Here is a 125130-nt window from a genome sequence, read left to right as displayed (position 1 = left end):
CACCAATGCGTTACGCATACAGTACAACGCGATATAATTTCGGCATGGTGTGTCATCGGTAATTTAACACATCAAGCCCCATAAGCTCACCGGTGAGCGAGACGCGATAGAATAACAATATATTTCCAAGAATCCACGATCGAAGGATTAAAATAAATTGCAGGCGTAATCATGCCCAACTTCGGCCGCGTATTTTCGGCCTAGTGTGTTTGGACACTTACGCTTCATACTGTCGACCCTCCCCACACCCCCACTCCCTTTAGTCATAAGCTGGCGACGCCCTAGTGACATTGGATAGTATTTTGGTAAAGTATTTTATATTAGGCACAAAAGTTTTTCGGTTGTAAATGAGCTACGAATTGGGCTCAAAAAATCTTCCAAATTCAGTATTATTTTTAGTGTTTGACTGTGTTTTGTTGTGTGTGTTTTGATCTTTGACAGTTATGAAGACCTAGTCATTATTTTGGGAAGTGTGAACTTTGCCAACTTTTAGGAAATGTTTATGCTATTTTAAAAATTGAATAGGTTAGGTATCCACTTACTGCACTCATTCTAGTGATATGGTGTACTTAAACAAATGTACTATATTTTTTAATAATTTTCTCACGAATAAAAAATCTGTAAATAAGATGGACGATATTATGATATTAAAAATAACGATATTATAATGGATACATAAACATGGTTCTGCGGCGCGATCATGGGTCCGGCTAGTCTCGTATGTTTGTTGAAAACTGCGGCACCGTGTGAAAAGGGCCCATAGAAATAGAAGGATGAGTATGCAGCGGCGCCGCTGCCGCTGCCGCTGCGACGCGTGTGTAAACACGCTAACCACAGAAATAAATCAAGATAGAACGGCGACGTGCGTGCGTTGCTAAGGAATCGATCGTGTCGTGTAGTTAGAACAAATAACTTACCCGTGGAAAGAAATACCTCATTTCGACTGATTCACTTTCGTACTTCTGTTTTTAAACACGCTAACCACAGAAATAAATCAAGATAGAACGGCGACGTGCGTGCGTTGCTAAGGAATCGATCGTGTCGTGTGTAGTTAGAACAAATAACTTACCCGTGGAAAGAAATACCTCCTTTTGGCTGATTCACTTTCGTACTTCTGTTTTTACAATTAGACACTGCACAGTGAGGCATTTTTGCACAAACGCTCCGGTGTAATCAAGTCGTGACGTGCGCGCTGACTAAATGAACGTTCAACAAATCTTGCTCACTTGTGCAAGATTGAAACACGCGTACTCCACCCGCTTAGCCGTTCTATCTTGATTTATTTCTGTGACGCTAACACTCACGAAATAAAGCCGTTGACATTGACTGTCACTTCTATATTTACTCAAAATTGTGTACCGAATACATGCATAAAGTATGCATGTATTCTGGTCACATTTTGTAGACTCGTGGACAAATTTTTTGACATAGTTATTCTTCCTTAGTTTTTATTATTCGTAGAACGTATTGAACAAGGAAAAGACAGTTTGCTTATACAATGTTGATTTTCAAGGTTGTAAGGGGGTTAACAAGTTAGTGAATTAGTAGTATTGAAGTGAAAACAACATATAAATAAAAAATATAATGACTGCACTCTTATGATATTTCAAATTATAATATTGGTAGTGATTGGCAATATTAAAATATCTTTTAAATATCATTTCTATTTACGAATTAGTAGTTTGCGATTGATTAACTGAATACATAATAAAAAACAAAACTCCAAATTTGCAATATTTTTAATATTAATTATAATATTTTTATAGGTTTAAATTAAATATTAGATGGTACAACAAAAACTATTAAAGTTTGTACGTTAGATCAACGTGCCTATTCTATTTTTGGTAGTGAATAAATTGACATTTAGATTTAATTCTGAACTGTTTCATGCGTGAAAATGATTCATGTAACTTCAGAATAACATAATTTAAATATTATGTTGGTGTGTTTTACAAGATGATGGAATCATAAGTATAAATCTGGTTTTTTATGATAAAAACGTATTTAACCGACTTCCAAAAACGAGAAGGTTTCACAATGCGACTGTATATTATGTTCTTTTTTTAATATTGATTAAGAGTGATTACAATACTTGTCTGTAAGCACAGACATAGATCATGATAGATACCGCATATGTATGTACTTCGCGCCATATCGCGCTCCCAAACGACGAGCAATGCTCGTCTTTCGAAAGTCTGTTCTGTAGTCCGCTATCGGAATCGGACGTAAATCGGAATTTTAAAAATGCTTAAATGACTAAAAGTGCCTATTTAGCTATAGAAATTCAAATAGAAACGTTAGCCTAGATAATGAGCACTTTTCGTATCATCGGTACGACACAGTATCTATAAAAAAGTGGCACGCTCGTTTTCATACAAATGGAGTGACATGCGGTATCTATCTTGATGTACCTGTAAGTTAAAACATGGCAATGAATTTTATTAATACGTACATATGTTTCTATGTACGTGCTACAAATCATTATTCGCTAGTCGCTACATTTTGTAGCACTCTAAAATAAAATACAAATATTAATACTAAATCGCATATTACATTAGAAGTACTTGTTTAATTTATTTGTCTATGTTTTTTGTTGGTACTCGCAATAGAGCAAAATTAATGGGATCACTATTAATGTATGTTTTTGTGTGAAAAACAATTATAATTCTATATTCAACTAAACTTAATATTATTACAATGTTACGTTTAGTGGGATTTAGTTTTTTGCGCCATGATTTGTTACGAAATATTGAAATGCAAGTTTTTTGTATTGCTGTATTGTATAATATGATATTGAATGTACTGTAACTTCTTGATGAAAATTAAGGGGGCGACTAACCCAAAATTTACGATTTTACAATTCATTTTTACACTTGAAAATAAGCCCCGAATTGTTTCATTTCCTAAAATTTGGATACTTACTAAATTGTATTTCCAAGAATTTGATCTGAGCAAAAACACGATATCTTAAAAATTTCTCGATAGAAAAAAATCACAAAGATGAAATTTTCACGATGAAGAAATTTTCACGAATGTTTCATTTATTGCCATAACCGTGCATTGAACTAATTTAATATTTTAACACATTGTATAAAATTCTATAATTGAGAATCCGACCTAGCGTTATTGAGAAAAAACATAATTTGGCGATGAATCCTTTCCTTTTTCACCTGGCATATGAAAGACGGGCGTGAGTGTGAAGAGAGAAGGACGATGTTTGATTTTTTGGGTTAGTCGCCCTCTTAATGCTTTACAGCAATAATTATTCACTTTTCTTGCACTTATTCCACTTAATTTATACATTATACAATTTTTACTGCTTATATTTTTTATTACTTATGTTTTTTTTGTTTTGACAGTGAATAGTGCATATTTGTATTGAATCTAGGCTAGTACACTCTAAAAGAGTTTATGACAGGTATTAAGAAATGTAAACTTTACTTTAAACTCACAGGTAGATTTTGCACGAAAGTAACTTTGCCATATTACATTGCCAAATTATTATAACTGTAGCAATTTTAGTATCCTTTTACAAAATACATAATAGTAATTTAACTATTTTGAACATTTCGATGGAGATCAGGAGATCTCTAAATTATTTTTTAATTGTTATCGAACTTCATTCGCTACACAAAACGACACGTTTTGTTATCATTCGCCTCGATCCTGCAACGAAACTTGTATCTTAAAATGCAGTAAATACGGTTAAATTTTTCGATAACTGTCTCAGTGCCGCGTCGCGTTTCGTTTGGTCTGATCCTCAAGTTGCTTATATACACTCGTATCATTAGTCGTTTCCTCGAGATTTTCTCAACTTGACTCAACTTCAATCCTCAAAAATTATGACGTTTTGTTGAACAAATAACGTAATTTTTGAGCATTGAGGTTGAGTCAAGTGATGGAAATCTCGAGGAAACGACTGATGATACGGGCTTTAGTGATTTATACGGTTCATGTTTTTTTTTTATAATTCCACCCCCCTAACCATTGAGGTACTATAGACTGGAGAGAGACTTATATCGGTGTATAAGCGTCAAAAGCGTGTAATGTTATGTCCTACTTACTAGGACATAACAAAGGAGTCGGTCTGCACATTTCATGTAATAAAAGTGTTAATAAAGATTTTTAGTGAACATTTAATGCTAGATATTGTTGAGTTTTGTGGTTCCGCAAAGTAATAAACCATAAGGATGGTCAAAGAATGCCTCACACACGTGAATTTAACATTAAATACGTAAGTTTTGAACGACGTTTTTTGGGCTTTACAATCGGTATTTTTGTAAGCTAAAAAGATAATTTATAAGTTTATTAATCCCTTATTCATGCTATATAAGGCATTAGTGCTAAAAATGTCACATCAATTAATAATTTGGCTATAAAAATTGCATAGCTTTTAACGTGTGTTTACGGATTCTCATCACTTGAACTATAGTTAATCGATATCATGAACTAATTGACTTTCTTCCCTGTATCATAATGTGCTTCGAAATAATCGACAAATAGAAGTATGAAAATAAGCACAAAATGACCACGCGATGACGGGCTAAGACTACATCTATACTATAATACTTTATCTGTGCCCCTAACATTTATTAGGGCTTGTTATTATTCTTTTATTTATTTCTTTTTTCTTTTCCTTCTATTTCTTTTCTTTTTATTTCTTTTAGTCTGTTTTACTGATTTCTTACATAGCTATTACATTAAAATATCATTTCGTGATTCTTGTCACTCTTATACAATTTCCTTTTTCTTTTCGATTTTTCATATTATAGCCTATGTAAAATTATCCTTCATACAATATGGTTCCAATAATCAGTTTCTTACAATTTTCCATATGTGGTACAGCAATTTTGTATGTTCAACGAAGGTTCAACGGTTCATGTTACTATAATACCGATAGCGGTCATAGTCCATCCGTTTCCGTGTTAAGAATTCAGTGAGTCATCACATGAGAGCGAATGTCTTGGCTAACCTACTTTAGTTAGAAAATATGATTAATACTCCAAAAACGTAAAGATCTATAATTGTATCAATGATGACTTACTGATAATTAATTCGACAAAATTGCATTGCATAGCTCTTATTGACGGCTTCGAGCGCGGCGACCGAATCTAGAAATTCCGTAACGAAAAACACCTAAGACACCCCCCACTCCGATCGGCACAGCGGTGCGTCGTTGCCAGACTTTGGCACGGTGTTTGTGCGCGTGCGACTAGACATGGGAATTATAATTGCATAAGTTTATAAAAAATGCGATGCAATAGCTTTACCGCGCGCGCGCGGCAGTCACCGAGTGCCACACGTGTATTCAATTTATTTTACTTTTTAAAAAGCCATTCTGGACTAATATCCAAAATTTGCCGTGCTAAGTCGTAGGTTTTCTTATTTACAAATTGGAATAACTTATTTATAACATTATTATTTTTAGAAGTTACTATGTTAAATAATAATTACTAAAAAAACACAATTTACGTCTCAATAATAATTATTACTTGGATAAGTAAACATTAAAATTATGTTTCTTGTAATAAATAAAAACAACATATTTGCAGCGTGCACCGATTTATCATAAAATAATTGTAACACATTTTAACAATAATAAGGAAAGACTTATGAGTATTTCACAATAACATTTGCACAATATCTACCTAATTAAAATGAAATCTGTATAAAAAAATTAAAGTAAATATTACAGAATTCATTTGTAAGCAAATAAAATTTTCGGAATTATTTTGTTAACGTTGAAAATATTACGACATAAGAGTTATGCCCGGTTTTGGAAGTTTTTCGACAGTAGTTTATCTATTACCTCTGTGGCTCAATAATAATTAGCGCGTGGTAGCTCTAGCAGGGGGTCGTGAGTTCGAATCACGCCGACGGAACAAAGTTTTCTGTGTTCCCGGGCCATGGATGTGTATTAAATGTGTATAGTATAGTATTAAATATATATCTATTATCTGGTCCTTTGGGTGCCACGGGGTCAGACTGACGTGATGTAAGACGTCCATAGATATTATTAGCAATAGCGTTCTTGATTGGTTAATATTTTAATGTAAGCCAATCAAAATCGCCAGACGAAATTGCTGAACCTGGCCATAAAAAAGTATGATTTATGTCTGGTCGGAGAATAGAGAGAAATTTTGAAGGTCTCTTGCGATTTTTCTCTTTTACTCTTCACCTGTGGAAACAAGTGAAGTAAGTGTGGCTAAGGGCTTGATTACTAACCTAACCTACCGAGTAGTGGCGAGACAGTCCTCTCGGCCAATCTCTGAGGGCACTTGCTATTCTACTCGGTAGGTGTAACAAGGCACTAAATTTGTATGCGAGTGGAATAAATAAACGGCGTTGGGCCATTTTAATTTTTTTACTTTTACTGGACTATTATAATACGGTGTACATTATGTTTCTTTAGCTAAGTACATAAAATATATGATATTAGCTTTTATATCTCTCGGAGTCATTTTTAAAAGTTTTTCGTCTATATCTAGTTTCTGATACACCCTAAAAATAGTATATTCAGGCACTAAAAAGGCACTATTTTACAATATTTGCAATATATTTTATATTTACGAGGACATCTACCCAAATTCTTCCATCTTAACGCAGCAGTTAAATTGCACTCTCATAAATTGTCAAACCAACGTCAATCGCGTTTCGATTGGTCAAAGTCAAAAAATCGATCGTTTGACGTTTGTATGTAAATGAGAATAGGAAATGTGGTAATATTTCCTATTCTCGTTCTCTACAAAGATCGGAGCAGTGGGCGTTAGGTACTAGCACATACAGCAAATAATCCAACATGTTGCGCACACCATAACAGAAAATTGGCAGATGTGATGTCGAACGTCGGACAAAACTTTTTGCTTTATGTCTGCTGGTGCTGCCCCTAGCGTGAAAACATTGCAATATTACATCCTATTGAAAATTTTCTCTATAATAGGAACGGAATTAAAGCTGTAATAATTTAGAATTAAAATGGCTGAATTGGGGTACAGGTGTTCTGATTTATATGAACGTACTAATTCTACCGTTGGATCTTACTTCTTAGTCCATGTGTGTTTGTTTGTGTGATGTTATCTAACGAACTCGTCAATTGTTTTAGTGACGTTACACGTTTGTTTTTGGATGTGTGGGGTTTTAGATAAGTAGATAGGTATTAAATAATTATGACACGTAGGTACAACAATGAAAGTTTTCAAAGAAAAGTTTAGAAGGGCACGACAAGTTTCGAAATTAGAAATATTTTGTGTGTTGAGTGCGAGGTTTTGTCACCGTAAAGAGTCGGCTGGTTGTAAAGATTTGTATTGCAATTTGTCCAAAATTATTATTTAATAAAACAAAGTTATAATATTTGTATATAGTGCACTGTAAAAGTAGCAGCGCTGAATGAATTACTTTAAACTTTTGTATAGGCGAAGTCATCGCAGGACGCTGGGGCGCGGGCAAACAAAAAAGAAAAAAAAGTAAGGGCCTGTTTCACCACTTTCTGATAAAGTGCCGAATAGGCTATTCAGAACTTTAATTTTAGTGGTGGATAGCCTATTCGGCACTTATCAGGAAGTGGTGAAACAGGCCCCTTTCCAGCACTTTTACTTTTACAGTGAACTCTATGCAGGGGACTTATACACACCCTAATTATTATTATTAGGTAATATTATGTATTTTGTTTTGTTCACCCTGTATACGGTATACCTTATTTACAAAATGTTTTATTGTCAAATATGTAAGTAATCAACGAAATTGTACCATGCTGTAGACATTTTTCTTTCTCATTTTAATTAAACAATATTTGTATTTGTGATCAAAACGACCAATTGAGGCAAAAGGGTTAGATCTTTTAATATCAAAATAATTCATATATTTACAATAAATCATTGATCAGAAAATTGTTTTTTTTTAAGCTTCCCTACATCTTAGAGACCCTTAAATAGTAATACAGACGAATCGGATGGCACGTCTCATCGACGCGTGAGTGCCGTCGACAAGGGCCGTTCGTCTGTTAGAGCTCTAAACTGTATTGTTGGGCTACGATACCAAGGATTGCTAATTAGTAGCAATATAGCGCAGTAGCGCAGATTTCCATAAGAAGTACTTTACATTATGTATTGTAGATTAATTAAGTATGATTGCCGCACTCAGAGACGAATATTTTAATGGGTTATGTTTAATTTACCACCAGATATAGTAACATTTATGATTTAACAGACAAAAACAGTAAACAATCACCAGAATACACACCCGCATTTTAATGTTAAATGATAGATAACCCAAGATTCAAGAAATAACGTCTCGTTATCCTATACAGGCTGTAACGAAAATAAGTGATAATACTTTAGGGTGTGTACGTGTTCCTCGTAGAGAGGTCACTGTGAAAGTCGCAGCGCTGAAAGATAATTTTTTTTCACTTTTGTATGGGAAAACTCGTGACGCTTGGGCCCTTGCCCAAAAAGTGAAAATAAAAATGATCTTTCAGCGCTGCGACTGTCACAGTGAACTCTCTACAAGGAACATGTACACACCCTAAAGTATTATCATTTAGTTTTGTTACACACTGTATAATGACTCCAAATAAAGTATTGGTAAACAAAAAGTAGGAAATGATCACCAAAATTATAACAGCATTTTAATGAAAAATTATAACCATAAGTATATCTGACTGTACGTTCATAGATGTTATAATTTTAATTACTGTGTCTAATTTAAATTGCATATTTTAATAGTTCGTACATTCGTAGATGGACTTGCAACTCAATTTCCTCTGCACTCGAGTTTCATTTCCTTTGCCAATATTTATAATCTATTTTGCCAATATGTTTTAATTAATCACTAAAATGATTTCCTTTGACAAATTGAAAACTACGTAGGGGTCTCTCATACCTTACGCCACAGGCATGGGCGTACCCAGGTTCTGGGCCAGGGGGGGGCAAATTACCCAGGTTCTGGTGCCGGGGGGGGGGGGGAGCAAATTACCCAGGTTCTGGGCCAGGGGGGGGGGGGGGGCAAATCAGATTTTTCATAAGCTAGGTGTTTAAAAAGAATTAAAAAAATAATAATTTTTAGTTATAAAAATAGTGATCGAAGTGTATTGCAAACAAAAGGCAAAAATTCGTTTTCTTAATTTTTAATTTTTATAGATAAAAGTACTAGATAATATACTTAGTAGGGACGTCAACATGACCCAGGGGGGGGGCAGCTGCCCCCCCCTCGGTACGCCCATGGCCACAGGATTTAGTTTTACACAAAATAAGGGGGCAAGCGAGCAAACGGGTCACCTGATGAAAAGCAACTACCGTCGCCCACCTGCAACATCAGAAAAGTCGCAAAAGTCGTATTGCCGGCATTTTCAACCCGATCAAGTCACGTAATTTATCTGAAGTCCGTGAATTTGCATCGAAACGAGATGTGGCAGTTGTCAAAGCTGTACTTCGATTCCATTATATTATTGCAATGGTAGTGCAGCAGCAGCTTCGTTCCTTGTCCGATACTCTTTGGTTTAAACATACCAACGTTAAACGTTGGAACGTTGACCAATAAGAATACTTTTGTCGTCAGTCGTTAAACGACTAACTCACTGACGACCTCTATAATACACTGGACAGGCGATCGCTATCAATAAAATTTTCCTATTTGAAAGTCGCCATATTGGCGCTGATTGCTATGTAAAAGCAGTAGTGACTGTACTTGGAACTACTATTTTGCAAATGGCGGTTGTCATTTTCTATGTAATTAGTTCACAGTAGGTACGCTCACCGCGGCGCTTCAAATCGGCACAAAAAATAGCTGTCATTTTGTACGGCATAGCCTGTCCAAGTTAGTCCACTGACCTCTATAATACACTATTATAGAGGTCAGTGGACTAACTTGGAGTTTTGACCAATAAAGCTATTGATTGATGTTGGTTTGATATTTCATGAGGATAAAGGCAAGAGCGCACTACGCTGTCACGTCGCGACACTTTGCGCTCCATAGAACTGACGTTATACAAACGTGAATCTGACGTTTAACAAACGTCAGTTCCATGAAACATGCAGTTTCGCATCGTGTCATGTCACTTTCTCGTTTTAAGATATAGGGTCAATTCAGACCGCAACGCGACGCGTAGATTTGTATTTCTAAATTTGTATGAATTTGACAAATTTGCACGATGTCTCACGCATTTGAAATTGACAGATTTCAAATGTGTGAGACATCGTGCGACACCATACAAAATTAGAAATGCATGCGTGAGACACCATACAAAATTAGAAATGCATCTACGCGTCGCGTTGTAGTCTGAATTGACCCTAATTGTAGATTGATAGAAAGCAGACTTCATCAAACAAGGAACGAAGATTTATTATTACATTAAAATCGAAGAATCAGGGTACTGACCGCAAATAAAATTCCACAATCGGACCAATCGCGCCTAATCTTCCAAAAGTAATTTAATCTGCCCGATGTCACAAAGAACAGACAGCGGATCGAAGTAAGTAATTATTTCTGAATTTTATTTTTATATGAAAAAGGTTTTTAATTTCTGCCAGACTCCTGAGGTCTGGTCCTGGGTTTTATTTTTATAAAAATGAAAAAGGTTATTAATTTCGCGTCTGTTTTTTTATTAACCGACTTCAAGTAAGAGGATTCTCAATTCGACCGTATAAGTGTTTTTATAATAATTATGTTTGTTCGCGGTTGCCTTTGCCGTTTGTGAACCGATTTTGATGATAATGTTTATAATGCAAAGAGCATAATATTAAGTCACAGGTTGTTCCATGATGAGAAAACACTGTTTGAAAGGGGTTCGAACTTTTTTGTATGAAGCCTAGCCATACAAAATAGCCGCCGGCCATTTTTTTTTTTTTTTCAAAATTTCCGAGCACGATTAAAGTGGTATATTTGGATAGAGGACACTTTGGATGTCGTTTGTTCTTTATTTTTATAATTTTGACATAATGTATCCTAAATTAACATTTGCACGTCGAGAAAATTGACAAAATATGTGAAGCACTGTTAGAATAGTAACACCTTTTTGTACTAAGTAAGTACCATATTTATGCAAATAAAGAATATTATTATTATTATACAAACAAAAAATTTCTTATAACATGGTATCGTAAAGTGTCACGTTTCCGAGATATTTAGAAGTAAAGACCACTTTTATTGTGCGCGGAAATTTAAAAAAAAACATCAAGATGGCCTATGCCACAAAGGTTAGTACCCCTTTGTTTCGTTTTGTTAAAATCATAGACTTATTATAGCATTATATTATGTCTATGGTTAAAATCATTATTTCGATAGGGTTTGACTTTTGATTGACACGTCTTGTTTGAGGCCAGGTACCTACCTATACGAAATTTTGCAGTTGTTAATTACAATTTTTTGCTACCTACTTGTTAATATTTAGACTTGAATATTCATAATACCTACTTAAATACAACAAGACGATAAATGATGATCGCAAAGTTTTGTCTTGTTTATTCCCTTTTTTTCACCATCATTCATCATCATTCAAAGCATACGAAGCGATCTGCTTTTTATATCGAAAATCTTTAGGACGAGATTCGTGCGAAAAATATACTATGAGAGAAGTTGATTCGTATGAGATAGCGGACCTACGTAATTTGGTCGCATAATGTCAAACCCAGCCCGCTGCCGAGAGATCACGTTTAATTGACATAAGTCATAACCTGGTTAAATTGAATGAATCAATTTCTTACATAGGTCCATTTGAATTAAATTTACATACTTACACAGATATTTGCTAAACAAGTTACGCACAGCTTGAAAAAGTGCAATTATTATTATTTACACAAGATACAATATTATTATATTATCTAGTCATAAGTATTATGTATGTACTTAATTCTAAAAAAAAACTAGCCAAGAGCGCATCGGATCGAATAAAATATAATAGTTCAATAAACAGGATGTAACAAATCTAAGTGATAATTCTTTAGGGTGTGTACGTGTTCCCTGTGAAAGTAGCAGCGCTGAAAGACCGATTTTCTTTTCACTTTTGTATGGGCGAGGGCCCGAGCGTAACGACTCACGAGTTTCCCTATACAAAAGTGATTTTTTTGTCTGTCAGCGCTGCTAATTTCACAGTGAACTATCTACAAGGATACGTACGCACCCTAAAGTATTATCACTTAGTTTTGTTACACCCTGTAGTGTAGATCATGTAGGTAGTTACTACGTCTTCATCTACATTGAACTACCTACTTAACTGGGCTATGAGGGTACGTAATTACTCTCATAGCCCAGTGGAATGGATAAACCGACACGACTAGTAAGAAATTAGGCGCTACTCCAAGAATAACTTTTTCATACACATAAGATATATTTTTTAAGACAATCAGTCTGCAATAATAAATAAAAATTTTTTTTAAACGCAAGATTCTAAATGAGATACAAGTTCAAATCACTAGATCAAAGAATACGTTTAGATCTGCTAATTAGGTATGGACTAGAAATACTATAGTAATGGTGGGTTGCACCAACTTACTTTAGCTATAACTGTAATTATAACTTTAACTATAACTACAATGCAAAATGTCAAATCTTTGGTTAATGTCAAAAATGACGCCATAATTATTTAACCATACCCTTGAGCTCGACAAGGCTTTGAATGAACGTGGCGAAAAAAGGAACTAACTCAGTCATCATACAAAAACGCCATTTTTGACAGTTCTCCTTTACCAGCACCGCCTCCGCCCACGTTCATTTAAAGCCTTGTCGGACCAGCTGTCATCTGCCAAATTCAGTGGTTAAAGTTAAGGTTAAAGTAAGCCTTAACTATAACCATAACTTTGACTATAACTGTAACTATAACCACGCCTCTAGTGCAACCCACCCTAAGGGCCAACCCACACGTACCACAACCACACGACAAACACACGACGTGGTCGGGCGTATATTTCTTATTGTAAATGAACTAGACCATTCACACGTACCACATTTTGCAGTCGTTGTCGACCACTTGTAAAATACCGACCTCATCGCAACCACGTCGCAACCACGTCGCAACCACATCGCAACCACAAGGTTGCGTCGATGCAACGGCACGCCGCCCGCGCTCTTCCAAAGCAAATGTTGGTACTGAGTAACGGGTACGCCATCTAGTACGAAACGTTACTCACGAATGCATTTCGTTACTCGCATTTTTCGTTGCCGTTTATTTTTTTATTTAATGTTTTTTTAAATATAATATTATTATTATTATTATTATTATTATTATTATTATTATGTTTTTTAGGGTTTCGTACCCAAGGGGTAAAAATAAGACCCTATTACTAAGACTTCGATGTCTGTCTGTCTGTCAGTCTGTCTCCAGGCTGTATCTCAAGAACCGCTACAGCTAGACTTCTGAAATTCAGACGTCATTGCCAGACATTCAAGAGGAGGTATGCTTTTTCTCATGACCGTGTCTTTTTTTGTAAATCACTATTCAGTTCCTTTAACAAGTAGGCAAATGTGTTTGTGCTCATTCTAAATTTTTTGAAAAACTATACCTTGAACCTTCGCAGTGTGAGATAATCAGTACGAAATTGGCTTTGACTTTTGTTTACCAATAAAGGATGTACCCAATAAATTCTATTTCGGCGATTACGCTGACATCGCCGTCGTCTTCTTCTTATCAATAATACATATAGCAAGGATAGCAACAATAAAGTGCCCTCTTCGAAATCCATGACTTTGGGCAAGACATGTTTCCGCTATAAAAGCCGGAGTCGAACTACAATAGTTCAACTTGCACATGACGCAACCACCTCGCAACCACATCGCAACCACGTTGCGACCACATCGCAACGTCATTTTGTCGGTACCACAACGCAACCACAAAGTGCTGCAGCGACACCATTCACACGTAACCACAGCTCGACGACATTTTGTCGTTGCGATGTCGTGTGGTTGTGCTACGTGTGGGTTGGCACTAAGTCTCTTTAGTCCGGTTGAAGTTTCATTTTAACTTATCTCTGACTGTTGCTAAGTAGCAATTACACCCCTTTGAGTAAGACACTCATTAAAGTTATCAATAGGTAGAACTTCCTTTGATTAAATCAAAAGTGGGACACGATTCTTTTTAAATCTCGGGCCGCTCTTGCCTACGAAGAGTGAGCTTGTGTTAGTTGAGACTAGAATAATTTATTTCTTTTCCTCACTTTTCTGTGACATGTGTTTCATTTGTAGGATTATCTATCCCCGCGTTCCTTTTAGCGCTAAAAACGATCAAAACGCGCAAAATAGGAGGCATTTTGAGCGTTTTGATTGTTTTTAACGCTAAATGTAACGCGGGGTATTTTTCATATTTGGATTAAATATGATATCTTTAGTCTATAATATATTATAGTAATTTAGGTACTATAACAGAACTTAACTTGGTAATGTACTAGGTAGCAGAAAAATTGATTTGTAAGCAGACCACGGACCTATGTTATTTAGTCAAGTTATATCCAGTCAATGTTGAGTCAATCCGTCATAAAATTATTTTGCCTTAGTTGAAGGGTTATAATAATATATTAATATATCTGGATGAAAAAAGTATTGTAAAAAAATTATAAGTAAGTAATAGTTTAATTATAATTATAATAAAACAATATTTTTATTTTTAAAACTTATATTTTCATAAGGATCCCTAAAATTATAATAAGCAAAATAGGTGCTTACATGCTTACATCAAACATCAATTTGAGCTGAATTAATATTATATAAAGCGGAAAATTATAATAACATCTTCAAAGAAAATCAGTAGTGCATATCAGCATTTAGCCGCAGGATGTCTTCCTTAAATGCTTTGTTTTTAATTACACATTTAAGTGGTGAGTTATTATATTAACTAAGTATAATAATATAGTAATAAATCTAGATTTACCATTATTAGGTAATTTTAATTTGAATTGGTCTTCTCAACATTTTTATTAAACTTGGTCGGAAGAACTTTTTACAGGAGTAGCAAAACAGCTATTATTAACTAAATATATTGTGATTTCCTTACAGTTTAATTGTCATTTGGGATTACATAAATACTTATATATTATCTTTTTAAACATCGGTAATCTCCATACTTTAGATGGTTTAAGTGGTACCTAAGGTTTGAGAGCATAAAAAGTACCTAAGGGCTTTGGTCCTTAGTGTGCTGCTTCTGCTACTGCTATTAGAAATGCCACAAACCTATCATTTTAACTAGACTAAGGAGTAAAGACCCATAACATAAAATAGCTCATGCCGACGATAATTCGCTCTATCATCTAATAGGTACCATTGCAGAATTTGATTCATAGGCTGTTGCCGGACCTACGTCGCGTCGTTGGGTTGGTTTATCTCAATTCGAATTTGGTAACCTGTCAGATGGCTTTGATATAACACGACCGAATTACGTAGGTCCGCCATGTGTATATGACTCAACTTCTCTGACAGTACCCGTTTTCCATCTAAACTGTTCTTTCAGCTCTAATATCCAAATGCAGCATCTACGACATCCCCTGCCTGTCCAGTCTCACGCAGATCTACGCGACCACCGTCATCCCGGGCGGGACTGGATACGGGATTGAGTCTCTGGACCCCATGATCATTGATATCATAAGCGGAGAACAAGACGGCTTGACGTATGAGCTATCTGATATCGAGATTGGAGGCTTTAAACATACGCTAGTTGATAAAGTGCAGTAAGTCAAGAATTAAGATTTTCTATAAAATAAGTAGCAAATTCTAGACTTAATCACGATAAAAACTATACCATCCCCTGTCGAGAGATTTAAAGTCTTCATACAAATTTAAGTATTTTCAGTGGCTTATGTTTAGGAAGTAATAGATACAAAGGGACAGACAGACTGATAGACAATCAAAAGAATATTAAGGATGGATTAAAGTGTTTCAAACTGTGAATTATATACCTGGCTACACATAACATCCACAGTTTTTTTTTAATTAAAACATATTCCGGCCCTAAAGCCTCCGTTTATGCAAAAAAATACTGTTACTTACCTGCTTCTTCCACTCGTGTCTTCAATCATGATGACTGCAGCTGACCATTTACAGATTCAGCAAAGATCAGAGGAAGTCCAACTTTAAGGTTCGCATACCCAACCTCACAATATTCTCCAACTACACCGCCAAAGGCTTTTTAAGCAGTGTGCCTTTTAATGGAGATGGCAAATTGATTTTTGAATTATGTGAGTACCTATCTGATATCCTTTACCATGCTAAAAGATGTAAAATCTAAGGATGCTGGATAAGAACATTGTCTTAAGTTCATAACAAATATTTAAATACATTAAATTAATTACCGCGAAACATGCCAACTTTGCCAGCTTTTTTCGAATAATTTTAATTCTTGTAAAAAAATTGTATAGAAGTGTAAGTTTTTTTTTGCCCTCTGCAACAACATGTGCAGGTGTAGGAATGTCGAAAACATTACTTATGTTCATATAATTCAATTTATGATTGATTTTCATGCCGGGTAAAGTTACCTGGACTTGTAGCCAACATTGCCCACCTTGATTTTTCACGCAAATATGAACTTTGCGCAGGTGGCATCAAAATCTAGTAAAATAATTTTGGAAAAGATAGTGTTTACTATACAGGGTGTAACAAAAATAAGTGATAATACTTTAGGGTATGTACGTGTTCCTTGTAGAGAGTTTACTGTGAAAGTAGCAGCGCTGAAAGACGAAATTTTTTTTGCACTTTTGTATGGGCAAGGGCCCGAGTGTCACGAGTTTCCCCATACAAAAGTGAAAATTTTTTTTGGTCTTTCAGCGCTGCTACTTTCACAGTAAACTCTCTATAAGGAACACATACACACCCTAAAGTATTATCACTTATTTTTGTTATACGTTGTAGACATTTAAACGATATCGCGAATAATATCCTACTAAATTGACTGGGCAATGTTACCCTTACATTTTTTTCCTTTTCCATACAATTTGCATTTTGGTCTGTAAAACTACTAGGGCTGCCACATATCTATAAAATTACTTAATTATCTTTTTATTTATTTATTCATATAAGAAACACGGAAAACTTACAGCTAAGTAATATCGGTGACAATTTTATGTGTGAATCACAAGTTTTCACCTCTAAGTAACAGAATTTTATTATTATTAAGAATTATATTATATTATTATTTAGTAATTAGATATAGGGATGTTTTTAAGTAAGATATATAACAAAAACAAGAAAAGCAAAAAGTTTAAACTTTAAATCCTTTAAACAAAAGTTTGAACAAAAACCAAAAAGAAGAACATGCTAACTACATCGTACAATTTACCATAGTATTGTGGTTTGAACAGATACAAATTTAGGAAATCAAGTTGTCAAAAAATTTACAGCTCAAGCTTTTTTACTCGTAGTAATGAATACATCAAGATCGTAATCTCGGCATAGCTTGTTGAAGTTGTGACTCGCTCTCACATAGGTACGACATACGAGTTTTGACTGCAGTTAGTGGAGGCTATTGGTAGGTACAGATGTTGCCATTTAACTTTTTTTTAAAAGTTAGCATTTAACAATACAAGAAGTAATGTTTCTATTTAAATAAATAAATGGTATGTTTTTGTTGCTTTATTAGTTATTACTGAGCAAGTCATACAGTAATAAAAAATAACATCGATTTTCAGTAAATTACTAAAAGTATTTAAAATGTCCAATTTGACAACCCTAAGGATTTTTTGATCCCGGGCAATGTTGTCAATCGATGATCGGAATACTGGTGGGTTAGTTTGCCCACCATCATAAGTTTTATTTTATAATTCCCTGATTAATTATAGACCAGGGTAGAAGCCTTTAAAAATAATGAAATGTGAAAAAAAATTATAATAGAATGAAACCCATTAGAAAAGGAGGGAAATATGATAAAAATTAAAGGAAAAATAATTTACGGGCGATCTGAGGTTGGGAAGGGGATGGGGGTGAGTTTTTAAGGGTAAAAAACGGATTTTCTCGATTTCCGGCAAAACTAAAAGTCCTATCGAAAAAAGTCAAATGGAAAAGTTGTAGATAATAAAAAGATCTAAAACTTTTGTATTTACACTTTTTTCACATAACCTCAAAATTTATGTGAAAAATTCAAAAAACCAAGTTTTTGGTTTTTTATTGTTATCTTTTACAAAAATTATTTTTTTATAACGAAATTTTGTGAAAACTTACCTTTTTATGTCCCAAATACACTGTAATTTATTTAATTAAAAATATTTATTTTTTCACCTTATTTTGAATTAATATCGAAAAAACACCCTAATTTTCAATCGAAAATTCACCCGTCAAAATATCAGCTTTTTTCAAAAAGTTGGTGTGGTTTCTGTTCGTTGAAATCTCTACTTTCCGATGGTGAAAAAAAAAAAATATATGTTATTATGGTAAATCTTCTCAGAAAACGCAAAAATTAAAAAAAACTTGAATTTGAAAAACTTTTTTTAGTTATTATAAATAATTTTGAGCTATTTATTAAAATTTAGACTTTAATTACTCGAAAAACGTTAGATTACATGTGACGTTGATAACAAAAAAATTGCAAATAAAAATATACTACTATAATTAACAAACAAATAAGTTAATTAAATTAATATTTAATAAGACATCTACAATATTTGGAGAAAGTTGTCTAATTTTCTTTAAATTATATGCGTAGATGCTTATTTATAACTATTTTGAGATAAATTATATATATACCTGAGTGACCTACGAAAAATTGTAGCCCATCAAAAGGTATTTCGTGGAGAAGTGGGGAAGGGGCTAGGCGGGTCTGGGTCTTACTACATACATACCTACTATTATATACTATATATTTCGTAGCAGCTGTTACATTAAATGATATTTTAGTACAAGATAAAAAAATAATTATCTCCTTAATTTTGCACAAACAAATTTAGTTAATCCCATGAAAAAAAATATATTTCAAAATCTATAAAAAATATATTTAAAATCTATAAAAATATATAAAATATATATCGTAAATATATTTCTAATAAAACAAACTTTTGGCCGATTTTCATATATATTTTATACTTTTTTATAGATTTATAATATATTATTTATACATTTTGACATTGATTTCTTTAATTTTTTTTTCATGGGAGTTTATTCACGATTAAATAGTGAAGACATTATTAATTCGATTTTGTCTTTTCAGATTATCAGTATGGATGAATCTGTTTGTATCATTTGCAATAAGGCAGATGATAAGCAAGTGTATGCAATAAAAAAAGCAGCTTTGAATCGTTTAGTGGTATCCAGCAAAAAAAGAATCGACAATAAATACAAAAAATTTGAGACTTTGACATCAGCTTTTATTCATCGAAGTTGTCAAAGTCAATATAATGACGAGACCGCAATAGCTACATTTTGTAGTTCAAGACAAAAAAAAGCAAAGGAAGGAAAAGAAGTAATTAAAGATGCTCTTGGATTTAATTTTGAATCTCATTGCTTTATCTGCGGTGGATTTTTCGGTAATAAATCAAAAGAAAAAATTTCATGTGTTCAAAGCAGCGATACAAGAAATAATGTATTACAGTATATTAAAAAACAGAACACATTAAATGATTTTGATAAATGTAATTAGAATTAAATAAATCAACTTTTTAATTGAAACAAATTGCAGCAATCACATTCTTTAGATGAAATTATTTATAATAATAAAAAAAAATTTTTCGAATTCAAGTTTTTTTTTAATTTTTGCATTTTCTGAGAAGATTTACCATAGTAACATATATATTTTTTTTTACCATCGGAAAGTAGAGATTCCAACGAACAGAAACCACACCAACTTTTTGAAAAAAGCTGATATTTTGACGGGTGAATTTTCGATTGAAAATTAGGGTGTTTTTTCGATATTAATTCAAAATAAGGTGAAAAAATAAATATTTTTAATTAAATAAATTACAGTGTATTTGGGACATAAAAAGGTAAGTTTTCACAAAATTTCGTTATAAAAAAATAATTTTTGTAAAAGATAACAATAAAAAACCAAAAACTTGGTTTTTTGAATTTTTCACATAAATTTTGAGGTTATGTGAAAAAAGTGTAAATACAAAAGTTTTAGATCTTTTTATTATCTACAACTTTTCCATTTGACTTTTTTCGATAGGACTTTTAGTTTTGCCGGAAATCGAGAAAAACCGTTTTTTACCCTTAAAAACTCACCCCCATCCCCTTCCCAACCTCAGATCGCCCGTAAATTATTTTTCCTTTAATTTTTATCATATTTCCCTCCTTTTCTAATGGGTTTCATCCTATTATGATTTTTTTTGGTTTTAAAAATTATCGACCCTGGACTATTATATTATCACTATAATACTCTATAGATATTATTTTATAATATATCAAAAGCAAACTAACCTGTGGTTTCACCATCACGCACAATTCACTTACAAATCTGCACCACAATTTGCCCGCAAAAATACGTACCGTTTTTCACAAGTTCCAAAAAGTTACTGAATAAAGTTAGCAATACGGGGTATTCTCTTTGTTACCAGTCATATAATCTATTTTCTGCCAAATTAAACAAATGTTGACATAATATTAAAATAACTCTGTACATGATTTGCTTAAGAATGGATCTTTGGGCAAAGTTATTCTATGTGGCAAAGTTGGCATGTTTCGCGGTATGCGTAAAGGCAACGAATTTCACCGTCCTTTAATACCAGTTTTGATGTTTTTGAAAAAAGTTTTGCAAATTAATGATTAGGAAAAAAATAAAGTTGTATACACCTCTAAAGGTTCCAAATTAGACCGAATTTAATATTTTAGTTGACTTGGAGTTCGATATCACTATGAACTATGACATCGTCAAGGGAAAGGACGGCAAGGAGCACATCAAGTATTTGAAGGAGTTCATATATTTTTACGACATGAGATACGCTGAGTCGTTCATCGAAAATGTTAACAAGGACGATCCTGCTCGAGGTATGTTTGGTATCTTATAGTTCAGTTGAGTGCCTGAAAGAGAAAACTGTCCCGTGAACCTTGGGGTAACCCTAAAGTACGTCTGATAGCCACCAACGCGATACAAAAATTATCGAGAGTTGTAACTAACCACGACCTGCCTGAGGGACACAGTAATACTGTCTTTAGACCTGCAACTCGATTCATCCGAATATAATAGCAGCGTAGGCGGAATTCTTGGAATTTTTTGGGCAAGTTCTTGGAGATTGTACCAATTAGACAGTACTTATCAGATTCTAATTTGTACCACTAGATCCATACTTATATTATTATAAATGCGAAAGTGTGTGTTTTTGTTACCTCTTAACGCGCAAACCGCTGAACCGATTTTGCTGAAATTCGGTTTGTAGAGAACTCTTAATCCCGAGAAAGGATATTATAATAATCCCGAAAAAAATATACGGTTCCCTCGCGATTAATTAATTTATGGCAATCGCCGGGCGTCATCACTACATAATATTATAAAAGAAAGTCGCTCTAGTAGAAAATAATCTCTATTTACGTGTTTTTAGCATCCGAAGCCCAAGGCGTACTCAAACACGAAATTAGAACTCTGTTCCAGCAGTTTGGCAGACGACTGTTTGATAGAGTCATCGAGAGAATCGTGGAGACGGTCAGGAAAGTGTTGCTCATTATACCTGCTGACCATATTCTGACGGATTATAATTAGGTTTTGTTGTTGTAAGACGTAGGTTACACGCTCAGTTTCTCATCAGTTCAGTCCATTAATCTTTTGATTAATTCTTTAAAAAATCGGAAAATGGTCACTCTGCTTGCAATTCATGTCTAGTAATTCGTAATAATTAGACATTCGTCAGTTTCACAGTTTAGACAATTCATTTTCTGAATTAATTTAAGCGGAATTGCAAAATGTGACCATTTTAGGTCCGCTCGTAAGATTGACGCGAAACTGAACATCCAACCAGTTGATTGACGGTCTGATCATTTCTTTATTATGTACTTTTTAGTCATCAACCTAATCAAACTGAACGACGTATAACCTAAGTCCCCATTTGCAAAGAAATGCAGGCAGTGACAACAAAAATCTGTAATGATCTCTTAAGATATTGTTTACATTTTAGTGCGTGTAATTATATTGTAATTGTACAGTTCAGTTTTCTATAACTGTTAATAAATTCAAAATAAAATTATAATTTTGTTTTATTCTGTATCTTACTTACTTATTAAATTCAGTATATATTTATTTTATACAGGAGACAGAAAACATGAAGCATATTAATTTATCTTCATACTATAATATTATAAATGTCAATTTGCTTGTTACCTTTTCACGCCTAAACCACCGATGCGATTTTGCTGAAATTTAGTATGGCTACGAGTATACTTTGAGTCCTGGTCAAGGACATACGATACTTTTTATCTTGAAAAATTCCCGCACCACCTAGTTCTTCAATGATTTCAACTTTTGAGATAAAGGCAAGTAAGTAGATCACAGGCCATCCGAACAATATACATAATATTATAGACACTACTTATCGAGTAGCAGGGCCCCCGTAAGGGCTACTGGCGCCTGTGTTCAAAAAAAGGATTTTGGCCTCCCTTTAGGCAAATTTTTTTGTCCTTGGTCTTGGCGCTCCTAAAGATGGTGATTTGGCGCCCTTAGAGAATGGCACCCGTGTGCATTGCACACATTCAAAACGATCTCGGTTTCATACTTTGATCACAAAACTCTATAAAGATCACAAAATATGTGTTATTATCGTCAAAATCTAAATTATATATGAACAAAATAAAAATTCTTTACCACTTGTACTGAGAAACTTGAAAGTGGTCCCAACCTTGACATTCACGAAAGGTTTGCGAACGACACCAATTACGGCGATCTGTTTACATCATAAATAATATTTCAGAGAATACATAATATCCGCAATTCATTAAAATAATATAAGCAAGCAACATCATCATAAATAATTATTATGAATTAGAATTTGCTTATTATAATAAACACGTCTTATAAACTGTTTTAATGAATAATAATTATTTATAACTATCGATTTAAGTGTCTATTGTAACTTTTTAGATTTTTCAATTGACCTGTACTTATTCTATAATCAATTTATCGAGGCACATAATTTCATACAATTATTGAATTGAAGAGGTAATATGAAATTAAGCGCCTTATGAATCGCCGTTAGGAGGAGAAATTAAAAAGCAATACACAGGAGCACTATATTTATAGTGCCCAAGTGTGTGCGCAATATACAGGGGCACTATATTTCAATGAAACCAGGCCAGTTACGAATATTTATTATAGAGTATTAACTATATATGTTACCATAGTCACAGAATAGCATGACCACAGCAATGGCGAAATGGCAGCAGCGAAAACCAAGATTAGTAAAACTGTCTATTCAATTTTAACCTCAAATTAGTAAAAACAGCAGCTGATTAATATATTAACTAATTAAAAATATAAGTTAAAAACAGGAAGGACTTTTAAAAATTGGGTTTTTTTCTTACCGCGGCCGGTTTTATATAAAACGCAAATGACTGGACATAGCCATCAGAAAGTTGGCAGGCATCGAGAAGGACATTTTGTAAATATGGGCTTCAATCCGGTGTTTTATTTAACGCAGTTCGCGCAGATAGCAAGTAAGTGAATTATTTTGAAATTACGTAATAGTTTAAGATGAATGAAATCAATTGAGTTTAAAACTAGATAATTGTTACCTATTAACTTTAAAGCTAGTAACTACTAACTTTTTAAGAATAACTAAAAATTCATTTATTTATATTTACTATGCAGCATTTAAACTAGGTATTAAATCCCAGCTTCCGCATCTTTACCGTAAAATTTGCCGTGATTTAAAATAAGTAATGAAAGGAGCAAAATAATGAAATTGCCATGTAGAGTTTAGCAATTTAGTCTTATATAACTTCTGAAGATATCTTCTATAGACGGATTCTTATTATTAATTATAATAATAATAATATCTATGGACGCTTCACACCACGTCAGTCTGGCCCCATGCTAAGTACCTAAAGGACTTGTGTTACAGGTACCAGACAACGGAAATATATTTAATACTTTAATAGGTACTATACATATATTTAAGATTTTTATTATATCATACACATATTTAATATACATCCAGACCCGGGAACATTGAAAACTTTTTTGTTCCGTCGGCGGGATTCGAACCCGCGACCCCCGGCTTGAGCTACCAACGCGCTCACCACTGAGCCACAGAGGTAGTCAAATTACCAGTATAAATCCCCCAATTATATAGGGGGGCTATTCTGTAAATACATGATGTGATACCTTTCATTTATTCTATTCATATATTTTATCCATACTTAGGGTCTGTTTCACCACTTTCTGATAAAGTGCCTAATAGGCTATTCATAACTTTTTTGACAGATTCTCAATCTCCATACTTGATCTGTCAAGTTAATTGGTGGATAGCCTTATCAGGAAGTGGTGAAACAGGCCCTTAATATTATAAATACAAAAGTGTGTCTGTCTGTCTGTTACTTCTTCACGCTCAAAGCGTTGAACCAATTTTGCTGACATATGGCATGGAGATACTGTGAGTCCCGGGAAAGGACATAGGATACTTTTTATCCCGGAAAAATGTACGGTTCCCGCGCGATAAACGAGTTTTGGTGCAACGGTTGCGGGAGTCATCTAGTTTGATTATAATAATCAATACTTTTCAGATATCATCTCGAAATGTAGCGTGTGGGACACAGCCTGCGTGACCAGCCTGGCCCAGACCTACAGCACCCAGATCATTCGGAATGGAGTCGATTCAGAAACCGGTTCCTTGGACCCCATGTCCCTCGGAAGAATTGAAGTCGATGATGGCAGTTTGAGGTTCACCTGGTCTGATATGAAAATATTGGGACTCAGCGATTCCATCGTTGAGACAGTACAGTAAGTATTTTATAAAAATAGCGATTATAAAAGTAACGGGTGTAAAATTGGATAATATTTTTTATAAATAACTTTTTAAGTTTGTAAGTGATAAGCTCCTTTGGATTTAGATTAGCAATCATGGCAATCACACTCGACGCCTAGTTTTTGTTACGTATTTAATTTTACCAAAAGCGCATTTGAAATATTGAAAAACAATAATCGCAAAACGAGATACGCACAGGACTCGACATTTTAACGTGCTCTTATCTCTTAAATCCTGAAGTAGACTTATAAAGTTACCACCAAAGCGCCTATTTAATTAATTAAAATATACTTAATCACTCATCGTCGTACAAACTGTTTCAGATTTAATACACAAGACAGAACCTTCCGCATGAGAAGTCGAGTACCCTACCTGACGATGTTGGGTAACTATACTTCAGCTGGCTTCGTGGAGGACGTCCCATACTTCGGCAAAGGAAAAGTTTTAGCCGTACACAGTGAGTACATGTTTACTTTCGAAACCCCGCACGGTATGGGGCTTAAGGTAATCCGCGTGTGAAATTAAGTTCAAACAAAAGTCTCATCCCATTGAGCTTATGCAAAATGAAGTTTGCAATGCCGGAGGATGAAAACATAAACGACATTTTTTGTGAACGCGAGTTTGTCTCTGGTTATTGTACAGTAAAACAATGTTATTAATGACTTCATAATCTTCTTTGTATTAATATCAATCAGTGCCGTAAATATATGGCGGTGCCACCGGTGCCCAGGCACAGGGCGTAGACTCTTTGGGGGCGCAAGAATGGCCAGACCAGGCAGACTCTTATTCTTTCGAATTTCTCCCGATAAGCACTTCCCGCTGCGCCCCAGAGATGTTTTCCAATGTAGAAAAAAATATCCACAGCCGAACATATACCTTTCTCCACTTTGGAATTCAGTTAAACAACAAGGGTGCAGTTATATAAGCTCGCACAGGGCGCAAAAAAGGCTATTTACGGCACTGATATCAATAAAAATTTGTTAGCTAAGATGGAAAAATATTTTCATATTTCGATTGCGCTGGCATCAAATCGTACGCAAACAAGCGAATCTAGCTTGCTTTTATGTCTAATCTACTATGTATGTTATTTTTCAGATAATTTCATAAATGAATTGATAATAAAGTACAATGTTTTTGCGGGAAAAGATGGCAAGAACTACTTTGATTTGGAAAATTATACCTATTGGTTCGAAACACCGAATAGCAGCATCGATTTTGATGGAATTAACAAAGACGACGCTTTCAAAGGTAAATGATTATTCACCGCTTTGATAGTTAGGAACTAGGACTTCTTCTTTCTTTTACTCAAATCTTGTCCGTTGGCACCATTTTTGTGCCAACGCCAATGGGGGTATGCCAATGGGGGTGGATATAATGGGGTGTTATCAGATACTGAATAAAAACATGACGTTGGCATTGAATTTTCTAAAACGATTGTCATGATACAGATTTTATACATATAATGTCTTTTAGAAAATCACAGCTTTAGGAAAATGCAAAATCTGGGTCACGCGATTTTTTTCTATAGCGCGAGCCGCAATATGAACTACTATGTATCCAACTAAACCCGTTAAACGTCAGGAATAAAGAAATACACTTTCGTACCTATACTATTGTACTTAAATTATTATTTTTTCAGCTTACCGTGCCCGAGAGCATTCAAACGTAAGGTACACAAAACTGTGGCAGCAGTTCGGCAGAAACATTTTCGATAAATTTAACCAGAGGATATTCGAAGCCCTACAGAAGTTCTTCCAGACTAAACCTGTAGATGATATTCTAAGTGACTATTAAAATATGATGACGTAATGAGACTTTTATTGCCCTTTGTATTCAAGTATGAAGTAACCAACTTGCTTACTTAAGGGGGCGACTTACCCTAAAGTGTCGATTTTATAATTCATTTTTATACTTGAAAATAAGCCCCGATTTGTTTCAATTTCTAAAATTAGATACTACACGATATCTTAAAATTTTCTCGGAAAAAAATCACAAAGATGCATCTAATTTTCACGAATTTTGCATTTATTGCCATAACCGTGCATTGAACTAAGTTCATATTTTAACACATTGTAAAAAATTCTATCATTGAGAGATCGACCTAGCGGATTTTTAAAATTTTATATATTTATCGAGTTATTGAGAAAAAACTAATTTGGCGATGAATCCGCGTCATCCTTTTTCACCTGGCATATGAAAGACGGGCGTGAGTGTGAAGAGAGAAGGAAGATGTTTGATTTTTGAGGTTAGTCGCCCTCTTAATAGGAGGTTAACGCCAAGGTTTCTTTCTACGAGAGAATAGCGTAAGAGATTGACAAATTCGTCTTTTTTATTCCTAAAAATGTCTATGCGCGTTTATAATTGCAATACTATGTTGCATACATAACAATATCCCGTAACATTATAGTATCTTTATGTAATTAGTTACTAGGTACATACAATAAGGTTTAAAATATTTTGTACTGAATACGTGTATTATTCTGCTGGAATACTGACACAATTTATTGTCTGTTTAATAAATTAAAAGCTGAATTCTTTAATTCTCAACGTTAAGGTGCGCTCAGTAAACGAGGAACATTCTAATACAAAAGTAAATTATGTTCTATGCTGAAACATTTAAATTGTGAACAAAGTGTTTTCTTCAAACAAGTGTATTATAACGAAACTAGACGTTCCACGCGGATTCGCCCGCGTAAATTAGATAATTCACAGACAAATTAGTGCACAAAAAATAATCTAGGAGCCTTCATGTGGTCTACTTCTTATATTATGTGCCAAATTCCAGAAAAATTGCTCCAGTAGGTAGTTCGTGTCCTTTCAAATAATTTCCCCCGTTTTTTCCACATTTTCCTCTATTTCTTCGCTCGTATTAGTCTTAGCGTGATAAAATATAGCTTATAGCCTTCCTTGATAAATGGGCTATCTAACAATGGAAGAATTTTTCAAATCGGACCAGTAGTTCCTGAGACTAGCACGTTCAAACAAACAAACAAACTCTTCCGCTTCATAATATTAAGTATAGATAAAACGTTATTTAAAAATAAATATGAATCGTTTTCGACGTTTTGGATAACATTTGGATAGTAATAAATGTTAATGTGAAATGAAAAGCTATTAAATATAGCAAAAAAATTATGAAAGAAGTTGCAAGTAAGCTTGAAACTTCTCGATTCAGTTATTATGATTCAAACTAAAATACATAAGTATTCAGTTTTAGTAAACTAGGTCATTAAAAATAACCCCCTATATTTCTAATTATAACGCCATTATAAAATTGTTGCGTAAATATAATATGAAGCAGAAGAAGGCTTTTACGACATGTAAAGGTAGGTACTCTAATATTTGAAGTGTTAACTAAATACTTTTAGTTATAATACAAATCCTATGTATCTTTTTCTATGTTATAAAATATGTCACCCATGTTAAAACTAGCGTAGTTTATCTATCAATATTAATAAAGTTTATCAGTTTCTTTCTGCAACTTACTGTCAATACCTCAATATTGTTTACCAGCCTTGGGACCATTAATTTTTTTCTACGAAGCCGTCGTGAATTCCCTGTAGACGGTCTATATCTACAGGAAACTACTCCCTGAAAGTAAGTTTTCCGCTTTTCCTATTTTTACGCCCTGATACCGTAGTCCGTACCTAGTACCTTATGTATAAAAGTTACTTTTTGATAAATAAATACCTAATAGATTCCACAGTAATAATATACACTTTTCGTGCAAATCATCACACCTGATGATGATTTTATCGAAACCGGTCATGTAAAACATAATTGTAATAAAATAAATTAATAAAAGTGGAACAAGTGCATGAAAAGCGTATATTATTACTCTGAAACATGAATTTCCACCAAGAAGTTACGGTACATTCAATATCATATACGGTACCTAATAGATTTATCAAAATTATTATAATGTTAATGATATTAATGGGCCGAACAAAATTGAAGCGCTAAAGTAATTTAAAACGTGTCCAAATAGTAGGAGGCAAGATAAGAGCCATGGATAAAACTAATATTATAGTTTAATTTAAGTTTAACATCTATACTTATAGTTCTATTAATATCTATACTTAGAAACTACGCAATTTTAAATTACAAGCTGACCTTAAACAATGTTTTGCCAGAAATGTAATACTCGCTAATTATATCCATATTATTAAGTATTATAAATGCGAAAGTGTGTATGTCGCTCTGTTACCTTTTTACGCTCAAACTTTGGCTACTTTCAGTTCCGGGAAAGGACATAGGTATGATACTTTTTATAAAAAAAAATGAGTTGCGGGCGGCATCCAGTAGGACGTATTGTAATATTATATATTTTTTTATGAAATATGGGGGCAAACGAGCAAACGGATCACCTGATAGAAAGCAACGTCCGTCGCCGGAAGAGCTGCAGGTGCGTTGCCGGCCTTTTAAGAGGGAATAGAGTAAAAGGGGAGGGTAGGGAAGGAAATAGGAGAGGGTAGAGAAGGGAAAAGGGTAGGGGATTGGGCCTCCGGTAAACTCAAACACTCGGCGAAACACAGCGCAAGGGCTGTTTCACGCCGGTTTTCTGATGAGCCCGTGGTATTTCTCCGGTCAAGCCGGCCAATTCGTGCCGAAGCATGGCTTTCCCCCTTCAAAATAATATAGTATTGTGTATATGAATAGATGGTGGGAACGACCCACCGCGACAAGATCATCCACACACCTTTGAAACTAATATAAATACTTAAAGGCACATTAGTCCCATATTAAAATATTATTTAATTTTTTTTTCACATGTACTTTTATATATTTTTTTCCTTAAAATAGGGTATTTTAAGAATATAAATTAAATAATTTTGAAATTCATTGGCTAGTTTTTTCTCAATAAATTTTTAAAGTTTCGCTCTGACGTCATTATCGGCCGCCAATGGGCATTGTCCAAAAAAAATCACATGTACTTTTTATATCTTTTTTCGTTAAAATAGGGTATTTTAAGAATATAAATTAAATAATTTTGAAATTCATTGCCTAGTTTTTTCTCAATAAATTTTTAAAGTTTCGCTCTGACGTCATCATCGGCGGCCAATAATTGACCTCTGCAGTATGTTTTAAATTTCCTTTCAATCTTATTTATAATGGCTGGTTCGTCAAATGCAAGTTCTCATTATGTGAAAGCTGATACGAGAAGCGAAAAGTTCGAAACGTAATGTTGGTCGAATATATTGCTAATTTAACGCCATTGAAGGTCAAACTAAGGTTAAACATATTTGTTCAAAAATATAAGTAACTAATGGGTATTTTTTTCGTTTATATACAGAAAAACGATCACTGACCTTATTCCTCGAAATGTTTTTGTAATGAGCAAAATTAAAAAAAAATGGACAATCCCCATTGACCTCTGCAGTATGTTTTAAATTTCCTTTCAATCTTATTTATAATGGCTGGTTCGTCAAATGCAAGTTCTCATTATGTGAAAGCTGATACGAGAAGCTTACCAAAAGTTCGAAACGTAATGTTGGTCGAATTTATTGCTAATTTAACGCCATTGAAGGTCAAACAAAGGTTAAACATATTTGTTCAAAAATATAAATAACTAATGGGTATTTTTTTCGTTTATATACAGAAAAACGATCACCGACCTTATTCCTCGAAAAGTTTTTGTAATGAGAAAAATTAAAAAAAAAATGGACAATCCCCATTTCCGTACAGGGTTGTCCCATTCGGAATACCAATGGCGAGACATTGATTAATAGGGCTGCCCCAGTTAACATCAGCTCGCAATTATCCTAAGATAACACTAATTTATCTTATATCTCCTGGAAATCTATGCGTATCCGAATTTACTGCATGCTATAACTTTTGTTAACGAGCTTATTGCAAATAATAATGCCGGCGTATGCTGAATATAATGTATGGTTGTATGGTTGTTGAATTATTACTACTAGATGACGCACGCGTTGCACTGAAATCAGTTTGAGTTTGAGAATGAAAAGTATCATAATATTATTATTATGTCCTTTCCCGGGATTCAAAGTATACGTATTTTTTTTTATGAAATAAGGGGGCAAACGAGCAAACGGGTCACCTGATGGAAAGCAACTTCCGTCGCCCATGGACACTCGCAGCATCAGAAGAGCTGCAAGTGCGTTGCCGGCCTTTTAAGAGGGAATAGGGTAATAGGGGAGGGTAGGGAAGGAAGGGGAGGGAATAGTTGAGGGTAGGGAAGGGAATAGGGTAGGGGTTAGGGGATTGGGCCTCCGGTAAACTCACTCACTCGGCGAAACACAGCGCAAGCGCTGTTTCACGCCGAATTTCAGAAAAATCGGTTTAGCGTGATGCCGGGTTAAAGTAAAAAACCGTGTTGGATATGTTTTAGATTGCTTGTTTTCTATGAGAGGCAAAATTAAAATTTCAGCGGTTTAGTAGTAAAAATTAGTATATCGCGCGAGTAGGTAGCGATAGCGTCGCGTAGTATAACTGTCCTATGTCCTTTTCCGGGTCTTAAAAAATCTTTATGCACAACGTCATATCACTTCAGCAGCTTTGGCGTCAAATTGTTACAGAATTATTAAGGAAATTTTATTACTACTGGACACATCTACAAAATATAATCTTCTACCCATAAAGTATCTCTAACATATTATAGCTAAAAGCCGAGCTTTGTGAGGGCTCGCGTCGTTTTTCTGCGTGGTAATAATCTTTAAGGCTTTTTTAATAGTAACCAAACCTTGACTGACCGATGATAACACATCCACATAATCTATACATATAAATAAAATTGGAGTGTCTGTTTGTAATATTAAAATAACCGTTTTTTACTACATGCATATGAATATTTAGACGGTACTTACACCAAAATAACAATTTTTAGAATTTTTGTCTGTCTGTATGTCTGTCTGTTTGTTCCGGGTAATCTCCGTAATGGCTGGACCGATTTAGACGGTACTTTTATAGCAGATAGCCGATGTTATAAGGAGTAACTTAGGCTACTTTTTAACCGACTTCCAAAAAGGAGGAGGATATATTTTTACTTTTTTATTTTTTACCTATGTATTTTATATTTTGTTGACGCGGACGAAGTCGCGGGTAACAGCTAGTTATTATAATATACTGCGTGTTAATGGTTGTTATCCCGCAGTAAAATGATTCTATCGTAGTATAGATTTGTAAAGTGTTTTTATTCAAATCATAAATAAAATTCGGCCGGGTTACCACGTACGTCATATAAAATATTTTTTATTTTCAAAAAATAGCTTGTAAGATTCGATAGTACTACTATAGGTAAATCGTTCTACTGCAAGAAAAGAACCACTAAAATGTCACGTTGTATAATATAATTATTACTGATATAAAAAGTACCTACTATGTTAAAGCACAAATCAATAGGCGTGATAGTTTTTCCGTAAAGTGTACCACAAAAGTGCTCAAGATTATGGGATATACGAGTACTAGATTATAACATACGTAACTAGTTACTAGTGCCCAAGTGGGGCCTCTGTCGGCCTGCGGGGCGAGAAGCGCCCCCAAATGTGTGTGGTCTGACAAAGGTCGGACGGCCACTGACGGAGTTGCAATGGGTGTGTCGTGCCCGTGGCTTCGTCTTGGGTGGCGAGAGGAGCGTCGCAGAGTTTTAGTGGGTAGGGTCGCGGCACATACCATCTTCGCCGCGATGAGCCCCACAGCGGGAGTCCCCATCCCCTGCGTCGAATGTGTTAATGCATTTCTCTGCGTGAAAAAAAAATTTACTAGATAGGTACTAATGCTTCGTTAAAACTAAATAAAGAAAAGTATATTTTTATTTAACAGTTTCCACAGTAAGGTTTCAGTTTGATGGTCCAAAGCGAACAACACTAAGATAAACATGAACGAGAAAAGTTAGTTGACTGAATAATTTTTGATTTATTCAAGCAATATTGAATATTGATGTAATTTTGAAATAACAATCAAAACCTTAACTCAATAAGTGTTGATCAAAAATGTATATTAGCTCGATTTTACGAAGAAAGTTAGGGACCAGCCTTGTTTAATGTTTATTACGTGGTTTAATAAAATTTGTATTTTGATTTTCAGAGATTGATATGAAATACAAATTATTAGTTTGTTTTTCTTTTTCGCTTGCTTTAACTTACAGGGCCCAGCATTGAAATATTTTATACTAGACGACGCACGCAACTCCGTTGCGCCAGAATTCGTTTATCGCGCGGGTACCGTACATTTTTCCGGTAAAAACTATCCTATGTCCTTTCTCGGGACTCAAAATATCTCCATGCCGAATTTCAGCAAAATTGGTTCAGCGCGGCGGTTTAATCGAGAAGAGATAACAGACAGACAGACAGACAGACAGACGGACAAACGGACAGACGGACAGACAGACAGACAGATAGATAGACAGACGGACAGATGGACAGACATACAGACAGACAGACAGACATAAAGACAGAAAGCCAGAAAGACAGAAAGACAGAAAGACAGAAAGACAGAAAGACAGACAGACAGACAGACATACAGTCGAACAGACAGACAGACACCCTATTTTATTTTTATTTATGTATTATATTATTTATGGCTCTCTTTAGACTCTAGAGCAGTTTGTCACATTTGAGCTTGAAAATTATAAGGCGTCCATTATACGATCATACAAACAACAGTCAATTCCGTCAATCATTAATTATGTTTGACTGATGTGACTGATGGACTGATGAATGGTATTAGACGGCCACTCAATTCTCTTCAGTTTTATGTCAGTCAAAGCCAAAATTTTCAAAGGTAAGTATCCGTTTTTAATTTTTTCCTATTTTGTCAGATGTGACAACACTCATTTAAAATACGTAACTTATGGTTGCATGAAGCAAAAATCAAGATATCCAGATTTTCGTCAATCAACTTCATGCAACCATCAGTCACTGCATTACACGACAGGTCATCAGTCACAGTCCTAACTGTGGTAAAACTGACAGCAAAACCTACCGTGTAATGTTTGCCGTATAAGTCTTGCCCGAAAAGCAATCAGATTTTTAATAAAACATGCTTGGAACCTAAAAACAATAATATTTTCCGTAAGTTTTTGCATCAGTCCATTATACCTGTTTCAGATTACATCCGATCGAGGAGATCATCCAGGATTATCCACGGACTCCATTAAGTTGATAACTTTCTCATCATTGTTAGTCTGAAATGAATATTGATATTCGTGAGAAATATTTAGAAGGTCAAGAGATTAATAACAACGAATATTTTTATCCGTCTGCGCCAGGAGGGATATAAGGCTAATCAGGGTAAGTTCGGACACAGGGTGAGTCCGGATAATTCAACTTATCACTAAATTAGTCAGTGTTTTTCTTTGCCTGCCGCTACAGACATATACGCCATATAGTAGCTCTACCATGAGTTTAAAGTTATAGTATTTATCGATACTCGATACCGACTACGTAAATATTTAATATGGCGATTTTAGTTCCGTAAGTAACCGGTAGAGGCGCTGTAAAATTTGTCATAATAAAAATTTACGGTAGTCGGTATCGAGTATCGAAAAATACTACAGCTTTAAACTCATGGTAGACCTACTGCGCTGCAACCGCAAAATGTAGTACCATACTGTAACTGTAGTTTAATTTAGCCTAAACTTGAATTATCCGGACCTATCCTGTATCCGAATTTACCCTGATTAACTATATTTTTCTAATTTAAAAAATATATACTTATAGGTATCCCTCGTCACCTCACCTCACCCTCAAGGATACCGGAGGCCCAATCCCCTACCCTATTCCCTTCCCTACCCTCCCCTATAATTCCCTTCCCTTCCCATCCCTACCCTCCCCTATTACCATATTCCCTCTTAGAAGGCCGGCAACACACCTGCAGCTCTTCTGATGCTGCGAGTGTCCATGGGCGACGGAGGTTGCTTTCCATCAGGTGACCCGTTTGCTCGTTTGCCCCCCTATTTCATAAAAAAAGGATATATTTTGTATTCTTATGTTATGGTGAGAGGTCATGAGCTTGTATTCCTCTAATCCGGCTGGATAAGGGGAATACAAGCTAATACAAGCTCATGACCTCTCACCATAACATGACAATACAAAATATGCTAGTGGTAATCAACCTTTTTTTATATACGGGCTCTTATTTTTTTTTACTTTAACTTCACGAGGGTTACTGACAAAGCCCAGGTGGGCCGCAGCTTAAATATAGCTGCCCTAATTAAATACGTTAATGGTTTCTTGAACCCCTTTTCACGAGAGTTAATAATAATTTTCTCCATTTACAAGGTTAACTTTTGAAACAAAGAAAAAAAATTGAATAACTATTTAACTATTGAATATTGTCATTCCGCCGATTTTCACTCATGATAGGAAGGAATCAACATCACAGAAACCATTAAGCCTTTCTTTTTATTTCTATTATCTTGTTCACCTTATGTTATCGTTAAGGAAACAAAAGGTGTGTAACAAAGCGAGACCCGGATTCTAACCGAGATCAAAATATGACAACATGTTACATCCTTTTAGGCTCTAATTAATATTGTCTTTAAAATTACCTGGAAAATGTAGATGGCTTCCTAAATAACGCTTTATTATTCTAAAATACCTGCCGACATATTGTATTATTTTATATGTATTAGAGAAAGAAAGAAATAAGCAAGAAAGAAACTTTATTTGGACATATTAATTTCCTTTCTCAGAGGTGAACGAGCATAGCGGATAATACTAGCATCAACTAATAGCTTTGTCCACACTGTGCCTTTTTTTGTTCGTCAAGGGCATGCGTTATAGCGCAGTCAACAGCAAACGTGAGGCATGCCCACGACGCATGCCCTCTGACCGTACCCAACAAACAAAAATGACAATGTTGGTGTTGCGTTCGTTGGCGCATTCAATTATTGAATACGCCAAAACGAAAGTTGAATGAAAGAAGATGACGAAAATTGAAAACATAGCTATTGGGTATCATTTATGTATTTACAAAGAGTGTAATAAACTATTATGACAAGTCATTTCAATAACATTAAATAAGTAGAGCCTTTTTGCATTATGTTGCCATGAATATTCGCTCAATTTAACTTTAAAACGGTTTAGCAAACAATAAAAATTAATAATGAAAAAACAATCTGAAATTCACGGCCAACTTTACACATTATTCATGACAGTACCATGTTTAAAACCATAAAACCACAAAAAACGTTTCTCGAAAATAAAGACCCGCGTTTGTTTTGGGAGTAATTTGAATAAATTTTGGGAGAATATAAATTATTGTAAAACCGTATTGCACTTAGCTTTGTAATTGAGACAGCTTAGGGGATGATCAGAATAATTTATACAAATAAAGAGCTGCCTCGGCGTTGGCTCGTGATGGACTTATAATTTTTTTTGTCCGCTTAACGCGCATTTGTCGCGCGCGAAACTTACTTTTGCGGGATAATTAGTAGGTACCATATTATGTCTTTTACCGGGACTCTACACCAAATTTCAGCAAAATCAGTTCAACGGTTTAAGCATGAGGAGGTAACAGACAGACAGACACACTTTGGCATTTATAATGTTAATATGGATATAGCTTTTTTTATGAAATGAGGGGGCAAACGAGCAAACGGGTCACCTGATGGAAAGCAACTACCGTTGCCCATGGACACTCGCAGCATCGGAAGAGCTGCAGGTGCGTAGCCGGCCTTTTAAGAGGGAATAGGGTAATAGGGGACGGTAGGGAAGGGAAGGGAAGGGAATAGGAGAGGGTGGGGAAGGGAATAGGCCTCCGGTAAACACACTTACACTCAGCTGCCTCAGCGTTAGCTCCTGATGAACAAATACAAGATTATAGAGGCATATTTGTTTATGATTGCCTATAGTTGACATCGATTAATCGATTATTATGAAACATGCTATAGCGTCGAGCTTTGCAGCCATGAGCATAGATACAATATCTAGGTACCATGGCTTAGTGAAAAGTTATTTAGTATTTGAATTGCTATTTTATGCTATTAATTTTCTAAAAAAAGGAAATAATATGAAAATAATTCATCTTGTTGTCGCATTTTAACTCAAAACTTTTAAAACTTTATGTGTAATTGGATGGGTTGTAATTTTTCATCGCTTAACAAGCGTCGATTTCACTCACTTGTTTTCCGCAAAATTTATTGAACGGATATATCAAACGAAACCAATACATACATAAATGAATTTGCTGTAATATGTAGCTTCAACATTACATTATGCTAACAACCATAAATTCTGAAGCAAAAAAGAGTTGTGTATCATTCATTTTACTAACTGTTCTGTGTTTTTAGTCAAAATCTTTTTAGGAGTTTTATAGCATACGTTTAATAACCTATTCTTGTTGGCAAGAAGTTGTTAGAGGAATTATCACAATATGTCTACAGTCTAAGTAGAACTACGATCATATAAAATATAGCGTTAATAGTAAAATAGAATTTTAGAAGTGTATTAAGTGAAAAATCCTGGTAGAAGCTTGTTAGATTTCCCCAAAAACCTTGCGGTTGGGGAACAAGATTCCTCCACGCCTTTTCTGTGTCCGGACTCGTAATTAAAGCCCCGTCGAAAGTGATCTATCGAGATCTATCTGCGGGGCTAAAATGGTCGCTTTGGAGAATCATAACATGAATCATGATATGACTGACTCATTTTGTTAAAATCGCAAAATGCAATTCTGCTTGCAGTTCATGCTTAGTAATTCGTACTAATTTGACATTTGTCAGTTTGACAGTTTTTACAATTCATTTGCTGAATTGATCGAGAGGAGTTGCTAAATGTGACCATATTTTTAGCCCCGCAGATGTGGTATGTTATCCTGAAATGTTATGATATAATCATTTTCAGAATAAAAGCTTTATATTAAGTTATTGTATAAATAAAATTTGTTAAATATTCCTTATTTCTATTTTATTGTTATTATAGTATTTAATAACATTTGAATAAAAATTTGATCTTTATTTACAAAAAAGGTTACTTTATTTACCAAAAGAGAATACCATTTTTTTATCTAAGTATGTAAGAAGCTGGAATAATATACTTGTAGGATTCATTCCTTTTAAATACTGAGACGATGTTACTGTCTAGGAAGACAAAAATTCTTAAAAAATAATTAAAAAACAGCATCATAACCAAAACAATGTTGGGGCACATTCAAATTCATGACTATCCAGAAGTAAAACGATTTTTTTTAATGAAAGAAGGGGGCAAACGAGCAAACGGGTCACCTGATGGAAAGCAACTTCCGTCGCCCATGGACACTCGCAGAATCAGAAGAGCTGCAGGTGCGTTGCCGGCCTTTTAAGAGGGAATAGGGTAATAGGGGAGGGTAGGGATGGGAAGGGAAGGGAATAGGGGAGGATAGGGAAGGGAATTGGGCCTCCGGTAAACTCACTCACTCGGCGAAACACAGCGCAAGCGCTGTTTCACGCCGGCCGAAGCATGGCTCTCCCACGCACGAATTTATTCTAAATAGATTCAATCACTGTTTAAATACTCGAGAAAATTATTCTACTCATAAAAACTAATATTACACGTCATCTATTAAAGCTATAAGCTTTGTCCACACTGTGACTTTTTCTGTTCGTCAAGGGCATGCGCTATAGCGCAGTCAACAGCGAACGTGAGGCATGCCCTCTGACCGTATCCAAAACTTCAAAAATGACAATATTGGCGTTGCGTTCTTTGACGCATTCGATTATTATTGAATGCGTCAATATGAAAGTTGATGACGAAAATTGAAGATGAAAGTGCACAGTGTGGATATAGAGCTATAGAGATGTTTCTTCAATTTCTCACGACGAGCTTAGAGATCTCAATCGGCGCGTTTTCCGTAACTTCGTGATTTCAGTCCCGCAGTCTCGTTTCAGACGCGGCCGTTGTTAGACGTGTCACTACTATCACAGTGCACATCGATATATTATCAGAATGTTTAAACTTAAAAAAAATGTTTGAACTTAACTATGAATACTAAGACTGGATCCGCACGTTCAGTGCTTGTAGTTCAGTGGAAAAACTTAAAATAGACGTGGTGTTATGTGGTTTTGATATTTGTTTCGGTAAGTTATATTTTAGTTATTTTAAGTCTTTGGTTACTTGTCGAAACATAAATATAATATATTTTATGTCTAAAAGAATATTCATGTTATGAATATTTAGCCAGCCCTAATGATTGCCTGTCATTTACAGCTTATTTTATTATAGCTTTCTTCAGATTTCAGATTTACTGTTATAAATTAGTTAAATGATTTAGTCGAATTATTTATTTTTTAATTTTTTGTTACACATAAGATTTTTTAGATTGTAAATCTACAGAAAAACAAACTTTACAAAATATTGGTATGCAGAATCACAGTCACAATTTTGATAGCTTCCTTGCAGGACGGTAGAATAAAGTTTACCCTAATGCTATAACTTATAAGATTATACCTAAATAGAATATAATAAAATATATTATTATTTTGATAGCGTAATAATGAGAGAAATATTTCGCAGAGATAGTCTTACATACAAAGACTATACATACCTTTAACTTGAAATTAGAGAGGTAGAGGTAGTATATTTTTGACAATATATAACTTTTTATATAGTTGATAGGCCAGTATAATTTAGTTAACTTTAGTTATTATTTTCAAGCAACTCGCTTGCTGGTAACTCCTTTTATTTCAGTTTTGTACGCTTGCTTGTATAGCGTTCTTCCTCCTCCTCCTATTTTCTTCTGATTAATTTCATTGTGGGTCCCAAGACAGCTTCAGCATTTCACTCGGGCTCCCTGAGATCATATCAAAGCAGTGGTGGAAATGTGATGGGCCAAAGCCCGATTTAGCTTTTATTGTTTTTCATTTCATTAACCAAACCTATGAAACTCATTCTGTATAATACCAACATAAAATGTAAGTTTGTTTCATCAAATCATCTAAGCCTACATCGACGAAAAGTCAACAGATATTTTGTAATACTGAGTCGGGTAAAATAGGCCATAATTAGAGTATTCGTATTAAAGTTTATAACATTGATCATAGACTTTAAACTTAAAAGCAAGCAATACTGGATAAGTGCAAAATACACGGTGTTTTACCTTACATAACAATAATATGTTTTGCTTCTGTTTGGAGTTTCTAGACCATTAGGCATCTACTCGATTGGAAAATATAGGTCGGATGTATAAGAGTCACTCAAGCTTCTAGCAAAATCTCTATATTTTATTCTCTCTCAAACTAGCGAAGACTAGAAAACTAATTTCTATAAGACAAGACTTGGGACTTTGCGTATGAACTTATATACGTTGTATTTGTAAAAAAGGGATCGTAGATTAAAGCAGAAACTAAACAAGATAGAAAAAAATCTGGAAACTTGCAAGCTTTATTTCAATGAAAAGTCAAAGTAAATCATTTATTACTTTGGATATTTTTCATCATTCAATTTTCAGGGAACCGAAACCACTCTTTGGAAAAATTCACACGCTGTATTATTAAGTAGATAATATAATATATGGTTTTAATAAACTTACTAAACTTACTTTAGACTATTTAATTACTTTTTATATTTCTATTGACCACTAACAGACTTTTTTTATATCCGATGTCTGAAAAATTAATAAAGTAAAAGGTTGCTAATAATTTGTTAAATTTAAAAACTGACTAGACTAACATAATATTATATTTGTAAATAAAATACTAAATATATTTTGCTTTACTAGACACGATCTAAAAAAGAGTTTAAATAAATAGTTAAAAGAATTAAATTACAGAGAAACAGAAAAACTCGTTTAAAAATAATGCTTTTGAATCTAAAATATTCAACCCCATCTTAGCCTAAAATCCCCCGACCCATCCATACATAGTATATATCATTAATACGGCAATCACAATATGTCATATTTATTATATTTTATAAGCCGTCATTTGCTTAACCTTGGTATATAAAATTATAATACATAATATATTTTTAATATAATGTTTCAATTGTTACAACTGTAAGAGGCATTGGTAGCTGCACTGCAATTTTACACTTTTGTAGCTACCCGTTAACTTATTGTAATTAAGTCATATTGTAGTCCATGTAATTTTGTAATTTAAATAAACTATTAAACTAATTAAAACCATTATTATATTTCATAAATGCTGATTCTAAAATTTTCGGTAAAGTAATGAGTTTATGCATTTATTTTCCATTTAGATTTAACAACATTTGTTTGCAACATTAATGAAACCTTTGTAACTAAATTACAGAAATGTTTTTAAAACTCGAGCCTTTGAAATTCGTTCTGTTTACACATTTAATTGCTTTTATTCATTAAAAAGATACATTTACATACATATTATTGCTAGTGTTTGTTTGTTACAATAATTTACTTCATTGAGATTGTTTTCAACACAATTAAAATACGTGTCACAAAAATCAAAAGAGGAGCCGAAAATATACTTTTGTTTATTTTCAAATTAAATCAAAAACATCTATGGATGCCAAGTAGCTCGTACTTATTCTTTGTTTGTGTATTATGTTTGTTAAAGCATATTTTTTATATTACGTTTTATAATTACATCAAAATAAGATAAATTATTTTCGGTATAATAATTACAAATCATATCTGCAACTATACACAATTATACATTAAAATTAATAACACTATCAATTGCAAATTATTCAAAGGTTCTTAAGAACAAAAATAATATTCACGCTTATTATAACAGCTGAGAGTAAAATTGAATGAGAGTTGGAAATTAAAACGAAAGTTGAATGCAAATGTTCATTTCTTATTCATTATGCTTTCCGTTAATAATTTTACAGTCATCTGACCCTGTATTTAAAATGTTCACAGAACGATTCCTTTTAATAGTAACCTGAATATAGTGATGGTTTTCACAATTAATTTGAATGCAATTCATTTAAAATATAATGTTATTTATCTATACTAGAGTGAAGGAGAATATTTTTTTATTAAGAATTATGGGGTTCTAAAATGGTGAAAGGTATGTTTTGAATGTCACATACAGTGTCTTATGCGCGGCTAAGGCAGCTTAACATCTAAGGGTCAATTCAGACCGTAACGTGACGATGCGAGGCCAGGCGCGGCGCGGCGTCTTGTGTGGATTTGACAGATTTCAATTGCGCGAGGCGACATGCCAATCTGTCAATTCAGTATAAATTTAGAAATGCATCTACGCGTCGCGTTGCGGTCTGAACAACGCAACGAGGCGAGGCGAGGCAAGGCAATAAGTTTGTATGAATTTGACAGATTTCAATTGCGCGAGGCGACATGCCAATCTGTCAATTCAGTATAAATTTAGAAATGCATCTACGCGTCGCGTTGCGGTCTGAACAACGCAACGAGGCGAGGCGAGGCAAGGCAATAAGTTTGTATGAATTTGACAGATTTCAATTGCGCGAGGCGACATGCCAATCTGTCAATTCAGTATAAATTTAGAAATGCATCTACGCGTCGCGTTGCAGTCTGAACAACGCAACGAGGCGAGGCGAGGCAAGGCAATAAGTTTGTATGAATTTGACAGATTTCAATTGCGTGAGAAGTATTGCGAATCGGTCAAATCCATAATATAAATCAAGAAATGCATCTACGCGTTGCGTTGCGGTCTGAATCAACCCTAAACCTTCCGATCATTGCCACGAGCGCCCGTAACCGACAAAAATTCAATTTTTTTTTATGACATAGATTATAGGTTTATTTTATTCTACGCCACTAACTTGTACGCCACAAGCGGCGGCAGCATGGGTCGCCACACACGTGTCAGTAGAAAATTATAGGGCCTAACTACTAGGATATTGTCTACTTTTCTTATCGAGAACGATTCTTGCATGATATTTTATAAAAAGTAGTTTTAATAACGAAGTATTATAAAAAGTAAAATGAGAAATGATGTCCCTATGAATCAGTTCTTTTTTTAAAACCTATTTTTTATATTACCTACCACAGTATAATAGTAATGACATAATTTCGTTGATGTCTTCTTTTGCTTCGTAGCACTGCTACGAGATACGCTTCGGGATGGCTACGCATCGCTATCATTGTCGATAAAATTAATAAATAAATATATTCTATTGTCTGGTACCCGTAACACAAGTCCTTCAGGTACTTACCACAAGGCCAGACTGATGTGGTGTGAAGCTTCCATGGATATTATATAGTACAATTTAAGAACACGAAGTATTATTATGAGACAAAATAATTTATCTGATGTTTAAATACAAATGTAGTGCTAGCACGGCGAAAAGTAGAAATGTGAAAGTATAGACAAACTGTGGACATAAACTTAAGGTACCGTTCCGATCTTTACCGCGGCTAATCGCGACTGACAAAAATTCAATTAAAATGCCACTTTATGACAGACTATAGTATATGTCATAAAGTAAGATGTTGTTTGAATTTTTAGGACTATTCTGTCATAAAGTGGCATTTGAATAGAATTTTTCGGAACAAAAAAAGATCGGAACGGTACCTTAAGTTTATCTACACAGTTTGTGACTATAGTCTGTCATAAAGTGGCATTTTAATTGAATTTTTCGGAACGAAATAAGCACAATAGATATAATAACCAGTAGTTCGACTGCTAAGAAACGGACAGGTTTCAATATCTGTCAAATTTGTCGGGTTTCACTAGGATTATAAATGGAATGTGCCTCGCGCTGGCTGATATAATTTATTTTTAAATATTTAAAATAAAGATTTCAAAATTGGATTCTGACAATTTTAATCACATGTGCCAAAACACAAACAACAATACGACCAAAGAGGAACACGTCCAGCGAATATGTCATAGTTTTAAATTCGTAGGTAACAAGTTAACAACCCTAGCGACGATTTTCGTCATAATACGTCAAATTTAAAATTTCAACATCAGTTCTACCGGCATACTCTATCATTCTGTCTACTCTGAAATAAGTTTGGAACGACACCTTAAGTTTATCTCCACCATAATATCTCCACAGTTTGTCTATACTTTCGCATTTTCACTTGTTACCGTGCTAGGGCTACTGGTTGTTGTAAGGAACTGTGGTGCCTGTATTTTGTACTACCAGACGCTTATCAAACATTATAGTACACTTTCAGTAGTTTTCAACGTAGAAAGTAATTTAAACGTTTGTGCTATAAATAACTTGGATATTGAATCAACACATTTACTACATTTATACTTGAGACAATACTGAAGATTCCTGCAATAAATTTTAAAATATACTCAGTTTTATTGCTGTCGTTTTGTTCCTACAATTTTACACTGGAATATTTGTGTTGTCACTGCGGACAGATCGCACCCGAGCTTGCGGTGTCGGTCGAAAGCTTTGCAAAACTTTCGAAAGCTTACATTTTAAGCTTTTGTTTTTTGCATGACGCTTATGGCAGGAAAAGCTTTAAGTATGCTCGCCAATTTGAGTTGCTCAAATGTTTTTGTTCAATCGTGCATAGAGGTAATTAAAAACAGTTTTATTTTATTTTTTTTGTAAAAAATACGCTATATGTTTTATATTATTCAGAGTGCTATATACACTTTACAATTCTCTTTTACCTATTTATTTATTTAAGTATTCCCTCTTAAAAGGCCAGCAACGCACCTGCAGCTCTTTTGATGTTGCGAGTGTACATGGGCGACGGTAGTTAGCAGCTTGACGGTAGTTAGACGTGGGAGAGCCATGCTTCGGCACGAATGGGCCGGCTCGACCGGAGAAATACCACGTTCTCACAGAAAACCGGCGTGAAACAGCGCTTGCGCTGTGTTTCGCCGAGTGAGTGAGTTTACCGGAGGCCCAATCCCCTACCCTATTCCCTTCCTTATCCTCCCCTATTCCCTTCTCTTCCCATCCCTACCCTCCCTTATTACCCTATTCCCTCTTAAGAGGCCGGCAACGCACCTGCAGCTCTTCTGATGCTGCAAGTGTCCATGGGCGACGGAAGTTGCTTTCCATCAGGTGACCCGTTTGCTCGTTTGCCCCCTTATTTTATATAATAAAAACAATATTTTTTTTTCTATATTTTATTAGCAATGTATAGTAAAGGCATAAAGGTATAGATAACCGTCTCATGGCCACAAGATTGAAATGTACACTGGATCTATCGGTGACCGCTCGTAATCTATTTTGGTGCTCAAAGCAATATGATTCTCTTAGTCTCTCGACTCGATAAATTATTATTCACTCGAATTAATACTTCATTTCCAAAACATTGGTCTAATTTTGTGTTAAGATAAATTCTATAATAATACATAAAAGAAAATGATTCGTGAGATATCGGCTTTATAAAAAAGTCTTCAGTAAAATAAACATAAATATGTCATAAAATTGTGCTTCCTGTTTTGCAGAACCGCATACGTGCAAGCCTGCAAGGTTAAAAGCTAGAGAAAATAGGAAAAGAAAATAAAAGATAATAAAAACGACGCAACAAATCACAAGGAACGTAAACATTTCGGTCATGGGACGTTAAGCGCGGGCGAAACACTAACTAAGCAATAGTTATTTGTTAGCTAAACTGAGCTCAATCACAATCTGTGTTATTGTAATTGCTTTGCACCCTTTTAGCTCTAATACGGTGTGAAGATAATTACTGTAGTTAAGGCTGGATTAATATGCGGCGGCGAGTACGCGTGGATGGCCGCTTAAACCGCAAGATCGCAAGCAAATGTATGCAACGATTTGTTCAGGGTCAATTTATACTAGCGCAGAGTCGAAGCGAAGCGAATTCCCAAAAACTGAACACAGAAAATTCAACCTTAACTCCAGAGCGTAACGCATACTTACATTACTTCTGCGAGGCCAATCAGCGTCGATGCCTTTTTAAATTCTCAGAAGTAATAAAGTGCGTTAACGCTTTGGAGTTAAGGTTGAATTTGTTATGTTCAGCTTTAATAATTCGCTTCGATGCGCTTCAACTCTGCGCTAGTATAAATTGACCCTTAGAGGTAAAATAGTTGCGTGGTCCCACTGTTATAAATACATACACTTGCTTGTACTTTCGCGGTGTAGCCGCCAAACCGCGCGTTCGGGCGGACGAATATAAATAAAGCCTCAGAAGAAAATATTTCATTGCCAGATTTGAAGAGAAATCTATTTATATAAGCAGTTAATACTATTTTTGACTGACTTCCAAAAAGGAGGAGGTAATACGTTCGGCTGTATGTTCCTTTTTTTTCAGTTGATTTTTTTGACCTTCTTATTAAGGGTCAATTCAGACCGCAACGCGACGAGGCGAGGCGAGGCGGGGCGCGGCACCAATTTGTATGGATTTGACAGATTTCAATTGCGTGAGACGTCTTGCGAATCTGTCAAATCCATATAAATTTAGAGATGCAATGCTACGCGTCGCGTTGCGGTTTGAATCAACCCTTAGTGATAAGATTTAATAGTGGTATTATTATATGTGTGTGGCCAGCGGGGCTAAAATGGTCGCTTTGAAGAATCATAATATTATGAATCATGTTATGAATGAATCTTTTAAAATCGGAAAATGCAAGTCTGCTTGCAATTCATATTTAGTAATTCGTACTAATTTGACATTTGTCACTTTGACAGTTTTGACAATTCATTTGCTGAATTGATTGAGAGGAATTCCTAAATGTGACCATTTTAGCCCCGCTGTATTAATTTGACTGAAAATTATTTAGCAGCAATTTATGGTTAAACTTTTCCATATCTGCTTGTTAGCTAAATAAAGCTCAATCTAATACGCAATGGGTGTTTTGTAATTGCTTCACACCCTTTTAGTTCTAATACGGTGTTTGCATAATTACTGTAGTTTAGGGGAAATGTAATTACGAGATACGAAAGGAGATCTATTTATTTACTTGGTACAGTGTCTATTAAAATTAAGATTCATTTTTGGCCTTCTTGCTTATAACATTTAAAACTGGTAAGCCCACTGGCTTTCCAGTTTTAAATGTTTTGTAACTAAACATTAAAAACTGGAAAGTTAACACCTCCATCGTGGGTATCGCAGACACAATATATTTCATTTGTTATGCGACAGCCGGCTGCCGCTTGGGGATTTTTTTTTTATTTTTTTTTTTATGAAATAAGGGGGCAAACGAGCAAACGGGTCGCCTGATGGAAAGCAACTTCCGTCGCCCATGGACACTCGCAGCTTCAGAAGAGCTGCAGGTGCGTTGCTGGCCTTTTAAGAGGGAATAGGGTAATAGGGGAGGGTAGGGATGGGAAGGGAAGGGAATAGGGGAGGGTAGGGAAGGGAATAGGGCCTACCCTATTCCCTTCCCTAGGATTGGGCCTCCGGTAAACTCACTCACTCGGCGAAACACAGCGCAAGCGCTGTTTCACGCCGGTTTTCTGTGAGAACGTGGTATTTCTCCGGTCGAGCCAGCCCATTCGTGCCGAAGCATGGCTCTCCCACGTATAAATGAGGGATTGATGAGTTAAACCAATACACTTATTGGTTTAACTGTACTTTGTTTAGTCATGATTCCTGGTTAAGTCTTAAGTTGTAGGCGAATCAAGGCACAAATTATCATCATCATATTATATATTTTTTTAATGTAATTCAGTCTCGCTATGTTGAATAAAGCATAAGTTCTAATAATTTCATACAATACTGCTAAATTTACGTGGCTACTGTTATTTTGTTAAATATAGTCTTCGTTGCTAAATATTTCATATAATATATCATATTTTGGCAATGACAAAAAGAAGAATGTAATATATGAAATTTATTTGGGAAGCTAATATTTTTGCTCTCCACTATACGAAATCAAGTTTGTGATTGAACGTGATTTGATTTGGAATGCGCCTTCAAGAAATTCAATTGTTACAGGTTCATACTTCATACCCCTAGTCTCCTAAGAGTTAGTTCACAAGAAATAGGAAGAAACAAAGCGAAAAAACACGTTTGGAATACAACTTTATTTCTGTGTGACGCCCGCAACTCCGCTGCGCCAAATTTCGTTCATCACGCGAGAATCGTACATTTTCTGGGGTAAGAAGTATCCTATGTCCTTTCCAAGGACTTTAAGTATATCCATACCAAATTTCAGCTAAATCGGTTCAGCGGTTTGGGCGTAAAAGGGTAACAGACGGTCAGACAGACACTCTTTTTACTTATACGTTTTACAACAGCATTATTCCTCAATAATATTGAGGTGCCTACAGAAATAACGCTGTTGTTATTACAATATTATTGTGCTATTATAATGTTCACTTGCGCATCCTGGAGAAATAAATTCACTGGTTTCGTCAGGTTGCGTCTCGTTTCATCTTGCTTCGATGTGAACTTACCTTATTATTTAAAGGATTCTGAGAAACCATCGTCTCATGTACTATCTACATGGTATATTATATTGTGAATGTACGCATAGTATTAGATGGTTGGATTGGAATAAAATGTTGCATATATTTCTCGGAATAATCTATGCAAATTCTTATTCCAATCCAACCAACCTATCCATACATCCATACTATATTATTAGTCTGAGCTAACCTTTATGCCAAACTACTGAACCGATTTTACTGTTTGATACCTTGAGTCCCGAGAAAGGACGTAGGATACTTTTTATCCTGAAAAAATGTACGGTCCTGGCGCGATAAACAAATTTACACTAGTTGATATTTTATTCATCATCTTTCAATAAAATATTAAAAATGAAGTTCGAAATATTAATTAAAAATTTTAATATGATCTTAGAAAACTCAAGTATAAGTTCCTTTAGTAGGAACTGGCCATGTTATAAAAGTTTGAGTACTTTTCCAATATAACCGGCACATAGGTTGGCGATACGTTCAATATTATTTTAACGTCTTATCTTTTATGTCTAAAGTAAAGATAGGCTATAACTTTGCTTATTAGTTTCTCGGAGAAAGATATGCCACTATGCCACAGGTAGGTAGAAGTAATATTACCTAAGATATACTTTACTAGCTGCTGTCCGAAATCATTTTTTTTCGTAATTTTTTTTTTTAAATAAAAAGTATATCCTATGTTACTGCTGATACCTCCAAGAGCATGTGTACATGTTAATTCGTCAAGTGGTTTTTGCATGAAAGTGTAACAAACATCCACGCTTTCACATTAATAATGTTAGTAAGGAACTTAGAGAAGACTGATAATAATCTTGACCATGATTTTATCCAGAAATAAGTTACTAGCGCGTTAGCCGCACATTTTGCCGTATCTAATACTATTTTTGCCTATCTCCGTAGATAAAGCTGACTACGATCACTACAGCTTGATACAAAATACATAATATTACATATTATATGTATTAATATAGCGACGATATAGTAATAACAAACAATATAAAGCAATAGCCAAATAATACGCTACATTGTATGATTATAAGTAATAAACTTTCTTGCGACAATCTTGCGAAAAACTCTCCTTTGTTATATATTATATTACATATTAATTCACTAGATATTGCCCGGAGTATAAAGATTTTATACGTGGGAGAGCCATGCTTCGGCATGAATGGGCCGGCTCGACCGGATAAATACCACGTTCTCACAGAAAACCGGCGTGAAACAGCGCTTGCGCTGTGTTTCGCCGAGTGAGTGAGTTTACCGGAGGCCCAATCCCCTAACCCCTACCCTATTCCCTTCCCACCCTCAACTATTCCTTTCCCTTCCCTTCCCTACCCTCCCCTATTACCGTATTCCCTCTTAAAAGGCCGGCAACGCACTTGCAGCTCTTCTGATGCTGCGAGTGTCCATGGGCGACGGAAGTTGCTTTCCATCAGGTGACCCGTTTGCTCGTTTGCCCCTTTATTTCATAAAAAAAAAATACACGGGACAATATATAATATATATATTTACACAGAAAATCGTTTAGCACGCAGCTTCTGCACATTTCCGGTACATATCTCAAAAAATATCGTGTCCATATGAAATAAAAAGAAAAAAGGAAAAAAATATACAGACGAACATATCACGCTATCACCTCCTTTTTGGAAGTCGGTTAAAAATAGAAGCATAAAAATGTGACTGATAGAAACACTACCTATTATAAATAAGTACAGAAATGCAGATATCTTATTCTTCACAGAAAATACCATGACATTTTAAGGAAAAAAATTGTGTAGTGCTGATTTTATGAAAACGGCTAGCGATGAATATTTTAGTAAGTAAATAACCTATGACAGTAAACTTATTTACAGCTTTCCTAATGTGATTTCGTGGAGCAGCTTTTAAATAAGTCGGAAAACTTCGGAGCTGTTTTCTACTGCTGTATGCGATGTTACACTCGTAAAGGTCAGTGCACAATGTCACAAACGAGGAGATAATAATATATTCTAATATATAAAATTCTAGTGTCACAATGTTAGATGGCGTACTCCTCCGAAACGGCTTTACTGATTTTAACCAAATTTTATATGCATAGTCAGTGGGTCTGAGAATCGGCTACGGCTTTTTATATTGATAAGACGTGTATTTCTTGAATAAATAAAAAACGTTTGCCGGGACAGCTAGTTTATAAATAAGAATGTTTTAGTTCGTTTTGGCAATATTGAAATAAAAAAAATGGACTTAGGTTTTTCAGAACAAAGAAACACGAGAGGTTTGCATTAATATTAAATGAACAAAGTACCCAACAATCCCGTAACAAGGGAAAGATTTGAGGATAAGAGCTTCAGAAATTATCGAGTCGATAACCGTACACGTTCCAATATCGATATATCGATGTTTTTTAAGACTGTGATATCGTCATATAAGTATTTTAACCGACTTAAAAAAAGGAGGTTATCAATTAGACGCGACGCGACGCGATGTTTGTAATATTTGCAGAACTGCCCAGTTTTCATATATAATATGTAAGTCTATATCAGCGTCTGAATGTCCAACTTCAAAAGTGTATGTATGTATGTAATATTTGTTTTTTATGTTTGTGTTTGCATATCTTCGGGGCTACAAGTCCGATTTGAGTAATTATTTTTTGTTGTACTAGTTTAACTTAAATACTGCAAGTTTCATCAAAATCTGTCCAGTATTTTCGGTTGGATACGGAATTTTTGTTCTCAATTACGTACAATTTTGAAGTTGGTTTTATCTTTTAAATATACTATTACTAGATTACGCCCGCAACTCCGTAGCGCCAAAATTCGTTTATCGCGCGGGAACCGTACATTTTTCCGGGATAAAAAGTATCCTATGTCCTTTCCCGGGTCTCAAAGTATCTCAATGCCAAATTTCAGCAAAATCGGTTCAGCGGTTTGAGCGTGAAGAGGTAACAGACAGACAGACAGACGGACAGACAGACAGACAGACAGACAGACAGACACACTTTCGCATTTATAATATTAGTATGGATTAGTAGGTAGTAGTTGCGGAATCGTATACCGTAAAGTGCCGACGTCACTGCTCAGAGACGAATGTTAATTAATTTTTTACTAATTTTTTAATAATTAACCTATCAAGCCCAATAAAGACACCGGTGACCACGACAACAATAGAATAACAATAGTTTTCTTCCAAGAATCCACGATCGAAGGATTAAATGAAGAGTTTGACAGATAATATTTATGGCACTTATGTCAAAATCTTCATTTACAGTTAAGAATATTCGTCTCTGAGTGCGATAGTATAATAACTTAATGCCGCACTCAATACTAAATGGATTGTAACTGCGAACTAAATATAAATATACAGTGTGTAACAAAAATAAGTGATAATACTTTAGGGTATGTACGTATACCTTGTAGAGAGTTCACTGTGAAGCGCTGCTACTTTCACATTGAACTCTCTACAAATAACACGTACACACCCTAAAGTATTGTCACTTATTTTTGTTACACCCTGTATATTCTGTTGAATATCTGAAACCAACAATGTTGTTTTCCTATTTGCAACACTAATTTTAGTGTGTACGAGTAATTCTGAAATTAGCCTCATCTATCGATAATTTCAGTCGATATCCCGTTTACTGTAGCAACACTGGTTCCGCGTAAAACATGGTTGAGTTTCGTAAATTTTTAATGAAGTTTTAATCCTGAAATACCTGGAAGATTGATGATCATAAGTATATCGGCTGCTTCATAATACCCCACAGCACTTCAGCGCAGTTTGTCGTACAGTAATTAAGACAAGTGTAAGTTTGTTTGGCTTTAATCCCTTTGAAAGCTTTGTGCATTTTGATCTCGTATGTTTTTCATTAATGGCATATTTGATTTCAAGATTTTAATTAACTTTTATTATCGTGGGAAGTGCATCCACAGTACCACGATTTTTGTAGCTTTTTTAAATTTAACGACTTCTCTCGTTCACTTTTAAGTGCATCGACGCTCAAGTCAAGGATTAAAAAAGTTTTTTTAATGTTTATTGTTTAATGAAAACAGGAACGAGTAAAAAATGTTTACAATCAAAAGGCGCCCGCAACTCCGTCGCGCCGAAATTCGTTTATCGCGTGGGAAACATTTTTTCTTGGACAAAAAGTATCCTATGTCCTTTGCCTATCTCCATACTAAATTTCAGCAAAATCGGTTCAGCTGTTTGGGTTTGAAGAGATTAACAGACAGACTGACAGACTTTTTTTTAATGAAATAAGGGGGCAAACAACTTCCGTCACCCATGGACACTCGCAGCATCAGAAGAGCTGCAGGTGCGTTGCCGGCCTTTTAAGAGGGAATAGGGTAATAAGGGAGGGTAGGGAAGGAAATAGGGGAGGGTAGGGGAGGGTAGGGGAGGGTAGGGGATTGGGCCTCCGGTAAACTCACTCACTTAGCGAAACAAGCGCAAGCGCTGTTTCACGCCGGTTTTCCGTGAGCCCGTGGTATTTCTCCGGTCGAGCCGGCCCATTCGTTCCGAAGCATGGCTCTCCCACGTGGCATAGATACACTTTCGCATTTATAATATTAGTATGGGTAACAAGAAATAGCAATACGTAGCTACGGCGTAGCAGATCTCGCAGCATCGCTACGTGACATAGAAAAGACATAAACGAATAAGTATTTTTGTAAGTGATGATAATTAAAAAAATAATGTTATAACATTATTCATCGCACATAAGATGATTCATAAATCATCTTATGTGCGATGTGCATGTTACCCAAGTTACCCAAGTACTATGTTACCCAAGCCAATTTTACAGACATCGCGGATTCAATGTATGCAAAGTCAACAAAAAGTTTTTATTGTTGCTGATCATTGATGTGTGTTACATTATATATTGTGTATTAGGAATTTTAAATATAATGTGTCGCGTACTCAGCTTATTAACTTACGTTAGATACTAACAATGGGCCATTATTATTATTACTTACATATTATGAAATAGAAGACGCCCGCAACTCCATTGCGTTAAAATTTGTTTATCGCGAGACAACCGTACATTTTCCGGAAAAAAAAAGTTTCTCCGGACTCAAAGTATCTCCATACCAAATTTCAGCAAAATCGATTCAGCGGTTTGGGCGTGAAGGGATAACAGACAGACAGACAGTCAGATAAACAGACATACAGATAGACACACTTTAGCATTTTTAATATTAGTATAGTATGGATTTGTTGCCGTTGTTTGAAGCCTATGTTCATTTTTCCACACGTGACTGACCCTGAACGTGGCAGTTGACGTCAACTCAATCCACCACTCAGATCTATGTTTAGAACACTTGTTTAGAGATAGTCTCGATTGCTTTGTACACAAAGAGGAATATCTCAAGTGACTTTTCACAGCTATTTTATCGCACCGAAAAAATATTTATAACATTTACAATCAATATAATATTTTTGAAAAAGTTTAGATAATCATGTTTTTATTTATATGAACTCTTTATACGAGACACATACACAACCTTAAGTATTATCACTTAGTTTTCTTACATTCTGTATTCCTGTATATATAAATAAAAACAAATTTTTAGTGTTGTTAGTCTCGCTAAAACTCGAGAACGGCTAGTTTAGCCTATTTGGCTGGTTTTGATCTTGAAATGTTCATCTAAGTCTAGGGAAGGTTTATGCTATAAGATTAGTGGTACAAAGTTCACCGGGTCATCTAATGAATAGGGATGATGACAAGGTCAAAGATTAGCGAATTTTGTTAATAAAATAAAGAAATCACGGTAAAAAATAAGTGTTCCCAAAATTTCAGCTTGATAGCATTTGTATTTTTTTTGTTATGCGCCTTTAAAGTTGGATATTCAAGTCGATTTTTTTTTTCAATTAAATTTCTTAATATTTGTATACAATTCGATAACTTATGCAATTAAAAGCAACTTATGTTATGAAACCACTTTCATAAACGCAATATTTAATATACCTGTCGAACAAAGTTGTCTCCCGATGCGTACAGACTACGAAAGACTGACGTCAGTCTTTCGTAGCACTTTGTATGGAGCGTTTCGGGCAGGTCTTTTTTATGAGATATTTGAATTGTCATATCTTGGTGAATTTTTAAGCTATCAGAGTCATTCTTTCAACGATGTTTCTATTTTTTAAGTGTCCTTCAATCACCGATAAAAAAAATAGTCATCATGCCTATTCTGTTTTATGGGCCAACTACGGACACAGGAAAATCTTTAGCAATACTACCGTACAAAAGGAACATTTTTCTGGAAAACTGTAAACAATGTTAATTTATGGCTTTTATATTGAATAAGTACAATATTTAGATTATTTTTTGATTCACCATGATGGAAAATGATAAGAGCTTGTGGGAAAAGTCGTAACTCATGCTCAAGGATGAGTTACGACTCTTCCCACAAACTTTTACGTGGGAGAGCCATGCTTCGGCACGAATGGGCCGGCTCGACCGGAGAAATACCACGTTCTCACAGAAAACCGGCGTGAAACAGCGCCTGCGCTGTGTTTCGCCGAGTGAGTGAGTTTACCGGAGGCCCAATCCACTACCCTATTCCCTTCCCTACCCTCTCCTATTCCCTTCCCTTCCCTTCCATCCCTACCCTCCTTTATTACCCTATTCCCTCTAAAGGCCGGCAACGCACCTGCAGCTCTTCTGATGCTGCGAGTGTCCATGGGCGACGGAAGTTGCTTTCCATCAGGTGACCCGTTTGCTCGTTTGCCCCCTTATTTCATAAAAAAAGGATAATTTGTACTACGCACCAATGTTTCCCAGGCTTTGATGGGTAGAAATTGGTAAACGTGCATTTTTAATCGAACATATTTAACATAGTAGAATTACTTATGTTATAATGTATTATATATAAGCGCCTCCGTGGTCTAGTGGTTAGAGCGTCGCTCTCGACTCCGGAGGTCGTGGGTTCGAATCCCGCGTTGGAAACATGTTATTTCCAAGTTTGGTTAGGACAATGCAGGCTGATCACCTGATTGTCTGACAAGTAAGATGATCCATGCGTCGGATGGGCATGTAAAAAGTCGGTCCTGCGCCTGATCTCTCGCCAGTCGTGTCGGTCTTCTGTCCCACTGGGTTATGAGAGTAAAGGAATATAGAGTGATCTTGTGTACTGCGCACACACTTGGGCACTATAAAATTACTATTACTACTGCGTACCTGGCGCGGTTACAATGAAATCGGTCACCGTCACCGAAACCGGTGTGGGGAGTATTATTATTATAATGTATTGTAAACATTACAAACATTCTAAACATTACTACATAAAACACTAAATAATGGCTGCAACTCCGTTTCTCCCGCAAGAACCGCACTTTTTCCATAATGAAATGTATATTGTGTCCTTTTCCGGGACTCATAGTATCTCCGTGCCAAACATTAATATCGGTTCGGCGGTTTAAGCGTGGAGAAGTAACACACAGACAGACTTTCGCATTAAGTATGGATATAAATGAAAACTTCAAAAATGTTCGCAAATTTACTGTAAAACGGTAGTTAGTTTAACGAAAGGATAAGATTAGTTCAAACAGCCAAGTAACTAATCTCGTTCTTTAGTTATCGCGACAAAATCTGTTAACAAGTTCCTTCAGTGTCCAGCTTGTCGGTGGAATTAAATTAGCTCCTTCAAAGACCCGTAATATCGACTCCAAGAGGAACTTCGAATGGAAGTTTCGTTGAACTCGTTTCGTATCGTAATAGTCGATATTAAAAGTAAATATTATTAACTATATGACGTCCGCAACTCGTTTTGACGTTTATCGCGCGGGAACCGTACCTTTTTCCGGGATAAAAAGTATCTTATGTCCTTTCCTGGGACTCAAAGTATGGCCATACTAAATTTCAGCAAAATCGGTTTAGCGATTAGGACTTTCACATTTATAATATTAAGAAGTATAATATTGAGGCGCCTAAAAGAGAGGAAAACTAGCCTCGTCCATTTTACAAGAATATAGAAAAATCCAATCAACATTTTTTTACCCTTTTGCGCTCAACCTTTAACAAAATATTATGGTTCTAACGAATATGACAAAACAACGTTCGCCAGGCAAGCTGCTGGGCTAAAATGGTCGCTTTGAAGAATCATGATATGAATCATAATATGATTCATTTTTCTGAAATCGCAAAATGAAACTCTGCTTGCAATTCATTTCTGTATTTTTGTACTGATTTGACATTTGTCAGTTTGACAGTTTTGACAATTCATTTGCTGAATTGATTGAGAGGAATTGTTAAATGTGACCATTTTACCCCCGCAGAAGCTTTTTAAGCTATTGCATCGCTTTTACCGCGGACTTTGAGTAGCGACCGAATCAAGAAATTCCGTAACGAAAATAAAACTAACACGCCCCACTCGTGCGGCGTTGTCGTGCATCGTCTAATGTCGTTTCAGTTATGCAGACTTCAGCACAGTGTTTGTGTGCGTGCTACGTATGCGAATTAAAATTTTTGCATGAGTTGATAAAAATGCTATGCAATAGTTTTACCGCGGCAGCCTCCGAGTGCAACACATATTAAAAAAATGAACAGGAATCTTTGGAAGAAAAATCTGATTCGGAACCAAATTGTAACCAAATCTCACGTTTTCAATACTAATTCTACTCGTACAAGAAACTTTGTGTGTAATTAGTCAAAGACGTTACCGATTAGTTTACTTTAAACATTAACTAACATTTGAAGTAACTTTAGCCAGAGTAGAGAGAATTTAGCCTGGGGTAACTACCACAACTACATCTATCTTACCATCTTTTACTCTAATTTCTACTCAACATGTTGCGTAATACATTCTGAAGAATTTAAATGAGCAGCCAAAAAACGCTGACGATCAAAAAAGAAATAACTTTTTTGTTTATCTGATATTTTGTACCAACTAAGAATTTCTTAATTTTGACGTTTTTTTTTAGTTTTGATAATATTTGAACACATAAACAAAGAAGAATGTTTTGGTAAGAAATTCTTCATTTTGACGAACAGAAAGATTATTTTTTGACCATGAGCTTTTTTTGGACGCTAATTAAAACTAAACTATATTATGTCCGTTTAAATCTATTTTTAAGTAAAAGTAATGCCACAATAAAAAAAATAGTCAAAAATATATTTTGCGCAAGACTCGCACTTGTCTTCATAATATACTGACTTTGCGGTCAAAGGTATAAAATGGCGTCTAAAAAGCTCTTAAGCTCACAAAGGTAGACGTTTTTCTATTATGTGTTCACTAATAAGGTTTTTCCACAAGAACACGTTAAAAGCCTAGAAAATAATGTTATTTTATATTTACAAAAGAAAACATGAAAAAGTGACAAGGCGAGATTATGTTTTTTTGTCGTCAAGGTATTTGACTATTTCTTTTTCAGTTGTTTTGATATTTGATTGTGTTAAAAAATACAAACTGAGATTTAAACAAAAAATTGAAGTAACAAGTAACTTTCATTCGAATGTTTTTTTCATGTTTGATGTAATTTTTTTTCTTAACTCTTTTGTTTCACTTAATTTTGTCAAAAATCACATTTATTGTAAGTAATATTATAATATACTTACACACATATGCAAATAATTTATAAAACAACAATTTCATACATTTTCGTAAAAATATAATGAGAATGTAAAAAAATATATACTTACCATATTTAAGTGTAAAAGGCTCACTCAAACCAAATTTGATTTTATCTGATAAATATCCCGTGATAAATATCTGAAGCCCGGGGTTTTCCTAAAAAAGATAACAATGAATCCTTAAACTTAAACCTCGAGTGGTTGTCTCGAGAAACAAAAGACGGTCAAGTATTTGTGAATTGTGGAAAACGGAATCTAGGTTTGTGCCTGTTGAACGAATTAGAGCTTTGTTACTACCGTTTTAAGGATTGTAATAATTTGATGCCCGTTGTCACTGTTGTTGCTTTATTTCATCTGTCTGGGGCTACACGTTTATTTTATTCCGGGATACACAACCCTTTTGAAAGAAGCTAAGTTTCTGTCATGTCAATCCGTAGGGCCAGGCCACAACACTGCGTTGCGATACGCAAAAACAACATCGCACAGAAATGCGATGCGATGTCGCAACGCAAAAATCGCATATAGTATAGCACTCTTTACATCGGAAATTTTCATGATGCGTTCTGCGGCGTCGTAGATTTATACGATGCGACGCCGTAACGCACTGTTGTGGCCTAGCTCGTAGAGCTACTGTTCAATCAATCTAAGAAAAGTTTTTTGCGACACGAGTAGACAGATCACCCTATAAGCGTTTACACAGGTGAAAGTGTTACTGTCTTATCAGAAAAATCGGTTCAGCGGTTTTAGCGTGAAAAGGTATCCCTTTTCACGCTGACCGCTGAACCGATTTTTCTGAAATTTGGTATCGAGATACTTTGAGTCCCAAAAAAGGACATAGGATACCTTTTTATCCGGAAGAATAACGCCTCCGTGGTCTAGTGGTACAGAGCGCGGCTCTTGACTCGGAGGTCGTGGGTTCGATTCCCGCGTTGGAAACATATTATTTCCAAGTTTGGTTAGGACAATGCAGGCTGATCACCTGATTGTCTGACAAGTAAGATGATCCATGCGTCGGATGGGCATGTAAAATGCGCCTGATCTCTCACCGGTCGTGTCGGTCTTCTGTCCCACTGGGTTATGAGAGTAAAGGAATAGAGAGTGCTCTTGTGTACTGCGCACACACTTGGGCACTATAAAATTACTCCTGCGTAGCTGGCCTGGTTTCAATGAAACCGGCCACCGTCACCGAAACCGGTGTGGGAGTTATTATTATTATTTTATCAGAAAAATTATACAGTTCACGCATGATAAACTATATGCTCAACGGAGTTGCGGGCATCTGGTCTAAAAATATAACAATAAACGCCAAAGCTGTGGGCGTAACACAATAGTCTATCAATGGGAATTTGAGAAGGATAATTAATATCGTTCATTCAATCATTCACAAGCTAATGGTTCCGTTCAAACAATGCCTAAATCTAGTAGAGTGTTTAAGGTATAATCAATAATTAAATATTAATAAAAATAGGTCCGCCCGAACTAGCGGTTTGGCGGCAACACCGCGTTATCAGAGACGAAATGAAGAGGGACCCATTTCAAGAATAACTGATTTTACAGGAGAGACCACAGAGGCAAAAAACTGTATAATAATATGTTAAAAATTAAACAAAGGCTTTCATAATTTCTATTTTTATTTTGAAGATTATGCTTAAAACTATTACATAACAATGAAAAAAAATTGTATGTTACTTAAATATAATGAAATTAAAATATTTTGAGCACTTACCAGCATTCAGAACAAATAATTTAATACAATTTTTATAAATGTGGAAGTATGTATGTCTGTTATCTCTTTATGCTTATATACGGTACATTTACCGTGTAAGCATAAAGAGATAATAGAATTTAATCGGTATATACTTTAGAGATACTTACTTTTGAGTCCGGGGGAAGGACTTATTAGAATTGTTTTTAAAACGGAAAAAATCTACGATTCTCGTCCCATTAAGAGGATACACCAGGGGCTAGAGAAATGAAAAAAAAGTACGTGTAATATCTATAGCTGTCTCCCTTACCTCAAGCCTATACCGCAGAACTCGATAGAGACAACTGCAGAAAATCCAGAAAATCAACGATTCGTTGTCCCCTGATTCCTTCTCCAAAATTTAACCAATTTAAGTACTTTTTTCATTAAAGATTAAAAAAAGGCTTGAGCTGTGTTCCCATGTTTCGCTTTTTTTTGTATAATCTAGCCAAATCTGTTTTCTGGACGTTTGAACACAGCGGAAAATCTGGCCATTTTTTTGGGTTTTTGAACGTTCATATTTTATTTAATAATTAAATTATGACAAAAAAGAAAACATAGAGACATTGTATTAGTGGCCGTAGATATTCAGGAAAAAAATTATAACTCTACTAGCATTATCCAGGGAGGAAACAGGGGACAACGTTTGTATGGAAAAAAGGGCAGTGTGGACTCCTCTTAAGGGCATATCAAACTCAAACTCATTACATTAGTAAAGTATTTAAAGCCTTATAAACTCAGAATTTGAAAGCTACAAAGTTATAGTAAAAATACAGCAATAATCTTCAGTATATCAACATTCCTTTCCCTGTTTTAAATTTTCTAATTTTGTTTTTTATACTCATGATATCAGCTTCCAAAGTAAAACCAATTTATCAAAATTCAAGCATACATTCAGCATCTCCTTAGGATTTACAAATTAGTTTTATTTGAAACACAGGCCAATAGACCGACAATATCATATACTACATATTCCTCGTTTATTTTTTTTAGGACAATTTTGAACTAAGTTAAGTAAAAAAATAGGGTTTTGGTGCTATCTCGGCAACGCGGCTAATGTATGACCAAGGTCGTTTGCTCGGGGGACGGCCTTAACGCTTGCAACTCAGTTGAGGACATCATCTTGTAACTAATTATTTCTATGTATTAATTCAAATTCAAATTCAATTCAAGATCAAGTATCCATCTAAGATTAAGTATCAGGTCATTTTTAAATACCCGTAAAAATTCACCTTATTAATTTTAAATTAGAACCTCTTAGTTATATAAAATTCGTCGATGAGTAAAAATTCCTGAAGAGTTTTAACGAAATTTTTCATAGTTATTATTGGTTATTGGATTATCAAATATAAAAAGGAATAAAGGCAAAGGAATGTCAATAAAAAAGTTCCTTCTAAATAGAATTCCGTATAAGCACTTCATTCGCTTTAATATCCAAAGAACCTTTTTTAAAATGGCTGAGGCTATTCGATATTTGAAATATCGTGAAAAATTTCCCATGAATTTAAAAAACTCATAAGCTCTTCTTTTGTTTTATCTCGAACTTGAATGCAAATATTTTATGGTGCATTGGTGCATAGAAAGTTTTTCTTTTGATGACATATTATATATATGTCGCAACTCGCAGCCAACTGGTTAAAATAGCCGTTCAATCAAACAGCTAGCCCTTTGTCTGAACAACGCCATTAAATCACACGTCTAGCTTTTTAATTGAATATTTCAGTCACTAAAAGCGTTGAACACTACACTGATTCAAAAGCAGCCGTTTGATTGAATTAGTTCAGCGCTCACCACCGCGGCGCTAGGTGCGTTTTGTTTACCATAATATGGCGTCAACTAGCCGGTATTTTGTGATTGTATTAAGATATTTTTCGTAAATATACGTTACAAGTGTTATTAAAGTGACATAAATTATGGGGGCACGTAGGAGTGAATCAAACTTAAACAAATATTCGAGGAGACATTACGGGATTATGAAATGCATCACTAACGTATTTATTGCAATTGTGTTCAAAATGAGTTAGAATACAATTTGTTATACTTGTTACCATTACACTTGTGTAGTAATAACACTAAACTAATGGACACCTTAGTTAATTTGCTATTTAACCAGTTAGCTGAGCGTCGTCTAGCTGTAGTGTTGAACGTTGTAGTCAAAAAGTCGCCTAAACGACGTATAGCCGCATGATTGAATGGCGTTGTTCAGTCAAAGGGCTAGCTGTTTGATTGAACGGCTATTTTAACCAGTGGACTGCGACATATACATAATTATAATATTATACACGGTGGCTGGACTATAACTTGACGGGAATCACGAAGTTTCTATATTTGTATTTAGCATGTCTGTGTTCATTGGCTGTCAAAGAAAAAATATAAATAACATATAGGTTTTCCAACTTTATGTGTCTTGCTTGAGATGACATAAAAATAAATAATAGTGTAGTATAAATGTACAATAGTGTTTTAAAACTGAGCATTCAGATTGTTCAAATCATGCTTACTTAATTTTAATTACAACGTATAGTAAGTACGTTTTGACTTTTTATAATATTATATTTTTATAAATATAAGTAAAGCATCATGACGTCAAAGTAAAAATCGGCCAAGTGCGAGTTGAACTCGCGCATGAAGGGTTCCGTACTATTTTAGAGCAAAAATGTGTTTGTATGGGAGCCCCCCATTTATATAAAAAACAAAATGAATTATTTATTTTATATTAATTTTATTATTAATTATTAAAGTATAAGTACAACTGAGTAGTTTGTGAACATTTCAAGTGCCTACCTATAGCCATTATTGATATCGAGCGAAAAATACCAAAAAAAAATAAGTCTGTTGTGTGGGGCCCCCCTTAAATATGTAATTTGTTTTGTTTTTAACAACAAATGTTGTTATAGCGGCAACAGATATTATAATATACACAATCTGTGAAAATTTCAGAAGTCCAGCTATAGCGTTTCTTGAGATACAGCCTGGACACAGATAGACGGACAGACAGACAGACGGACACACAGACATCGAAGTCTTAGTAATAGGGTCCCGTTTTTACGCTTTGGGTACGGAATACTAAAAACGCATTGAACTAGAGAATTCTGTGCGTAGCTATGCTTAAGATTTATTGTGGAAGATTAGTAAGCAGTCTATTCGATGTTATATTACCTTCTCAATACCATGAAATTCACCCTTATGTCTTTGCCATAAGGGTCTCATCAGGGGTGACATAACTTAGATCGTACTTACTGTAGTCAAGATTAAATTTATTTGGGGTCGGATTGCAGTCGCAGCCATTTTCCTTGTAGATACGAAAGAAAATAACTCTATTCCTCAATTCCTCTGTATTAAGCTCCATATAAATTTAATCTGACAAATGGGTAAGGAAAAAATAAGGGTTTTTCTGAAAATCCCGAATGTCAAGAAAATGCGTGTGAATGCGAAAAAACGCATTTGGGAACTAGTTTTTATAGTATACTATATAGTATACTATAAAAACATAGAGCCATACTATAAAAATATACCTTGGTCTTGTCCGAAAACGATGCCCGCTGAACACAAAGATGAAAAGCTCGTAATACTACATCGTTTGAAAGTGTGAGTAATATTAATATTATGTTATAATGTTACAGATTATTGTAGACAAATATTTATTAGCTACCTTTAGGCTACAGCTTAACATTTTATATGAAATGGATGTAAAAATCGTAGTTACATTTTAAACTAGGATAGATTGTACATCGAATCCACACACGCCATTAAAGCGTTAACATGACAATGGAAAATAAAATAGATTTAAAACAAACGAAATTTACGCCATAAATACTGTGCGATCTGTTGACATTGTCTATAATACTGTAATTTATTACCTGCTCTATTTATTTTGTTAATCGTGTCATTTGAAATCATTGATGTTTCACGCCTAAAATATAGTTTAATTTATTTGTTTATCGGATAATTATAAAGTTGTATAAACGCTTTGTAAAACAAATGCTAAGCTACCACTATCTGCGAAGCATAAAATAAAACTCCCCACACCGGTTTCGGTGACAGTGGCCGGTTTCATTGAAACCAGGCCAGGTACGCAGGAGTAATTTTATAGTGCCCAGGTGTGTGCGCAGTACACAAGAGCACTCTCTATTCCTTTACTCTCATAACCCAGTGAAACGGAAGACCAACACGACTGGCGAGAGATCAGGCGCAGGACCGACTTTTTACATGCCCATCCGACGCATGGATCATCTTACTTGTCAGACAATCATCAAACAGACAATAAAATAGGTATAAAATACAATGTATTTCGAACACAATATCGAATAAAAATAACATCATAAAGATTTTATAACTTAAAGATACTGCAGCTGATCACAATAATATTTTAAGAAACAAACTTAGTAAGAAGTATGACGAACAAACTTAATAGAAGAAAGTATTTAAGTACAAAGTAGGAATGCAACGTCACATACTGTTCTGAACTAAGTTATAACTTATGGTGGCTTAACTAAGTATATGCCTTTACATCTACGGCCGCGACTCAAGAAAGTAAAATATAATTATAATATTGTTTATTATAAATATCAATCTATACTTAATATAAAACAAAGTCGCTTTTTTGTCCCTTTGTTCCCTTTAATCTTTAAAACTACGCAACGGATTTTGATGATTCTTTCAGTGTTAGATAGCCCATTTATCGAGGAAGGCTATAAACTATATTTTATCACGCTAGACTAATAAGAGCGAAGAAATGGAGGAAAATGTGGAAGAAACGGGGAACATTATTTGAAAGGGGTAACTTGAACGCGCTTATCTCAGGAACTACTGGTCCGATTTAAAAAATATTTCAGTGTTAGATAGCTCATTTATCAAAAAAGGCTACAAGGTATATTTTATCACGCTAAGACTAATAAGAGCAAAGAAATAGAGGAAAGTGTGGAAAAAACGGGGGAAATTATTTGAAAGGGCTTATCTCACGAACTACTGGAGTTTCTAAACTAATGTTTCTGTTATTTGGCACAGATAAGAAGTAGACCACGTGAAGGATCATAGGCTATTTTTAGTGGACTAATTTGTCTGTGAAATAACTAATTTACGCAGGCGAAGCCGCGCGGAACGTTTCGCGTGGTCATGACATCACGCGTAAACGGCTGGACCCATTTTGCTGAAATTTGGTATAAGGATACTTTGTGTCCCGAAAAAGAACATAGGATACATTTTGCCTCGGAAAAATGTACGGTTACTGCACAATATACTTATATGATTTGCGCGTAAGCTATTCAATCTATTTTGATGGAATTTGGTATGGAGATACTCGGGAAAGGACAAGGAATACTAATTTTATCCCGGAAAATGTACGGTTCCCGCACAATAAACTTTTATGATTATCGCCTAAACCAGGGCTTCCCAAACTTATTTGTACTGTGAGTTGTGACGCCCTTGGGACTTTGCCATTTCTTTACGATGCGCCTCAACCCAGCCCCCAAGAATACTTTCTAATTTTAGAACTAGCCTACCCAACATAGGTTATCATAAAACACTATTTGGACATATATATTTTTATTAGGAAATAATGACCAAATCAAAACACAAGCATAAGCCAGCAAGGCCGGCTAAAGTAAAGGATGCGCTTGCTTTTCTGAGCATAGCTTCTGAAACCGGGGATATAGACTGCCCGGGATGTATGAAAGACATAATGGGCGAGGCGTTTACTCGATTTGGTTGTGTTGACATGCGACGCCCTTGGGACAATGTTGCGACCGGGGCGTCGCGACGCGCATTTAGGGAAGCCCTGGCCTAAACTCTTTAATCTATTTTGATGAAATTTGGCATGGACATTGGAAATACTAATTTGAATCTGTGACAAGGAACGTTTTTGTCCCGGAAAAATGTGCGGTTCCCACACAATATACTTTTCTGATTTGCGCGTAAACGATTCAATCAAATTCAATGTACGGGAACAACTATAAACTAAAGTCCACGTGGACGAAGTCGTGGGCAACAGCTAGTCTTGTATAATATTACATATTTTATCATTGTCACATCAACGTAAACACCCAAATTGGTTCCGTTATCGTCTTCATATTAAGTGCAGTAATTATTGTACTAACGTCGAGCAGATGCATTGGCATCTACTCGATCACGGATATTATATTAGATTAGGTCGCTTACAACAATAAGCAGATATAATTAAATTAATTTCCACTATTCCTTAAGAGCGACTCGAAACTGGCTTCAAAGCTAATGACCATTGTGCTACCCTTAATAGAATTATTGATTAGTACTCTTGACCAATGAAATATGGCAAATATGTATTTTTCACTCTCATATTATAAAGGCGAAAGTTTGTGTGTACGTTTGTTAAGGCATGGAGTAGCCTGATCATGCCTGATACCCTACATTAAAACATAGGCTACGTTTTACTGCGTACAATTTTTTTTTATTATATTTTAATTTTTTTTCGTAATAAATCGCGGGGTCAATCGCGGTTTATATTATAGAAAATGACAAGTTTTTGACAGGGAGTCAATGACCGCTACCGCCATGTTTCGCCGAGTACAGTAGAGTAATAATGGGTACTTATTACTTCTTTCTTAATCTTATCTTTTCACCCTTCAATCCAAACAAATATTATAAATGCGAAAGTGTGTCTGTTCGCGAAAATTCTAGGGATTTCGCGAAAACACGGATTTATCAAATCATCCTACGACACATACAACCCTAAATTTTTTGTTTTTTTTTTTATCACCAACCCCTATTTTTTTATAGCCATTTTAGTAATTTAATCATTGTTCATCCCCGGTCGTTAACTGATCAATCGTCATTTCATTAGTTATCCCCGCCAGTTGTCTACAGGTGTCACTTCTAACCCAGTAAACAGCACGGAGTACGGATGAGAACGATGCCGGTCTTCTGTTTCTCTCACCCAATAAGACTTCTCTCACTCCCTACACAGTTGTCGGCCATCATTATTGTTTATTAGGGTGGGTCAAAAAAAATTTTTTTGTTTTTTTGAAACTGCTCAGTGATAAAATGGTGCCAAATGGTGTATTAAATTAGTACGTAAAGTTTTATTACATTCTTTTAAGTTTTACTGCCTCCGGATTTAATTTAAAATTTTTAAAAATGCTGATTTTTGTTCTCAAGTTGCTACTATATTTTTTTCAAGTTATTCATTTAATTTATATGTAATTAGCTTTAACTAACGACAAATAAGACTATTGGTTACAGAAACCAAAACGAATGTTAAAAACTTATCATTTAAAATAAAATAAACCTTCTGAAGTCTCAACCTTAAATACCAGAAAAAAAGTTGGAAGAGCTTCGTCTTCAAGCTTAAGTTTAACTTGATATTTTGGCTTGCGAGTGTCGTGATATTCTTAAAATATGTACAGTTTGCTTTGAAAATAAAGAAAAATACCAAGAAAACAAAGCTTCATAACAGACCAACGAACAACTAGAAAAACGATTGTGGGTGGTATAGACTATAGACTTCGGCACAACCAAACAGATTACGAGTTTTTAGGCTATGTTAGCCTAAAAACTTGTAATCTGCCTCCTTCAAGCACTGCAAAGTGTTTAGAACAAGAAATATTATTTTTTTTTTCTTGGAAGAAAATATTTCAATGGATCAATTGATAGCCAGTGACGTAAATGTTGGCAAATATGGCGGTATTATACGGATGCTAGAGAAAAGCCTGAACAAACCCTTGCAGTGTATTATATTATGTTTATTACATAATAATATGAATGAACTGCAATTTAGACATCTGTTTCAACATATTGATGGCAGTACATCTGGACCACAGCCATGGCAATTTGAATATATATTTTCTGAAAACTGTGAAAAAAGACCTCTTATCTCAGTTTCAACCTATTCCAACAAACTTATCAGAGGTTTCTGCTGAAGATATTAGTGCAAACGAAAATATTTGTACAAAATAGTTTAATCAGTTTTAATCGGCGTATTTCCTAGCTATTTAGCAAACCAATCGCCATGCAAAATGTCCCATACGCGATGGCTAATTTGCGATTGTTCATTTAACGAAAGGAGAAGGAGATTTGGGTTTATTACGCCTTCCTTGTCATACACATAACAAGTAGAAAGAGCAGTCAAGGCTGAGACTGAAGCTTCTGCTACTATATTATGTACAAAAAGAGCAAGAAAAAGTTAGCAGACTCCCGAAAAGCAATGCCGAAATTCAACAGCAAAAAGAATTTAGCCACAAAATAAAACCTGCACTTTCATGATTATTCTTTATTAAATAATTATTCAAAAAACAACTTATAATGTTGTATTCTATTCAAGAAACATAGTTACTATTGATTTAAGACTTTTATTTATAAATAACATTGATTAGTATAAATTTGAATGCCCTCCTCATATTAAGTTGTTTTCAAACACATTTTTTTTCAGTTTTCACAGGAAACAGGAGGCAGAAGATGAATTCCGATTGCAGTCAACTTTTGTAGTCTATTTACACTCATAATTTGGCACCTTTTTGTCGTTGTGCTGCAAAGAAAACTGTCAATTTTTTTTCTCCATACAAAAGTGACCCACCCTATTGTTTATGCATCAAGTGTAGTAGTAACGTTGACAATTGTTATTTTGCTATCTCAGTGTTACTCTCATATTAACTGTTAATCATTCCTATTTTATTAATAATAATAAAATTATCAATTTTGAGTGTATTTTGCACGATTAGTTAATCAAGTGATTTTCATAACCTCAAAAGTACTCAACACGTGGCACGAGCTCCCACCAACAACGGCTTTTGTGTTGTAAGTATACTTTTGTTTATTCACATCGAAAATGTTGTTGGAAACGGTCAAAAAGATTCGGTGGAATTTAATTTTTATTAAATTTGGGCAAAATACTTATTACTTTATATGACAAAACAACGTTTGCCGGGATAGCTAGTATTTTTATAAAATTCGGGGTATCATTTCCTTTATACTATAGTACAAAAGGTTTATTATGCCATCAATGAACTACGAGTATGTATCACATAATAATAAAGTAGCTACAAAAATGAAATTCTACCTACCTGTCTAATGTCTTTATTTAGAACCATAATATTTTATAAAGTGTTAAACTATAAAATGTTGACTCTAGAATTACACCTTATTATAATGATAAGTTATTTCATTTTCTAGGGTCTAAATAACGTTATATAATAAGTTGAAAACAATTTTTTTACCTGAAGCCATTATCAGATTAAAAATTTTGTTTTCACCTTTATAACGTCCAGTAATGTGATTTTCGTTGAACATAATTCAGTTAAGTATTATAATTTGGGGGCCAGTTTTATTGCTATGTAGGGAGGTAAAGCAATTTTTTTTTTACCAAATTAATATTTGGTATTGTTATTAAGTATTATATATACATTAATAAAACATAGTATACTCGACTACTAATAATTAATGATACGCATAAATAAAATTATTGTATATTACTAGATGACGCCCGCAACTCCGTTACGCCAAAATTCATTTCTCGCGCGGGAACCGTACATTTTTCCGGGATAAAAACTATCCTATGTCCTTTCTCAGGACTCAAAATATCTCCACGCCAAATTTCAGCAAAATTGGTTCAGCGGTTCGAGCGTGAAGAGGAAACAGACAGACACACTTTCGCATTTATAATATTAGTATGGAAGTATGGATAGTACCAGTGCCGTGAATAGGGCGGTGCCACTGGTGCCCAGGCACAGGGCGTAGACTCTGGGGGGCCGCAAAATTATAGAGATAGGCCGTATTATTACTGAGCTTTTATTTTAAAAGAGTTTGGTTACTTAAATAATAATAATTTGCTGATTATAGGGTGATTGCACATTTATCAGCAAGCACGCGCCAGACGCACGCGCCGCATTTAAGGCATCCATTACACGCTCATACAAGTGACAGTCAATTCCGTCAATCATGAAGGTATACGTTTCTAATTTTTTTCCTATTTTGTCAGATGTGACAACTTATCTTTATGCGGCCTCTTGGCCGCATAAAGATAAGAAATAAAGCAACAACAATAGAAGCTAACATTTGAGGAAACATTTTTTCCACGTCCGTGATCGAAAAAGTTGGGTTATTAACGACATATTTGGCAAACTAGATACAGATAAAGTAAATAAACCGAACAGCTGTAATTACATCTGGGTGTACGCCAACCTTGAGCTACTAAATAAGGAAGGCCGCGGAGTTGGGAACCCCTGCCAAAAGACATTGACTTGCAGTACTGACATTACGTTGATTACTTCGAAAAAAAAGTTTAAGGGCCCTTCAACACGACGTTTTTTTTAACGCTCGTTTGTATCTATACAAACGCAAGTTAAACCATCAGCAAACGCAAGGAAGCCTTAAGTTTTAAACTTTATATTATCTGTCAAAAAGCGCAGAAGACGAGCGCATCAGAAACGCGCGACGTCAGTGCGCAAAAAATCCGTCCTGTGGAAAGGCATTAATTAGTAACGAGTGATGTTTGTTTTAGAAAATACCAGACTGCGATATAAAAAATAGTCACTTAATATAGTCACAACGGAACATTTTTCAATTCCAGTATGTTGGCCGAACTCTACACAATTTTATCTAAAATTTTTTTCTCGTTTACATAGCCTCACAGTGTGTTTTAGGTTTTATTTGTAAAACGCAATAAGCCTTCGCAAAATGGAAAATCTATAACAATTTCCACACTTTAATATATAATATTAAAATGTGGAAATTGTTATAGATTTTCCATATTATTATTTTAAAATGTTTATAGGCAATATCTTTTACTCAAAATGTAATAAAATCTAAATAAAATGGACTTAATTATTTCATGTTCAATTAATTTACGATAGACAAGCGATAAAAAATCTTAGAACAATATATAAAGCTCAAAGATGACTGACTGACATGGTGATCTATCAACGCACAGCCTAAACCACTGCACCGATCGGGCTGAAATTTGGCATGCAGGTAGATGATATGACGTAGGCATCCGCTAAGAAAGGATTTTGATCAATTCTACCTCCAAGTGGTTAAAATAGAGGGTGAAAGTTTGTATATAATAATACTTATTAACGCGAGCGAAGCGGCGGGCAAAATCTCGTAAAGTATAAGAATCACTAAAATTTTATTTTATTTTTAGTTTTAAAAAGTTCATATTATATACGAAATAAATTCATATTTAATATTACTTAAACAAAAAATATTTTGTATATAAGGTAAGGGGTAGTATTTAATCGAGTGACTGTAAATTACATTTTTAAGTGTCAAAATTACTTAATTTGGGTTATAGAATTACTATTTGAGCGACTGACTGTGAGTGACGAGAAATTAACAGAACAGCAACTTTAACAAAATTCTTTATTTGAGTTACTTTAAATTCAAAATGGGCAGCTCCATAATATTTGAGCGACCTAATATCTGTTTGAGTGTGAACATTACGTCCGGCATTTTTTTCAATATTTGGCAAATGTATTGTTTATACTGAGCGGCATTTTATCTTAAGTTGCCCGCTAAGTATTTCCAGTCGCAGTAATATCTGAAATAGATTTATCGCAATCCACTTTTTGTAAGCTCATTCTGGATTTTATTATAAATCAATACTAGTCGTTAGTTTAGTTTATTTTTCTCTTAGTCAAATTAATGCCGCTCATGTTATTAAAACAGTATGTTCATCATCAGTCGCAAAGTAATTTTTTATTCGCTCGTTTTATTATTTCCCTTAGATAAATATGAGTTTTGTTCAGAATTTTGTTACCTTTGAAATTCAACGACTAATCCTTATGCTATTGCAATAAAAGTGGTGTTGGAGGTAAAATAAATCGGAACGGAGAGTCTTGGACGTCGGCGTCCGACAGACTCTCAAAGGCCATTTGAGTGTATTTTGCACGATTAGTTAATCAAGTGATTTTCATAACCTCAAAAGTACTCAACACGTGGCACGAGCTCCCACCAACAACGGCTTTTGTGTTGTAAGTATACTTTTGTTTATTCACATCGAAAATGTTGTTGGAAACGGTCAAAAAGATTCGGTGGAATTTAATTTTTATTAAATTTGGGCAAAATACTTATTACTTTATATGACAAAACAACGTTTGCCGGGATAGCTAGTATTTTTATAAAATTCGGGGTATCATTTCCTTTATACTATAGTACAAAAGGTTTATTATGCCATCAATGAACTACGAGTATGTATCACATAATAATAAAGTAGCTACAAAAATGAAATTCTACCTACCTGTCTAATGTCTTTATTTAGAACCATAATATTTTATAAAGTGTTAAACTATAAAATGTTGACTCTAGAATTACACCTTATTATAATGATAAGTTATTTCATTTTCTAGGGTCTAAATAACGTTATATAATAAGTTGAAAACAATTTTTTTACCTGAAGCCATTATCAGATTAAAAATTTTGTTTTCACCTTTATAACGTCCAGTAATGTGATTTTCGTTGAACATAATTCAGTTAAGTATTATAATTTGGGGGCCAGTTTTATTGCTATGTAGGGAGGTAAAGCAATTTTTTTTTTACCAAATTAATATTTGGTATTGTTATTAAGTATTATATATACATTAATAAAACATAGTATACTCGACTACTAATAATTAATGATACGCATAAATAAAATTATTGTATATTACTAGATGACGCCCGCAACTCCGTTACGCCAAAATTCATTTCTCGCGCGGGAACCGTACATTTTTCCGGGATAAAAACTATCCTATGTCCTTTCTCAGGACTCAAAATATCTCCACGCCAAATTTCAGCAAAATTGGTTCAGCGGTTCGAGCGTGAAGAGGAAACAGACAGACACACTTTCGCATTTATAATATTAGTATGGAAGTATGGATAGTACCAGTGCCGTGAATAGGGCGGTGCCACTGGTGCCCAGGCACAGGGCGTAGACTCTGGGGGGCCGCAAAATTATAGAGATAGGCCGTATTATTACTGAGCTTTTATTTTAAAAGAGTTTGGTTACTTAAATAATAATAATTTGCTGATTATAGGGTGATTGCACATTTATCAGCAAGCACGCGCCAGACGCACGCGCCGCATTTAAGGCATCCATTACACGCTCATACAAGTGACAGTCAATTCCGTCAATCATGAAGGTATACGTTTCTAATTTTTTTCCTATTTTGTCAGATGTGACAACTTATCTTTATGCGGCCTCTTGGCCGCATAAAGATAAGAAATAAAGCAACAACAATAGAAGCTAACATTTGAGGAAACATTTTTTCCACGTCCGTGATCGAAAAAGTTGGGTTATTAACGACATATTTGGCAAACTAGATACAGATAAAGTAAATAAACCGAACAGCTGTAATTACATCTGGGTGTACGCCAACCTTGAGCTACTAAATAAGGAAGGCCGCGGAGTTGGGAACCCCTGCCAAAAGACATTGACTTGCAGTACTGACATTACGTTGATTACTTCGAAAAAAAAGTTTAAGGGCCCTTCAACACGACGTTTTTTTTAACGCTCGTTTGTATCTATACAAACGCAAGTTAAACCATCAGCAAACGCAAGGAAGCCTTAAGTTTTAAACTTTATATTATCTGTCAAAAAGCGCAGAAGACGAGCGCATCAGAAACGCGCGACGTCAGTGCGCAAAAAATCCGTCCTGTGGAAAGGCATTAATTAGTAACGAGTGATGTTTGTTTTAGAAAATACCAGACTGCGATATAAAAAATAGTCACTTAATATAGTCACAACGGAACATTTTTCAATTCCAGTATGTTGGCCGAACTCTACACAATTTTATCTAAAATTTTTTTCTCGTTTACATAGCCTCACAGTGTGTTTTAGGTTTTATTTGTAAAACGCAATAAGCCTTCGCAAAATGGAAAATCTATAACAATTTCCACACTTTAATATATAATATTAAAATGTGGAAATTGTTATAGATTTTCCATATTATTATTTTAAAATGTTTATAGGCAATATCTTTTACTCAAAATGTAATAAAATCTAAATAAAATGGACTTAATTATTTCATGTTCAATTAATTTACGATAGACAAGCGATAAAAAATCTTAGAACAATATATAAAGCTCAAAGATGACTGACTGACATGGTGATCTATCAACGCACAGCCTAAACCACTGCACCGATCGGGCTGAAATTTGGCATGCAGGTAGATGATATGACGTAGGCATCCGCTAAGAAAGGATTTTGATCAATTCTACCTCCAAGTGGTTAAAATAGAGGGTGAAAGTTTGTATATAATAATACTTATTAACGCGAGCGAAGCGGCGGGCAAAATCTCGTAAAGTATAAGAATCACTAAAATTTTATTTTATTTTTAGTTTTAAAAAGTTCATATTATATACGAAATAAATTCATATTTAATATTACTTAAACAAAAAATATTTTGTATATAAGGTAAGGGGTAGTATTTAATCGAGTGACTGTAAATTACATTTTTAAGTGTCAAAATTACTTAATTTGGGTTATAGAATTACTATTTGAGCGACTGACTGTGAGTGACGAGAAATTAACAGAACAGCAACTTTAACAAAATTCTTTATTTGAGTTACTTTAAATTCAAAATGGGCAGCTCCATAATATTTGAGCGACCTAATATCTGTTTGAGTGTGAACATTACGTCCGGCATTTTTTTCAATATTTGGCAAATGTATTGTTTATACTGAGCGGCATTTTATCTTAAGTTGCCCGCTAAGTATTTCCAGTCGCAGTAATATCTGAAATAGATTTATCGCAATCCACTTTTTGTAAGCTCATTCTGGATTTTATTATAAATCAATACTAGTCGTTAGTTTAGTTTATTTTTCTCTTAGTCAAATTAATGCCGCTCATGTTATTAAAACAGTATGTTCATCATCAGTCGCAAAGTAATTTTTTATTCGCTCGTTTTATTATTTCCCTTAGATAAATATGAGTTTTGTTCAGAATTTTGTTACCTTTGAAATTCAACGACTAATCCTTATGCTATTGCAATAAAAGTGGTGTTGGAGGTAAAATAAATCGGAACGGAGAGTCTTGGACGTCGGCGTCCGACAGACTCTCAAAGGCCATAATTATCTTGACCCATATCACTAGCCTCCGGGAACGCCCGCAGATACAACAATGAGATGTCTACGTCATTATTTTAGATATATCTATATTTATGTAATCATAATAATTCATACTAATATTATTAATATTATAAATGCGAAAGTCTGTCTGTATGTCTGTTAGCTCTTCACGCCCAAACCGCTGAATCGTTTTTGCTGAAATTTCGTATGGATATACTTGGAGTCCCGGGAAAGGATATGGAATACTTATCCCGGAAAAATGTACGGTTCCCGCGCGATAAACGAATTTAGGCGCAAGTCGCAACGGAGTTGTGGGTGTCACCTAGTAATGAAAAAATTAATTTAGAAATCTTGCATGATGGATATTCATTTTAAAATTAACTAGACGAAACGCTGAGGGTCAATTTATAATAGCGCAGAGTCGAAGCGAATTTCCAAAAACTGAACACAGAAAATTCAAACTTAACTCCAGAGCGTAACGCATAATATATTACTTCTCTGAGGCCAATCAGCGTTGTTCGGGCGCACTTACGCGAATTCGCGCGGATTCGCGCGGAATCGCGCGGATTCGTGCGCCTTTTTAAATTCTCTGAAGTAATAAAGTGCGTTAACGCTTTGGAGTTAAGGTTGAATTTGTTAAGTTCAGTTTTGATATTCGCTAGTATAAATTGACAGTAAATAAAGGTAGAAAGTGTTATTATATACTAAAATGTCTAAATTTTGATGAAATTCTGTACCTTGGTTATTTTTTACTTGGGGCACTGTCAGAATATTCATACAAATCATCCAATTCTCTCTAACGTTATTGACTACGTTAGTTAAAATTCTTGGTAAACCCATCCAACATAACACTGTGGAGCCGCGGGCAAAAACTAGTTAGCCAACCTCCAATCAATTCGAAACTCACTACGTGATTCAACGCTACGATATTCAGAGAAGTTTCAGACAAATACATTGTATCCAAATACGTTTGAAATCTCTACATACTGTATTAAAACTGCATGGTAGAATAGGTGTAGAATCAACACCACCAACATGGTAGAATACCATGCATTTTATAAATTATAATGAACTATATTTTGTAACGCAAATGAGTAATAATACTTTATGGTGCGTATAGTATTATGTCGTTTATTTTGACGTGGGAGAGCCATGCTTCGGCATGAATGCGCCGGCTCGACCGGAGAAATACCACGGGCTCACAGAAAACCGGCGTGAAACAGCGCTTGCGCTGTGTTTCGCCGAGTGAGTGAGTTTACCGGAGGCCCAATCCCCTACCCTCCCCTATTCTCTCTTAAATGGCTGGCAACGCACCTGCAGCTCTTCTGATGCTGCGAGTGTCCATGGGCGATGGAAGTTGCTGTCTATCAGATGACCCATTTGCTCGTTTGTTATTTCATACAAAAAAGTAGATAACGCCCGCAGCTGCGGGAGTCTTCTACTTCCAAATCAACTCCGTTGCTCCAAAATTCATTTAAATCGATACACCCACTAAAATATGATTATCCCTCATTAATGTTACATCATGTGTATTGGTATCAGCGTTGCCAGACATCCCGATTTTTTCATCAAAATTAAATGTCCCGCGCGGGACAGGATTAGTTACTTTTCGGGAAAAGTCCGAACGTACGTGCAGCGTGCTGAGAAAGAAAGGCGCGTAATGAAGATAAGAGTGTGGGAGGTAGAGGGGTGGATTTTCTTTGGCTACTTTAGCTATATATTGTCACGTAAACGTTATTTTAACGCAAATAAAAACATAAAAAAAACATTTGATTTTATACCTTTTTTTACTTTGTCCCCCTTTTGACTGAAGAATCCCGCTTTTTTGCGCAAAAAGTTCCAAAGTCCTGACTTGGCACAAAAAAAATCTGGCAACGCTGATTGGTAATCTCAAGGAATGTCATGTGTAAACTACTATTGGTTGCTTTTATCATAATAATAATACTCCCCACACCGGTTTCGGTGACAGTGGCCGGTTTCATTGAAACCAGGCCAGGTACGCAGGAGTAATTTTATAGTGCCCAGGTGTGTGCGCAGTACACAAGAGCACTCTCTATTCCTTTACTCTTATAACCCAGTGGGACGGAAGACCACACGACCGGTGAGATCAGGCGCAGGACCGACTTTTTACATGCCCATCCGACGCATAGATCATCATACTAGTCAGACAATCAGGTGATCAGCCTGCATTGTCCTAACCTAACTTGGAAATAATATTATGTTTCCAACGCGGGAATCGAACCGAGTCAAGAGCGACGCTCTAGACCACTGGACCACGGAGGCGTTAAAAAAAAGCTTTTATCATACTGAGACTGAATCGAAACCATATAGAAGCTGTAAAAATGTTGCATTACAATAGCAGTATTGAGGAGGTTGTTTGCAAGGTTATCTTATTTGGTTAGAATTGAAGGTAACTTAAGAGGTTAAAATTGAATAGAATTTAAGTCAAAAACATCTAGGAATGGTTTCCGTCTTACAATTTACAAGTTTTATTGCAACTTAAACTAGTTTATCCAGTGAATAACAATATGGACTCAGCATAAAATTCCGTTGGACTCGGACTCCATTTCCGTGACGTAATCGCGCCGTTTGTCACGATGCACAAAGAGTATACCGATTCCTCTAATGGCGTTTCCTACGCTCGAGGCGTTCACATTATCCGATCCGATATATCGGATGCCGATAAAAGGCTCGTTGAGACTGAAATTTTAGAATACAAACAATCAGAATCCAAATCAATTGTGGAACGATATACCATATGACATTTGAGAGTCAAGTTCACAAGCTATTTTCAAATCAAAGCTGCATAGCCATCTTTTGAACAGAGTCGCTCACTAAATAATCTGTAGCATGTAAATATTATATTAAATATTAAGGGCCGGTTTCACCGTTTTCTGATAAAGTGCCGAATAGGCTATTTACAAGTTTTTTGAAAGATTCTCCATACTTCATCTGTTAAGTTAAGTGGGGGATAGCCTTATCAGCAAGTGGTGAAACAGACCTTAGTCTTTCTCTAGCATCTGCTAACTGTATTAATTGTTTCTCGACTTTTTGTTTTACCCTGCTTATAATGTAATATCTCCATAGCCGCAGGGTTGCCTGGAAGAGATCGCTTATAGTGATAAGGCCGCCCTTGCCCACATTTTATTGTAAACATGTTAGGTTAGTCGAACTAGTTATAGTACCAATTTGTGAGCAATAAAGAGCTATCTATCTATCTATCTATCTTCTGTCAGATATGAATGCAGTATGACAGAAATTGATTCGTAGAGAGAAAGCGGACTTACGTCATTTGCTTGGGTTAACATTTAGGTTTTTCCTCTTTGCCACCACAAAGCACAAGCGGCATGGGTTGCTATACCAATGTCAGTTGAAAATGAAACCTGCCTAGGTCATAATGTGACATTTTAATTCAAATTTTGTCGGTCGCGGTTGTTTGCGACAAAGATTGGATAGTTAGCACTGTCAGCACAGTACGCGCCGTACGCGTCGAACGCACCGCATAGCACACTAAAGCTCTGGTTTCCTCCAAGAGCGGTGCCGTCGTGTTGCGGCCGTGATGCTGCGGTAAATGACGTCACTAGAACTTGTCTATGTGGGCGGTATGACGCGGTTTCCTAGAGAACGGTGTCAATTACCGTTCTCTAGTAAACCGTACCATATTGCTTACATGGACAACGTTCTTGTGACGTCATTCACCACTGTATTGCGGCCGCTGTATGACGGCGCCGCTTTTGGAGGAAACCAGAGCTTTTAATGCGACGCGTACGGTGTGGACGAATGTGCGAGGTTTCGCATCATTTCATACAATGAATTTTACGTCGGTGACACACGAGAATCGCTTACACTGGATTACCATGCCCAGGCTCGCGGCTCGCGGCCTGCGGCTCGCGGCTCTTTGCTGCCACATAGGCGATTAAGATCGGCGAGCCCTAAGTCCGTGTACTTACTCACACGTCTATCACCCCCTTAAATTTGCGGTGCGTACGCCGCGTGCTTGCTGATAAATTTGCGATCACCTTAACAATTATCCAAAAAATTGACGTAGATCCACCATAAGCTTATGAATTAACTTCTCCGATAACGAACTGTATTTAACGGGGTATACACTATAATGTACTGTTAAAGACAAGTCCTTTTTAACACTTTTGTATCTTATTACCAAGAAATACGGTTGAAAAATGGTAAACCGGATGTGTCTTCGACTGTAAATACAAGGATAAAGTGAGTTAACCGTTGGAAATTGTGCCAAGTTTTTAAGCCAAATATCTGTCGACCAAGTTTAGCAATACTAATAGCTTATAGCTGGAGCTAAAAAGGCCAAAAATCTTCAAAGGTCAAAGAATTATTCGATTAAGATCAGACTCCTAAGAAGAATTATAAAAAAAATGCTAATAAAGAATTATACCTAAGCTTGATTAGGTTATGACAATGTGTAACAAAAGTAAGTGATAATACTTTAGTATGGGTATAGAGAGTTCGTTGTGAAAATAGCAGCGCTGAAAGTATGTATTTAACTATTTTTATTCAATGTTTCTGTAACTTCGTTGTGCCAAAATTTATCAATCGAGCGGAAATTAAAAATTATTGTTCCCTTACTTTCGGCTCAAAGTATCTCCATACCGAATTCCATCAAAATCTGTTTAGTGATTTGAGAGGTAACAGACAGAATATTATACATTTTGTTTTTATTATTCGTAGCTTTCACCTTTACAAAACTTATGTTAATGTCATAGGTATAACGGTGATACTACATTTGAATCTAGTTTTTCGATTTTCTTGTTATTTAATTGTGTTTTCCATTCCGTATGCACATTTCCTCATACAGACGCAATAAAGCGAAGTTTAGGAGTTACGAACTATCGAATACACATAGATTCTCATATCCGCGCTCCACTTTGTCCGGTCAACTCGATCGATTCATCTTTTACTATTTTGTTATTCCTATAACTAGTTTTTGAACGTTATTTCGACTGATTAAATCTAAAATGTTAGTTATGTTTTCTTTCGCCGTCGAGTAAAAACTTTAAGGGCCTGTAAGTGCCGAATAGGCTATCCAGCACTTAACATGACAGAGTATGGAGAATCTGTCAGAAAAGTTGTGGATAGCATATCCGGCACTTTATCAGGAAGTGGTGAAACAGGACCTAAGATGGCAAAATAAATACTATTTAATAAAATATACTAAAATTAAAATTCGTGCCTAAAGTAGACTTTGAGCTGGTCTGGCAGGAGGAAGCAACTGTCGTAATTGTCTGGCACTGGAAGACGAGATTCCTACATCCTATCATCATCATATCAGCCTATAGTCGTCCACTGCTGGACATAGGCCTCTCTCAATGAACGCCAAGATGACCGATCTCCTGCTACTCGCATCCAACATGGGCCTGCAACTAAGCGGAGATCGTCGTCCCACCTAGTTGGAGGTCGACCTACACCCCGATTTCCCAGCCTTGGTCTCCATTCCAGAGTAAGTTTACTCCAGCGATCGTCTGTTCTACGAGCTACGTGACCAGCCCAGTTCCACTTCAGCGTACTGATTCTCTGCACTATGTCGGTGACTTTAGTTCTTTGACGAATTGTTTCATTTTTTCATTTTTGAGATTCCTACAGTTATTTCGAATAAATTAAGATAAAAAAAAACAGCTTTATATATTTTTATCTGTGGTCAGGTAGACCTTCAGAACTGGATACTTCCTAAAGTAACCGCGACTGAAATTCCACAGTTCCTGGTCGTTCTTATCTCTATAGGGGTCATAAACAAGATGAGCTTTTATATTATAATAATGACGAAAGTCTGGCTGTCAATGGCTTTTGAGCCATTATAATAATCAGATTAACGTGGGCCATTGTAATAACATCATTTTGTCAAATACGATGTGGGAATAGCGTATGTTGCGTTTGTGTTTTGCTGATCTCAAAAACAAATATTAGCGCGAATAAACCTTTGTTAAAACGGTACATGTTTTTAGGGTTCCGTACCCAAAGGGTAAAAACGGGGCCCTATTACTAAGACTCCGATGTCTGTCCGTCTGTCTGTCTGTCTCCAATCTGTATCTCAAGAACCGCTATAGCTAGACTTCTGAATTTTTCACAGATTGTGTATTTAAGGGGCTCCCATACAACAAACGTGAGTTTTTTTGCCTTTTTTGCTCGATGTCAATAACGGCAACACGTAGGCAATTGATATTTTCACAAAAGCCTTAACTATATGTCTACGTCAATAATAAATAATAATAATATTAAAATAAAATTTAAGACAAAATTCACAATTTTAGGCCTATTTTTACTTTATAACGGTACGGAACCCTTTGTGCGCGAGTCCGACTCGCACTTGGCCGAGTTTCCTGGAAATTTCACTTTTGTTCAATGTCTAGATGTGTAATGCCGCGTCTGTGTATAATAATATAAAGGGACATAGCTATTATCAGGATAAGTCTTCATCGTAAAGTGCTGCTTCAGGAGTCAAGACAGTGGCGTGGGAAAACGGGCGAGGAGAATTCAGTACGAAAAGATACCACCTTATAATCTCTCTACTATAATTGTTATTGAGTTTCTACTAATTAAGATTATGAAACAACGACAATTAGTTGTAATAATTTCCAATTGAAACTATGGCGTCCGCCAAACACTTGAATTGCGAGCGCGTTCAACAATCAACCTCCGAATCTTGTCCGAACCTTTTTCTTCTTCTCCTTCTTTCTTATCCACAGACAATAAACCATAGTTTTGCCATATTCGGCCAGTATCATTTTAATTGGCCGCCTATTCAGTGTTTAGCGTTACGTCAGAGCGATAACTCTATTTCGTTTGGAAATTACCAATTACAATATTTAGGTATTCGGTAGCGCCGTCAAATATTATAATCTCACTCGCTTGTATATTTCCTGTACTGGTGCGATATTTATCTCATGTTACCTATCAATTCAACCCTTATTTGTCACTGTCTGAGAAGGGTAGCGGTGCGATCGAACAGGGCCTGTTAGGCCGCTGCTCTAATGCGGGTTGATCGTCCTTTAACAGAGTTGGACCTAACGATGATATAGTATTGTAAGCTAAGCACGTGATTACTGATGAAAACTCATATCTGGAAGATTGATGTTTATAGTTATGTTTTTTTCACGAACACGAGGTGTCAATTTTGTGATAAGTATCTATTTTGAACTATGAGAGAATGTAAAAGAGAGCCAAGTGCGAGTCGGACTCGCGCACGTAGGGTTCCGACGTACCACTATAGAGCAAATATAAGGGGGGCCTTCTTAAATATTTATTTTATTTCATTATCAATTATTGAAGCATAAATATAATTAAAGATTTTGGAATATTTTTAGTGGCAACAAGTAGGCTGGTGCCATTATTGATTACGAGCAAAATAGGCCAAAAAAATCACGTTTGTTGTATGGGACCCACCCTAAATATTATTGATTTTATTTTCTTTTTAGTATTTGTTGTTGTAGCGGCAACAGAAATACACAATCTGTGAAAATTTCAGAAGTCTAGCTCTGATGGTTCTTGAGGTACAGCCTGGAGACAGACGGACGGACGGACAGACATTGAAGTCTCAGTAATACGGTCGGGAGCATATTACTGACACTTTTACCCTTTGAATACGGAACCCTAAAAATACGCGTTTTTAGCCAAATATAATATAGGAACCAAGAAGCTCGACTCTCGCTGTTTATTAGGATCAAATATTAATCACGTTGCGAGGCGTGCGTATATGCCCTTCCTTGACGATGTTTTAATTAAAATTTTAATTTACTTGTACCTAATGTTTTATAAAACGCAAATTAAACAATACCAAGAGCGTAGGACTAATGAAAAAATTAATAGACATCTTATTTACATAATGATAACATTATTATAGATACTCTTACAAGATAGAGAAAATTAACAGCTTAGCACTTACTTACACTTATTCTCCTTTAAATGTCTAAAAATAATTTCTCTAAAATTAAGGAAAATTCGTGTACTAATAGTGTATACAGTGTGTAACAAAAATAAGTGATAATACTTTAGGGTGTGTACGTGTTCCTTGTAGAGAGTTCACTGTGAAAGTAGCAGCTCTGAAAGACGAATTTTTTTTTTCACTTTTGTATCGGCAAAGGCCCGAGCGTCACGAGTTTCCCCATACAAAAGTGAAAAAAATTTTTGGTCTTTCAGCGGTCCTACTTTCACAGTGAACTCTCTACAAGGAACACGTACACACCCTAAAGTATTATCACTTATTTTTGTTACACCCTGTATTATCTACGTGGTTTGGTTAGGCTATTTCGAGTCAACTAGAGATCGCCCAATGGTCGAAATTCGACCTTAGTTTCAACGTCATTAGGACTACTACCTATATTTTGTAAAAAATGTTGACTATCATAATATTTTTTTCAACTGATTGGCACATACCATGTACTATTTTAGATCAATACCTAGTCTGAAAGTAACTCTACGAAAAATAATCGGCCAAGTGCGAGTCGGACTCGCGCACAAAGAGTTCCGTATCGTTATAGAGCAAAAATAGACCAAAAATTGTTTTTTTATATGGGGGCCCTCCTTAATTTTTTTATTTTATTTTAATATTATTAATAATTATTGAAGTAGACATAAGTAGGTCTTTTGTGAAAATATCAAGTACCTTGTTGCCATTATTGATATCAGGCAAAAAAGGCCAAAAAAATCACGTTTGTTGTATGGGATTTAATATTAATTTTATTTTGTTTTTAGTATTTGTTGTTATAGCGGCAAGTGGCAACAGATCACACAATCTGTGAAAATTTCAGAAGTCTAGCTATGGCGGTTCTTGAGATACAGCCTGGAGACAGACAGACGGACGGACAGACGGACAGACATCGAAGTCTCAGTAATATGATCCCGTTTTTACCCTTTGGGTATGGAACCCTAAAAAACATGAATCCACTTAACCGAGGACGAATGAATATTTGAGTCTCGTTGGTAACATCTTCAACTGTTAAGGACCCTCCGAGGACACACATTTTATTGCGTATCGTGATAATATTAAAAATCATGGACAGCATTTTTATCCATACTAATATTATAAACACGAAAGTGTGTCTGTCTATAAACTCTTTACGCCCAAACCACTGAAATGAACTGTGTCTGTCTGACCGTCTGTTACAATAAAATAAAAAAATAAAATATATTTTTATTAAAAATAGGTATCATGATTAGGGAATGCAATCTTGATCTTGCAAGATCAAGATCTTGAGTGATTTTCCAAGATTCAATCTTGAAAGCCATCAATCCTGAATTTCGAAATCCTATTCGCGATCTTGACAAAATAGTCCAAGATTGTAACAAAATTTCGAGATTGTCAGACAGTTCATACCTGCGCTGCAACGCGCGAACCACAGATTTAAGGGTATATAATATAGTAGACAGATAAGCGCAGACGACGGACTATCCGTGACGCACTTTTTAGTCCGTGGAAATAGAACCTATGCAAATGTCAAATTGAACCTATATGCAGTAACGCACACGACGCGCAGCGCAGACGTGTGCGTTACTGCATATAGGTTCTATTTCCACGGACTAAAAAGTGCGTCACAGATAGTCTGTCGTCTGCGCTGCGCCGATTTTTATGTTTAAAAAAACTTGAATTTGTAAAAACTGAGTTTTTTATGTTTTACATAATATATTACTTAATATTAAAATATTGGTTACCATCAATTTGCAGCAAAAAAACGCATTTTTTTCAATTATTTTGCTCAATCTTGAAAATCCCGAAAATCTTGATTCGCGACCAAGATCTCGACCCGAATCTCAACAAGATCTCGAACTGACCAATCTTGGTTCAGAAAAAAGACGCCAAGATCTTGAGTAGTCAATCTTGGTCCAAGATTGCATTCCCTAATCATGATACACTTTTTGAAAGTCGAACGAAGAAACTACGTTGCCTACCACCGGTTCAGGAACGTCGGTTACGTAACGTCTTCAATATTAGAGATACCTACCTCAATATTAGTGATACTTACTTACAAACGCTAAAATATTATCATTTATTACTTAGTTTTGTTACATCCTGTGTAGTGCTTTGATTAATCCATACTTCCATACTAATATTATAAATGCGAAAGTGTGTCTGTCTGCCTTTCCGTCCATCTGTCTGTCCGTCTGTCTGTCGAAATAGTTTTTATATAATATAGATATTGAAATTGTCACTGTAAATAAAACAAAAACAACAATGCTAAAGTATGTGTAAAAATTTAAAATTTAAAATGTCCAACATCAAAATGATTTGTTTTAAATAACACAAGAACTTTATAAAATAGTTTCATAACTTGGTTTCCTAGATCACCATCAAAGTTACTCCATAAAAATGTAGATATTTTAAACGAAGTTTCAAACTTCAAACTATCTATAAAACAGCCTATAATTCCATCTCGACAGAAAAGTCTATAAAACTTCTTTAGTAATAAAATTATTATTGAATATCTTATAAAAGGCTACAATAACAATAAATTAATAAAAACGAGTAGATTTTCTGTAGTTAATTGTTACGATCATTACTAGTCTAAGCGGAGGTTACACCAACATACTTTAGCTATAACTGTAACTTTAACTATAACTTTAACTGTAACTACAATGCAAAATTTCAAATCTTTGGTAAAAGTAAAAAATGGACGCCATATTTAACCATAACCTTGCGCTCGACAAGACTTTGAATGAACTTGACGAAAAAAGGAACTAACGGTGTCATCATACAAAAACGCCATTTTTGACAGTTCTCCTTTACCAGCAGCGTCCCCGGCCACGTTCATTTTAAGCCTTGTCAGACCAGTTGTCATCTGTCAAACTTAAGGTTAAAGTTAAAGTTAGCCTTAACTATAACCATAACTTTAACTTTAATCACGCCTCTGGTGCAACCCACCCTAAAATCATAATACGAAAATGTGTTTGTGGGTCAGACAGTTTTTCACCCTTCGTGCTAAAACTACAGAATCTATTTTGGGAAATTTCCTTATGAACGTAGATACTATTATTATTCAAATATTTTTTACCATGATTAAGGCCCGATTCGACCAAATTTGAAGTTACACGAGTATAACTATCATGAGAATAATTTTACTCCTTTAATTTACTCAAAGAGTATGAAATAAAATGTCAATTTTAGTTCACAATGGCACCGACCGTGACAGTTGACACCCTGTTGTGCAACTATTCTCAGTTTAATATTTACTCCACCAAAATAGCCCGTGTAAATATTTACGCCCGTGTAATTACCTCATTCTTGGATTAGAAGTTGGAAAACCGCAAAACCAGCTTACTCTTAGATTAGAAGACAGTTATACTCGAGTAAAATTTTACTCCAGTTTGGTCGAATCCGCCCTTAAACGAATTTATCCGTGTAGGAAACTGTTGGCAACATCTAATTCGATTTTTTAACAATGATTAGTCTATATCACAAGCAACACTAAAGTTATTAATATATACAACCTTAACACTAGAAAGACCGGAGCGGTCAAATGACCGCATTTTCGTTTTTAATTTGCGATATTTTTGTTACCGTTGCGTGAAATTCATTTTCCTCTCGTGACATTTAAATTGTGATAACCTGTTTTTAATGATTGCTCAATAATTATAAGTTTTAAATAACAACCTACCTAGAAAGACCGCAGCGGTCAATTGACCGCTTGAATAAAATTTCTAAAGAAAGTGGGTTTTTCTTGCAAGTTTTATTTTTCTTTCAATTTTTTTATTATTCTTATGTTTCGTTTGTGTCTTGTATTTGAAATTTGATTTAAAGTTTATAAAAAACTTGACTGAAATAGACTTGTCAATGACTCATAGGACAAAAGCGGGATAAATACTTTTATTTACATAAATGGTCTAAAATTTCACATTTTATATGTAAAAATAATGGTAATATATTTACAAATATAGTATGTGCACAAATAAAACCTTTTGCCTTGCTTGTTTTGATATTGTAACGTATTTCAAGTTTTTGCCTAATGAAACACTGTTTTTGAAAATTATCAACGTTACTAGAAAAATCGGTGTAAATTTTCATAGTATTGTTGCCTGAGTTGACCTAACACAGCCAGGGTTTATTAGTAGTTCGAATTTGAATAATATATTTATGCTGAGTTAATTTTATTTTTTGTTTTACCTACGCAAATGACGCAAATAACAAACTAAAGGTTGCGAATTGTATTTCTATGAAAATATGATAAAAATTGTTATATTTATGCTAAATTTAAGTATATTTCATTTCTAAAGCATATTTTTTGTACTTTTTTTTAGCTTTAGCGATAAAAGATTTTTATATTGTGACCAAAAATACGTCACGAAAAAATAATAGTTTTGTCCTCCAATAGGGTAATTTCATCAAGATGTTCATGGCTTCTAGACGTGAATTACTGTACATAAGCGTAACTTCACCATTCTATTGCTAAAATGGGAAAATATAAATCTGAAAAAAAAAACGGTGTTTTATGCTCAAATACAGGAACAAAACCAATAAATCTTGTGGGGTCATTATAATGTCATTATATCAGTAGCAGGTATATAAAATGCTTTTTAAAATATTTTTCTTGAATATTTGTTCTATAATTTAATTTAGTTACATTTATAAATAATTACATGATCAATAAAATGCAAAAGCAAAATAGGAAGATGCACAAAAAAATGTAAAAACATACGATGGGTCATTTGACCGCTCTTGGTCTTTCTAGGGAGTTCAGAATTCTGGTCTTTCTAGTGTTAAACCAAAATATTGTGTATTTCAGATTATAACAATTACATTAATAAACAAAAGGCAAATAGAGCTGCTCAATAAGAGAAGGTTCACAAGGCACAATCCAGGGCCCGTACCACGAAACCGTTTTGATACTCAAACAATCGTACGAGAATGCCGCGTCCTACTTTAACAAACGTGAAATGACGTTGTTAGAGCAGGACGCGGCATTCTCATTCGATTGTTTGAGTCTCAATACGGTTTCGTAGTGGGCCTACTGTGCCGCATGTGAACCTATTATAATATACGCCTTAACATTCATACGCCGATTGTAACTACTTCAACAAATCGTGCAGTACAATCGACGTGTAAACGGTTCTATATACCTTGGATGCGCCAGTATTTATTCGTTAAGACGTATACTGCAAAAAAACGTGCAGGAAACGTGCAAGATTGTGCCGTGTGAACCAACCCTGTCTGTAATTATTATTCATGCAGCGAAATGATAATCTATTTAGACATAAATTCAGTTGAACATACCCAAGGGAACGATGAAAATTTTACAGCTAATAAAGAACTTACAAAATGTATGCGATTTTAAATTTGGAACTTCTAGATGAGCACATTGTGTATTGATGACCATGATTTATAATATAGTCTGGCGTACTATAGATTTGTTTGAAGTAATTATTGTGTGGGAACTTCTTACAAAAGCTGTAAGGCTCAAAGTAGAGCAAACTTGTTGACTGTAAAAATGCGCTATGCTGATAATATTATAATAATTATTTTTGGGCTTGTTGCTTTTATTTGAAATCAAAATTATTTCGATTAATTTGTTGTAGAATCTCAATTAGACTAACGTTAACATATTATTATGTTAACGTTGTAACGTAGGTTAACGTTAACACATGTTAACATATAGACTGTTTATGTAGAAATATGCATATTTCTACTCCATAAACAGTCCAGTATACGGAACACGTCTTAATAATATATTAGTAAATATATTTTGGTAAAATACTTTAATATAATATGCAACACTTTAGTTTTGCAATAAAGTTTATAGCTTACACTTATACTATAATGATGATAACTTAATTTCAGTATGCTAATTTAATTTAAAATTGTGTAAAACTATAACGTGTATAACAAATAACTTGAGTTATGACTTATGAGTAACACCTTCCTAGGAATTTACTAAGTTTTTGACCTTAGAATATTAATTATTAAAATACAAATTATCTTTTGTTGCAGATAAGCATGAAAATGAAAAGTGGTCAAGAAAACCATCTATCACTGAATCATTGGACATGAAAGAGATAGCAATAGAAATCTAGAAGCTACTAACGAATGATCTAAATGCCTTATTTAAGAGGACAGAGCGCTGCGTTTTGCATGCGCAAACTATGTTCGACTCGACTAAAGGCGCATTGCTAGTAGCGCCATCTCTGTCTAACAGCTCCTGTTGGCTCAATGGCAAAGGGTGGCCCTCATCGTTCCCAGCAACTACAGACATATTGAAAGCCTTGTTCATATTTGCCATGTCTATGTGCATTGTATTCGGAAACCTGGTGCTGATTTGTGTGTTGAACAATAGAAGGTATATCAAATATATTGACAATCAGGTAATACGATTCTATTTTATTATACGGTTTGTAGAAAGTAGTTATAGTGGTGCATGATACGTGTGAACACGTTATGACTGTGGCGTGACCGTGACCGTGTCATTTTTGAAGAAAATTTAAGTGTGTCAGTAATATGGATCTATACAATATTATTATACAGTAGTAATTTAATTTAATGCTGGCTTCTCACGGCGCGTAATATCACGAGCTGCGCCGCGCCGAGTCGATATTTTGTACTCGAGCGAGCACGAGCCAATAGGCGATCGCGCTTCACGTTCTCACGGCGCGTTATATCACGAGCCGTTCGAGCCGCGCCGAGCCGCGCCTTTGATGTTACCGACTTCAATCGGATTGGACGCGCCACCTCGAGACACCCCCTTCGCACGGCGCGTGGCTTGAGCTGGTGCGGCGCGGCTCGTAATATTACGCGCCGTGAGAAGCCAGACTCTACATACTGTATAGATATTATTATGAGAATGTCCGTGGTCCGGCCACAGTCACGACTCACGACTAATCTAGATCCACCTTTATTAATTGCAAGCATAAATCACATGTTAGCACAAACTTATATCATTTGTACCAATCCCATTTTGGGTAGTTCAAGTCTTGTTATTCTTCAACTTCCCTAACTTATATTTCATCTTAATTATTGTCTTTAACTTCCTCTACTAACACATCGGTGTATTTTACTAAAACATTCTCGTAGTTATTTTTAAAACATATTACATCCTTCCAAACATTTCAATTTATTTGCGTTCATGCGATGTTATTAAATTGAATAGTACATTATTAAATACTCCTTGCTTTTCATATCCCTGCTAGTTCATGCCAAGAAGGCAATTCATAACGAAGAGACAGCGCTGATATGCGTTTTGAATATTCAATAGGTATTTTGCGTAACACATGCTAAAATACAGGAAGTGATTATTTCCACCTTGACATGTAATTTCATAAGAATTAACATCCCATGATGTGGAATAAATAAAATGTTAAGAAAAGGACGAAACAAAAATATGCAACAATAAGGGCCGGTTTCACCACTTCCTGATAAATGCCGGATAGGCTATCCCCAGCTTATCTGATAGATACCTACTCCTAACTCTATCTGTCAGATAAGTTGTGGAAAGCCTATCCGGAACTTATCAGTAAGTGGTGAAACGGGACGTTAGACACATGTACCGCAGGGCGCTCTTCCTGTCATTCGCAGAAAGAGGCCGCGGAGCGGGACAGAGAGGACGATCCCACCTCTCTGCTGCTCCGCCGGCGTAGGACGGGAGTGCGGAGGCGACGCTATGCGAACCTCCTAAGTCTCGTCCAATCCTCCCCGGCTTAGTCAGTCCCGGCGCCGAGGGGAACGCTTCAGTTGGCCGAAGCGTTCTCTAACTTTGGTGGAAGTCCGGTCTCTTCTGAGGTAGATCGGCCGGTCGTGGAGGGAGTCCTGTGTTTGTTAGATCCGGGACATTCCTTATTTATACGGCTGAAGGCGAACCGCAGGTGGTTTTAGTGAGTAAGAATCTCACATACCCCGGGGGTGCTTCAGCTAACTGAGGCACATCCCCAACCCGGGGCACCCATGATGGGTTTCCCCTGCGCATAAAAAAAAGGGCGCTCTTCCTGTCATGCATGGCATTGCCCGCACGTGGTCCGCATAAAAGTTGTCCGCATCCTATCATTTTCCTGCCAAGCGAGCAACACGCGAGCTGCCAGGAGAATGCTGTCACGAGCATTCGGACCATAAGCGCGCGGGGACCAACAAAACAGGAAAAGCACCCTAACATTATCACTGCTGAGAGGTTACTGATAAATAGATGCAAAGGCAAACTCTAAGTGCTAGAAACTTGAAACATAGCCCAACTCTCACCGGCCGCCTAGACAAGCAATTTTGTTGTCAATATCACGCTTTAATTTTATTGACCCCATAGCCTAGTCAAGTTAGACATTTGAGGTTGCATAAATTCGCACCAAGCTGAACATCGGTAATATTGTTTAGAATATTATGATTACAAATGATATATTTTGTAAGTTCCCCTTAGTTCCCCTGTATGGAAAATTAGTTTTTCACGATTTTTAGCAAAAAGTTAAGTTTTTTTTTTCATAAAAATGCCTGACGAAAAATTGTAGGTAGTAAAATTATCACTTATAATACCACAAGAGCTTCAAAATTATCGGGTATTTCCCGATAGGTTCGTTGCAAACAAATGAAGGAGTTTATTTGTTTGCAGGGAACCTTGAGGGAAATGCCAGATAATTTTGAAGCTCGTGTGGTATTCGGGGGATTATTTTTCCGTCCCAAATGTCGGCCAATAGAATTAGAATTTGTTTTTTATATACAGCAACTACCAGAGAAAATTTTCAAAAAATTATCAGTATAATACCATGTAGGTTGTACCACGTGACGTCGAATGGTGCAATTCTATTGGTCGATATTTGGGTCGGAAAAATAATCTACAAAAAATATAGCAATATTTTTCCCTACGAGCCACCGCTTTTGAAATATATAACGATTCAAAATGTTGTTAAAGTTGTAATCGTCGTTTGGGTATTTTCTTTTACCACACAAGGGAATTATGGGGAACTTTAAATTTTTATTTTTAGTCATGTTCTAAACAATTTAATTTTGAAATCTCAAATGTCTAACTTGACTGGGCTATGAATGCGCGCGATGTACAATATCAACCCTTATAGACGGACAATTATATTACGCAATACGTGATATTGTTCACTAATAAACAAAATTAAAAAAAAAATCCTGAAGCGGCTTAAGACACCAAAGCTTCTATAATACCATAAAATATAATGTTTATATGATAGCACGCAAGCTAAGAAGCCGCCAAAAGTTAGTTGAGCAGAAAATTTAGTATATTTATTAAATCAGTCTCTGTATTCAAACAATCCATATTATATTTCCGTACATTCATAAAACTTGTCCTAAACTCCTTTGTCCTTTATTGGCTAAGTCCCTCAATAAAAAGCTATAACTCAAATAATCCAAAAGGTATTCAGGTCAATCCTCGCACGATTCACAGTTGCAATATAGACATGATATTGTAAATCATAAATTATTAATAGACTACGCCAATACCAGACAAAACGAAATTGATGATTTATAGTACTGTGGCGCTCGTTACATACAAAGTAGCCATAAACTAGGGGTTCGAGTGACATTGGTCTGTCATTTGATTTATTTAGGCGTATTTTGTTATTGACATGCTTTTTGTACTGGAACAAATTTATGAGCCGGATGTGTAAGGAGTCACAGTATAAATTATGTACAGTAGTAAATATTCTTCATGCTTAACTAATTTAATTTGTCGCAACTCGCACGCACACGATTTGATTTCAGATAATTTCAAGTAGCAAGAAACGAATTTGATTTAACCGTTAAGGGTCAATTCAGCCCGCAACGCGATGCGTAGATGCCTAAATTTGTATGGATTTGACAGATTAGCAAGACGTCTTACGCTCACGAAATCTGTCAAATCAGTACAAATTTAGAAATGCATCTACGTGTCGCGTCTGTCGGTCTGAATTGACCCTTACGGACTTTAGACTTAAATCCACAGTCTTGAGATGCGCTCATACGGGCAATAATTACGGCAATAATTGCTCGGCGACACGAACGAATGGAGCGATTTGGAGCAATTAGTGGAGTTGCTCAATGTCATATCGCTCAAATATTCGATGGCCACATCACTCAATATTGTATTGCACAATATTGCTGCTTGTTGCCGCAAATTGCTCGATGTAAGTAGTCGTGACGTCAAAGTTGACGTGAATTGACTGGAGTTGAGAAATTTTAGTTGCCCGTATAAGCGCACCATTAAAACACTATTATGCCTCGATTCAATGGATACAAATAAAATAAATGTTCTCCATATCTATTACGATTTTTTAAAACCAGTGTAAAATTCAATTTAAAAATAACGTCACATTTTTAAAAATCTTTATGAAATATGTTCTAAACTCAAAAGTCACGATTTGAAAATAGAATAAGGATGCAGATATTCATTTCCTTTTCTTTTTCAGCCCAGATATCTATTGACTTCTTTAGCACTGAACGACCTATTTACCGGCATTTTGATCGCTCCTGTAGCGCTGTTACCGGCTTTATACAAGTGCTGGCCTTATGGGGAGATATTCTGTCAAATCCAGGTATGAATTCTGAAGAACAAGTTCTAATACTTATAATTATATGAAGTGTAAATTTCTTTTACCTTTTTGGTTTGGATACAAGGTGTTGTTAGTTATATAAATATATATAGATAAAAAGTGTTGTTTTAAAATATGATAGCTTTCAAGGAATCTTTCGTTATTATTTTTAATTATTAATTATGTACTGTTTGGTGTCCTTAAATTATTTTGAATTTGCAATACAATATGGGAAAGCTATTGTATTTAAACAACGCTTAAAATACATAATATTAATAAAAATAATGTAACATTCTTAGTATAGATATTTAAAAATAAAAAGGAATAAGATTTATCTATATCTGAATTATTTAGCGCCTGTTTCACCATTTTCTGATAAGGCTATCCACCAATTAACTTGACAGATCAAGTATGGAGAATCTGTCAAAAAAGTTGTGAATAGCCTATTAGGCACTTTATCAGAAAGTGGTGAAACAGGCCCTTAGTGTTGTTATTATATCAAACAAAAAGTGGCAAATAATAACAATGAAAGTTAAATAATGATGACACAATTGGTATTCACGGTAGACTCGATCTTTTGAAAATAGAATGTTTACTTCTTCGCAAATTGTTTTTGAACTGTTATTTGTGAATGGCTTTCCTGTTTGTCGGAAAATTAATTTGAGAATTTTCTTGTTATTTACATATTCAGTCGGTTTGGCCATTTAAACTTCAAATGGCAAACATGTGGATAAAGTTTAAGTTTATAATATTATACTACAGTTTTCCTGCGGCTCCTCCCACGCTCAAAATCCTTGGGAATGGTACATTTTTGATATTATGTTCTTTATATTTGGGAGAAATTTCATTGAAAGCCTGTTAGTTTCGTAGCCAAATCAATAAACATCTTTCTAATATTAGCATATATGATATATAGCACTATGAGACTTTTCTAAAATGTGTTCCGCAAAGTAATAAAATGCGGGGTTAAATGTAGCGACACTTACGAAAATATTATGCAAGTAACAGCGTTGTTGAATCACAATGCCGGAGCAGTTATTGCTCGTTTCTGAAACTTATTACTGACTTTACAAGTGTTACAAAATCCACTTACAACCTGGCCAGAGTGTAAGCTCCGTTTAAACAAAAGACGATGGGAAAATGAGTAAAGTTACATTTAAAAGTTCCTGATTGGAGTTGCGAGGTGAAATAGAATATTACAAGTTTGTAACAAAAGTCAATATTTGCTTTTTATAAAACGCTCCTGAAACGTTTGCATTATTGCTGGACTCAGTAATAATTATGTTTGTATGAAAATGATTGGCAATAAGCAATATAATAATTAGGAGTGATGTCAGTAAGAAATAAAGGAATTAAGAAATTAATACTAAATTAGAATTTAAAAACCATCTTAAATTATATTTTTAGTTTGAGACTAAAATGTTCCATACTTAAACCTAAAAGGAAAAGTAAAAACGAAGAAGAAAAAGTAACAAATTATATTAGATACTAGCGATGCGAAAATTTGGTTTCACTTCCTGAACGATTCGCGCTCAATTAAGCGCCGACTAGCGCGACCGTATTCGAGCATTTACAATATCCAATTACGAATAGAAAGAACCGTTCCAAAGAACAGTTTAAAAGGCTTAATTGCGATACGTTTGCACTCGCACAACGTGGATAAAAAGGTAATGATGATAATTTAAAATAAATGAAAGAGATAGAAATAGAAGAAAGCAATAATCATAAAATATTATAAACATTTCGTAATATACAAATTTAGTAGAAAAATATATTGTTTGTAATGCTAGTTCTGGCAATTGGAGACAACTATTTTTAAAATATATTTCAAATATCTTGAATGCATTTAACGACAGCAAGAATGAGAAGAATTTCTCGCAAACAAAACTTTTATGATTTGCTAATGACCTATTTAGTGACGGAGCGGAATCGTGAATTCTTCAAACTTTCAACTCTGTAACCCTTTCTTTTGTCAACTGGTTATTTTATTGTGCGCGGAAATCCTTTGTTGCTTCAAGTGCCACCACTAAAAGTTTTCTTTATTTTCTTTTAATGCTCTTTGTTAATGTGATTTTTAATTTCAGGCGCTATTGCGAGGTGCTGTGAGTCAGCAGAGCGCAGTGATTTTAGTGTGCATGGCGATCGACAGATACATGTACTTGCTGCATCCAAACGCATATCATAGGCATTCTAGTAAGAAGGTAATCGATACTTAATAATATATTACTAATAATATAAATGCGAAAGTGTGTCTGCCTGTCTGTCTTTGTGTCTGTTACTTCTTCACGCCCAAGCCGCTGAACTGATTTTGCTGGGTATGGAGATACTTTGAGCCTAGGGAATGGATATATGATACTTTTTATGCCTGAAAAATGTACGGTTCCAGCGCTATACACTACTTTTAGCGAAGCGAAGATATGTCGTCTAGTTCAAAATAAATCATCGCTAATCGAGCATCAGTTAAATGATTTAATCAAAGCCCTGCTCAACAATCCTTTGAAGCATTAATTTTTCTTACTAAGTACTTCTCCTTTTCTAATTTTCGTTACTTTATCTTTTTAATAGCTTACAGCTACTCTAAACGGTGTATGCTTTTTTAAATATGTGTTTTCAGGGATGTGTGTTAGTGATAAGTATAACGTGGATACTATCGGTGTCTCTATTTGCGATGATGGTTCTACCACGATCAGGCTATTACTTCAACTCAACAGGGCTGATGGCCTGCGACGTGTTTCATAGTAGAGTTGCCTTTAGGTGAGTAAAATTTTACTAATAAGATAAATTACTGCAATGTTTTCACGCTAGAGGCAGCATAGACAGTAAACAAAAAGTCCTGTTCGACATTTGACAAAATTTTTGTTATTAAGCCCGACCGCACATTATCCGAAATTCTGATCAGAAAAATTCGGACGCCCCGCCCCGCTCATATATTTTGACACGTAAGAAATCCTGATAGTGTGCGGGGTCTACAACAAAATGTATGAACAGGGTGCGTTCCGGCGGGTATCCGAATTTTTCTGATCAGAAATTTCGGATAATGTGCTAGCCGGGCTTATTCTAATATGACGTGTGCAACATGTCAGATTTTGGTCGGATTATTTACTTTAGGTGCTAGTAGCGTACTATGCCTATGCGTAACATTCCCTTTTACCTAATGAGTTATTAAATAGTACTAGTTGGTAGGGAAGTAGGATATCGAAGGTTTAAAGTTACTCTAGTAGTCTTAGCTTTATGTTCTAAACCTTAGGAATCTCATTTGGTAGCTCTACCAGCTCCTCCCTACATAATATTAATACTAAGTAGTAATTAGAAGATAATTATGCATATTAATATCATATCATATAAATCCTAATCTGGTAATTAGATGCAAAATTAATATTAGGATCAGCGGGGCTAAAATGGTCGCTTTGAAGAATCATGTCATGAATCATGATATGATTAATTTTTTTAAAATCGCAAAATGCAACTCTGCTTGCTATTCATTTCTGTATTTTTGTACTGATTTGACATTTGTCAGTTTGACAATTCATTTGCTGAATTGATTGAGAGGAATTGCTATATGTGACCATTTTAGCCCCGCAGTACATACGAGAGATCATTTCATCTGTATCATATAATTGAATATCCTGACGAGTCATTTAACAAAAATATTTATAAATTAATGCTATACAAAAGTACTATTAGTGTAACATTAGATCTTCAAATTAAAAGACCTTTATCAGTTTTTCCATTTAAATTAACAAGTTCTGGGTTTATCGGTGTTTATCAACAAGATTTAAACTACTATTAGTGATGTTTGTGGAAGTCAAAGAATATTTAAATGTGAATATATTTGACCCATTTGTTTGCGAGATACTTGGCTTTGGAAGTACTAGACGTCACGGCGAGTGTAGGCCGGAGTCATCTCCAGTGTTCTAGTTCAAGGAGACCAGTGAAATATGTCTTGGCTAAAGCCAAAAACGGAAACGAGAAAAATATTAAATGTCTTGTTTTTTATCGTTGAATCTCTAAGCTAAATTAATTTTCAATGCTAATTTTACGTTTTTCTTAACATTCGTAAATAATAATATTCTTTTAATCAACAATAAACCATATGTATTTATTAAACAAATCACTGAAATTAGTAAACTAGACATTTTAATATATAATTATTGTAACGTTCGGTTGTATAGATATTAGAGTCACCATAGATCATTTATGTACGAACTTTATACGTGGGAGAGCCATGCTTCGGCACGAATGGGCTGGCTCGACCGGAGAAATACCACGTTCTCGCAGAAAACCGGCGTGAAACAGCGCTTGCGCTGTGTTTCGCCGAGTGAATGAGTTTACCGGAGGCCCAATCCCCTACCCTATTCCCTTCCCTACCCTCCCCTATTCCCTTCCCATCCCTACCCTCCCCTATTACCTTATTCCCTCTTAAAAGGACGGCAACGCACCTGCGGCTCTTCTGATGCTGCGAGTGTCCATGGGCGACGGAAGTTGCTTTCCATCAGGTGACCCGTTTGCTCGTTTGCCCCCTTATTTCATAAAAAAAGAACTATATGATACAATAGAGATTAATCTCGATTTATACGCATTTGTGTTTAGGTTTCTCTATCGAAACATTTCTTTCATAAAAAATAACACCTTCACTTTTCCTCCATTTCACAATACTCGTTCATTTCGTACGAAATTTTCTATGAGAAGAGCGACTGTTTTATGGGAAATAAAAATGTTTTTATTCTTTCAAGAATACTCGCTTGTTGTGCCTACTATTTCCCGACCACAATGGCACTCATGTACTGCTACGGGTCGGGGTTTCACGTCAGTAAGACCAGAACTAAAAGCGATCACGACCCGAGACCTAATGGGGTACCGCCGTGTAAGACCGCGCACAACGAAATCGAGACTGTGGTAAGTTTAATAAAACTATACAATAGTCCTCGGTGATCTTTGTTTTTCTATAGAGAACCAGGAGAACTATACTCCACTCGGGCTAACTTGTCGCTAGCGGTCATTGACTCCCTGTCAAAAACTTGTCATTTTTCATATAAAACCACGATTGATAACATCTGACACTTCATTGTCAATCGCGGTTTATATGGAAAATGACAAGTTTTTGACAGGGAGTCAATGACCGCTAGCGACAAGTTAGCCCGAGTGGAGTATAGTAGTCATATTATTATTACTCTCGGTATTTTATTCGGTAAGCCGAATCGCCGAATATTTGAGATAGTAGTCAAAGAACGACTACTTCAATAGGCTTTGCGTGAATTCCTCAGCGTAAAAGTCCAAAAAAATATATAGTTTCTAGGTATCTGCCAATTTCACTTTAATTTTTGAATCTTAGAGATATTTAGATAATAAATAATTAGGAAAATCATGAACAATACTAAAAGTGTATTTGGTCGCTGTTATCTAAGCATTAGTGTCCTATAACACCACAATTACCAAGATACAAATCCGTTATTATTGTTTCAGCAAATACCAAGCTTTTCTAGACCACACAGTATGAGCACATCTAGGACAATGGCGGCCATTTCTCTAGGGTTTATTGTGATGGTAACACCATCCACTATTCAGGAAGTAGTGGCAGCGTGTACTGGATGTAAGGTAATGAAAGCGAATGGCGTATTTTTTGTTCTACCGCCACCTTTTATAACCAACGTCAATTTCCAGGTCCCTCCGATATTGGATTTTATTGTTACCTGGCTCGCATTGAGTAACAGCTTCTGGAATCCATTCCTTTATTGGCTTTTAAACAGCCATTTTAGAAGGATAAGCCACGAGTTAGTTCAATTTTATGTAAGTATTTTCGAACATTTACTTCAATTATGTGAGAGTTCAACTTTAAATACAATCTGTACAATTTGTTCCCAGATTTGCTGCAAGCGGCCCAAATCGTTCGCTGCGTACGAAAAAGGGGCCGGCTGCTGTGGGTCGTCCGTTACATCAGACGGCTTACATTCCAAAGGAGAATTCGAAGGTCTAGGTGAAAAGTTTTGGGGCGAAATTTTAGAGCGGACCGTTTCCTCTACCTCACTTCATGCCATACAAAAGAATTGCCACAGAGACCCCCTGCGGTACTCTGGATCGTTCAAAGGCTACCACAGTGGATCTTGTAAGCACAATACGAGGTTCTATGATGGCTACGGTCCTACCGATCATAGGCAATTCGAAAGGTCCGCCTTCCAAATCGAAGCTTGTTCGAGACAATGTCGACTGAAGAATTCTGACTTTTGTCTCTTCAGACCTGGACCAGAATTAGATTATTCCAGCCGTTCTCGATCCAACTTGAGCTTGGACGAGGGCAACTTCAATAAAATCTGTAACGGAAGGCATCCGGATTTGTGAGAGTTCCGGAACTGTCCGGTCTTCGGGCACAGAAGCAATAGTATAGGAATTTATCCCGGTATGGAGAATTTTAACTCGAATATAAAATGGAAGTTTAATGATTCACTGTGTGAAAATGAACATGTACATAATATTGAACATAATCTAGACAGAATACGAAGTCTCAGTCATGAAAAGAGCTTTGGTATGTATGGATTAAAAGAAAACGATAATTTATTGGAAGTTGAAGTAAATGATATGACTGAAGAATCAGAATCGGATGAAACCAAGGACTATCAAGTGAGTGCTAGTGAGTGTTTTGACGAAAAGAGTGAGTATTGTTCAAACAAATTTTCGAGAAATTCCTCCCTTTCGAATAGAGAACTTGACGTTATAAAAGAGAGTTCCAGAAGTTCAAGTGATACAGAAGTGACTTTGACCCGATGACTCCCGAAAGTGACATTCGACGGGGCAAATGTAGTACACTTTTACGGTATTGATCCCTAAGTATAAAATATAAAATACATGATCTTGAATGTTTAGGAAAAACATAGAGAAATATAATTTAATCATGTGGACCAGGTAGTTACGGGTCTATATGTATTCTGTAAGTCTTACTAATTATACTTATTAATGTAGATACTAATAATAGAAAACTACTAATAATAATTGTGGATGTACAGAATATTATTGTTATAAGAAATAATAGAAATTGTTTTAGCTGAGATTAACATTAGTTATAACTAATAATATTATAATAGGTTATTGAACTTTTGTAAATTTTCTTACACTTATTACAGATTCATATTAACATATAGTATTGGATCCGACCGTAAAATCCTGCAGGAATCGTTTTTTTCGATCAAATATATTTTAAAATAATCTTTAGAACGTATAGAATGGATTAATGTTGGGTTGCCTTGTCAAAAGTAGCTCTAATTGAGCAAAATGAAAGCCCGTAATACAAACTTGCTTGTATTCAATAGAAAAGTAAGAGAATTAAGAAGGAATGAGATTGAGGAATGACAGGACAAAACACATAAAAATAAAAACACCTGTTAAATAACCCAACATTAATCCATTCTATACGTTCTAAAGATTATTTTAAAATATATTTGATCGAAAAAAACGATTCATGCAGAATTTTACGGTCGGATCTTAGGTTATCCTAATAATACTACAATCATGCTGATAATCATTTTGAAACCAGATTTTTATAAGGTCCATATGTTATTATACTTGTGTTTGTTATGTTGGTAACTATTGTATTAATTCAATTAGTTATAAATACAATCAATATTTGTATAGAGGACATAAAGACGTAATGGTCGATGTTCTTACTTGTTGAATAAAAAGAAAAAGCTAATATTGTTTGACCTTACCATGTTTTATATGAGATTTCACTGTACAGATACACTAATTATAATAATATTATTATGTATGAAGTAACTAAATAATTATTATAAATAAACAGTTTCAATTTCATAGATAATATTATTATGTATATTATTATTTGTTATAATGTTACGATAGTTAAATAAAAGACTGTTGATGATGATAACAATAGAATACAATCGCACAACTCTTTCTTCTTAAATGTAATATAAGAAAATAATTTTAAGTCCCTAAATGTTGTTAATAATATGTCGATGGAAGATGTAAAATAAATTTTTAATAAAAATTCAATCTCTTATTTATACACCTCCATAGTTTTAGGTTTGGGTAAAGATTTTTATAGAAATGAAAGGGCTTTTTTACCATTGAATAATAGTATTTTAAAAAGATAAAACCGACTTCAAATTGTAGGTAATTAAGATTAAAAATTCCCTATCTCAAAAAATACTGAACCGATTTTGATGAAACTTGCAGTATTACCTAAGTTAAACAATACCTGGTACAATAAAAGAAGAATCACTTAAATCGGACTTGTAGATCCGGAGATATGCGTGCACAAACATAAAAACAAATTTCAAAAGTGTATGTATGTAACGTACACTTTTGAAATTTGGCACATTTGTTCAGATTATAGATTAACATACAGTTATAGATTAACATAATATACAAAAACTGGGCAGTTCTGGAAATATTACATACATACGCGTCGAATTGAAAACCTCTTTTTTTGAAGTCGGTTAAAAAACGGCACCTGTTGTATGAAAAAACATGAGTAAAAATTATTTACACCAGATAAGTTTTTGCTCCAAAAGGGAAAAATGGCTGGTAAAGGCTTATAGCTCTTAAAATGCAATTAACGAAATAAATCTTATCTATCAAAATATAAGTAGAAAGCTTAAACTGTGAGATTATAATTATAAAGTTCTAATTCTGATGATAAATATAGATCAACTTAATGATAATGATAGAATAGCATATTCTACGATTATTATATTTCATTGGAAAGGCTTTGCTCAGATAAAACAGGTAGCAATAGAAATGAATCTCTGAAAGACAATATCGTTTTACTCGTTCATTAAGTCGACTATCCTCTTTCGAAATCATTAAAAATCTTCGCAGGATTCGAGCTGAACCTAAATCTACTTTGGGTGGATTTCTGAATTCCATGTTTAGTTCGGAGCAAATTTTGTCGAGTCAAACACTTAAAAGGATCGTAAAGCTTTTTAGGGCAACGAAAGTATCGATAGAATTGGGACCGTATTGAATTGTAAATCTGCAGTGACTTAAAGTAACAGTTAAATTTTGAGAGAATTATCCTAAAAGTACGGCAACTGAAACTCAAAACTAATATGATTTAATAACGCGAATAAATTATTAACTATATTCAGTGTATAGAGAGAATACTGCGTAAAAGGCTTTTAGAGAAGGAAACGTATTCGCTAAAATTACCTCTTATTTACTGAGCATTGATTATTTGGGTAAGTAAAATCTTTTAACCGTATTTTAGAAGAACAAATGATTTACTTACTCTTGTTTACTTTGCGATAATTTTTCCTGCAAGTGAACTATTTTAGTTATATACAAGAAGAAACTGTCTGTTACTATCAACAACTTGGAGTTTTCAAGTGCCTGCGACCTTCTAATGTACAGAAAAGGTAGGTCAGCTAACCTAGGTTTAAAAGAGCGAATGGTGGCATTTTTATTTATTTTCAGATAAAAATAGCCGATGGGTAATTCGCCATCGGAAAACACTGATATAGCACTTTATTGTAACTTTAAGTCTTAAGCGCTTATTTAATATTCAGTTCGAGTTCTTAAGTGCTGTGATAAGGAGTTTTATATCAGGGGGTATGATCATTAACGTTTTATGAAAACCATTTGGTCTTTATTATTTCACGGGTCTGTGTGGATCTTATTTAACTACACTTTAAAACTTCCTGCCCTCAAATGGCTTACTGCTTTTATATTTTCTGATGGGTTTGTCATTTTCTTCCTACATTTTCTGGACATGACAAAGTATAAGTAGTACCTTTTTAGACTTCTTTTGATACTAAATTGATGTCGACACAGTATTTAATAGAGCAGAATTTATGTAAATTATTTGATACACCTACGCTTTAAGTAAAACTTGGATACCCTTGTTTGTCTTAAAGATAATTTTAAGTACAAACTATCCTGTTTTACGAATTTTTTTTGTTAAATTTCATAATATTATCACTTAATCATATACTCAAATAACTAAAATCGAGAATACAATTAAACGTTACACGTTCCAAGCCGTCATAAAATTTATGACTCTTAGATACAACTTTATGCAAAATCCATACTTCCATACTAATATTATAAAAGCGAAAGTGTGTCTGTCTGTCTGTCTGTCTGTCTGTCTGTTTGTTACCTCTTCACGCCCAAACTGCTGAACCGATTTAGTTGAAATTCGGTGTGGAGTAACTTTGAGTCCCGAGGAAGGACATAGGATACTTTTTATTCCGGAAAAATGTACGGTTCTCGCGCGATAAACGAATTTTGGCGCAACGGAGTTGCGGGCGTCATCTAGTCAACCATATTCAAACGAGATTTGAAACCTTATCTCCCATCTCCGCCTCTTTTCCGTGAAAAATCAGCGCAAATGGAAGCCCATTAAAATGCTCCGGAATAATTTGTCACAATTTAGTCTGGCGCGAGTTTTTTTGCGGTTTTTTATTCGCAGGATATTGTTATAAACGATGTTACGAGGAAAATCAACGGCTATAAAATTCAACAAGCAGTCTTCCAGTCATTCTTTATTGTTCTTTCCACTTTTGTTGGCTTATAAAAGCATCTTTTGAGTGACTTAAGTAAATAAAGAAATTAGCTAATAATAGTTGTTAATTTATTTTGTGCCAGCGATGTTGCTACAAATAAGGAAAAACTCGCAAATTACTTCGGATTAAGTTTTGCTCACGACTTAATAATATCTTATCATATAATTATTTTATTTTTGAAAGAAATAAAAGAACGATAGATATGTTTTATTTTTTATTTTCTTTTTTAACAAATTTATATTTTTTTCAGTTAGGACCGACCTAAAATGATGCTTCTGAAAAAGGTGTCAATTATTTTAGTAACATGAGATGTGTGTTTAGGAGAGTGATAAATGTGAATGTGTGCAGTGTGATTAATGAATGAAATGATGGATTGTGCAAAACATGATGAGACTCAGACCTGCCATATATTATGATATGCGTGGTGAGGATTCGAGTATGACGCATCGACAGAATGATGTTACGATACAATATATTAAACTGTGATAATATTATCGTCTGCATTACTTAAATACTATCATTATACGGGGATGTTGTTATATTTTGATGATTTTTTTGTGTGCGCGAAATGGGATCTATTCTATGAATGAAGTATTATAATATAATAACTTTCATTAAATACATGTATTATTCATGCCTTATAAGGAATAAATACTAATTAGCTATACTAAAATGGTGTAATAAAATACGCTATTATATCAAAAGTAACATAGTAAGTATATTTTAAGGTATATCACAAAAAGTACTTGAAATCTAATTGTAATAAAAATCTGTGACAGCGTAACTGCATCTTGTTACCATTAAAACACCTTTGAATAAAATAACATTTATGGAAGACTATGAATAGGAAACGTCATTCATAGGTATCTGAGCGTAATATTTTGTTCTTTCATAGCGAAATAAAACGACGGTCACTGAATACTGGACGTGCTTGGAGTGAATAAGGAGGTAAGTCTAGTTATATCTTTATTCTTTGTAAACATTAAATGAATAAGGTATAAAAACGAAAGGAGCTTATAGAAAAGTATTTTAACTCTATAAATGCTATATTTTTCATGATAAAGATCAGCAACCTTATAGTAATAAATAAACACAAGATCCTTAATTATTATCTGAATAATAATTATCAGAATTTTGCTCATCTTTCCAAAACTTTTAAAATCTTCCGTATGTTAATAGAGGATCTTGTACTAATATGCATTCTGTGATAGAGGTTAAAAACTTTAGCTGGGATCATTTAGGGGGAGTGACGAGATGAAATACAATCCTGTGAAAACAAATTGGCACGTGGCCAATATTAGAAATGACGTAACTGTGTTGTAAAAAAACTCAAGGAGCTGCTTACGCCTTTCCGTGTCAACACTTATTACTCTGTTAAAATATAGGGTCAAAATATTAAGATGTATTAAAGATGGTATTTTTCAAGTGAGTACCTCTAGAACAGTTGCATACGCCTGTAATTAACTATTATGTTAGTATAAAGTTTTGAATATTGTCAAAATATTATGTTGTTGGTGTATCATTTGAATAAAAAAAGGGAGCTGTTTCGTATCTAATGTCATCCACGACAAATCACGCAAAAATTAACGATGATTCTTGAAATAACATCGTGATCTGTCAGTAATTATCGTCCTTATTACTTTCTTGTTAGTGGCAGTGTTTTATATTCGCGTTGAAAGCTCTAAAAGCATAAAATTTCACAGGTCCCAGCTATAAATTATGCTGTTCGAGAATCTTATAAAATTACAGAGGAAAAGAAAACGTTATTAATATGACCCTATTATCAATATACAGAGAAAATATTATAATTGAATAAAGAACATAACAACGTTATAAAAGCAAAGCTTATCCATATCTAATAAAAATAATGAAACAAAATTCTCTGATCCAGGGGCCTTAATACCCAATTAGCTATTGCTTTCTATTTCCTTCGCGTAGAACGGTGTTGCGATGTTAACTATATTAAAAATAGGTTTGGCTTCTTTTCTGTTTCTGATATTGACAAGAACCAAAGGGTCAATGTACATTGCAACGTTGTGCGGCGTTGTTATGCAATTTTTAAATTCAAGCTATTCAAAGGGATAGGCATCCCGACATCTTAGGCGGCAAGACTGTCAATTTAATGTGTATCGCTCATAAAGTTAATATACCTAGCGAAATAGAGAAACAAAGGCCTTTTTTTTTTTTTTTTTCGTTGGGGAAATGCGTTTACGCATCCCCGGCAGTCAGGGGAGGGCTACCGGGGTATGTGGGACTCCCTGGGGGCGGAGGGCCGCGCCCGGGCATACCCACTAAAACCCCAACGGTGTTCCTACTCTTCCGCTTAAGGCAGAGCCACGGGATACGCGGAATACACAACCGCGACCCTGCCAGCGGATGCCTCTAAAGGCTTCAGTGCATGGCTGTTAGGCCTACTCTGTCACTACAACGCGATGCGCGGAACACTTAGCGCATCGCGGACAACTCGGGGTCTCGGTGATGTTGGGCGACGGCGTCCCCACGCCGTCACCTCGAGCTCCCCAGCTAAGTTGGGACGTCAGGGCCATGTCTGACCCTTTGTCTACGCCTTGGCCTCCTCCGAAGAGAAACAAAGGCCTGAGCAAGAGAGATGTCACTATCAGTAACACTGCGTGCTAAAAAGAGACATGACAGCAGCACTCTTTTTTGACGTCCAGTCAGCAAGTCCCGCGCGTTGACAATTTAATCTCATAGAATTCATGTTTTTTTTTTATTATAAAATTGTGGCCGTCTATGGACTGTTCGTCCATATCCTTTTTTTGTTATTTTATTATTTAGATTTTTCGCACCAAGGATAATTGAAATAATATTATGAATTTTAATTAATTGTGGTCCATCACGCCATGGACACTTTTTTTTTTTTTTTAACATAAGTAATCTATATTTATATATATACTTAGTAGAATAGACTATAATATAGTATACATATAATAAATAAATATATATTTATTGTTTTATAAATTACTGATGAATTACTTAATATAGAATTCATGTTTAATCATGCTTGTGTAAGTGTATACGTATACAAATTTTTTACACAGATGAAAACCAATTTTGAATTCGTTTGACAGCTCGAGATTGTCGCTCTATTCCGCTAGGTATATTAACTTTATGGTGTCGCTTTGTAAATATAGTTCAGTTTTGAATAATTTGTTACTTAAGAATGCGTCGCAATATCGTGTCACGTCACACGTGACAATATAAACTGACCCTAAGTAGAGATAGTTTTCAAGATAAATAAGGTTACAAAGCTTTCGTATTACTTCGTTTTCAGTTGGTGATTTTTATGTCACAGAACATAATATGCTTTATAGTTTTAAGATCTCCAATGTAGATAAAACGTCTATAAACCGGTACTTCCTTAATAAGTATTATTGGGTTTCACTTTACGATTCGAGATGGAGTTTTACGGCAATTCGTATCCGGAAAAGCTGAATAAAGACATTTTAAGTGTAGCCTACATTGGAAAGTTAGAGATTCGTAATAATAGGGGTAAACGCAGGCTAAATCGCACCGAAAAACCGGCCTGTTTCGACATGTGACTTATACCACTTTATTTACTATATTAGATGACGCCCGCAAACTCCGTTGCGCCAAAATTCGTTTATCGCGTGGGAACCGTACATTTTTTCGGGATAAATAGTATCCCATGTCCTTTCTCGGGACTCAATGTATCTCCATACCGAATTTCAGCAAAATCGGTTCAGCGGTTTGGGCGTGAAGAGGTAACAGACAGACAGACAGACGGATGGACAGACACACTTTCGCATTTATAATATTTATACCATATACCTACCACTATGACTTGTTAAGCGTAGCAAGTTATTGGCTTAATTATTTTATTTTTATTATACGTATAGTAAATATAGTAATTAGTACAGTAAGTTCGGTTAGTGTTTCGACATGTGACTTATACGACTATAACTTTTTAGTCGTAGCAAGTTATTGGCTTAATTATAAATTATTTTTATTATACGTACATAATTATAGTAAATATAGTAATTAGTACAGTTAGCTTAGTAACACTATTTTATTTCGTCGTCGTAGATTACATTATAGTAGTACGATAGTCTCCTTAAAATTAAACTTCAAAAGGTCAAATAGCATTCTAGCTGGTAGAACACCAAAAACAGTCATATATGGAGGTATAATATAACAAACCTATTTAGCTTGATAGGGTCCGGTCTTAATCAAAGGAGTATATGTTAGAATTATACAAGGTGTAAGAAAACTAAGTGATAATATTTTAGGGTGTGTTTGTGCGCACCCTAAAGCATTATCACTTGGTTTTGTTACACCCTGTATTAGAATTAGGGCATTAGTCCTCGACAGTCTTGGAAGATCACAACAGTATCTATACAAAGTAGGTACGATTAGTCTTTTTGTCTTGCGAAATTCAAGAGCGTTTGAATACTTTGAGGAGATAAAGCTTTGAGAATTTGGGTATAATCGATGTTATGTTTTATCACGTAAATGCCGACAAAAGACGAGTATCATCATCATTAGGGAATAGGGTTTTTTTTTATGAAATAAGGGGGCAAACGAGCAAACGGGTCACCTGATGGAAAGCAACTTCCGTCGCCCATGGACACTCGCAGCATCAAAAGAGCTGCATGTGCGTTGCCGGCCTTTTAAGAGGGAATAGGGTAATAGGGGAGGGTAGGAAAGGGAATAGGGTAGGGGATTGGGCCTCCGGTAAACTCACTCACTCGGCGAAACACAGCGCAAGCGCTGTTTCACGCCAGTTTTCTGTGAGAACGTGGTATTTATCCGGTCGAGCCGGCCCATTCGTGCCGAAGCATGGCTCTCCCACGTATATCTAAATATAACAAGTAATTTAGGTTCCAGTTTGTTTAGTTATCCATACTAATATTATTATAAATTCAAAAGTGTGTCTGTCTCTCTGTCTGTCTGTCTGTCTACCTCTGTTACCTTTTCACGTCCGAACTGCTGATTCAATTTTGCTGCAAGGTATGGTGACACTTCCGGCCAAGTGCGAGTAGGACTCGCGTACGAAGGGTTCCGTACTGTTATAGAGCAAACAATATACCAAAAATTGTGGTTTTGTATGGGAGCCACTCTTGATTTTTTATTTTATTTTAGTATTATTCTTAAAAAATAAATAAGACATATAATTAAGGCCTTTGTGAAAATATCAAGTGCCTACCTGTTGCCATTATTGATATCGAGCAAAAAAGGCCAAAACAAATCACGTTTGTTGTATGGGAGCCCCCTTTAAATATTAATTTTATTTTGTTTTTAGTATTTGTTGTTATAGCGGCAACAGATATACACAATCTGTGAAAATTTCATAACTCTAGCTATAGCGTTTCTTGAGATACAGCCTAGAGACAGACAGACGGACAGACACCGAAGTCTCAGTAATAGGGTCCCGTTTTTACCCTTTGGGTACGGAACCCTAAAAACTGAATATACCTACTAATGTCCCAACTTATTTTGTTCGAACAATGTGAAAAAAGTTGGCAAGTTGCATAATAGAGTTGCATACATCGTGCATCTATATGACGGAGTTTATCAACAAACTTTTCAACGGAAATGAAGTTGGATTGAAAGCAGTTGTCTATTTCCATCCGCGGATATTGACTGAAGGAAGCATTGTAAGACGTTGGCCTATTTACTGGAAATGACACAGCCTTGTGCATGCGCCCTAATGTCTCTAGGGCTTATATTTATTATAATATTGTCTCTGATTATAACTAGTATAAAATACGTTTTAGTGTTCAAGTTGTTGTACTATAATTTTGTAACTTACGATGAATTTAAACTATTTTCCTGTTTAAAGTAAGTTTTTCTTTCGTAAGGTCAAATCATAAATTTACAGGTAGACTGACAATCAAATCGACATTTGATTTTTTTTTATATGGACGCTTCACACCACGTTAGTCTGGTCCCGTGCTAAGTACCTGAAGGACTTGTATTACAGGTACCAGACAACGGAAATATATTTAATACTTTTCTAATATGCATATATTTAAGATTTTTATTATATGATACACATAATTATTTAATACACATCCATGACCCAGGAACTTTGAAAACTTTTTGTTCCGTCGGCGGGATTCGAACCCGCGACCCCCGGCTTGAGCTACCAATTACAGCCCACCAACTGAGCCACAGAGTTCGTCTTTTTTTTTTGATAGGAGATTGGACTCAATTGCAGGCGTCACTTTAGATGACGCCTGCAACTCCTTTGCGCCAAAATTCGTTTATCGCTCGAGAACCGTTAACAAATAAAAAAAATAAAAATAAAAAATGTTTTATTTCTGAGTAAATTTGAATCAAATTTTTTCAGAATGTCTACCTGATGCCTACCACCGGTTCGGGAACTACCCCAGCGAGAAGAACCGGCGTAAGAAACTCGCACGGGTTCCACTTTTTACCAAAAAAGTGAGAGGAAAATTATTCTTTTAAAATAAAGTTTACAATTTTGTAACATTACATTTATTCAGGATAAAAAGTATCCTATGTTTTTGCCTGGAACTCAAGTACTCAAGTATGATGCTGTCCTCGTACAGAGGTAGAAATTAAAAAAAATACGCATCATAGGAGTAGCTACATTTCCGCGTTCCAGTATTAGAATAAGAAGTGTTTAACACAGTTCTGCACTTTTATTGCAACTTAAAATCGGCTTTATCTCACGCCTAGTTCTAGTGACGTAAAAGATATTTCGAATTAGAATAGCTTGTGAGAGTAATGTTTAAAAAAATGTTTTATACCTAATCCATACTAAAATTATGAACGTGAAAGTGTGTCTGTTAATAAAAAAACCACTTGCTAGAATATCTCGTTCAAACCAATTTCCGTTGGTAGTTTTTATAGTAGTGCACATCATAATATATTTGTTTAGACTCTTATCATGAAGCATCTACTTACCAAGTTTCAATAGTACCTATATTAGTTTCGGAAAAAAGTGGCTGTGACATACGGACGGACAGACAGATATGACGAATCTATAAGGGTTCCGTTTTTTACCATTTGACTTCGGAATCCAAAAAAAGTACCTACTGGCTTTCTTGGTGGATAAAAAGATAGAAATAACTAACTGTAGCGTTGGCACATGATATATTACTCGCAATATCTTCTTTACTTAGTTTATTTCAGGTCCATATCATCATCATCAAAGAACACATGTTATGTACAATATGTGTTTTACTATCTATAGACATTCATGCGGAACCCTACTATGGGATCGCAGGTAGGACGCGTGGCATCGCAACCTTTATCCCTCCTAGCTAGCTTTTACTTAATGACGTTGGGCATCGATCAAGCAAAGCACTGCGGGGCTAAAATGGTCACATTTAGCAATTCCTCTCAATCAATTCAGCAAATGAATTGTCAAAACTGTGAAACTGACAAAATATGTTCAAGTCAGTATAAAAATACAGAAATGAATTTCAAGCAGAGTTGCATTTTATGATTTTAGAAAAATGAAACATAATATTATGGATTAATATCAACATTCTTCAAAGCGACCATTTTAGCCCTGCTGGACTCTGAGCAGACTACGGGAGCAATCATACTCGGAGCCGTCTAACGAGCGACTGACTTATTGAGGTGCGGACGCCTCTTATATATAATAATAGCTCCCACACCGGTTTCGGTGACGGTGGCCGGTTTCATTGAAACCAGGCCAGCTACGCAGAAGTAATTTATAGTGCCCAAGTGTGTGCGCAGTACACAAGAGCACTCTCTATTCCTTTACTCTCATAACCCAGTGGGACGGACGACCGACACGACTGGCGAGAGATCAGGCGCAGGACCGACTTTTTACATGCCCATCCGACGCATGGATCATCTTACTTGTCAGACAATCAGGTGATCAGCCTGCATTGTCCTAACCAAACTTGGAAATAACATGTTTCCAACGCGGGAATCGAACCCACGACCTCCGAGTCAAGAGCCGCGCTCTATACTACTAGACCACGGAGGCGCTCCTCTTATATATACGCATAATGCAAGTAGTGGTGGGGCAAACAAGTTGTACTGGAGATAAGGGCCTATGGACGGTGACATCACGATGGCGCGCTATATAACCAATAATTATTATTAATTACCATAGCTGTTTTAGCTGTTTCTATTATAATATAATATTTATAATAAGCACTTATGCTACTACTGAAAAGGAATTTCAAGTTGATATCGTGTCCTTATTCTTGATAATAAAGTCGGCTTTATCTTACTGTTACTTTTATTATATTACGAACAAGAAATGCTTGTAACATTATCTAACGTTTTTAATGATGGTGCTTTTTACTTTATAATAATATTCTAACTTCTTTCTATGATAATAGGATATTGCTGCGGTTTATTACGTAATTATTAAAATATATAAATGCTCTATGTATTGTTTATTTATTATAATAAAATCGCAATTTATGTACTATGAAAGCATTGAAAAAACTTTATCGCGAAACTCTGTAAAAATCTGGAATAAATCAGTAGATAGTATTTCCGGACCAACCTGCAAAGTGCAAACCTTCAAGAAGAGAGCGTATTCCCTATTAAAATGCCGGCAACGCATCTGCAGCCCTGATGATGTTCCTAGTGTCCAAGTCCATAAACAAAAATATAAAATTAATAACGGAGAATGGAATGTTCATATGCTGAAGATTATTGCTGTATTTTTATTATAATTTTGTAGCTTTCAAATCATGAGTTTATAAGACTCTAAACGATAAATTACGACATCTCCGTAGAGAGCTTCTTCAGTCTGCATTATGGTATATGAAGCACGAGTGATCAATCGGAAAACTTTTAAAAAGACAGCTCAGGGGGGTGAGCCAAAATCTTTTCGATTTCGCTTCGTTATAGAATCGCCGATGAAATGTATGTAATTTACGTAAGCGTTCGTTAATATGGCGACGTTACGTTCGACTCGTCTTATGTCAATTCCATACATTTTGATCGGCGATTCTATAACGAAGCGAAAACGAAAAAGTTTCGGCTAAATGGCCAGTTCTACAAGTTTTTTTAGAACTGGCCATTTAGCCGAAACTAGCATTTCAATTCTACAAGTGGTTATTGAAGTGACAAATGAAATTGGTATATTGTATACAAGTTATTGAGCAGTGTGGCACTTTGCCAGGCACACCGACCTTTTGTCAACTACACTTGGCAATGGTTTCCGTTCTTATCGGGATTGTTAACAATACATCGATAGTTTGAAGGTTATTTGCTAAATTTTTCAAAAAGTCGGCGATGGGGTAGCTTTGTGTTGTGTATGGCCCACCCCTTTTTATTTGTATTTAAAAAATAGATTTAAGTTATAAGATGTTTTATTATAAGGAAAAAAATAATGAAATATTTGTTTTTTTTTAAATATAAATGGTATTTTATTAATGTTTTAATAATAATGTGTATTTTCTCTGACGAGACGTTTTTCGAGGTTTCGCTGCAAGGACTTTTAAGTCGTATGTTACTCTTTTTTTAATATGCTGCTCTGATATTATAATAATAGTATTAGAGATGTGCCGACTAGTCGCCGACTAGTCGGTAAAGCCGACTATCCGGCCACTTTTGTTGTCGGCGACTAGTCGGCGAATAGTCGGCAAAAAGCGCCGACTAATCGGCTTTTTACTTTTTTGCTATTATTGAAATTATATTAAAGAAAAACCTTGATTATTATTTATAATGTGTACAGATCACACTCAATCAGTGTTGCACTTTTTTAAATTAAATGAAGTGTTCCTGAAATTACTAGTAAAGAAATAATTTTTGTAAATATAATAGTATTGGATCCGACCGCAAATTTCTGCAGGAATCGTTTTTTTCGATCAAATATATTTTAAAATAATCTTTAGAACGAATAGAATGGATTAATGTTGGGTTGCCTTGTCAAAAGTAGCCGCAAGTACCTCTAATTAAGTTGAATGTTCATGAGATGAATGCATAATTTGCATGTATATTTTTTTTTCAGTAAATTTTACATCATTTGAAAGAAAATGACGTGAGAAAATAAGGTATAAATGGTTGCCAGCTCTAAGTCGGCCGCAACCTAGGGTTGCCAGCCCGTAAACAAACATAGTTCTTCATCAAAATTGAAGCATCGATTTTTTTTAATAATTTTGATACCAAATTAAAGTTTTATGCATTTTGTACATGAATATCCATGGTTGCCAGTTGCACGATAGCCGCAAACTGGGGTTGCCATCACTTTTGTATATGACAAATGTTCAGGCCTACAATTATTATGCCTGCCATTATTTGAGGACGTCGAGAACTCGCAAGATTGCTATTTTTATTTAACAGGCGTTTTTATTTTTATATGTATTGTCCTGTCATTCCTCAATGTCATTCCTTCTTAATTCTCTTACTTTTCTATTGAATACACGCAAGTTTGTATTACGGGCTTTCATTTTGCTCAATTAAAGGTACTTGCGGCTACTTTTAACAAGGCAACCCAACATTAATCCATTCTATACGTTCTAAAGATTATTTTAAAATATATTTGATCGAAAAAAACGATTCATGCACAATTTTACGGTCGGATCTTATGATATACTTGTAACAACAAATTAAGTATGTGTATTAATAAATAGAGATTTCATGTACATGAAATATTTAATGAAAACCATCAACTGTATCACAGCTAAACAAAATAAAGTAATGTACGCGAAGTAAACATACTTAACACGATTCGACACGTATGCAGGCGGCGTGTGCGACGCGAAACAGCAGTTAAAAAAGCAAAAAGCGTTACGGAAACTTCCGAAACCATGATCGGCCGATTATTGGCTTCTTTGCAGCCGACTAATCGGCTAGTCGGCTAGTCGGCCAAAGTCATGATCAGCACATCTCTAAATAGTATGAATCCAAATATTTCAAAAGCTTCACAATAATAAATTTCAATCCCAAAAACCTAAACTGGATACCTATTCGGACCGAAGTGTATGAAATTCCTTTTTCCGTTGCAACCGCAAAGCGTTTGGGCGTAAAAGCCGCGCCATGTGATTGTTTACGTAAACCCCCCCCCCCCCCCCCCCCCCCACAACCCGCAACCCCCGGCTAAACCGCACAATAATGAGTGTCAAGTGGTTGCGACATACGTATTTAAGGGTTTGGACTGGAATTTTCCCGGTTAAATTTTCACCTCTTAAAATAATGTAACTTGCGGTTATTTGTGTTTCTTTTTTGTGAATCGTTTAGATTTCGTATTTTTTAAATTATCACCTACTATTTTTTTTTACCAGGAGACATGAAAGACATAATATTGTCGTCACTGGATAGTTTAGTTTGAGAATAAAAGTTTTGTGATAATAAGCTGTATTTCATTATAAAGATAAGTTAAATAAAAAATAAAAAAAATTGTTCCATTTTAAAACGAATGAGGCAGTCAGTACTATAATAAGCAGAGCAAATAAAAAGTCAAAAGCTAATATTATTTAAAAACCATTCACCTCAAGAAATACAGATCATTGAGCGGCAAAATTCTATAAAACGCCCATCAGAGCGATAACCAATGAAGGAATAATTCGAACGAATGAACTCATTCGCTCCAATGTTTATTTCTAATGTTCCCATTCGTTTGGTAGATATTCTTTCAAGCTATAGTCGAAGTAATCTTCTTAATCTATAGTCATAATAATCTAAGAAGATTATTATTATTACTGTAGAGTGTACAATGCAGATCATCTATAATGTATTTTAAAGCAAAATATATAAATTATTCATCTTATCACAGAAACTAATAAATTTGGCGGATAGATTTCTTTACCTGCGAACATCCACTATGACTATATTTTACGTAACCAAAACTGCTAAAAAAAACCGTAAGTAAGTGTTGTGTGGACCCATTTCATTTTCATACTACATCGCCAGACAGCGTATGTAAGTAATAGGAGAGGTAACAATGTAAGAGAGCAAGGTAAAAGAGCTCTTATGTATTTTCTTTTTGGCCTTTGTGTTTTGAATTTTGGCTTTTACCCTTAATGTAGAGTTCCGATCACGGCGGCAATTAGCGACCGCGATCGACAAAAAAACGCCACTTTATGACATATTATGGCTATAGGTTTCATTTTGCTCTACTCTACTACAAAGCAGCGGCGGCAATATGGGTCGCTATGTTACCAATAGTATACATATTATACAATAGTATACTATGTTACCAATATTATAAATAGTATACCAATGTTGGTATAAAATGAAACCTATTATAGCCTGTAATCATAAAATTGTATTTCGCGGTCGCTTGCTGAGAGGATCGGAATGGTACCTTTATGAACAACTAGTGTACAACATATTTTAATAATAGTTTAAAAAACTAAAAAACACGCTTTCAGCACGCACTAAAAATCCGCCATCTTGGATGTCCGCCATATTGGATGTAAGTCACGTGACAATTTTTTTCGTATTTCTGACAGAAAACCCCATTCATTTGATACCCATTTCATAGGGGTGCATTTCAAATAGCCTGCCCGCCATCTTGGGGAGGCCGCCACATTGGATTTGTAATGAGGTTTCTTAGCTGCTAGTCATGTATTGTCATTTGTCATCAGAACTCAGAGCGTGTGCAAAATTTCATCCTAATCGAAGACCGGGAAGTGGGTTAAATTGAGATTCCAAGATTTTATTACATATGTACATTGTTTTTTTTATAAAATAAGGGGGCAAACGAGCAAACGGGTCACCTGATGGAAAGCAACTTCCGTCGCCCATGGACACTCGCAGCATCAGAAGAGCTGCAGGTGCGTTGCCTGCCTTTTAAGAGGAAATAAGGTAATAGGGGAGGGTAGGGCATCAAGTAGTCTTAATCCGAAACTGATAGGGATGCGAAAAGGGTAGGGGATTGGGCCTCCGGTAAATGGATTAAAGATAATACTTTTAATACCACCGTCATACAAATAAACGAAAACGATTAAAAATCACTCTCCCTTACAATCGGGCGCGTGCAAAACTATTAAAACTGATAAATCAATTTGCTGCCAATCACATAGCCTTGATTGAAATAAAATCGCGGGTTTTGTCACCATTAATGAACTTTTATCCAGGTGACAATATCTGTTTGTTGTTCGATATTTTGTGTGCAAATCCTCTTTTAAAGACTTTTTAACCTCTACCGGAGAGGTCCACCTGGTATGCCTGCGCAGGTAGACCGGAATGTGTGCGGGAATAGACCTGTGCAGTTTTTTGGACCTGCGCGACGACCGGCGCAAAATCCGGCGCAGGCAGGCATACCTGCACAGGTGGACCTCGCCGGTAGACCGTAGCGTGTATGGCAGAAAATCGTTATATTTGTTTATAGAACTTAGTTTCCTCTAGCAATTCTGGTTTTTGATTCTTTTGGGAGTGTGCGTAGCTCTTGTGTAGCTCATAGCACAAGAATATCGCGCACCATACATAGCGTATAGCAAGCCAATAATAATTAAATTATAGTACAGTAGTATTACCATGAGTTTAAAGCTATAGTATAAATACTATTACGTATGTATTATGGTGCGATACTCGATACCGACTACGTAATTTTTTCGTATGGTGATTTTAGTGGCGCAAGTGACTGCTAGAGGCGCTGTAAAATTTGCCATACTAAAAATTTAGCCGGTATCGAAAATAGATTTACCCCCTTACTAATAAACGTTGTATAAGCTTTGAATAGTTATACAGTGTTTTGTTCCTGTCACACAAGTGACATTTTTAATTGGATTGAAGAAGACAAAACACTGTATAACTATTCAAAGCTTATACAGCGTTTATTAGTAAGGGGGAAAAAGTATAGGTCTTACTACAAAAGATTTAAACACTAAGTATTGAATAGTTGATTAGAAAAAAAATCACTACAAAATGGTCTCAAAACATTCAAAATTCATAATATATTTATTGCCAGAACGAAGTACAGGTTGGTCTTAATTCTATATATTATACAATTGAATCTTTCATTCTACCATATTAAAATGGTGTGCAATGCAAAATTAAGTCCTCTAATTAATAATATCTATCAATATGAAATTAACAACCAATACGTTATTTAAATAGCGAGACAATAATGGTATATATAATTTAAAGTAAATCATTTTAACACATCATAATAATAATTTATAGGTAATTACTAATTATATAAAATTTCTCAAGTCAAAATGCACATCATAAATAATAACTAATGTCAAATATAATTCATAGTCAATAGTTTAAAATTAAAATTACGTCAAAACATATTATTGTGTCAAAAAAAAAAGAAAAATTTAAGCCTAGTATAATTATTCTATCATAATAAATGATATAAACAAGTTTAGTACCATTTTTTACTATGTACCATGAATTCTTTTAAGTCATAAAAACAATTTTCCATAACTGTTCAACAGATGTTTAGTTTTTTGTGGTAAGACTGTATAGCTTTAAACTCATGGTAGAGCTACAGTACAGTGTGAACGTGTCCATAACAATGTTTGGTACGCGATATTCTTGTGCTATGAGCTATATAAATATGCTATTATATTATTATAGCGCAGTCTGAAATAAGCTTTAGGGTTTTTCAACATTTTGCAGGTTACATGCGTCGCCATGATAATGATGAATGCGTATAATTCGATTACCGACCCGCTCGCGGTGCGGTCATGGAATTGAAGCGGCACTCGATGCGTAAAATTAACAACGTGCAGTCGAGGCCCTCATTAGCAACGTGGTTTAAACGTTGCTAGTTTATTTTTAAAGGAGCTCGGTTAATATGAATAGTCTTAGGAGCAAAAGAGTAAGTTGGATACTGATAAAAGTAAGTTGGAGACTGATAAAATACTATATCAACCAACTTACTATTTTGCTTTATAGGTATCTGTTAAAATACAATAAGCTTCCTGGTAATTAAAGGAACTCTCAAAAATAGAAACATCGGTAAAATAATCTCTGATAACTTAGAAACGGGAAGGCTGTTCGATAACTATGTTAAATATTGCGTTTCTGAAAGCGGTTTCATAAGAAAAATGGTTATACAAATATCAATACAAGTTTGTAACAGACGGACAGACACACTTTCGCGTTTATAATATTAGCACCGATCATAATACGCCCACATGCGCAATTGACCGTTTTAATATTTGTAATGCACGTCGCGTCCCGACAATGGACAGCCGAGACCTCGCGTCATCTCAAATTCTAAGAGGGATTTCTTATATCTCTTCACGGCTCGACAGAGCTGAATATGTAACTAAAATCACTATTCGCTAAGACGATTTCATTCTATCCACGCGGCAATGTGGCCTCTGAAAATATATGTTGTAACAGGCAGAGCAAATAGGTCCCACATGCTTTATTTAAATATAGGGGTTTAAGTTTATAACTAGATGACGCCCGCAACTCCGTTGCGCCAAAACTCGTTGATCGCGCGGGAACAGTACATTTTTCCGGAATAAAAAGTATCCTACGTCCTTTGTCGGGACTCGAAGTATCGCCATGCCGTTCAGCAAAATCGATTCAGCGGTTCGGCCGTGAAGAGGTAACAGACAGACAGACATACAGACGGACACACTTTCGCATTTATAATATTAGTATGGAAGTATGGATTAATTAAAGCACTACACAGGGTGTAACAAAACTAAGTGATGGTTTGTGTTACCTCTAATATTGAGTTCACTGTGAAAGTAGCAGCGTTAAAAGATTTTTTTGGTGATTTGTATGGGCAAGCGCCCAAGCGTCAGGAATATTTCCATACAAAATTTTGAAAAAAGTTACTCTTTTAGAGGTGCTACTTTACAGTGAACTCAATACAACTCGTACACACCCTAAAGTATTATCACTTAGTTTTGTTACACCTTGTAGATGATTATAATAATAGCTCCCACACCGGTTTCGGTGACGGTGGCCGGTTTCATTGAAACCAGGCCAGCTACGCAGGAGTAATTTTATAGTGCCCAAGTGTGTGCGCAGTACAGAAGAGCACTCTCTATTCCTTTACTTTCATAACCCAGTGGGACGGAAGACCGACACGACCGGTGAGAGATCAGGCGCAGGACCGACTTTTTACATGCCCATCTGACGCATGGATCATCTTACTTGTCAGACAATCAGGTGATCAGCCTGCATTGTCCTAACCAAACTTGGAAATAACATGTTTCCAACGCGGGAATCGAACCCACGACCTCCGAGTCAAGAGCCGCGCTCTATATCACTAGACCACGGAGGCGTTCAATTGATTGACATTATAAGCACTATTCTGAGTACAGTACTCCAAAATTAATAATGCGCATGAATGACCGTGAATAATGACCGTGTTACAAAAGCTACACGAATATCACGACGAACTTTGACTAATACATGTATCTTAAACGCAATGCAATTAGAAAATGCAATATCGTCTACCGTCGCTCTGGAAATACGACCGTTGCCGAAAAATTTCGAAAACTCCTATGCGCATTATCACTTTGGGAGCACTGTACCTACGAACAAAGAAACATCTAAAGAATTTAACAAAATTATGAACAAAATCTAAAGCCGATAAAAATAAGGGTTTGAAAATCCAACAATTTGTCCCAATTCCGAAACATCATCGGGTCATCAGCATGAAACATCCTCACCCTTACTAATATTATAAATGCGAAAGTGTGTCTGTCTGTCTGTCTCTCTGATACCTCTTCACTCCTAAACTGTTGTACCGATTTTGCTGAAATTTGGCATGGAGATAATATGAGTCCCGGGAAAGGACATAGGATACTTTGTATCACGGTTCCCACGCGATAAAGGAATTTTGGCGCAACGGAGTTGCGGGCGACATCTAGTTTAATTATATTTTTAACAGTTTAATTAATAAAGACAATAAATCATGTTGACGCCCAAACCCTCACGAGGGTTCCATAGAAATGGTGTTCAAAGGGAAACATATTTTAAGACAATACCAATCGCTGATTAATTATTTTGTGCGAATATTTTCCCATAAAAATGAAAAGTCATCATTTATATTGGACTAGATGACGCCCGCAACTCCGTTGTGCCAAAATTCGTTTATCGCGCGGGAACCGTACATTTTTCCGGAATGAAAAGTATCCTATGTCCTTTCCCGGGACTTCAAGTATGTCCATGCCAAATTTCAGCAAAATCGGTTCAGCGGTTTGAGCGTGAAGAGGTAACAGACAGACAGACAGACGGACAGACAGACTGATACACTTTCGCATTTATAATATTAGTATGGACTAGCTGTCCCGGCAAACGTTGTTTTGCCACATAAAATATTTCACCCATTTCGGTTTCAAGCGGGCGCGCGCTCTTTTGTAGAGTATTTATATTATTATTATTATTATTATTATTACCATGAATGAATTTCATACAATAAGTTTATTTAAATCACATTATACGCATTGAAAAAATAGTTAATGCTATTGACGATACGCACAAGGGATCAGATGGTGAGAAAGACATGATTGAAATGAAAACTTATAAGCCAATTTTCTACATTATGCGACCTTTTGTAGGAGATACTAAAGATTTTACTGTTGTTCAGATAATTATGTTATTAAAAAATACTTTGCATGAGCATAAAGTTTAATTGCTTCTTCTTCACTTGAATATTTTATTGATTGTTTTGAACGTAACGAATTTACTGTATATAGATTGCATACTTACCAGTTAACATTGAGACTATAATATTAATAATATGAAATGGGTAAAGTCCCCGATCTAAATATAGGACACTAGCAGCAGGCCAGGCCCTCCCTTTAGAGAGCCGATCAAGTCGGTTGGACTGATCGCAAGCCAATCTGACTTCGTCAGCATGCCACCGAATTCGATCTACCTCCTCGTATAATATAAGGGTCTTAAAACAAACTAGACTTTTTAGTAGACTTCACGCATATTTTAGCGCGTGTCCTCGTTTGTGGACGTAGTCTATTCTATTATTACGTGGTGCTGTACGTCTACATAAATTCAGTAAATGGGCAATGCTAGAGTTGTATGAATTTAAGCTCAACAATGGAGAGGCTAGCATGAAACAAGGAAGGAAACGTCTGAAAGGTCTACATTTCATTGTTGCCGTCGTGTTCTCAGAATTAATAATAAGTGAAAAATTGTTTTTATGAATTTTGTCTTAATAAAGTAAGCCACCTTTTTATAAAATAAGGGGCAAACGAGCAAACGGGTCACCTGATCGAAAGCAACTACTGTCGTCCATGGACACTCGCAACATCAGAAGAGCCGCAGGGTTGTCGACCTTTTGAGAGGGAATACGCTCTCTTCCTGAAAGTTTGCAGGTCGTATAGATCCGGAAATACTGCTGGTGACTTCGGTCCAGAGTTTTGCAGTACGTTTTAAGTCATTTCATTACAGAAAACGCTATGTTATTCAATAGAAACTATTATATTAACAACATACTTTATTATTAATGTTTAAATATGAATGCAGATAAATACGTTATACGAGCCAGACTGGCCTACGGTTCCGTTGCATTAGGAAGGAGTGAAGGACTTTAGGGAAGGCCTTTGTCCAGTAATCATAGGCTGTTAAAAAAGTTTAATACGTTTGTCAGTTTCTTTACATCGATTGGACTCTGAAATTACTGAAGCTATTTCGATGCAATAGTGTAGATTACGGGAAGAAGAAGAGTATTTTTGATAGCTTTAGAGTTTAGAGCATAGAATTCTCTAAAGCTATCAATGAAACACAATTTGTGAGTATGTATATTTGTTACTCATTTACGCAGACTATGAGAAAAAGAATTAACACAAAGACCACATTTTTTCATTTAGACTTCTTTCAACTCCGAAATGTAGCTACTGATATGTTATCGTGGGATTTATATTACTAGATGATGCCTGCAACTCCGTTGCGCCAAAATTTATAAATAGCGCGGGAACCGTACATTTTTCCGGGATAAAAAGTATCCTCATTCCCCAAATCAAATTTCAGCAAAATCGGTTCAGCGGTTTGGGCGTGAAGAGGTAACATACTGACAGACAAACAGACAGACAGACAGACAGACGGACACACTTTCGCATTTATAACACTAGTGTGGATATTGGATATTAACTAGCTCAGTCGTGGTTAAAAGCTCTATATTTTTCAGAATAAAAACGCAGTATTTTACAGTTAGTTGATTATGAGTATGCGTGATAATTGTATACGAGTTGTGAGAACTACAAAGCAGTTTTATACTAGCTGTATTGTGGTATAATAATAGAACCGTTTGTGAGAATTGTTTCTATAACAATTGCTAATTTGATTTTATGAATGCAAAAGCTAATAAAAACCACAAGTGGTTATGTATTTTCTTTTGTATTGTATTGTTGAAATTATTAGATACTTAATGACACCTGCAACTCCGTTGCGACAAATTTCGTTTAACGCCCGAGAACATTTTGTCGGGATACTAAATTTCAGTAAAATCGAATCAGCGGTTTGGGCGTAAAGAGGTAGCAGACTGACAGACATTTTCTCAGCATATTGCCAGTATTCATGTCGTATAATATCAACAAGCCAAACAAACAAAAATAAACTGTTTAATAGCCTTTGAAATAAGAAACAAGTCGGCTAAGTAAATAGCCTTTAAAATCAGAAACGCTGGCTAGTTTTAAGAATATTTTGCTACATAGTGCCTGTATATTTCCCTCTAATAACGCCAGAAAGTCTTAATGTTTGCCAAGGACATGGCTGCAACGCCTGCGGGCACAAAAACAATTTACTGTTCTAAGCCAGGTCTTATGTCGCAAGGGTCCTTGCTCCAACGTATTTCCTCCTCAAAGCTACGAGACCTAAGGCTTCTTGGTATCACAACTTTTGTATCGACATGCTTGAAGTTACTTCTTGAAAAGAATGCAGAAAGTTTTCCGAAAGGAAAAAAGAGAGCGTGCTGTGCCGTACAGTTTTATGGAGTAATAAAAAAATGTTTTACTTGTGGTTACATTTTTTAAAGAAAAATCGTAAAGTGATTGCTTTAGAATTACTATCAGTAGTTTTTTTTGCATGTAGGAAGTAAGTAAAAACTTAATTGATTTATGAAGGTTTGTCAAATTGAAAAATATTATTTCAAGAAAGTTCTTGGTGACTATTATAGGTTTTGAAAATGATAATAAATATTAATAATTTGCTACGGTAGAAGTTAGCTACTGCAATACAAATAACTTAAAGCAGTGATTATATCTACCTGTTTGTAAATGTTTAATTTTATCATAAAATATTAGTGTATCCCATGCACGTGAAAATATAAGAATCGCAATAAAATCATATTTACGACTTCGCAATTCTGTAAACGTTTTATCCCAAACGTAAACCAATAACGCTAACAATATAACATGAGAAACATAATCCATTCTAGTCATGTCCACAAACGGCTTATTACGCATATAATAATCGTTAATCAAATAAAGGAGAAATACATGATATTTATGACGTCATAAATAAAGAAGTATCAAACGCAAGAAAAGTTTCCCCCTACTGGCCAGCCCGTATAAATCGTCGATTCTGAAGAGCTCTGTAGTTGAAATGTATCCGTTTCACTTCGCCTCAATTTTTCCCGACTAATTGCGAGTTTCTTCGCAACATCTGGTATCTTTTAATTAATGATTTTGTCGCTGAATTAATGGCCTAGTTCTCTTCGAAATAATTGATAGCCATTGTTTATTTGATATTCCTTTGATGTAATGTGGCGTCCATGTTTCGTTTGTAATAAATACGGTTGAAACCGATACTAATTTGGATATGGGACGATGGGATATATTAAATAGCCGACGCGTTCTTTGCTAAATATTCGATGAAAATTTCCGCGTTCGAGTAGAATTTTTCAACAACGTGCAAGAGGAATAAAATCAGCGTTTTACTTGATAAAGTGAAGGAGGTTTTATGTTCTTTGACGCGCCCTCACTTATCTTGCGGACAATAAAAAGAGTTTATCTAAATTCAGGATCTTGTTACTGGGGGTGGAAATAGTTTATAGTTGTTCCGGCACTTTTAACGTAGAGAATTTAAGTTAAAGATATGAAATTGGAAGTAAAGATCATTCGGTAATAAAAATTTATATTGTAAGACGTGTAGTATCCTCTTTTGCTAAACAACAATTTATGAGGATCAGAAAATGTTGCAGGAAATATTAATTAGGAGGAGCGCTTCATCTGTCTCGTTTCATCGCCCGCACGTGCATCTGCAGCCTAAGATAATGCTCGAATTAGTAATCACATTATCTCTTTCCTTTTTCATATGAATGAAAGCTTAGGAGACATATTTAAACAAGCTGTTAAGAAAAGACGTTGGTGAAATTAGGCCAAAGTAAAGTTTATTGGTCCCTGCAGAAAGAGAGCTATCAAATATATTTAAAAAATCTGTTAAAAATATTTAAAACCAGATTACGCACGCAAAGCCGTTTCGCCAAAATTCATTTATCGCACGGGAAAAATCGGGGTCGATCTTTTCCCGGATAAACGTATCCTATGTCCTTTCCTGGGACTCAAAGTATCTCCATACCGAATTCCAGCAGAATCTGTTCAGTGGTTTAGGCGTGAAGAAGTAATACAGACATACACACTTTCACATTTATAATAGGAAGAATAAGGAGGGCAATTAGGTTAAAATTTTAAGCCCCAGTGTCATAAGGAAAATGCCGCAACGTTTTAACAGCGATTAATACGGCGGTTTCAATAAAATAAGAGAAGAAAGCTAATGGGCCAGCAATGACAGCTTAACGTACACCGGACGTGGCCATTACGGGCCACGATGAATGACCTGTAAGCCCAGGGTTTACCTTTAACAGGGACTTAATAATAAAATGGACCTGCTTTATCTTGTATCTATCTGTCAAATGAAGAGTTTTTCTGCTGATGACCTTAGACATCTACTATTGGAAAAGCGCCCTTTTTCTAAAGATAGT

General features: G+C 35.2%; 1 protein-coding gene across 2 annotated transcripts; it reads left to right on the top strand.

The window, feature by feature from the left end:
- The first annotated feature begins 38674 nt into the window (after positions 1-38674).
- Positions 38675-99257, top strand: LOC121733741 (5-hydroxytryptamine receptor 1A). Of its 2 annotated transcripts, XM_042124092.1 has the most exons (9): positions 38675-38856; positions 88292-88662; positions 92689-92814; positions 94896-95012; positions 95426-95565; positions 97545-97707; positions 98275-98406; positions 98473-98598; positions 98674-99257. In XM_042124092.1, the coding sequence occupies exons 2-9, from the start codon at positions 88444-88446 to the stop codon at positions 99145-99147; spliced, it is 1497 nt and encodes a 498-aa protein (XP_041980026.1). In that variant the 5' UTR covers positions 38675-38856; positions 88292-88443; the 3' UTR covers positions 99148-99257. The 2 variants fall into 2 exon arrangements, with proteins under 2 accessions (XP_041980026.1, XP_041980025.1); XM_042124091.1 differs by lacking the exon at positions 38675-38856 and having other exon boundaries at positions 88288-88662.
- The last annotated feature ends 25873 nt before the right edge of the window (positions 99258-125130 follow it).

This window comes from Aricia agestis, chromosome 14 (assembly GCF_905147365.1).
Source record: "Aricia agestis chromosome 14, ilAriAges1.1, whole genome shotgun sequence".
Taxonomy (NCBI): domain Eukaryota; kingdom Metazoa; phylum Arthropoda; class Insecta; order Lepidoptera; family Lycaenidae; genus Aricia; species Aricia agestis.
The sequence above is the reverse complement of the archived record's forward strand: the minus strand, read 5'-3'. Positions and strand labels throughout refer to the sequence as shown.

Bases quoted from the DNA above. Each gene is read 5' to 3' on its own strand.
- LOC121733741 (XM_042124092.1), top strand. From the start codon at position 88,444: ATGTTCGACTCGACTAAAGGCGCATTGCTAGTAGCGCCATCTCTGTCT. The intron at 97,708-98,274 runs GTAAGTTTAATA...TTATTGTTTCAG, and splicing joins ACAACGAAATCGAGACTGTG to CAAATACCAAGCTTTTCTAG. The intron at 98,599-98,673 runs GTAAGTATTTTC...ATTTGTTCCCAG, and splicing joins ACGAGTTAGTTCAATTTTAT to ATTTGCTGCAAGCGGCCCAA.